Source organism: Eleutherodactylus coqui, chromosome 2, assembly GCF_035609145.1.
Source record: "Eleutherodactylus coqui strain aEleCoq1 chromosome 2, aEleCoq1.hap1, whole genome shotgun sequence".
NCBI classification, from domain to species: domain Eukaryota; kingdom Metazoa; phylum Chordata; class Amphibia; order Anura; family Eleutherodactylidae; genus Eleutherodactylus; species Eleutherodactylus coqui.
In genome coordinates, this window is record NC_089838.1 from 261,295 (window position 1) to 400,965 (window position 139,671).

Sequence of the window (139,671 nt, forward strand, 5' to 3'; positions counted from 1 at the left end):
AAGTAAAATTTGGACGCTAATTCTTTAGCGCTTAGAATTGAATAATCGAGTTGGGACCTAATAACGTTTCCTATTTTTGACATATTCAATGCTCGAGCCAAGTTTCAAGTTTCTATGACATTGGGAAGTGAGAGAATTAGATTCCGTACGTAAAATTTGGACGCTAATTCTTTTGCGCTTAGAATTTTATAATCGAGTTGGGACCTATTAACTTTTCCTATTTCTGACATAATCAATGCTTGTGCCAAGTTTCTATGACATTGGGAACTGAGAGAATTAGATTCCGTACGTAAAATTTGGACGCTAATTCTTTTGCGCTTAGATTTGAATAATCAAGTTGGGACCCATTAACTTTTCCTATTTATGACATAATCAATGCTCGTGCCAAATTTCAAGTTTCAATGTCATTGGGAACTGAGGGAATTAGATTCCGTACGAAAAATTTGGACGCTAATTCTTTTGCGCTTAGAATTGAATAATTGAGTTGCGACCCATTAACTTTTCCTATTTATGATATCAATGCTCGTACCAAATTTCAAGATTCTATGACATTAGGAAGTGAGAGAATTAGATTCCGTACGTAAAATTTAGACGCTAATTCTTTTGCGCTTAGAATTGAATAATCGAGTTGGCACCCATTAGCTTTTCCTATTTATGACATAATAAATGCTCGTGCCAAATTTCAAGTTTCTATGACATTAGGAAGTGATGGAATTAGATTCCGTACGTAAAATTTGGATGCTAATTTTTTTGCGCTTAGAATTGAATAATCGAGTTGGGGCCTATTAACTTTTCTTATTTATGACATAATCAATACTCGTGTCAAATTACATCGGGAAGTGAGAGAATTAGATTCTGTACGTAAAATTTGGACGCTAATTCTTTTGCGCTTAGAATTGAATAATCAAGTTGGGACCTATTAACTTTTCCTATTTCTGACATAATCAATGCTCGTGCCAAATTTCAAGTTTCTATGATATTGGAAAGTAAGAGAATTAGATTCCGTACGTAAAATTTAAACGCTAATTCTTTTGCCCTTAGAATTGAATAATCGAGTTGGGACCCATTAGCTTTTCCTATTTATGAAATAATCAATGCTCGTTTCAAATTTCAAGTTTCTATGACATTGGGAGGTGAATTAGATACCGTACGTAAAATTTGGACGCTAATTCTTTTGCGCATAGAATTGAATATTCGAGTTGGGACCCATTAGCTTTTCCTATTTCTGACATAATCAATGCTCGTGCCAAATGACATTGGGAAGTGATGGAATTAGATTCCGTACGTAAAATTTGGACGCTAATTCTTTTGTGCTTAGAATTAAATAATCGTGTTGGGACCGATTAACTTTTTCTATTTATGACATAATCAATGCTCGTGCCAAATTTCAAGATTCTATGACATTAGGAAGTGAGAGAATTAGATTCCGTACGTAAAATTTGGACGCTAATTCTTTTGCGCTTAGAATTTTATAATCGAGTTGGGACCTATTAACTTTTCCTATTTAAGACATAATCAATGCTCACGCCAAATTTCAAGTTTCTATGATATTGGAAAGTGAGAGAACTAGATTCCGTACGTAAAATTTGGACGCTAATTCTTTTGCGCTTAGAATTGAATAATCCAGTTGGGACCTATTAACTTTTCCTATTTCTCACATAATCAATGCTTGTGCCAAGTTTCTATGACATTGGGAAGTGAGAGAATTAGATTCTGTACGTAAAATTTGGACGCTAATTCTTTTGCGCTTAGAATTTTATAATCGAGTTGGGACCCATTAGCTTTTCCTATTTATGACATAATCAATGCTCGTGCCAAATTTCAAGTTTCTATGACATTAGGAAGTGATGGAATTAGATTCCGTACTTAAAATTTGGATGCTAATTTTTTTGCGCTTAGAATTGAATAATCGAGTTGGGGCCTATTAACTTTTCTTATTTCTGACATAATCAATGCTCGTGCCAAATGACATCGGGAAGTGTGAGAATTAGATTCCGTACGCAAAATTTGGACGCTAATTCTTTTGCGCTTAGAATTGAATAATCAAGTTGGGACCTATTAACTTTTCCTATTTCTGACATAATCAATGCTTGTGCCAAGTTTCTATGACATTGGGAAGTGAGAGAATTAGATTCCGTACGTAAAATTTGGACGCTAATTCTTTTGCGCTTAGATTTGAATAATCAAGTTGGGACCCATTAACTTTTCCTATTTATGACATAATCAATGCTCGTGCCAAATTTCAAGTTTCAATGACATTGGGAAGTGAGGGAATTAGATTCCGTACGAAAAATTTGAATGCTAATTCTTTTGCGCTTAGAATTAAATAATTGAGTTGCGACCCATTAACTTTTCCTATTTATGATATAATCAATGCTCGTGCCAAATTTCAAGATTCTATGACATTAGGAAGTGAGAGAATTAGATTCCGTACGTAAAATTTAGACGCTAATTCTTTTGCACTTAGAATTGAATAATCGAGTTGGCACCCATTAGCTTTTCCTATTTATGACATAATCAATGCTCGTGCCAAATTTCAAGTTTCTATGACATTAGGAAGTGATGGAATTAGATTCCGTACGTAAAATTTGGATGCTAATTTTTTTGCGCTTAGAATTGAATAATCGAGTTGGGGCCTATTAACTTTTCTTATTTATAACATAATCAATACTCGTGCCAAATTACATCGGGAAGTGAGAGAATTAGATTCCGTACGTAAAATTTGGACGCTAATTCTTTTGCGCTTAGAATTGAATAATCAAGTTGGGACCTATTAAAGGGGTTGTCCCGCGGCAGCAAGTGGGGTTATACATTTCTGTATGGCCATATTAATGCACTTTGTAATATACATCGTTCATTAAATATGAGCCATACAGAAGTTATTCACTTACCTGCTCCGTTGCTAGCGTCTTCGTCTCCATGGATCCGTCTAAAATCGCTGGCAGCTTGCTTTTTTAGACGCGCTTGCGCAGTCCGTTCTTCTCCTTTCAGCACGAGCCGCTTCAGTGTGCTCCCCGCTACAGCTCTTCTGCGCATGCGCAGACGAGCTGTCACTGCTTGGGAGCGCGCTGGAGCCGCCATTCTGTACCATCCTCTGTTAGAGGAAGGTGCAGAGCCGCCCAGCTGTCCCAAGAAGCCGCCCAGCTGTCCCGCCGTCCTGCCGCCCAGGTAAGTGATGGGCCGGGGGGGCTGCCGCTGCGCCGGGGGGGGCTGTCGCTGTGATGGGGGCGCTGTCGCTTGATGGGGGGGGCTGCCGCTGTGATGGGGGCGCTGTCGCTTGATGGGGGGGCTGCCGCTGTGATGGGGGTGCTGTCGCTTGATGGGGGGGCTGCTGCTGCGATGGGCGGGCTGTCGCTTGATGGGGGGGCTGCCGCTGTGATGGGGGCGCTGTCGCTTGATGGGGGGGGCTGCCGCTGCGATGGGGGGGCTGCCGCTTGATGGGGGGGCTGCCGCTGCGATGGGGGGGGCTGTCGCTTGATGGGGGGGGCTGCCGCTGTGATGGGGGCGCTGTCGCTTGATGGGGGGGCTGCCGCTGCGATGGGGGTGCTGTCGCTTGATGGGGGGGCTGCTGCTGCGATGGGCGGGCTGTCGCTTGATGGGGGGGGCTGCCGCTGTGATGGGGGCGCTGTCGCTTGATGGGGGGGCTGCCGCTGTGATGGCGGCGCTGTCGCTTGATGAGGGGGGGCTGCCGCTGCGATGGGGGGGCTGTCGCTTGATGGGGGGGGCTGCCGCTGCGATGGGGGGGGCTGTCGCTTGACAGGGGGGGCTGCCGCTGCGATGGGGGCGCTGTCGCTTGATGGGGGGCTGCCGCTGCGATGGGGGGGGCTGTCGCTTGATGGGGGGGGCTGCCGCTGCGATGGGGGCGCTGTCGCTTGATGGGGGGGGCTGCCGCTGTGATGGGGGCGCTGTCGCTTGATGGGGGGGCTGCCGCTGCGATGGGGGGGGCTGTCGCTTGATGGGGGGGCTGCCGCTGCGATGGGGGGGGCTGTCGCTTGATGGGGGGGCTGCCGCTGCGATGGGGGGGCTGTCGCTTGATGGGGGGGCTGCCGCTGCGATGGGGGCGCTGTCGCTTGATGGGGGGGGCTGTGATGGGGGCGCTGTCGCTTGATGGGGGGGCTGCCGCTGCGATGGGGGGGCTGCCGCTGCAATGGGGGGGCTGCCGCTGTGCCGGGGGGAGGCTGCGCCGATTACCTGCTGCCTGGCGGTGGGTGACTGGTCGGCCGTGTTCACTCCAGGGGTCCGGTCGGCAGCTGCGGGGCGTCTGGTTGTCAGGGAGACACAGCTGGTAGCGTCTCGGGAGCGCGCACGTCGGGCTACAGCAAGCGATGGGAAAAGAGCCGGCGGCCATCTTGGGAAAATTTTTATAAGTTGCTGAAACGCTGGAACGGTAAGTACAAACCAGCTAGAAAAGTCATTTACAGGGGGGCTTAGTAATGTATGCTTAATTAGGGGGACTGGGCAAAAAAAAAAAATCCACTCCTGCCTCGAGACATCTCCTTTAACTTTTCCTATTTCTGACATAATCAATGCTCGTGCCAAATTTCAAGTTTCTATGATATTGGAAAGTAAGAGAATTAGATTCCGTACGTAAAATTTAGACGCTAATTCTTTTGCGCTTAGAATTGAATAATCGAGTTGGGACCCATTAGCTTTTCCTATTTCTGACATAATCAATGCTCGTTTCAAATTTCAAGTTTCTATGACATTGGGAGGTGAATTAGATTCCGTACGTAAAATTTGGACGCTAATTCTTTTGCGCTTAGAATTGAATATTCGAGTTGGGACCTATTAACTTTTCCTATTTATGACATAATCAATGCTCGTGCCAAATGACATTGGGAAGTGAATTAGATTCCGTATGTAAAATTTGGACGCTAATTCTTTTGTGCTTAGAATTAAATAATCGAGTTGGGACCGATTAACTTTTTCTATTTATGACATAATCAATGCTCGTGCCAAATTTCATGTTTCTATGACATCGCAAAGTGAGAAAATTAGATTCCGTACGTAAAATTTGGATGCTAATTCTTTGGCGCTTAGAATTAATTAATCAAGTTGGGAACTAGAGATGAGCGAACGTGTTCTTAACGAACACTTACGCACCCGGACACCGGCTTTACCGAGGACTTCAGTGTCCGCGCGTAAAGATTCGGGGGGCGCCGGGGGGCGGGGAGAGGCGCGGCGGCGCGGGCGGCAGCAGCGGGGAACAGGGGGGAGCCCTCTCTCCCTCTCCCCCCCACTCCCCGCCGCACCCCCCCACGCTGCCACGGCGACCCCCGAACTTTTTTCGCCCGAGCACGGAATTGCTCGCAAAGTTCGGTGTTCAAGCGAAAAGGGGCGGAGCCGAACACGTTCGCTCATCTCTATTGGGAACCATTAACTTTTCCTATTTATGACATAATCAATGCGCGTGCCAAATTTCAAGTTTCTATGATATTGGAAAGTGAGAGAATTAGATTCCGTAAGTAAAATTTGGACGCTAATTCTTTAGCGCTTAGAATTGAATAATCGAGTTGGGACCCATTAACTTTTCCTATTTATGATATAATCAATGCTCGTGCCAAATTTCAAGATTCTATGACATTAAGAAGTGAGAGAATTAGATTCCGTACGTAAAATTTAGACGCTAATTCTTTTGCGCTTAGAATTGAATAATCGAGTTGGCACCCATTAGCTTTTCCGATTTAAGACATATTCAATGCTCGTGCCAAATTTCAAGTTTCTATGACATTAGGAAGTGATGGAATTAGATTCCGTACGTAAAATTTGGATGCTAATTTTTTTGCGCTTAGAATTGAATAATCGAGTTGGGGCCTATTAACTTTTCTTATTTATGACATAATCAATACTCATGCCAAATTACATCGGGAAGTGAGAGAATTAGATTCCGTACGTAAAATTTGGACGCTAATTCTTTTGCGCTTAGAATTGAATAATCAAGTTGGGACCTATTAACTTTTCCTATTTATGACATAATCAATGCTTGTGCCAAGTTTCTATGACATTGGGAAGTGAATTAGATTCCGTACGTAAAATTTGGACGCTAATTCTTTTGCGCTTAGATTTGAATAATCAAGTTGGGACCCATTAACTTTTCCTATTTATGACATAATCAACGCTCGTGCCAAATTTCAAGTTTCAATGACATTGGGAAGTGAGGGAATTAGATTCCGTACAAAAAATTTGGACGCTAATTCTTTTGCGCTTAAAATTAAATAATTGAGTTGCGACCCATTAGCTTTTCCTATTTATGACATAATCAATGCTCGTGCCAAATTTCAAGTTTCTATGACATTAGGAAGTGATGAAATTAGATTCCGTACGTAAAATTTGGATGCTAATTTTTTTGCGCTTAGAATTGAATAATCGAGTTGGGGCCTATTAACTTTTCTTATTTATGACATAATCAATGCTCGTGCCAAACTACATCGGGAAGTAAGAGAATTAGATTCCGTACGTAAAATTTGGACGCTCATTCTTTTGCGCTTAGAATTGAATAATCAAGTTGGGACCTATTAACTTTTCCTATTTCTGACATAATCAATGCTCGTGCCAGATTTCAAGTTTCTATGATATTGGAAAGTAAGAGAATTAGATTCCGTACGTAAAATTTAGACGCTAATTCTTTTGCGCTTGGAATTGAATAATCAAGTTGGGAACTATTAGCTTTTCCTATTTATGACATAATCAATGCTCGTTTCAAATTTCAATTTTCTATGACATTGGGAGGTGAATTAGATTCCGTACGTAAAATTTGGACGATAATTCTTTTGCGCTTAGAATTGAATATTCGAGTTGGGACCCATTAGCTTTTCCTATTTATGACATAATCAATGCTCGTGCCAAATGACATTGGGAAGTGATGGAATAAGATTCCGTACGTAAAATTTGGACGCTAATTCTTTTGTGCTTAGAATTAAATAATCGAGTTGGGACCCATTAACTTTTTCTATTTATGACATAATCAATGCTCATGCCAAATTTCATGTTTCTATGACATCGAGAAGTGAGAAAATTAGATTCCGTACGTAAAATTTGCATGTTAATTCTTTGGCGCTTAGAATTGAATAATCGAGTTTGCACCCATTAGCTTTTCCTATTTATGACGTAATCAATGCTCGTGCCAAATTTCAAGTTTCTATGATATTGGAAAGTGAGTGAATTAGATTCCGTAAGTAAAATTTGGACGCTAATTCTTTAGCGCTTAGAATTGAATAATCGAGTTGGAACCCATTAACTTTTCCTATTTATGATATAATCAATGCTCGTGCCAAATTTCAAGTTTCTATGACATTAGGAAGTGATGGAATTAGATTCCGTACGTAAAATTTAGATGCTAATTTTTTTGCGCTTAGAATTGAATAATCGAGTTGGGGCCTATTAACTTTTCTTATTTATGACATAATCAATACTCGTGCCAAATTACATCGGGAAGTGAGAGAATTAGATTCCATACGTAAAATTTGGACGCTAATTCTTTTGCGCTTAGAATTGAATAATCAACTTGGGACCTATTAACTTTTCCTATTTCTGACATAATCAATGCTCGTGCCAAATTTCAAGTTTCTATGACATTGGGAGGTGAATTAGATTCCGTACGTAAAATTTGGACGCTAATTCTTTTGCGCTTAGAATTGAATAATCCAGTTGGGACCCATTAGCTTTTCCTATTTATGACATAATCAATGCGCCTTTCAAATTTCAAGTTTCTATGACATTGGGAGGTGAATTAGATTCCGTACGTAAAATTTGGACGCTAATTCTTTTGCGCTTAGAATTGAATATTCGAGTTGGGACCCATTAGCTTTTCCTATTTCTGACATAATCAATGCTCGTGCCAAATGACATTGGGAAGTGATGGAATTAGATTCCGTAAGTAAAATCTGGATGCTAATTCTTTAGCGCTTAGAATTGAATAATCGAGTTGGGACCTATTAACTTTTCCTATTTCTGACATAATCAATGCTCGTGCCAAATTTCAAATTTCTATGACATTGGGAAGTGAGAGAATTAGATTCCATACGTAAAATTAGGACGCTAATTCTTTTGCGCTTAGAATTGAATAATCGAGTTGGGACCTATTAACTTTTCCTATTTCTGACATAATCAATGCTCGTGCCAAATTTCAAGTTTCTATGACATTGGGAAGTGAGAGAATTAAATTCCGTACGTAAAATTTAGACGCTAATACTTTTGCGCTTAGAATTGAATAATCGAGTTGGGACCTATTAACTTTTCCTATTTCTGACATAATCAATGCTCGTGCCAAATTACATTGGGAAGTGAGAGAATTAGATTCCGTACATAAAATTTGGACGCTAATTCTTTTGCGCTTAGAATTGAATAATCGAGTTGGGACCTATTAACTTTTCCTATTTCTGACATAATCAATGCTCGTGCCAAATTACATCGGGAAGTGAGGGAATTAGATTCCGTAGGTAAAATTTAGACGCTAATTCTTTTGCGCTTAGAATTACATAATCGAGTTGGGACCCATTAACTTTTTCTATTTATGACATAATCAATGCTCATGCCAAATTTCATGTTTCTATGACATCGAGAAGTGAGAAAATTAGATTCCGTACGTAAAATTTGGATGTAAATTTTTTTGGCGCTTCGAATTGAATAATCGAGTTTGCACCCATTAGCTTTTCCTATTTATGACATAATCAATGCTCGTGCCAAATTACATCGGGAACTGAGGGAATTAGATTCTGTAGGTAAAATTTGGACGCTAAATCTTTTGCACTTAGAACTGAATAATCGAGTTGGGACCCATTAGCTTTCCTATTTCTGACATAATTAATGCTCGTGCCAAATTACATCGGGAAGTGAGAGAATTAGATTCCGTACATAAAATTTGGACGCTAATTCTTTTGCGCTTAGAATTGAATAATCAAGTTGGGACCTATTAACTTTTCCTATTTCTGACATCAATGCTCGTGCCAAATTTCAAGTTTCTATGACATTGGGAAGTGAGAGAATTAGATTCCGTACGTAAAATTTAGACGCTAATTCTTTTGCGCTTAGAATTGAATAATCGAGTTGGGACCTATTAACTTTTCCTATTTCTGACATAATCAATGCTCGTGCCAAATTACATCGGGAAGTGAGGGAATTAGATTCTGTAGGTAAAATTTAGACGCTAATTCTTTTGCGCTTAGAATTAAATAATCGAGTTGGGACCCATTAACTTTTTCTATTTATGACATAATCAATGCTCATGCCAAATTTCATGTTTCTATGACATCGCGAAGTGAGAAAATTAGATTCCGTACGTAAAATTTGGATGCTAATTCTTTTGCGCTTAGAATTAAATAATCGAGTTGGGACCCATTAACTTTTTCTATTTATGACATAATCAATGCTCGTGCCAAATTACATCGGGAAGTGAGGGAATTAGATTCTGTGGGTAAAATTTGGACGCTAAATCTTTTGCACTTAGAACTGAATAATCGAGTTGGGACCCATTAGCTTTTCCTATTTATGACATAATCAATGCTCGTGCCAAATTTCAAGTTTCTATGACATTGGGAAGTGATGGAATTAGATTCCGTACGTAAAATTTGATTGCTAATTTTTTTTGCACTTAGAATTGAATAATCAAGTTGGGACCTATTAGCGTTTCCTATTTCTGACATCAATGCTCGTGCCATTATTCAAGTTTCTATGATATTGGAAAGTGAGAGAATAAGATTCCGTAAGTAAAATTTGGACGCTAATTCTTTAGCGCTTAGAATTGAATAATCGAGTTGGGACCTATTAACTTTTCCTATTTCTGACTAAATCAATGCTCGTGCCAAATTTCAAGTTTCTATGACATTGGGAAGTTGGAGAACTAGATTCTGTACGTAAAATTTGGATGCTAATTCTTTTGCGCTTAGAATTAAATAATCAAGTTGGGACCCATTAGCTTTTCCTATTTATGACATAATCAATGCTGGTGCCAAATTTCAAGTTTCTATGACATTGGGAAGTGAGGGAATTAGATTCCGTACGTAAAATTTGGACGCTAATTGTTTTGCGCTTAGATTTGAATAATCGAGTTGCGACCCATTAGCTTTTCCTATTTATGACATAATCAATGCTCGTGCCAAATTTCAAGTTTTTATGACATTTGGAAGTGAGAGAATTAGATTCCGTACGTAAAATTTGGATGCTAATTCTTTGGCGCTTAGAATTGAATAATCGAGTTGGCACCCATTAGCTTTTCCTATTTATGACATAATCAATGCTTCTGCCAAATTACATCGGGAAGTAAGAGAATTAGATTCCGAGCGTAAAATTTGGACGCTAATTCTTTAGCGCTTAGAATTGAATAATCAAGTTGGGACCTATTAACTTTTCCTATTTATGACATAATCAATGCTTGTGCCAAATTTCAAGTTTCTATGACATTGGGAAGTGATGGAATTAGATTCCGTACGTAAAATTTGGACACTAATTTTTTTGCGCTTAGAATTAAATAATTGAGTTGGGACCTATTAACTTTTCCTGTTTATGACATAATCAATGCTCGTGCCAAATTACATCGGGAAGTGAGAGAATTAGATTCCGTACATAAAATTTGGACGCTAATTCTTTTGCGCTTAGAATTGAATAATCGAGTTGGGACCTATTAACTTTTCCTATTTCTGACATAATCAATGCTCGTGCCAAATTTCAAGTTTCTATGACATTGGGAAGTGATGGATTTAGATTCCGTACTTAAAATTTGGACGCTAATTCTTTTGCGCTTAGAATTGAATAATCGAGTTGGCACCCATTAGCTTTTCCTATTTATGACATAATCAATGCTCGTGCCAAATTTCAAGTTTTTATGACATCGGGAAGTGAGAGAATTAGATTCCGTACGTAAAATTTGGACGCTAATTCTTTTGCGCTTAGAATTGAATTATCGAGTTGGGACCCATAAACTTTTCCTATTTATGACATAATCAATGCTCGTGCCAAATTTGAAGTTTCTATGACATTGGGAAGTGATGGAATTAGATTCCGTACTTAAAATTTGGACGCTAATTCTTTTGTGCTTATTCTTTTGTGCTTAGAATTGAATAATCGAGTTGGGACCTATTGACTTTTCCTATTTATGACATAATCAATGCTTGTGCCAAATTACATCGGGAAGTGAGAGAATTAGATTACGTACGTAAAATTTGGACGCTAATTCTCTCACTTGAAATTTAGCACGGGCATTGATTATTATGTCATACATAGGAAAATTTAATGGGTCCCAACTCGATTATCCAATTCTATGCGCAAAAAAATTAGCGTCCAAATTTTACGTACGTAAACTAATTCTCTCTCTTCCCGATGTCATAATAACTTGAAATTTGGCTCGAGCATTGATTATGTCATAAATATGAAAAGTTATTTGGTCCCAACTCGATTATTCATTTCTAGCGCAAAAGAACTAGCATCCAAATTTTACATACAAAATCTAATTCTCCCACTTCCCAATGTCATAGAAACATGAAATTTGGCACGGCCATTGATTGTGTCATAAATAGGAAAAGCTAATGGGTGCCAACTCGATTATTCAATTCTAAGTGCAAAAGAATTAGCATCCAAATTTTATGTACGGAATGTAATTCTCTCACTTTCCGGTGTCATAGAAACATGAAATTTGGAACGGGCATTGATTATGTCATAAATAGGAAAAGGTAATGGGTCCCACCTGGATTGTTCAATTCTAAGCGCAAAAGATTTAGCGTCCACATTTTATGTACGAAATCTAATTCTCTCACTTCCCGATGTCATAGAAACTTGAAATTTGGCATGACCATTGATTGTGTCATAAATATGAAAAGCTAATGGGTCCCAATTCGATTATTCAATTCTAAGCGCAAAAGAATTAGCGTCCACATTATACGTACGAAATCTAATTCTCTCACTTCCCGATGTCATAGAGCCTTGAAATTTGGCACGGCCATTGATTATGTCATAAATATGAAAAGCTCATGGGTCCCAACTCAATTATTCAATTCTAAGTGCTAAAGAATTAGCATCCAAATTTTATGTACGGAATGTAATTCTCTCACTTTCCGGTGTCATAGAAACATGAAATTTGGAACGGGCATTGATTATGTCATAAATAGGAAAAGGTAATGGGTCCCACCTGGATTGTTCAATTCTAAGCGCAAAAGATTTAGCGTCCACATTTTATGTACGAAATCTAATTCTCTCACTTCCCGATGTCATAGAAACTTGAAATTTGGCATGACCATTGATTGTGTCATAAATATGAAAAGCTAATGGGTCCCAATTCGATTATTCAATTCTAAGCGCAAAAGAATTAGCGTCCACATTATACGTACGAAATCTAATTCTCTCACTTCCCGATGTCATAGAGCCTTGAAATTTGGCACGGCCATTGATTATGTCATAAATATGAAAAGCTCATGGGTCCCAACTCAATTATTCAATTCTAAGTGCTAAAGAATTAGCATCCAAATTTTACGTACGGAATCTAATTCTCTCACTTCCAGGTGTCATTGCAATGTGAAATTTGGCACTGGCATTGATTATGTCATAAATAGAAAAAGTTGATAGGTCCCATCTCGATTATTCAATATAAGCGCAAAAGAATTAGCGTCCTCATTTTATGTACGAAATCTAATTCTCTCACTTCCCGATGTCATAGAAACTTAAAATTTGGCACAGGCATTTATTTTGTTATAAATAGGAAAAGTTAATGGGTCCCAACTTGATTATTTAATTCTAATCGCAAAAGAATTAGCATCCAAATTTTACGTATGGAATTTAATTCTCTCACTTCCTGGTTTCATAGAAACTTGAAATTTTGCACAAGCATTGAATATGTCATAAATAGGAAAAGTTAATGGGTCCCAACTCGATTATTCAATTCTAAGCGCAAAAGAATTAGCATCCAAATTTTATGTATGTAATCTAATTCACTTCCCAATGTTATTTTATATAAAGGAAATGTCGCATGGTTACCTCCACATGGTGTTTCCTGGGTAACGCAGAGAACTATGCAAAATGGTGAACATATTTTTTTCCCGGTATCTCTAAAGTAACCACGACTTCATAAGATTTTCCGTGTGAACACCAGATAATCACCAGTACCAAATTAACTCGGGCGAAGCTGGGTATATCAGCTAGTCTTTTATATGCACTTTGGATGCTGTCACAACTACTTTTTTGCATATGGATGTTGCATTACCATTTTACGACTATAGACACAATGCCAGATTCTGTCCAGTCTGGGGAGCTCCGTCTTTCAGTTACAGAGCTCCACATCCCTGGCTTCCCTTTGCATAACCATAGAGTAGCATGATGGAATTCTGGCCTCACTTCTGTGATTCTTTGCATTGCCATATGTCATAACTAGCTGATATACCCGGCTTTGCCCGAGTTAATTTGGTACTGGTTTTTGTCTGGTGTTCACACGGAAAATCTTGTGAAGTCGTGGTTACTTTAGAGATACCGGGAAAAAATATGTTCACCATTTTGCATGGTTCTTTGCGTTACCCAGGACACACCACGTGGAGGTAACCATGCGACGTTTCCTTTATATAAAATGACATCAGGAAGTGAGAGAATTAGATTCTGTATGTAAAATTTGGACGCTAATTCTTTTGCGCTAGAATTGAATAATCGAGTTGGGATCCATTAGCTTTTCCTATTTTGGACATAATCTATGCTTGTGCCAAGCATGTTTCTATGACATCGGGAAGTTGGAGAATTAGTGGTAAGTGAGTCAGTCAGTGAGTCAGTCAGTGAGTCAGTCAGTGAGTCAGTCAGTGAGTCAGTAAGTCAGTCAGTGAGTCAGTAAGTCAGTCAGTGAGTCAGTGAGTGAGTCAGTAAGTCAGTCAGTGAGTCAGTCAGTAAGTCAGTGAGTCAGTAAGTCAGTCAGTGAGTCAGTAAGTCAGTCAGTGAGTCAGTAAGTCAGTCAGTGAGTCAGTCATTGAGTGAGTGAGTCAGTGAGTGAGTCAGTGAGTGAGTCAGTGAGTCAGTCAGTCAGTATGTGAGTCAGTCAGTCAGTAAGTGAGTCAGTCAGTCAGTAAGTGAGTCAGTCAGTCAGTAGGTGAGTCAGTCAGTGAGTCAGTGAGTCAGTCAGTGAGTCAGTCAGTGAGTCAGTCATTGAGTCAGTGAATCAGTCATTGAGTCAGTGAGTCAGTGAGTCAGTGAGTGAGTCAGTGAGTGAGTCAGTGAGTGAGTCAGTCAGTGAGTCAGTCAGTGAGTCGGTCAGTGAGTCGGTCAGTGAGTCGGTCAGTGAGTCGGTGAGTCAGTGAGTCAGTCAGTGAGTCAGTAAGTCAGTCAGTGAGTCAGTCAGTGAGTCAGTGAGTCAGTGAGTCAGTGAGTCAGTCAGTCAGTCAGTGAGTCAGTAAGTCAGTCAGTGAGTCAGTCATTGAGTCAGTGAGTCAGTAAGTCAGTCAGGGAGTCAGTCAGTCAGTCAGTGAGTGAGTCGGTGAGTCAGTGAGTCAGTCAGTCAGTGAGTGAGTCGGTGAGTCAGTCAGTTAGTGAGTGAGTCAGTCAGTCAGTGAGTCAGTGAGTCAGTCAGTCAGTGAGTCAGTGAGTCAGGCAGTGAGTCAGTGAGTCAGTGAGTGAGGGCTTTCGTCTATATATACAGATGTTACCCATCAATCATCTTCCTAAATCTTCCCAGTTACAAATAACATAAGTACCTATTTTTGTTCCCTTGCTGGTTTGTCTACAGAAAATTTGTCCGGGAATGCCCCAGTGGTCTCATCACCCTTCATGAATTTCGGAAGTATTTTTGTGACTGTACAGTGGGAAATGAGTCCTCAGAATATGCTGAGCAGATATTCCGAACCCTGGATAACAATGGGGTAAGAGAGACAAAATTCAAAAACCTCTTTCATTCCATTTCATATTTTATTTACATTGCAGGAAAAGGGTCTGTGGCCCTCCAACAGGCAGGCAGAGCTGTCACTCGGTAGTGTAGCCAGGGCATTGAGGAATCTATGCATTCCAAGCTTTGACTCAACTCTTGCCACCTGTGACTCTCACTTTATCATTCATGTACCTTATGCTTATTCACACCCATGACCTTTGCCTTACGTCTTTGCTTTAAGCTATGCAGATGCCATTAGTAGTTGTTGTAGGTCGCCATAGATGCCCTGTTACGTGGGAGTTCCGTAAGATGAGAAAAAGTTGCCCGCGCTCTCAGGACCTGAACCCCAGGATTCAGGTCCTGAGAGCGCGGGCAACTTTTTCTCATCTTATGGATCTTTCAAGTGGGTCCTGCAATCCAGCAGGACACAGAAGCCCAGCAGCCAAACGGACGAACCAGGGGATTTACATACTAACGAGGAAGTGGAGGTGTTGGCGAGGCCTCTTCACAGGGGCACTCGCCAAACACCGGGTGAGTCTATCTCATTTTTTGTCTTGGTTATAGCACTCCTTATAGAGTGTTATATCTATCTTAATCTGATAAACTCCTAGTCTGCATCTGTAGCGCTTCCCTGACGTGTACTTGTGTTGTTACGTGGGAGTGACGTAAAGGCCTTTCCTCTACTTAATGATATTGTCCCTATATACTGAGGAGCAGCTGAATAATAACTATATGGGCCCTCATTTTTTCAAGAAATTCCCCCATTTCCCTCAGCTTCATGCTGGCTAGTGTGGCTCTAAGGGCCGAGCTAAAGGTGGAAGGATCTGCCAATATACTGCTCAGCTTCCACCATAAATAGCTATGTGATTTATTGACTCTATTGATTACAGGACGGAATAGTAGACTTCCGGGAATATGTCACAGCAATCAGTATGCTTGCTAACGGAACTCCCGAAGATAAACTCAAGTGATCCTTCAAGTTATATGATAAGGACAGTGATGGGGCCATAACCCGCTCTGAGATGTTGGAGATCATGGAGGTTTGTGGACATCGTAGTCTGTGCAGTTTCATACACCATGATAGTTGAATGGAGGTGCCAAAACTCTCCTACACTGGACACCCCAATACAGAGGTAGTCCATTGTTTGACTCCTGGAGTAATGCAAGGAAATGCAGAAATTATATTACGAGCTATCTGTATAAACTTCGGCATGGTTACTGGTAGGGTTGCCATCTTTCTTACCAAAAACTGCCAGCTAACTTAAAAGGGGTGTGGTTAGGGGGTGTGGCTTAGCACTGCATATGATTTTACAGCAGTTATTCCAGTGGCCCCTGTAGTTATAGTATCCCTTCTCAGTGACTCATATAGTAATAGTGCTTGCTGTAATAATTATGGCCCCTTTAGTGGTCCCAATAGTAATACTGCCCCCAATAATAATAGTGACACTCTTAGTACCCGCATAGTGTCACCAGTAGTAATAGTGACCTCTCTTTGTGGCCCCGATAATAATAGTGCCCCCCTTAGTGATTTCTCCATCCCTGTACACTGGGCAGCAACCACACCATAAAGTAACTCATTCCATAGCTGCTTATGTGATCAGAGACCCTGAACCCTCCCTCTCAGCATCTGCGCTGCCTACAGGACGTGCAGGGACCCGGACAATGGGAAGGGGGGGAGTGGGAGGAGGGGGGGGGCATGATTACATTAGTGGCGGCCAGAACGTTTTTCTAGATGTTTTTGTAATTAAAAAAAGTTGATTTGCCGATGTCGTAGCTGTCCCTTGATGATTGTTCTTCACAAGTAACCATCTTTCTTACAGGCAGTGTATAAAATGAGCCTCGCTGGTCAATCCACTGACAGCGGAAGAGTGCACAAAGCGCATTTTTATTCGCCTGGACAGAGATCAAAATGGTAAAGAATGATGAGGACTTGTGTGGAAGTGGCCAAAATTATAGGGGTTTCCAACAAAAATAAAAAAATGAAATAGCTGCAATAAAATAAAGGAACTTATAAAAACTTTAAAAAAAAAGAAAAAAAATAATCCTTTCCAATCCAATTTATGGTTTAGGGTTTCCTAGGGGGCTTTCTCTTTCTGCCATTATACAACTGCACCATCTGCTAGCTAAAGCCAGTACTGCAGTAAGTGGCATGCTGAAGAGGCTCTGACAGCAGAGCTGCCGACTGTATACAGTTAGACCCAATGCACACGGGCATATTGTAATCGCGGAACCTGGAGCAGGTGCCAGCCTCTGGATTCCGCAGCAAATACTGCTCATAGACATGCTATGGAAAATCGCCTTTCCATGTCCACGAGCGAAAATCAATTGTGATTTTTTTTCCACTCACAGAGGGAAAATCGCGACATGTCCTATAGTCAATGGAAACCATCCGATTCAGGGCCTGTCCGCAGCTAACACTGCGTACAGGCCACAGAATCCGTGTTATCGCCTAGTGGTGGCGTGCTACAATCTGTACTGCACATATGTCGGCCCGGCCAGCACATCCGCAATACAGATCCAGAGAGGCATGCATGGGCCACCGGCCGGGCATTGGGTCGGATTCTGCTGCCGTATGCATTCGTCCTTAGGCCCAATGTCCACAGGCGGATTTGATTTGCAGAATCTGCACAGGGCACCCACGCGGAAGATCCGCAGTTCAAACCGCCCATAGGGAAGCATGGGCATCCGCACTTCAATTTACCCATACAGATTTTGTCTTTTTGATCCCGCATGCAGAAAACAAATCGCAGCACGCTCCATATTAGTGCAGATTCCATGCAAATGGCTTCCATTGAAGTCAATGGAAGCTGTCTGATCCACGGCCCATCCACGTTTGACGTTGCGAACGGTCTGCGAGTTCTGCGGGAAAGCAGGAGTTTGAAAAAAAAAACTGTACCGGCACTTCACAGCCATCTGCAGGGCGACAAAAAGAAGACAGGCACAGGTACGCAGGGTCGCCAGCCGCGGGGAGGGGGGAAATTCTGCTGCGGATTCCCACATGTGGAATCCGAATCCCCTATGGACATGAGGCCTAGAAGTGCCCTGCCGAACATCATCCGCCATCGGAGCTGTACTGTCTGCAATCAGGATGCCGGAAGATGTTCTGCAGTGGATCGGAAAGGATTATTAAAAGTTGTGAAACATAAAAAAAATATCAATTTGACATCGCCGTAATCGTACAGATCCACAGAACAAACTTCATGTCAAAAGACCCCCCCCCCCCCCTTATAACATAGATCAAATAGTGGCATTAAAAAAGTGTAACTCGTCCCACAAACAACAAGCCCCCCATACAGCTGTGGTGATGGAAAGATAAGGGTAATGGCTCTTCGAGAGCGGTGGCTAAGAAATAAAAAGATGTCTAGAGGCGCCGGAATAGTAGCCCCCGGGGATATATATGGAGGCAGCCCATGACAGGGTTAACGGGGAGGCCAGGGTTAATTGAAGGGTGAAGAGGGGGGGGGGGTGTAGTATAGGGGGGAGTAGTGGGGGAAGTTAGAGAGAAAGTGCGGGAACAGCAGGGGGAGGAGCATCCCTAGGCGGCAACGGAGGAAGAAGAAGCAGAAGGAGAAGACGGAGGCCACGAGGAAGAAGAGGGAAGAGGTTGAGAAGACCCAAGACCCCAGGCAGAAGTCCCAAGACCCCAGACAGAAGACCCAAGACCCCAGACAGAAGTCCCAAGACCCCAGACAGAAGTCCCAAGACCCCAGACAGAAGTCCCAAGACCCCAGACAGAAGTCCCAAGACCGAAGTCCGCAGACCGAAGTCCCAAGACCTGTCCGTGAAGAGCCCGAAGGTGATCGTCAGGAAGCGCCCAGAAGAGGACTTACCGGTCATGGAGGCCGCCATGGAGAAGATCCGGGCAGCGGTGGAGGAGCGGGGCATCGACTGGCTCATGAGGGTCCTGGACGTCGGGGCCCCGGGCCCATCGGAGGTGGAAGCGGCACCCGCACGGTCAGCAGCATCGGGGGGAGAGGCGTCCGGAGCCCCTGCAGCAACAGCGGTGAGAGAAAGGGGGCGAAGGACAGCCGCTGCGGGGAGCCGCACACCGGAGGCAGCAGCGGGAGCGCTGTCGGGGACTGCTAGTGGCCGGAGGGAGGAGGCAGGAGGGAGCAGGCAGACACCTGCAGCATCGGCGAGAGGGCCGAGTACGAGGAGGGCCCGCGCTCCGGCGCGTCTGAGCCCTGATCAGACTCCACAGCGTCGGCGCCGCATAGAGAGTCCCTCACGGGCCCCTCCGGGCCGGCTCCCTGCACCATCCATGCCATCGGGGGAGCGCAGGCCCGGGAGGAATCTCGCCGGGCGGCACGGCGCAGCGTCCGGCACTAGGTCCCGTGCTGCCAGGGGGGCGGGGCCTAGCACCGGGCTGTCGGCGGTGAACAGGGCTACAGCGTGGGGCCGCTCTGCAGGAGAGCCGGTGGTAGCAGAGCAGCCCCACAGTGACTTCCATGGACTATCTGAAGTGCGGCCCGTGAGAGCCAGGCCGAGCAGCAGGCAGGCGGCTGCGAATCCGGAGGTGCGTATGCAGCCAGAGGAGGACCCCGGTCGTCAGTTCGGACCACATTCTGACGAGGAATCGGATCCGCTGGAGGGAGGATCGGCGGCTGGTGGGACTACAGCCCCTACGCAGCCAGGTGAGCAAACACACGGGGACACTACATTACATGCAGTTAGCCGCGTTGCGCACGCGGGAGATAGTTTTGGGGGGTGGACAGGGGATGGGGGGGCGATGGCAGGCACACATGGCGCAGCGAGTGATTTTGGGTTATTTCTGGGTGGATTATGGGAGTTGTGGCGCAAGCAAGACGCAAGAGCAGGGCCGTCGCCAGTAGCTGCTTGGACGCTACCGTCCAATGCGTCGATCGCCGACGATAGCGCTAGGGGTGGTAGCACGGCGGGGGCGTCTGTAGGGCAGCAGGTAGCGCCCGTTACGGTAGGGGTCCAGACGGAGAAAGATGGGGAAGGGATTCGCTTGGATGACAGAGCGAAGGGGGAAGTTTATGTGTGTTTCGAGGGCCCCCTAGGTGCACACTTAAAGAAGGAGGTTAGAGAAAAGATTTGGCGCGACGAATACGTCGAGATCTTTTCTCTTCTCCCTTTGGAAAAATTCAATTTAGATAAAGGGAAAAGGACAGAATATAAGAAGGAAGAGGAGGAGAAACGTCGGTGGAAACTGATTCCACAGACGTTCTCCAACTGGATGCAAGCCTTCGCTATTCTGGCCAGCGTTATAGGTGAAAAGGCGCCGGAGAACTGCTCCGGCCTTTTTTGCTATCTCGATGCGATAGGTGAGGCGTACAGAGTATACGGGGGCCAAACGTGGCTTAGGTACGACGAACAATTTCGTCAGCGGAAAGCGATCCGACCGTCTATTCGGTGGGATCAGAAAGATATTGGCCTATGGTTGCGGGTAATGGCCCCAGTTAGGTTTGGTCAGCCCTTTCAGGGGTGGGCCGGGACTAGCAGCTCGGCCAGTGGTTCCCAAGGGGGGGGGCAGGGAGGACAGTCAGGGAGTCATAGGCTCGGATTGTGTTGGCAGTTTAACGACGGCCAATGCAAATTCGGGAACTCTTGCAGGTTCAAGCACGTCTGCTCCGTGTGTAACGGCACGTCACATGGAGCAGCAAAGTGCTTTAAAAAAGGAAAAGGAAAGGGTTTCGGGGCACCTGGAAAAAGGGATGACACCAGTGAAACTGGCAAAGATGGTGCCGTTTCTAAATAGGTACCCCGACCGAGATAAGGCGAGTTTATTGTTTGAGGGTTTTAGGGACGGTTTTAGAATTCCCCCCCCAGTTCATAGGGTTCCGGTCACAACCAAGAATTTGCCGTCAGCGATTCGGCAATCGGCTGTGGTGACCAAAAAATTGTTTAAGGAGGTTCAGTTAGGCCGCATGGCGGGACCGTTCCGTTCCCCGCCCGTGGCGGACCTGGTGGTCTCACCGCTGGGGGTTGTTCCTAAGAAGGAACCTAACAAGTTTCGACTCATACACCATCTGTCATACCCAAAGGGGGCGTCAGTAAATGACGGTATAGACCCGGAAATTTGTTCTGTAGTGTATACTTCATTTGACGCTGCAATAAAATGGGTCCGCAGGTATGGGCAGGGAGCGAAGCTGGCAAAGGTGGATATCGAGTCTGCGTTTAGGTTGCTCCCAGTTGCTCCAGAGAGCATTCGTTTGTTAGGGTGTTTTTGGGAGGGAAGTTATTTTGCGGATAGGTGCCTACCCATGGGCTGTTCCATTTCTTGCGCTTATTTTGAAGCGTTCAGTTCCTTTTTAGAATGGGTAGTTAGGGATTGCACGGGGATTAGGTCAGTGATCCATTATTTGGATGACTTCCTATGCATAGGGCCAGCAGGTTCGCCTATTTGTGCAACTTTGCTGGGGTCACTTCAATGGGTTTCCGGTCAATTCGGGGTGCCTTTGGCGCCTGGGAAGACAGAGGGGCCCACGACATGTTTAAAGTTTCTGGGCATTACCATTGACACGGTTGCAATGGAATGCAGATTGCCCGAGGAGAAGTTGACAGAGTTAAAGGCGGAGGTAAAAAGAGCAAGGGTTGTCACCAAGGTCACTTTGAGGGAGCTCCAATCGTTATTGGGCAAGCTTAATTTCGCTTGCCGAATAATGCCGATGGGGCGAATTTTCAGCAGAAGGCTAGCGTCAGCAACGGCGGGGGTTCGGTTACCCCACCATTTTATCCGGCTAGGTAAGGAACTCAAGAAAGATTTAGCAGTATGGGCGGCGTTTCTAGAGAACTACAACGGCCGGTCAGTAATGATGGAGGAAATGGTAAACAATTTTGATTGGGAATTGTTTACTGACGCCGCAGGGAGTTCGGGTTTTGGGATTTACTTCCAGGGCCAGTGGTGCGCGGCCGGATGGCCGAGCGACTGGTTCTCGTCAGGGTTGGTAAGGAACTTGGTGCTACTCGAGCTCTTCCCCATTATAGTGGCGGTGGAGATATGGGGCGAGCAATTTAGGAACAAGAGAGTACGCTTTCACTGCGACAACCTGGGGGTCGTGCAGGCGATAAATAAATTGTCTGCATCGTCCCCTCCAGTGGTGGCCTTACTGCGCCACCTGGTGCTGAAAGCGTTATCACTGAACGCTTGGATAGGTGCGGTACATGTGCCGGGGGTGAGCAACTCACTAGCGGATGCTCTTTCTCGTTGCCAGTGGGAGCGATTCCGACGTTTGGCCCCGGCAGCAGAGAAGGAAGGGGTGTCTTGCCCGAGACACATCTGGAGCGTGGTCAGCGAGCAGTGAGGCACTTGATAGGTACCTCACTGGCTCGGAGTACGTGGACGTCTTATAGGGCAGCCTGGTCGGAATGGGAGGAGTGGCTGCAGCAGTGGGGAATCGTGCGTTCCGACGAGGACAGGGTAGGGGCGTTGTTAGGATGGTTGGGGAAAAGTTCTGAGACAGGGTTGTCAGTCGCCAGAGTTAACAAATTTATGGGAGGAGTGGCGTTTGGCGCTAAGTTGCGGGGTTTGACTGATGTTACAAAGAATTTTGTAGTGAGACAGGCACTAAAGGGGTTTAGAAGGGGGCGGGGGGGGTCAGATATGCGTCGGCCAATCTCGTTCGACTTGTTGAAAAGATTGGGGGGCGCATTGGGGGAGATATGCGGGGACGGGTTTGAATACTCGCTTTTTAAGTTGGCTTTTTCATTAGCTTTCTTTGGGGCTCTTCGGCTGGGGGAACTGGTTTCCCCCAGCAAAAAGAAAGGGAGGGGGTTTACAAAGCGAGGATACCAAGGTTATAAAAGGGCGGTTGGAATTAGTCATCCGTCGTTCTAAGATGGATCAGGAGGGTAGAGGTCGGAGAGTGTCGCTAGGACAAGTGCGGGGAGAGTCCATGTGCCCAGTTAAATGTTGGGAGGACTACAATTTGTTAGCAGGAGTCAGGGTAGGGCCTCTTCTGCAGCACCGAGATGGTCGTTTTTTGTCAAGGTTCCAGTTCGAGGCGGTGTTAAGAAGAGCGATAGATACGCTGGGATTAGACAGCTCTAATTTCGGGACACATTCTTTTAGAATAGGCGCGGCAACGGAGGCAGCAGAGAGGGGACTGGATAGTCAGGCGGTGATGGGCATCGGTCGGTGGAAGTCGGGACGGTTTAAACGTTATATCAGGCCGCATTTGCTTTAAGCGGGGGGGGGGGACGGTTTTGCGGCGGGGTTAATTACGACTAGTTGTTTTTCTTTTGTTACAGATCATCGAACCGCGTTGGTGTGGATAATGGGCCACTCTTTTGTGTATTGGGGGGGGGAGAGGGCTAAGATCAGGCCTAACGGTAGACAGTTAAGGCTGAGTAAAGAGACGGCGGTAATTCGATGGATCGGAGTGCGGGGCATGGCCTGGTTCCGGGTGTTACAGGACGTTCAGCGCCTAGTCTCCCTAGACAGGCCGCCTAACATCCTCGTACTGCACGTCGGGGGCAACGATTTGGGGCAGAGACCCTTTAGGGACCTAGGTAGGGACATCCGGTACGATATGCTTCGTATGATGCAGATGTACCGGGGCTTGATCTTGGTCTGGTCAGAGATGGTCCCTCGCAAGGTGTGGCGCAACGCGCGCTCAGTGCGGGGGATAGACAAGGCCAGGATCAAGGTTAACCGGGAGGTTTCACGCTTCGTTGCGCGTAATGGAGGAGTGGCCGTTCGGCACATAGATCTTGAGAAGGGAGTAGGAAACTATTGGAGGAGCGATGGCGTGCATCTCAACGAGATTGGGACGGATCTGTGGTTAGAGGGGGTTCAGGAGGGAATAGAACGCGCGTTAGTTCTGTGGGGTGCTGCGCAGGCATGAGGTGGTCATGCCATGCTGGCGGTGGCGTTCGGAAGGGGGGGGGGAGTTCTTGGAGCCAGCTGATGTGCGGGGCGGGGGGGGGGGGGAACGGGGGCTGATGGCTACCTCCCCCCCCCCTCCCCCTTTTTGGTATAGTGTGTGTGGTCGGCCTGTCGCCTCCCGGCTCTGTCAGGCCGTAGTCCCTGCAGAGAAACGTGGCTAGCCGAGGAACGGCTCGCGCCTCTCTGAGTCGGGAGGAGGAGGGCGACTAGGGGCAACCGGTTGTGTGTTGCCTCCCGAGTCGGCTGTCTTGCGACGGGAGGGTTTTAGCGGGAAGGATTTCAGTCTCCCGAGTCGGATAGAGGGAGAGAGCGGCGGGAGGCAGGACGGAAATCCTTTTCCCTGTTGGGGAGGCGACAGAGGGGGTTGGAGGCTCCAGGGACTTCCCCCTTTTCAGTGGGTTGTTTTATTTGATGTTTTGACCAATTGTTAATAAGAATTTTAATAAACGGCCGCTGTGGCCAAAATTTATCCAAGCTAGAAGTTGCAGCGTTTTAATTGAAGAAAGGGGGAGGTTTGGGTTAGGTCACAGAGGTCACATCCGATATACCCGCGTCAGGTCTTGAAGGGGTTAAGAGTTAGGACCCGGTTATGCTTCTTTCTGTCATCTGTTCATCTACCAGCACTGCAAATGCTATAAGAATCCCTTTAGCCCACGGTCAGGGGGGGGCTTCTGTCTGACTACCACGCACTCCGCTCACTTCTCTGCCCTGTCTCTCTTTCAGCCATCATCAGTCTTCAGGAGTTTGTGGATGCCTCGTTGGATGATGATTGGGTTCGGGAGATGCTTGAATGTGACCTCCGTACCGTAGAAATGCCAAAATCATCACCAAAGTGCATCCACCTGCACTCCAGGTCCTCTAGAGATACCATGTTCAGCTTCAGCCACACCCACCACGTTTAGGCCACGCCCACATAGTCTTTTTTTTTTTTTGTGCACATTAAAAATGGTGAACTTTCCCTTTAACTTTTATGTGTATTTTGTTCCAAAATTAGCATTTCACCATATAGCCGGACACACTCCAGGGAATTGGTGTACGGAGTTTCTTTTCTTGTTTGTAAATGATTAAAGAACACAATATCGAAGCAAGTTGTGTCTACAGATCACGATAATCTGATAAAAAAAATCGTTATATTTACGTACCGACGCAAATAGTAAAAAAACATTTTATCATCATCATAAAAGGTAAACAATCCATTTCCTTAGAGAAAGTTATCTCTTATTATATCAGATGTGTGTGAAATAAACATCGCACCCCAATCCCCTCCCATCATGTCCCCCTGTGACATCATCGCCTCCATCATGTACCCTTGTGACCTCATCACTTCCATCAGGTCCCCCTGTGACATCAACGCCTCCATCATGTCCACATGTGACCTCATCACTTCTATCATGCCCCCGTGACCTCATCACCTCTATCAGGTCACACTGTGTCCTCATCGCCTCCATCAGGTCCCTTAGCGTCCTCGTCACCTCCATCAGGTTCCTTAGCATCCTCATCACCTTCATCATGTCCGCCTGTGACCTCATCACTTCCATCAGGTCCCTTAGTGTCCTCATCGCTTCCATCAAGTCCCTTAGTGTCCTCATCGCCTCCATCAGGTTCCTTAGTGTCCTCATCGCCTCCATCAGGTCCCTTAGTGTCCTCATCACCTCCATCATGTCCGCCTGTGACCTCATAACTTCCATCAGGTCCCTTAGTGTCCTCCTCGCCTCCATCAGGTCCCTTAGTGTCCTCATCGCCTCCATCAGGTCCCTTAGTGTCCTCATCGCCTCCATCAGGTCCCTTAGTGTCCTCATCACCTCCATCAGGTTACTTAGTGTCCTCATCGCCTCCATCAGGTCACTTAGTGTCCTCATTGCCTCCATCAGGTCCCTTAGCATCCTCATCGCCTCCATCAGGTCCCTTAGTGTCCTCATCGCCTCCATCAGGTCCCTTAGCGTCCTCATCGCCTCCATCAGGTCCCTTAGTGTCCTCATCACCTTCATCAGGTCCCTTAGTGTCCTCATAGCCTCCATCATGTCCACTTGTGACCTCATCACTTCCATCAGGTGCCTTAGTGTCCTCATCGGCTCTATCAGGTCCTTGAGCGTCCTCATCGCCTCCATCAGGTTCCTTAGTGTCCTCATCGCCTCCATCAGGTCCCTTAGTGTCCTCATCACCTCCATCATGTCCGCCTGTGACCTCATCACTTCCATCAGATCCCTTAGTGTCCTCATCGCTTCCATCAAGTCCCTTAGTGTCCTCATCGCCTCCATCAGGTTCCTTAGTGTCCTCATCGCCTCCATCAGGTCCCTTAGTGTCCTCATCACCTCCATCATGTCCGCCTGTGACCTCATAACTTCCATCAGGTCCCTTAGTGTCCTCATCGCCTCCATCAGGTCCCTTAGTGTTCTCATCGCCTCCATCAGGTCCCTTAGTGTCCTCATTGCCTCCATCAGGTCCCTTAGTGTCCTCATCGCCTCCATCAGGTCCCTTAGTGTCCTCATCACCTCCATCATGTCCGCCTGTGACCTCATCACTTCCATCAGGTCCCTTAGTGTCCTCATCGCCTCTATCAGGTCCCTTAGTGTCCTCATCACCTCTATCAGGTCCCTTAGTGTCCTCATCGCCTCCATCAGGTCCCTTAGTGTCCTAATCGCCTCCATCAGGTCCCTTAGTGTCCTCATTGCCTCCATCAAGTCCCTTAGTGTCCTCATCACCTCCATCATGTCCGCCTGTGACCTCATCACTTCCATCAGGTCCCTTAGTGTCCTCATCGCTTCCATCAGGTCCCTTAGTGTTCTCATCGCCTCCATCAGGTCCCTTAGTGTCCTCATTGCCTCCATCAGGTCCCTTAGTGTCCTCATCGCCTCCATCAGGTCCCTTAGTGTCCTCATCACCTCCATCATGTCCGCCTGTGACCTCATCACTTCCATCAGGTCCCTTAGTGTCCTCATCGCCTCTATCAGGTCCCTTAGTGTCCTCATCGCCTCTATCAGGTCCCTTAGTGTCCTCATCGCCTCTATCAGGTCCCTTAGTGTCCTCATCGCCTCTATCAGGTCCCTTAGTGTCCTCATCACCTCCATCAGGTCCCTTAGTGTCCTCATCACCTCCATCATCTCCGCCTGTGACCTCATCACTTCCATCAGGTCCCTTAGTGTCCCCATCACCTCCATCAGGTCCCTTAGTGTCCTCATTGCCTCCATCAGGTCCCTTAGTGTCCTCATTGCCTCCATCAGCTCCCTTAGTGTCCTCATCACCTCCATCGGGTCACACTGTGTCCTCATCGCCTCCATCAGGTCACACTGTGTCCTCATCGCCTCCATCAGGTCCCTTAGTGACCTCATCACTTCCATCAGGTCCATTAGTGTCCTCATCACCTCCATCAGTTCCCTCCATGACCTCATAGCCTCCAAGACAGTCAGTGGATCAGTCATGTTACACAGCTCCTCAATGTGTCTCATCTTCCTGGACAGTTCGTCCTTCTTTACTTCCAGCTTCTTAATCAGAGTATAACATACTATGTTACTATTTATGTTAGGCTGAAAAACGACATATGCACATTCAATTCAGCTGATTACCCCCCAGTGTTGATACAGAGGAAGGCAAAGAAAACAAATCATGAGGTAGAAGCCAATTGTCCCTATTTAAGGGGAAAAAGTCACTTCCTGACTCCAAGCTGGCAATCAGAATAATCCCTGGATCAGCGACCCTTCCATAGTATCAGTGATATAACATGTAATATTGTATCACTCAGGAAAGTTGTCCCGGTTCCTCACATTCACCATCACCACATTCTCAGGCAGAGGATTCTTTAGTCTCACTGCTCTTACAGTAAAGATCCCCCCTTTATGTTGGTGTAGAAACATTGTTTCTGTAAACATAGAGAATGCCCCTCAGTATGCCATGTGTGGTCCGAACAGTGACTTGTAAAGAGGAAGAGCAATGTTCTTGCCTCGTGCCCTGTGAGAGAAGCCATAATGCTTACCCATACGTCATCCGCTTTTGGCCTCAAACGCATGAGCAGATTTGATTTGTGGTACCTGCGCAGGAGATCCGCAAATCAAGCCGCCCCTAGGGAGACATGGGCACCCCCAGAGCAGCTAAAAGCATGTGGATGTGTTTTTTGTTTTTTTTTGTTTTTTTTCCTGGTATGCATGTTGCACCCGGGGGAAGTGCACTGAGCTCCCGCCCCCTCCCTACCCACAATGGGAGGGGCGGGTTGGAGCTAAGCCATGCCCCGCCTCACCCCCTCCCATTGCAAATAGTGGTGAGGGGAGGAGAGTGGGTGGGAGCTCAGTGCACTGCCCAACCCCCCAGCCCATCCCGCCTCCTCCCCCTGCCGAGAGGGACAGCGTATATCGGTCGGGCGTGAAAACCCAACCACTATATGGACATGTGAATAAGCTTTAAAACCTATAAATATCACTGCCTGTTCTCAGAATAAAGTAGAGGTTGTCTTGATGACAAGTTCTGTGTGGCCGGCCGATAATTGTGTGAGTGGCTCATAACTCAACACTTTTTGAATTCGAAAAGCAAGAATATACCTCGAGCGCTGCTATACGGTAATACGCCCCTAGACCTCCTTTAATGCCCCCATGATGCTATGTGCCTTGGCAGCAGCTGCCTAACACTGGTTGCCTCAGTTAAGCTTCCAGTTGTAACCCCCCAGTCCTTCTCCATGTTGGGGTCCCCAGTGGTTTCCCATGTAGTGTGTAATGGTGACATGTATCTCCTGCCCCCCGTGTGCAGAACCTCACATGTATCAGTGTTACCCTTCAGCTACCACTTTTCTGCAATGGGGTTTTCTTTTTTTTTTAGGTCCATTGAACATATGGGCGATATCGCCCATAAATCGGCCATACCACCAGAGAACAATCAATGTGGTGATAGAAAAACCGCACATCTATGTTGACCCATTTAAATCTCGCAATGCTGAAAACTCGCACGATAAAAACACCCATAAGGCGATAAATATATTGTTAATGGTATTTCATTATGCAAAATCTCACCCCTCCGCGTTCTTCCAGCTCGCCCTTCACTGTGTGTTCCTTCGGGGGCTCCGGTCGTGCGGTTTACCCTGGCAGGATCCTCACAGACGTCTCCCCGTTGTGCTTCCTGTCAACAGGATGAGAAGGTCCTGTTATTACTGCTGCGCTCGGCGCTGGGAGACACTTCTCGGACATTGACATCCCGGGTGGGTCAGAACTTTAATATCACACTTGATTTCCCATCAGAGGATCTTCTCCCTTTGTGTCTGTGTGCCAACAAACATGAATGCCTGGTCTTTGTCTCTTCTGTTTCTCTGGTCACATAAGGTCAATAAACAAACGGTGGGAAGCGCCGATCCCATATTCTATCCCACAATCTTTCAAAGAGCCTCTTCTGCTGTCCAACCGAACAATTGCACTGAGCAGGGGGAGCTTTCAATAATATTGAGAAACATTGCACTCAATGTCAAGCAGCAGCTGCCAAAGCAAACATATTTTTAGGGTGTATAAAAAAAAGATAAAACTCATGCAGACATCTATATAGGAGGGTTCTTTTCTGTCAGAGTAGTCAAACTTTGGAATGACTACTCTGACAGTAAAGACTGGGGGGCAACTACCCAAACCTACTTGCTCGCTAAATTACTAAACAAAACCTCCCAAGAAACTTCTTGCTGTTAAACGTGGGGCCACAGCTTTACTAAACCTTTCGTTTAACACATCTTAACTCTTTTTAACTCTTTCGAGAACTATAACTCTACCATGCTAACCTTCCACGAATCGCATCTAGCATGGAAGTCTTTACGCCTGTACCAGCTGTGACAACTTCCAAAGCACTTCACTGCTTTCGCCTATCTTTGACCGAAAACCATTCGATGACCATCAAGGGTGGGTGGGTATCTTCCGAATCCTCTTTCTTCCAGCTTCCACTCGCCGTCCTTTCTTCACTTCTTCTCCTTCACTACTACTCTCCTCCCCTTCCTCTCTTGGCTCCTCCCTCATCTCTTGGCTCCACCCTCCCCACCATGCTCGCTCCTTTAACATTCCTATTGCTATGGGCCCCCAGTCCCTTGCTGCATATAAGATACACTGACAACTTAGTGCATTAAGGGTTATCATAAAGAACGATGCTTAGGGAAATAACGGCCCTGTGGGGTAAAGAAGGATTCACTGCCCTCCTCCGACCTAAGTAACTGCAGCATGACACAACCATCTTAAAGGAGTTTCAGGGACTTGTATATTGATGATCAACATCAGATCAATTGAGGTCTGCCACCCAAGACCCCCCAATCTGAAGACACGGCTGTGCTAAGGAGAGGTCATCAATATCCAAGTCTAGGGAAACCCACCCAATGTCTCCTGCCCCCAGCCTGGTGACAGCTCTATGTATAGCAGCATAATCACACCGACACAGAGACGCCTGAGGCCTCTGCTCTACTTCCTCATCATGGGCGGTCATAGCTATATGATAACTGTGGAGTGGCCCGGGGCCCGGCCACCCGCTTGTAGGGATGCACTGACTGAGGGCAATTGCCAGGTCTGATGATCTTGTGTTTCAGCATCTTGTGGAGTTCTGAACTTTGATCCTCCTGGCTCCAAGATGCCACTATCATCACATCGGCACCACTGCAACACGAATGCTTAGCTCTGTTACTGTATGTATGCACCGAGTTTGTTTCTGGTGCTGTATTTATGTTAGCAGCTTGGTTCTGGTACAGTATTTATTTGCTGATCTGTTTTGTGTTAGGAATCTGATATCTTGCTACTTTTTTTCACAAGCAGGATGTCTATCAGTGCAATATACAGTATGTATATATATATATATATATATATATATATGACTCCCTATTAATGTACAGGCAGCAAGCGGGGTGGGCTGGCACTGCTCCATATGCCTCCGATTTCACATGTAGACTGAATAAAGGGGATGGTATCTCCAACCTGAGGTGAAGCGTAGTACAGGGCCGCATAGAACCTGCAATGCTACAAAGCCTTCTGCACAAATGTCCCAACGCCCTGTTCTTCACAAGATTGTCCTGTGCAATACATACATGTGTCTACATACATGCTCTAATAGACGGATGGGGGGTGACTGATGGGTTTCCCACTTATCACTTACTTGACACGTAGCTGTATCTGATATTACACCAATGGGGCCTCCACCCCCACATTCTCATGATCCAAGGAAGGGGATCTCAAAAGTAAAGCATGTATATTCTAGCACCATGTAATCAATTGCTGAGCGAAGAACTGCTTTTAAGGGGTTGTCCACCTTATCCTCTGGATTGGACATCATTAGTAGATCGGCAGGGATCTGCTACCCAGGACTAGCCCAGCATATGTGTCTACTGAGCTGATTTCTGTAAGAAGCAGACAGTGCCGTTCTTACTGTAGTGGCCAGGTTTGGTATTGAAGCAAAGTTCCCATTTTTCCCAATGCCTTCAGCACCAAATCTGACCTTCTGCAGTAAGGACTGAGCTGTCTGCTCCCTACAGAAATCAGCTCAGTCCCCACTGCACCAGCCCTGTGAGCAGCTGATCAGTAGGGTCTCCAGGCCACAGACACCTGACAATCTACCATAGATGATCTGACTTGAGCACAGGTCTTCAATAGCTTTGAGTATATTCACAGGAGGTGGAAGTGCCACAGAACATCCAAAGGGAATTCTGCAGTGGGAAATCTTTAGCAGTTTGCTAAGGACCCTCGCTCCCTGAAGACACTTCCCTGCTGGTCTACTGGCCTCCAGCATTGGTGTCTCAAGCCTGTATCTATAGGACTGAGCAGCCAGGAGGATGGAGAAGGCGAATAGAATGTGTTTGCATCCTGATTTCACAGCCTTTTTAAAATTACAAATCCCCCTCCCTGCAGAGGGTGCATCTTGTCTCCACCAGAACTATGGGTGCAGACACAGCCAGTGACAGTATCCACCCTGTTTACACCCAAGCTCCTGATTGGGCCTAACTCTCCAGCCACGGCAACCCGCCACCCTAGCCAATGTCCACGTACGTGGCCCCCGCATGGAGGATCCATGCGCCTTGCTGCCCATAGGGATGCATTAGCTTCCACACGGCAGCTAAAAGCATGCGAATGGGATTTCTTGCTCCATTTTCCTGTAGGTCTACCGTACAGACGGCTCTTACGGCTTCCATTGAAGCCTATGGAAGCTGTCCGTACCCACGGCACAGCCGACCTCCCCTAGATCTTTACCAGGGAACCCAGGTCTCCCCCCATTGTTTTGGTGGAGACAAGATGCACCAAGACCCCTGCAGATCAAAAAACACAACAATTAGAATGTGCTGCAGATTGTCACTCCCCCATTGAACTCAATGGGGAAAATATCCAAGAAATCCGCAATACGGGTTTATTTAAGCAGCATCTGGAGGAGATTTCAGTCAAATCCATCCATTTTCTTACTACCTTAATATGCTACATATTTCCTCCATGATATACTCCAACTCGTCCTGCTATAAACAAGCCTTCATGTTGCGTTGCTGGAAAAATTAAAACATTTTTTTGAAAGTGGGAAAGAAAAATTAATAATTAAAAAGCAAAAAGAGCCACAATGGAAAGGAGTTAATAAGGTCCAAAGTCCAACAATGATACAATGTGTTTCTGTAGTTCTCCTCCAGGACAGAAATGTATGTGACATTCTGTGTACAGCGCTGAGGAATACGTTGCCGCTAAACAAGCATCTCCTGCCTTCCCTCCAGCTGCCACAAGGCGGCACTGAACTATTATAAATACTCCTGCTCTGCTCCTTCTCCTGTAGGCAGCTGGGCGAGGAGGGAGATATTCCCTAACATAATTCATCCAGACAAGCCCATCTGGCTAGAACTGGCTTCTGGCATGATTCATGTGTAATGCCAGTTCTCTTGCATACGACCACTATAGAGCACCTATAGAAGTCTATAGGACCATACTGTACCTTTGTATATCTCCAGTAGTACACGGAGGGATCACTGTGGGTGGCAGGAACACCGACTCAGTAACAGGCTGGTCCATCTGTTTGGGTGATCACAGATTTCACAAGGTGGTAAACATCCTCCATACCCAACTTACCCCGTGCCCGCTGCAGCAGCTTTATCAGATGGCAGTGGGAGCCGATCTCATAGCCCTTTCCAGGATATCCCAAAAATGTTCAATGGGGTTACAGTCCCGTGAGTTTGGGGCCGAAGCAATGTGGAGAATTTAATCTTGTGTTCCTCCAACCATTTGTAGTGGCCCAGAACCCCATCCTGGTCCCCTCCATAAATGTCATACATGTTTGTCCTATGTGGATGCACTGTGCAAAGCTTGTCCTGTCATATCCAGTGTGTGTGTTGCACAGCTGCGACACTTGAGAGGTTAACTCCTGTAAAATCATTGCCTGCATGGAAATGTATTGTAGTAGACATGATGATTAGTTAGTGTAAAATGTCTATTGATTTGTAATAAACTAGAAGTATTACGCAGCTGTAGTGATTTAACTCTGTAGAGGCTAATGGCTGCATAATTTCATTATGGTAATTGCTGGACAATGACATGGTGAAAGATGTGTGTTTTATAACTTTAGCCTAATGTACAGCTCCACTGCAGCCTCTAAGAGTTAGACACATCCCTATACGGTGTGTTTTACTTGAATGCATTTTGGGTGTTCTCCTCCCCCCACCTCCAACTTCTCCAACAAAGAACTACTTTAACTGACCGCATGCTGGGAGGACAAAGTCCACACATACACTGGACTTGAGAGAAAGGTGGGGAGGGGGGCGGGGAATTCCATATGACCCAGCGAATAAGAATATGTATATGTTACTGATGTAATCTGTTAAACGCCCATAAAGGGCAGGTATTATGTGTTCCAATAAATTAGGGCTCTGGGATTGTAACTCCAGAGAGCTGGTTGAGATTCAAGGCTGTTAACTTGTGTCCGATTGGTTTCTTTCATTATGTGTGCACATTATACAATTAGAAAGCTACAGAATACCCTAAAACCTGCTGGAGAAAAATATAATCCAGTATAGTATCAGTCTGTCATGTCATGTGGTATGAGTTAAGGTATAAATAGGAGTGATTCAGAGTGAGAAAGGGGTCCATCTTCTGCAGGTCTTCCATCTTGTCTACCCCCTGAGACAGAGCTGTATGGAAGCACCTTCAGCTTCCTATTGGTGAAGATGGAGGAGAAGGAGAGATATCCTATAGCGACTGCATCTTGGATGTGAATGCGTGAGCCCTAAGCCTAAGAGAGACTTTGTAAATAAATACTTCTTCTGTCAAGACCCAGTGCAGAGGTACTAATTCGGACCCACAAGTTTTGCCTGCGCGGCCATCCAAAGTTAGGATCACCACACAGAAGTATGCTTCAAGTCACACCAACGCGTCTCTGGTACGGGCTGCAAGTCCTAGAAATAATTGATTACTGCCAGAGTGTTTGCGGAGTGACCCCAACGTCTTCCTCCTCTGGAGTGCTCCCAGTCCAGGAGCCGTGCCTACAGATAACGTAGACTGCAGGACCGGTGTCATCCTGTGTATCCTCCCTGAGCTCTCTTCTTACCTAAACTGTGAATAATTGTCGTGCCAAAGTTTATTCTAAGTAAAGTTTATACCGGGCCCAAACCATTCCTGGGGACCTGAGGTACTATACACGAGTCTCTGTGTTTATTCTCCACCGTGTGATTTATCGGTGTGTGGGAACGGTGGCGTTAGCCGTGACAACTACTACTACCCCCATCCTCCTGTTTATTGGCATTCCCTATCTTAGGGGTGTTGACGGTGGCCTGCAATCCTGCTCTGGCCTCGGTTACGTGTCATCACTCCAAAAAAAGAGCCTGGTAAGTGCCACAGTGACAAACCAACACTTAACCCTCCCAGCTCCCCACATCTGCCAAGTGTCTGGGGTACCCCTCTGGGGTGTTGCACATTCTCTAGTGATCCGAGCTCAATGACAAGGAGTGTTGCCCTGATGAAAGATGGCGCCGTGGTCAGGTAAAACTTCCTGAAAATACGGGAGCAGATGGTCAGCTAACAGGTCCCTCTAGTGTTCACCATTCAAGGACTGTGGTGTGATGACCAATGGTCCTACTCTCCCCACATCATGACACTACCACTACTGACTTGTTGAACCCCAACGGTGCACCCATGGTATACGGCTTCATATTTTTCACGCCGGATGTGGACCCAGCCATCTATATGGTTCAACGGGAAACAGGACTTGTGACTCCTGGCCACCTTCTGCCTTGTGCCCAAGATCCATTGACGTCTTTCCTGGGCATTGTTAGCAGGCTCATCAGGGGCACTGTTGCTGGTCTTCAGCTATTAAACGCCAGTTGACACAAGGTACGCCACATGGTCATTGTGGGAATTTGCCCAACCTCCCCACTGTTGTGCTGCTGGGTTAGTCGGTCCACTGTGGCAACTTGTTGCTGAGATAGCAGCCGTGTCATCTGACGTTCACCTCTAGGATCAACCACACGTGGCCTGCCGCTGTCTGATGTTCTATCGGATGTCTCTCCATGGTTCAACCACTCTTGATACTGCAGTTTGGAAACAGTCAGCAAGTAAGACTTTCAGAATACTGGCACCATACCTCCAGGCACCAACAATGTGCCTGCGGTCCAAGTCACCCAAGTCATCATGTTTACCCATGAATGCCTTCTGTTACCTGAGAGCAGACCGTGCCGTGGCCATCACATGATACTGAGTTACTGATCACAAGACGTCACACGCCGGCTGTGGTTAGACAACTGGAAGGTAAGTTATTCTCGGGGTGCACAAGATGGAAGACCTGACCCATGTACTGGCCCTCTCTCAGTTCATCCTTGTCTGCCTTTGGTTTAGTTTTGGCATTGTTCTGGTGTAAGAGGGCTAAAGTCTTGTTGTCAACTGCCACGTTTTTTACTGCTTTATATCTTGTATCCTCAGCTGTTGGGGGGCAAATATGGGGGATGCACAGTGGAAGTCTCACGAGAGGTGGGGCTTAAATAGAGAAGCAAGATTCAAGCTGTAGTGTTTTCGTGGCTGGTGTACATTGCCCTGGGGCGGGTGAGGGGCTTACTGAGTAGGCCATGGATACTTAGAGACTCTCGTGCCGGACTATTGTGACCGAAGCATCCCCTGAAGGGGACTGCCTAAGAAGTTGCAGTGCCTACAAAGAGAGGATTCCCCAAGGTTTGCACACCAAGAACCACCCCTTGCATCCCCAATACCAAGGTTTCCAATTTTTGTCACACGAAAAAAATGTGGGCTGTGTTGGGGTCCGGGCCACAAGTCTCTAGAGGCATCGAATACAAACCACGTGATAGGCATTGTCAAAATACTGTAAATTACCACAATACTAAGTATTGGCTTGCGTGGATATTTGAAGCCGACGGTAATCTCTTCCCCAAGGACAAATTACTCCGACAATAACGACCCAATTGGAAACGTTCGACCTTCCATTCTGGAAACTCTTGGCAAAGCTGCACTATCACTTTGCCCATGGCCGGCTTCACATCCAACCACAGTCGATGACAAACATCGCAAGGATACCAAGTTCATTATTGCAGAGCATTGTGTTAAAATGTCGCCGATCAGTAAATCCTACTGTGATCTGATAACTGCTGCGGAGCCTCTTCATCATCACCGGGGTGATTAGTACCCACACCCATGACTTCCAGATTATCTTCCAGCTCTGGCGCCCCAACTGGGGCCCTAGATGTGCTCATCTGGGGCTCCGGGAACACGGACTCCCCCCCCCCCCCCCCCCCCCCCCCCAACGCTGGGCAGCCCTAACTGTGAATGCTTCCGATGAGCCTTCTGATGTTTGGCGTCACTGATGTTAGACTTTTTGTAATCCTCATGGGCCGCTCGATGCTCTTAAATGTGTTTTCAAACATGTTGAAGCCATTTATTACCCACATGTCGCGGCCATTTGCGAAAGAAAGAAGTTACGTGCACTTCTTCGCACCACAATTTTTCTCAAATATTTTGTTTTTTGTTTTTCCCCACGGGATCCTTGTAAAACTCACTGAGGCAAATCAAAGGACGGCTCAGACTAGGTGCGAGACCGCCAGAGCTGCACTTAATAGTGCCCCCATTAGTGGCTCCAATAGTAGTAATGGCCCCCACAGTAGTAAGTAACCTCCATACTGTAAGCCCTGGCCAGATAATAAGTACTGGCACCGACTTCCAGGACAGATCACCAGCCGGGTGGGTAGTGGCAAACCTACCAGTACCAGCGAGCTCGACCTAAGAGACAGCATTACTTGGTCAATAGTTTCATGGCAAAGAGGGTGGCTGGCAGGGATTTCTTTTTCAAGGAGTCTATGCAGGGCCCATTTGTCAAGCCAAAGATGCCATGCAGTGTGGCTGCCCGCAGATGCCAAAGTGGAAGTGAGCAGCAACCGCTATACGGTCAACCCCTTGTGCCGATCTCAGAGACCTGGTATTCCCTTCCTGACAACCCTGGGTCCCACATTGGCATCACAATATGGTTAGAAACAGATGTCAAGGTGGATTCCCTTCAAACGATTCGTGGGTGGGTAGGGGATAACTGTGGTGGGAGCAGAATGTGTAGCTGCCCCTGGGCCCTGGAACCTCAGGAGGCCGATCAGGTCCCTTTTGAGAAAACCGGTACTATAAATGAAGCATTATTGTTAAGGGGGCCAGTAGTCAGACCCCCAACAATCCGATTTGGAGGAACTATTAGTCACAGAAAATGTGTTTGAAAACTACTTGTGTGGGTTATCGTCATATGAGGATCTTTTTTCTATGGGATAACTTCAACTGTTTGGGCCAACAGACACACACACATAATGCTGAATATGTTTGCAATTTATGGCCATTCACTTGTATAATCCTGACGGTTGACAAGAAGCAACATCACCTCCTGTGCTAAAAGAGAAGCTAAAAATGGACAATCACCAAGCTCATTGTCCATCTCTATAGAACAGTTGAGTTTAAAAAAAATGTTGGGGGGTTGTCCTCTATACGACCTGGACTTTTTGGAAGTCAGTGGTTGTAGAAGATCACAGACGTCATGAATATCAGGGAAAGAGCTGCTTGCTCAGCTATTTCTGTAACTCCCATAGACTTCAAGTAAGCAGTCACTTCTCCATTGAAATCTATGTAAACTTTTTATATGATAAACAGGGGTCATCTGTTCTCCGGAGGGTCCTTGTGGTGAGGCCACACTCCGTGTACACTAAGGCAAGCCCTTTGCATCCCCTCACAGTAATAATACCCGCTATTGACCCCTTGGTATTGCAGCGTCCGAGGAGCGGGCCACGGCCTAGGAGACAGCGGGGTAGAGTCTGGGCCTTGTCACGGGGCTCTACCGTCTCCCACCCGGAGGGTAACCGGTGACACGTCCAAGGGCCGAGGGCAGGCTAATAGATGGGGAACCCAAATACTGGATTAACTTTAGTCCTGTTTTGTGTCTTGTGATGCCACTGTTTCTCCCACAGCGGGAGATTCCTGGGTGCTGGAGTAAATCTTCTCCCGTGTAGCGTCTGTGGGGGAATTCCAAGTTGGCAGAGTAAATTGGTTAAGACGTGGCCTTCGGAGACAGACGGGCGACTGGTAGCTTTACTGCAACATTGGTTACAAGCTTCTCTTTAGTAAATAACAATTAAGCAACGGCCTAAGAAGAGGTGTGAGAGGAGGACTCGCGGGATCTGGAGAAGCCACAGTCCTAGTTATCTGCAGGTCCCGGCCCGGAACCACTCCTTCCTCTCACAGCCTGTACCGCCCCACAGAGGAAACATGAGGGGATGCCAGGCCCCCAGACATCAGGCCATTCCCCCAGCCTCCTCCATTCTGTGGGTTGAAGGTACCCACCAACAGCCGTAAACACCTTTGTGGAGGACCAAGAAATAATAAACAGTCACATGACAGACAGAAGATACATTGTCCAGACACTTAACCCATTCAGTGCTGCAGAGTAGGCAATATACTTCAATAATAATAATAATCTTTATTTGTATAACGCCAACTTATTCCGCAGCGCTTTCAAGCATGGATAAATGCAAAACAATACAACAATTACAATATGAGGTACATTGGGTTAGACACAAATGGGTTGGGGGTGGTACAGGAGGTGCAAGGGGTGGGGAACACAGGCAGTAGGAAATTTCATGTGCAGATCAGATTTGGTATGCTTCCCTGAAGAGGTGCGTTTTTAAGGCACGTCTGAAATTTCGTGCATCGGGAATTGTCCGGATGCCTTGGGGTAGAGCGTTCCAGAGGATGGATGCTGCTCTGGTGAAGTCCTGGAGGCGAGCATGTGAGGTTCGTATTACAGGGGTGTTAAAGGAGTTGTCTCGCGCCGAAACGGGTTTTTCTTTTTTTGCATAGGCCCCCCGTTCGGTGCAGGACAAACCCAAGGGATGTGTTAAAATTTAAAAAAAAACTATTACTTACCCGAATCCCCGCTCTGCGACTTCTTCCTTCTTCCTACTTCTTCCTTCTCCAAGATGGCCACCGGGATCTTCACCCACGATGCACCGCGGGTCTTCTCCCATGGTGCACCGTGGGCTCTGTGTGGTCCATTGCCGATTCCAGCCTCCTGATTGGCTGGAATCAGCACACGTGATGGGGCGGAGCTACGCGATGACGCGTAGAAGGGGGCGGAGCCAGAACGCCGCTCGTGCCCGGACCGACCAGAAGGAGAAGACCCTTCTGCGCAAGCGCGTCTAAAAAAGCAAGAAGACCCCAAAATTAGACGGAGCCATGGAGACGGGGAAGCCAGCAATGGAGCAGGTAAGTGAATAACTTCTGTATGGCTCATATTTAATGCACGATGTATATTACAAAGTGCATTAATATGGCCATACAGAAGTGCTGAACCCCACTTGCTTTCGCCAGACAACCCCTTTAAGTCTGAGTGTGTTAGCCGATCGGAGTGAGGGGGCTGGGTGGTGTACTGACAGTAGGGAGGCGATGTATGCTGGTGCAGCGCCATGGAGAGCTTTGTGAGTGAGGTAGAGGAGTTTAAATTTAGTTCTGCAGTGGATGGGCAGCCAATGCAGCAACTGGCATAATGCAGAGGCGTCTGAGTAACGGCTGGATAGAAAAATGAGCCTAGTTGCTGCATTTAGTATGGATTGGAGTGGAGTGAGTCTAGTGCCGGGGAGGCCAGTGAGTAGCGAGTTGCAGTAGTCAAGTCGGGAGTGGATGAGGGCAACCACGAGCGTCTTTAGCGTGTCCGTGGTTAGGAACGGACGTATTATAGCAATATTTCTGAGGTGCATGTGGCATGTTTGGGCAAGAGATTTTATATGGGGGGTAAAGGAGAGGTCAGAGTCCAGTGGGACCCCAAGACATCGGGCATGCCGTCACTTCACTCACACAACACAAATAACACTGACAATGGAATATTGAGAAGGCGCCCCATAGTACTGGGCCACTATATCAGTAATAGTATATCTCAAAATAAGTCAGTTACCAGCTCTACAAAGTGACATTGATAACAGTGCAGTTACCTCCAGTGATCACAGGTGGCGTCCTCTCTGATTGCTGTAGTTTTCTCTCCCTTTTCTTCTCTATTCGCACCCGGAGCATCTCAATGACTTCTCCCGGCCACAACTTGTCTATGCAGAATTTGCATAAGGGCTCCTGCCCACTTGCGTTTTTTTCAAGCGTTATAGCTTGCCTTTTTTTCATGCCATATTGCTGCTTTTTTTCACGCGATTGTCAATGGGACTTTCCAATGTTAAAAACGCACCAACTTGCAAAGCGTTTTTAACATTAGAAAGTCCCATTGACAATCACGTGAAAAAAGCAGCAATATAGCATGAAAAAAACGCAAGTGTGCAGGAGCCCATATAGCATGAAAAAAAGGCAAGCTCTAATGCGTAAAAAAAAACGCAAGTGGGTTGGAGCCCTAAGGCCTCATGTCCGCAGCGGATTTTAACTCTTCTCCTGCCCGCGGATCCGCATCCCATAGCATTGACCACCCGCGGGTAGATAAATACCCGCGGATGGTCAGTAAAAGTGATTTTTTTTTAAAATGGAGCATGAAAAAATCTGGACCATGCTCCATTTTCGTGCGGGTCTCCCTGCGGGGACGGCTCCCGCGGGCTTCTATTGAAGCCTATGGAAGCCGTCCGGATCCGCGGGAGACCAAAATCGGAATTTACTCACCTGCTCCGGATCTTCCCTTCGCCGCGGCTTCATCTTCTCTCCGTCGTGGCCGGATCTTTTTTCTTCGGGCCGGCGCATGCGCGGGGCACGCAACCGACGTGCCCTGCGCATCCGCCGGGCCGAAGAAAGAAGATCCGGCCGCGACGGAAAGAAGATGAAGCCGTGGCGAAGGGAAGATCCGGAGCGGGCAAGAGGTGAGTTAATTCTTATTTTTATGCCTCATGTCCACGGGGCAGGAGGGACCCGCTACGGTTTCTCCATGGAGAATCCGTAGCGGGCCTGATTTTCCCCGTGAACATGAGGCCTAAGGGAGATGGAACAATCCCTCCCTCCGCAGTGCCACCTTTTGGAAGGCAGCAGTCCTGCAAGGCAATGCTAGACTCTTTATACAAGACTTGTAACAATGACTAGGAATTAAAAGCCAAGTCAGAATCCATCCACAGACAGCTGTTTCGGGGTGTTTGCCCCCATCAGGGTGTAGTAGGTTTCTCAATATAGGAGGTTCTGGACGTCTTGAGTGTTACAATATCCCATGTTACAGGCTGGACTGTATGGACAGATGTCTTTTGTCAGCCTTACATACTATGTTACCATATCATCCAGGTGGAAGATGTACCTTCAAAAGGATCAAATAAAACTGCCTCAGGATTTACATGTTTCAGTGATTTTTGGCATAAAGCGTTGTTGTTGCGCCCCGGGTCTTCTGAGGATGGCGCTCTCTATCACTCCTCCCATAATATATTCCATTTCAGCTCATATAAGATGCAGCTCGTGTTCCGACAGGCTCCACTAATCACTGATGTACAATAACTCGCTGTCCGGGGTTCACATATATACCGCTGCCTATGAAAGAATGGAACACTGGCACGACGCTTCGCTGTGTGCGCCCGCAGAGGCAGAGCTCACCACTTTAAGAAGCATTTGAGGGGGACTTTGGGGTCTTTATGCCAACAGAGCGCCCCCATTAACACACCTGATCTCACACAACTAATACACGAGTGATTCTTCTGCGGCTCGCTCTGTCTGTGCATGTTCCTCTGAATGCATACCCGTTGTTTCCAATGGGGCAGGAGAACACATTGCGCGGCGTGTGATGCGCCCGTGAGTGCGATGCGAGGTTTCTTGTTGAAAACAATGATAAACCCTTACCGATCCCTTCTTTAAAAACGTCTCCAATCACTTCAGGTAAAGCAGCGATCCTCCGGCGCAGGAAGTGTTATTCATGACTTTCAATGGGAAATCTGGCATGGCACTCGCGGGCGCATCCCACGCCACACAATGTGTTCTCCTGCCCCATTGGAAACAACGGGCAATGCGTTCCGAGGAACACAAACAGAAAGGACATGGCTCGTGTATATGACGCTGTTCAGAAGAATGGGCTTCATGTTCGTGCGAGATCTGTGTGTCTTGCAATGCACAAATCTCGCATGATTTTCTTGGCCACACACGGCCACAATTGTGCACCAAAGGCCCAATCGCATGAAATCGCACACTGAAATACATGATTGCACACAGAAAAATGAGACCACCTGGGACTAAGCCGGCTGGATCGCCTACCCAAACATGGTGCTGCCAGGACCGCGCCGATGTGAGTGGTCCCAACAGTGCCAAAAAGTACAGTAAAAGGCGCTGATACTGCATACACGTCACGGTATTGTGAGCATATATGCGCCAACGCCCGTGTGCGGCCGCCCTTAGGCTACAGCAAACCTGACAAAGGATAAATTACGTTCAAATCACGACCTGACTTTGTATTCGATCCTTCTTTATGCACTAAAAGGTCCCAAGTGAAGCGGCCTCCGTCACATCAACACACAGCGCTGCGAAAATACCGGACCACCGGGACATGCCGGAGCTAGGCCGCGCTGAACAGACCATTGACTATAATGGGTTCTGTCCAGCTTCTGGCATTCCGACCAGTAAGATATTTGGTCCAGGATCTTGTGATGGGTGTGAATAGATGCTAGCTGCGCCAGGATCGGCCTCGCCATGTCTGTGCAAAGAAAAAAGAGGACATAACCAAAAAATCTGCAAAAGAGCTTACGTTGTATGTGAACGGCGTTGGGGAAACATCATAGGTGGGCTCCATGCCCTCCAGGGAGCCACCGCAATGGAGAATGAGCTATAAGTGTCGGGCTGCACCCCCCATAGAGCAGCTAGGAGATCCCAGCTATAATTGGACAAAGGCCTGTACAATGCCCGCTACACGGAAGAAAATGATGTACAGAGAAGAAAGAGAGGGAGAGTCTCGCCACGCACAGGACTTGGCCCCAGAAGCAGATGACGGGTCTGAATGAGAACCAGGACCAAGCGTCAAGATGCGGGAGACCGGTCTCCAACAGTTTAGTGTGCACATCAGGGACACTGACGTATAGACGAATGTGGACTCGGGGGAGTATCTCCCTAGAGGGGCTGTAGTAGAACTGTTATGGTTTACGGAGTTAATAAGTGATGTTATGTGTATGTAGTGGCCCCCTCCATAATGTCATACATGCAATGTCTTATGTAGATGCTCTGTGCAAAATGTCTTGTCATTCTGTTAGGTGTATTGCACAGCTGCAGCGTGTGAGGGGTTAATGTCTGCATAGTGAGAGCTGACTGTCTGTAAATGTATCGATTCTATCCTGTCACATGGTATGAGAGAGGTATAAATGTGAGTGCTTGAGAGCGGGAAAAGAGTTGAGTTCCATCACGGATGGTAAAGCACAGAGGTACATGGGGGCACCTTCAGCCCTCATGTGTTGAAGATGGAAGAGGAGGAAAGGTTTCCCGAACGCAAGGATCAGCATGATCAGTAAGTGAGCTTCCAGAGAGAGAGCGTGAGCCAGTCCGAAGTCTTCTTATACAAGGCCCAGTGCAGAGGTACTCTTCTTCTCAATTGTCACACCCTTGAGTGTCCTGAAGTCTGGGCCCGCTCGGTGGAGTCACTCGTTTGCAGGTCTGTCTGTACCGCGTTTCCCCGAAAAAAAGACACTTTCTTATATTTTTTTTGCCCCAAAAAGGGCACAGTGTCTTATTTTCAGGGGGGGGGGGGCTTTTACTTACCTGGTCCGTGGCATCCTGATGGTATCCGGCAGCGGCGCGGCGTCCCCCTTGTCTCACAGATGCCTTCTGCTGGCAATGGGGCTTTGAATACCCCACCTCCAGCAAAGCGAGCGCTGTGATTGGCTAATTGAGCGCTGGCAGCCAATCACAGCCATTCAGGGATGTCTACCTCTGGATTCCGCAGCATACACCACTCATAGCACGCTATGGAAAATAATTTTTTTCCCGCCGACAAGCGAAAATCAATTGCGGTTTTCCGCTCGCAGGGGTATAAAAATTTGCAGCATGCTCTATTTTGAGGCGGATTCTGTGCAGACGGAAGCAGCCCTTCCTCAATCATCATTGCGGAAAGACTGCGGGATCCGCGTCATCGCCTAGCAACGGCACATCCACAGTATGGATAAAGAAGACTGCGGACAAGCAGCGGGGTCCTCGCCCGCGTGGAGGCAGCCTTAGTGGCGCCACTTATTTTGGGAGGATTTTCCAAAAGCCACGCCTTTATTTCCCACCAGCACCGCCCTTTCAGGGCGTGTGTTCTTGCAGGATGAACGGTGGGTTTTAGAAACGCTATCTTTTCTCCTTAGGGAGAGCAACTATAATATACACTAAGTGAGGAGACTCAAATGGCCATGCACGCTCCTCTGGGTAATATGCATCTCCCTTATTTGAATATTACCCAGAGGAGCGTGCGTAGCCATCTGAGTCTCCTCACTTAGTTTATAGTATAATTGCTCTCCCTAAGGAGGAAAGATAGCGTTTCTGACCCCCATCCCAGGCCTCTCACTAGCAAAGCCAGACCCCTACTGCACACTGATGAAGGGTAAAAACCCTGAAACAGCTGTCTGTACATGGAGTCTGGTTTTGCTTGTAATTCCCCGTCATTGTAACAAGGCTTGTATAAAAAGTCTGACTTTGGCTTGAAGGAATGCTGCCTTTGAATAGGTGGCGCTGTGGAGGATTTATTCCATCTCCCTTATCTGTGGGTTTTATTGGCACCATTTTTTGGTACAGATAATGGTTTGCAGAACTTTTGTACATTTTTTTGGGTTCAGCAGAGAGAAAAAAACACAACAATTTTGCCCGTGTTCCGTTTTTATTTTTATAGCGTTAACCCCGCAGCAAAACGCTGAGGTTTGGGGAGAGCGCCTCACACTTCGGCTTGCAGGAATGCTGCCTCCCAGTAGGTGGTGCTGTGGAGGTATTATTCCACACAGCATAAATGACATGTCAATTTTTTTCTGTAGGTCGCTACAATTAAGCTCGGTTCACACAGGGCAGATATGCCACGGAAATTCCGTCCGGAATTTCGCTACAGCAAATCTGACATGCGGCTGCAAATCCCAGGATTTGTGAAAAATTTTGTCCACACGGGGTAGGCCAATCCGTCGCGGCAAAGCCGGCAGAAGCTCACGCTGCGGTGTGCATTCCCCGGCCACAGCGTGTCATTTTTTTTCTTTTCAAGCCACTCCGAAACTCGCGGTGGCAAAACCACAAGATTCTCGCCAGGAATACGCCGTGTGACCCCAGCCGCAGGAGAATACACAATTATATAGACTTTTTTCTTTCAGGCGTTTCCACTTTTGTGCAAATAAAACCTTTTATTTTGGAAACGATTTTCTTTTGGAATCGCTGCATTCGCAGTCCTGTGACTTTCCATTTCCCCGTGGGCGGAGCGCTGTAGCGGCTTGGGTTTTTTTGCGCGATGAGCTGTGGTTTTATTTCTACCATTTTATGGTGTTTTTGATCACTTGTATTGCCTTTTTTTGGGAGGCGAAAAGAATCTATAGAATTTTCTGCACAGGACAAAAAGTGCGTTCAGTTTATTGTTCGGGTCATTATGGATCAAACGTGCGTTGTTTGTTTTTGTTTTTTTAAACAAAGAGGGGAAAGTGCACAAAAAGGCTTGTTTTCTGCCTCTGCGGGGGACGCCATGATTGCACTAATAATACATTGCAGTACTTCTGTACTGCAATGCATTATTGCTAATCATGGCGACCCGGAGTGCTTTCTATGGAGGTCTGCTGGCCCCACCTCTGTGAACCCCTTAATATTGATTGTGGCATGGAAGGGGTTAAACATGGGGCCCAGTGCTCTTAACAGCTGTAAATGTGCACCCATTCGGAGAACTGCTTCCAGCCATGGCGTACATTTACATACTGGAGTAGGAAGGGGTTAAGTAACTCGCTCGCTCCTAGGGCTTGCAGCAAGGAGTGCAGTGTACCCGTCCAGATCCGTCTATGATGGAAGATGAGCCCCTGCTGTATAATCCACCGCACCCCTCCCTGATCCTGGAGCGCCTCTCCCTCCTGCACAAAGCCCAACCCTAAACCATAGGGACACTGAGCACCCGCCCCTCATCTGAGGAGTCCCAGGCTGGGAGGTGTGCTAGTCAGTGACTAAGTGTGCTGCGCTGTGCAGGTGGCCTGAGGAACCCTGAAGCACAGATCCAGAATGGCGCTGCTCGCCCCCTCCAGCGCCGAGCAGGGCTACATCAAAACCGTCCTGAGCAACGACCACTTCATGGACCTGGACAGCTCCAGCCTGGCGCTACCATCGGAGGACAAGCTGGCAATCAGCCGCCAAGACCTGGAGAAAGCCCTGCGGATCCAGCACCAGGTGCAGCTGACCATGGCGAGGAAGACCACCAAGAAGAGCCTGGCTAACGGTGAGTTACCCGCCTTACAGGCGCACCTACTGATTCTGGTCGTACCCACCTGTGCCCGGCTTAAAGCTGGCCTTATATGGATAGTAAAACAAGAAGACGACATTAAGGTCAGGTGGAGGCACAGAAAGCCGCACACCTTAGGGGATTCTCACATGTGACGGCATTACGCCGCAGCCAAGACCGCAGGTCTAATTATGGATGTTGATGCAATATTGCCGGCAGGTTTCCCGTTATTTTCAATTGTGCATCAGGATTTTGGTGCGGGATTTACTGCGTTGTGCGACCCGTTCCGTCCGTGAGCGGCCCCGTAGACTTGTGGCGCACAGACGTATTTGCGCGTGCCACATGCAGTCGATAGAAGCCACTGATTTCAGTGGGTTTACACACGCGGGCAGGTTCTATTCTCTTGCACATTTGCGCACAAAAATAACTTGTATTGAGCGAATGAAGGTAACTGTCTGCTGCAGCGACCGGAGGCGCCGGCAGTAAAAATAACAGTAAAACACGCACTTCTGTACGCAAATACGCTACGCCCGTTGGGCACATGCGTGGCATGGATGTGCTCGTGCCCGCATGACACCGCCTTATAGTTGCCGATTTTGCATTGGACCCAAAACCTGCAGTCTTCTCCTCCGGTTGTTTCTCATGTATTCGCTGTGAGCAGCGCTGATTGTGAAGCCTCCACCTCAGCGTCTGTCTTCCCCTATAAAGCATGTTGGGATGTCGCTGGCAGTGACTGTTGCAACCAGAGAGAGAGTCTCTAACTATGAAGGCGCTCGGACAGCTGATGGGGACCGTAGAAGGACTGAAGCGTCAAACATTGTACCTCTGACTACCAGCAGATTATAGCCAGTAAGCTATAATCTCTTCACCTAAGAGAAAATCCCCTGGAAACTGTCAGCAAGTAGGCAAGCACTTCTTCTGGGAGAGTTACTATCCCAGGGTGGTTGTGACATAAACATCCAGACGCACCGCTGAACGTCTGATACCTGCGCTGGGCGTTGGTCTGCGCTGCAGGAGGGTTAGTAAAGAGTTAACAAGCTGGTAGGGCTCAGAATCTGCTCTTAGGTGGAAATGGCGCCTTCAAAGCACTAGACAGGCACACATAACAAGAAGAGCCAATGTGTCAAAAGCAACTTGCTGATTGTTTCCAGCTAGCCATACGGGTTTCCATTCCATAGACTAAAGCTATGGGCTTCTAGAGGCACACGACTCCTAATAACTCCACCCACAAAGCCGCCGCTCCTTATACTAGGACCACACCCATAAGTAGTCCTCTGTATATAGCAAGCGGCTGGTTTGCGATTGGACAGCTAGAGAACTAGGAGGAAGGCGAGTATGAGAGCGGCATCCCTGGACTCAGCGCCCCAACCCCTGTAAAGCCACAACAATACCAAATGTGGATTTTTATTTTTATGTTCCAAACATGTTTTTTCTATTTTTATTTTTTTATGCCCCCCATAGGGGACTTGAACCTGCACTCCTGTCATCACGCTGATAATACACTGCAATACTTCTGTGCTGCAATTCATAATTGTTTCTCATAGCAATCACAGGCCACAGGCCATGGTGGTCCTACACCACATTGTATGGACTGTCTGCAATTACATGGCAATATGGATTGTGGCACACAAGGGGTTATCAGCAGGGATCAGTGTTCTCACTAATCCCCGCTGTTACAACAGGAGGCAGATGTCATTCACAGCCGGCTGCTGCTGCAGATGGCTCGCGCTTAGCTTCTGCGCCTACATCATCCCTAGGACATAAATGTATGTCCATTCGTGGAAACTGCTTCCCAACTAAGACGTGCGTAGACCCCCTGAGACAGAAGGGGTTAAGGGGGGTTCCTTACAACCCCTTCCTGGTTGCTGCTGACCTGGACATGTGACTGCTGCAGCCAATCACTGGCTGTCATTTCTGTGGCAAGGGATTGGCTGCAGCTGTCACATGTCCAGGTCCGCAGCAATCAGCGGTAACCGTGGCGAGCCGAGAAAACGGACGATGTCATTTATACTGTTAAATCCCCCCAAATAACGGCAGAACTGAGGCGTTTTATCTTCCTGCCCTCCAAAAATGCTAATAAAAGTTCTACAATATTTTACACGTACCCAAAAATGGGACCAATAAAAACCGCAGCCAGTCGCGGGAAAAACAATCCGCATGCGGCCGGGGTGACGAAAAATCAAAAAGTTATGACTTTTGAAAAGTGGAGATCCCCCAAAATCCTTAGATCCAAAATAGGCCGCGTCACTAAGGGTTAAAGAGTCGGTCGGCCAGAATCCGTGCGCAGCGCAAAATTATGATGCCTCAAATAAACGGGCGTCGAGATAAGAACAGCAGATCTGTCAACAGCAACTTGCCGACAGTCTCCAGTTAGACATAAAGACTGTAAAGAGTTTTCTTAAAGCGCGTGACAAGTGATGGAAGTGATGAGGGACCTTTCACGCAGGGCGGAATATGGCGCACAACGCAACACGAGCCGCGGTACATTCTGCACCAAACGTTTGGCGCCCCCTATGGTCCCCAACTGAGCTTCAGGAATTAACCTGCCATTAGCTGGAGTGATCTAGGGCGGTGGGCATCTAGGGCGGTGGGCATTTAGGGCGGTGGGCATTTAGGGCGGTGAGCATTTAGGGCGGTGGGCATTTAGGGCGGTGCGTGTGACAGAAGCTTATTGTAATAAACGTATAATAATCAGTAACAAGTGAGCAAACACGGCCAATACCAGCAGGTTAAAGGCCGACTCTAGGAGTGGCGTCGATGTCCACAGGCTTTATTATATATCCTGGAGTCATCTTCTGATTCCCAAGAAGAGGAATAGAATGCCAGACTGTCAGTGTAGACTGACAAACACAAAAGCATAGGAAAGTGTAGTGAATTGCGGATCTGCAGAGGGTGATCTGTAGTGGGGGCAGCGGTGGTCACCCAGCTTTCCTAGGAGCGGATAGAACTAAGGAAGCGTTGGCGGGACATAGATGGATGTTTTGTCTCAACGCTGCTTTGCTAAAAAATGAATGGTCTTTAGAAACAGATGGGGGGCTGCGGGTGGGCTGCAGGAAGGGGGGGGCTGCAGGAAGGGGGGGGGCTGCACATTCCACAGATGAGTCTCACATTCCTTTCCTCAACTTCAGCATGAACTCTCGGACAGCACTGCTGCATCATACTGGGCTATGGGGGGTCTGAGGGGTCTCCATTATAATACCCTGTGACTGACAGCGCGATGGCTCAGTGGTTAGCACTGCCGCATCATACTGGGCTATAGGGGTTGGGGAGGGGGTTCTGAGGGGTCTCCACTATAATACCCTGTGACTGACAGCATGGTGGCTCAGTGGTTAGCACCGCTGCATCATACTGGGCTATGGGGGGTCTGAGGGGTCTCCACTATAATACCCTGTGACTGACAGCGCGATGGCTCAGTGGTTAGCACCACTGCATCATACTGGGCTATGGGGGGGTCTGAGGGGTCTCCACTATAATACCCTATGACTGACAGCATGGTGGCTCAGTGGTTAGCACCACTGCATCATACTGGGCTATGGGGGGTCTGAGGGGTCTCCACTATAATACCCTATGACTGACAGCATGATGGCTCAGTGGTTAGCACTGCTGCATCATACTGGGCTATGGGGGGTCTGAGAGGTCTCCACTATAATACCCTATGACTGACAGCACGGTGGCTCAGTGGTTAGCACTGCCGCATCATACTGGGCTATAGGGGTTGGGGAGGGGTTCTGAGGGGTCTCCACTATAATACCCTGTGACTGACAGCATGGTGGCTCAGTGGTTAGCACCGCTGCATCATACTGGGCTATGGGGGGTCTGAGGGGTCTCCACTATAATACCCTGTGACTGACAGCATGGTGGCTCAGTGGTTAGCACCGCTGCATCATACTGGGCTATGGGGGGGTCTGAGGGGTCTCCACTATAATACCCTGTGACTGACAGCACGGTGGCTCAGTGGTTAGCACTGCTGCATCATACTGGGCTATGGGGGGGGGGGTCTGAGGGGTCTCCACTATAATGCCCTATGACTGACAGCTCGGTGGCTCAGTGGTTAGCACGGCTAGTTTGCAGCGCCGCTCATTACTCTGGAATGGCCAGATTAGGGTTTACCAGATAAGGGGCTTCCAGTCCATCGCCTAAAATAAACAGCGCCACGCCTGCTTCTTGTCAGCTATTAGACCTGGTTGGTTAGACACACTATCTACAATCCATGAATGCCAGTGAACCAGCAGCACAGAGTATTTCAGGGGATGCTGTGGGGGTCCTATGTGAAGAGGAGGATGGAGAAAAGTTAAAATCACAACTTTACATAATGCAGCAGCACAGAGTATTTCAGGAGGAGGGGTCGTCTTGTGGGGGGCAGTTTGAGGATGACTCCGCTCGTGCCCCTCTGGGCTCCTTTACTGCCAGCACATTCCTACAGAATGGGAGAAGTGGCGGAGTAAGCAGTCATAGTGCGCCGTCTCCAGAGGCCTCCGAATCCACCCTGAATTGACTGGAATTAACACCGCACACCTCCTGCCTCATCAAACAGTCAGGCTGCTCTTATGTCTGCCCCCCATGCTTTACACTGCTGCTCTACCTGCTCAGATTGATGCTCGTATTCTGAGAGATTGTCCAGAAGGAGCAGTGAATGTCTTATCTGTCCCAGAATCTCCAACACGATGGATGAGGGTGTAAAAGGGCCCCATTCCCAGTAGCCTGTTGGGTAGCGCTTAGTCAGGTGACTACAGATGGCAGACTGGCAGCTAACCTGTCTTCATCTAAACCAGTGGTTTCACTGGTATGATGGCCACTAGTGAGCGGCCTCCACCCTGCTGCCTGGGGCTAGAGTTCACCCTGTCCAGAAATTATTTTTGCCACCCCCTTTCCCTGGCATAAGAAAGAAACCAGCTATGTTGCACTGATGGCCGGGCTGCCTGTGTGCTGTCTGTGCAGAAAGCAGCAGGATAACAGCAGAACCAAGCTCATAACACAAATACAGCACCAGAACCAAGCACATCACATAAGTACAGCAAGACCCAATCTAATTACATAGATGCAGTACGAGAACCAAGGTCCTACCATAAATGCATCACTAGAATCAAGCTCATTAGATAAAGCACCAGAACCAACCGTAGTACATGCATACAGCACCAGAACTAAGCAAAGTACATAAATGTAACACTAGAACCAAGATCATAACATACAGTGCCAGAACGAAACTCAATACATACAGCACTAGAACCAAGTTCAGAAAATAAACTCCTCACCAGAACCAAGCTCCGTACATAGATACAATAACAGAACTAAGCTTCTAACATAGATACAGCACCAGAACCAAGTTCATAACATAAATATAGCAGCAGAACTAAGCAATTGTGTTGCTGACAGTTGCACCTCTGAGCTTCAGAGGGTAGGAGGCAGAGCCAGGAGGAGCTCATGTAGCTCTACGAGACATTGCTGCATAGAAGATCATCATCTGGCTAGACGGACCTAAGGGGCGACTGCCCCAGCCTCCATCTACCTGGTGCCCCCCCCTATAAGCTGATGGTTTATGCCCTATACAACTGCGTGGGTCGTAGGTAGCTGACGCCGGCTATACCTATGGTCACGCATCCTCCAGTTTCCATAGGATCCCCCATCAATCCCATGTCCTTTAGCCCCGTAGACCCTCAGCCAAAGACCCCCAGTAGTCAGACATGGCACATATGTCCTACTGTTCCCTAATGAGATAAGCAGTATGATATGCGGCCGCTCATCTCCAAGTCCTTAGCAATAGCCTGCGCCTTCAGCTGAGGACTTCCTGCTGTCTTCAGGGGAGCGTCTTCTTGTGCTGACTTATCTTAATCAATGTCAAGAAGCCCAAATGACTCATAAGAGGCCGGCGCTGCCAGTGGATGCGCCGCCGCCGGTGTTTGCACTGTCTGATGACTCTGATCATGTCGGGTTGTTAGGTTACAATTCATCCATTCATCGGATCACAGAGACGAGGAAGCTTCCGAATTCCTATAAAAGGTGGAAGACAGAAGCCGCAGAGCAAGAGACAACCAGGAGTGCACTGCATAATCCGTGGCGCCATACTGGGCGACACTAACCCCATGGTGTTGGGAGAAGAATAGGCTGCAGGGGTCATTTATTAGTACCCCAATCTGTAATCAGGGGATTGGAGGACCATAAAGAGGCAATATGGCACCTGTGGGTGTGAAGGGGTATGTACTTGGGTAGCGGCCATGAAACTTAGCAGATCTGACCTTACGCCGGATGGTTCCTTGTGTTCCGCCCCCCTCCTATATGATGTGCCGTACCTTACAGTCTACAAAGTACCATGCCATAAAGTGCAGTACAGTAAGTAACCCTACTGCAATACCACCAAACAGTGTTGTCATACAGCTGCCTAAATAACACTGCTGCCAATGCTTCCACCACTACCATACACTGCAGAAATAACATACTGTATGGGGCTTAATTGGCAGTGTGACACAATGCCAAAATAAATACCACCAATCTGTGCTCAAATAATACTGGCACACAGTGACCAGATCAAACTTCCATACAGTTGCATAAATAACACGGCTATACAATTCTTTCATAACCATAAACTGCACAAATAATATATTGTACAGGGTCTCTGTAGCAGTGCAACACAATGCCTACACCAATATCGCCAGACAGTGCTCAAATAGTACCACCATGCACTAACTAGGTAACAACTCTGTGCATAATCTGATAGCACAAGTCACACACCCGTAAGGCTATCCTTGGTAAAGGCCCATTTACATGCAAAGATCTTCTTTAAAATGATTGCAAGATTGAAGGTTTTATCAATCTTTTTGCATAAAGTGTTAGTGGCCAGTAATGCCCATTAACACTTTATAATTTTCATTTGCATGTAAATGGGCCTCCAGGAGCTGTTTCCAGAGCTCAGCATGTGATCAATCACATGCCCAGCTGTGCGCACAGCTGCATTGTTTTTCACGAGGATTCCGGCAGAGTGCAATGTAATCTCCCACCTCCCGTGGCGCACACAGAATGCAGTCTGTTGGAAGATACTTTATTTCTCTGCAGCTGAACGATGGATTTTAAGTTCACCTTAAAGGGGTTGTCCCGCGCCGAAACGGGGTTTTTTTTTTTTCAACCCCCCCCCCCCCCCCCCCCGTTCGGCGCGAGACAACCCCGATGCAGGGAAGTAAAGAAAGCTTACCGGAGCGCTTACCTTAATCCCCGCGCTCCGGTGACTTCAATACTTACCGCTGAAGATGGCCGCCGGGATCCTCTGTCTCCGTGGACCGCAGCTCTTCTGTGCGGTCCATTGCCGATTCCAGCCTCCTGATTGGCTGGAATCGGCACGTGACGGGGCGGAGCTACACGGAGCCGCTCTCTGGCACGAGCGGCTCCATAGAAGACTGCAGAAGACCCGGACTGCGCAAGCGCGGCTAATTTGGCCATCGGAGGGCGAAAATTAGTCGGCTCCATGGGAACGAGGACGCTAGCAACGGAGCAGGTAAGTAAAAAACTTTTTATAACTTCTGTATGGCTCATAATTAATGCACAATGTATATTACAAAGTGCATTATTATGGCCATACAGAAGTGTATAGACCCACTTGCTGCCGCGGGACAACCCCTTTAAAGTTATCATGCAGACGATAAGGGCACTATGTTAGCGATTACCGCTTAGTTCCGGTCATTTGAACTAATTTTGAGCGATAATTGTTACATGTAAATGGGCCTTTACTGATAACTGCAACATCAAGGTGTGTTTGTAATATGTAACCATGGAGACACATGATTGTACACAAAACAACAGGACTGTTTGCAAAACGTCTTCATTTCCTATTTCTTCTGCACTGCAGCCATGAAGACAAATGCTTGCAGCAGAAGTCTACATACCCTTTTTGCTTCTTTGAAATGCTTTCTCTTGTTTGCTTACGCTGCAGTGCAGTCACCAGACCGGAGCAGACAAGCCCTCTCAGAGCAGCGTGGCCCTCAGCAATGTATCATCTAGATGCGTGAATCTATTATACCGTCACATGACTTCTCTGGAGAATTCCACCATGTTTTGAACTTCATAATCTGCTTGATTGTAAACTTGAAGTCGCCACACCCAGAACTAGTTGTATCTGCTGCGGCTCGTACGACGGTTCTCAGCGAGAGGAAGTGACTGTATCTGACACCCAGTAAGATATGTCGCCCCGCCATCTCCCCGGTCTGTGCAGGAGATTTGTATAGTATTTGAATTTCATATCTTAACTATTTGCAGTGTCAATATTGGATTGGGGGTCACATTACCGGCAGTGGAAAGGTATGTAACAAAGTCCAAACAAGTCCTAGTGCAAGCTGCCTGCAATACTTTTTTTAAGCCAGATGCACGACCAAAAATTCAAGCGCTGGGCTACAACTTTGACATGTAACTGGTCAAAATTGCTGTGTGACGCAGCATGAATTAAAAAGAAAATAGTCCTACCAGGGAACTTGAACTTGCAATCATCTGATCACTTGGTCACTGCTTTCCTGATTTAACCCTTTCCAATCCACTGTCTGACGTCTTCCAACATTCTTTTTAAAGGTTGTACAGCTCCGATGTCAGAGGATGTCCGGCAGGGTATTCTTACTATAGATTACCAGCCGCTCTGTTGTCGGGGGCCTCTCAAGCATGTCACATACCGCAGTACTGGCTCTAGCCAGCAGATGGCACCATTGTATAATGACAGAAAGAGAACGCCCACTAGGAAACCCTGAATCCAAAATTAGATTGCAAAGGGTTAGTGTGAGTTCAGAGCCAGGGGAGGAGTGAAGCTACATTGTGTGTGGCGGGGTTTCAGAATTTACTACAGGTATTCCCTAAACTCCTCAGTCATTTGTATATATGAATAACTAGTTAATAGCCCGTCCAGGACAGTGACTGGAAGAGAAAATGCATCTACCCATAGGCTGGTGAAGTTGATGCTCCCATACATGTTCTATTGGTGATAAATGTAGCAACTGGGCGGCCAGGGAAGTGTGACAATGTTGTGGGGTTCCTGGGACCCCCTTGTGTGTGTGGTCGAGCATTATCCTACTGGAAGCCGCCATGAGAGGAACACATATGGCTGCAGGATGTCCGGAACATATCGCTGAGCTGTCATTGTCCTCGTACCACCCTCGTACCACCACTAGGGGGTCTGACTGTTATGTGATGGGCCCCCCAGACCATCACACCAGCAAGGGGCAGTGTGCCACTACACAGCAAAGGCAGGATTGGGACACTTAACCCGAGGTCTTCAGACACAAACACGGCCGTCGTCAGCAACCAAACTAAACATGGATCCATTGCTGAGGACATCCGATTTCTCTGTAGCGTCCAATATCATCGCTCACGACCTCACTGCAAACAGAGGCATCGGCGGGGGTCAGAGGCCGAACATGTAATGGGGACGACGGTGGGGGTCAGAGGCCGAACATGTAATGGGGGCGACGGTGGGGGTCAGAGGCCGAACATGTAATGGGGGCGACGGTGGGGGTCAGAGGCCGTACATGTAATGGGGGCGACGGTGGGGGTCAGAGGCCGTACATGTAATGGGGGCCGCGAGACCAAACGTCCTTCCTCCAAGCGCCTGGAAATGGTACAGATAGAGCTGCTTGTGCTTGTCGGACGATCAGACACTCCTCTCTACTGGTGGTCTGTAGGGGGCGTCCTGAGCCTGGTCACGTTGTGTGCCCCCATCCACTGGTCCCAACACTCCTTAACAGTCTGGTCAGACGGTCCTCTCTACTGGTGGTCTGTAGGGGGCGTCCTGAGCCCGGTCACCTTGTGTGCCCCCATCCACTGGTCCCAACACCTCCTAACAGTCTAGTCAAAACGGCCGGTGGGGGACAATTCATGGATACAACCACCCAGCTTCTCACATCCCAATAATGCGCCCCCTCTGGTAACGGGGTGACATCTCTTCTCTGCGTCGTAGAGGCGTCTAGTGGCCAACAAGTTCTACAAGCGGAAGAAGAGGTCACTACACACAAGGAGCCTCTGAGAGCCTCTTATAGGCCAAGCGGGGAACCACTTCTAGGGCCTCCGGTGACTGTTCATCTAATCGCTACAACTCCCATCATTTACAGATCTGCCTGAGATGGAACTGCATTCCGGATTTTGCAACTAGGGAAGATGGAACAAGTCCCACCTATTGGAAGACCGCATTCCTGCAAGTCAACGTTAGTCTCTTTAGACAAGCCCTATAAAAATTACTGGGAATTAAGCCAGAATACTATACACAGACAACTGTTTGGGGGGTTTTGCCCATTATCAATGTGAAGCAGGTTTTTGGCAGTACTGTTGTATCTTGTCTCCACCAAAAGTATGTGTGGAGACAAGGGTGTGCCAGCCACAGTGACGGGGAATACCTATGTTATGCCCACTAGTGAGCAGTGGCTCCAACGGTCGCACAGTGAGCAGGAGCAGCGGTACGACAGCACACAAGCATATCGTGAGGTAGCCGCCGACACTGACAGCGGGCACCAGACAGCAGCGGAGCAGTGACGGGAGAAGGCAGAGCGGCAGGGACTGTGTGACAGATGACGGCAGCGGAGCCTGATGCTGGGAGCTTATACAGCCGGTGAGCAAAGGGCCAGCAGCCGCCAATAGTAGCAGGAACACCGAAGCTGGAAGCTGACATGTCAGTCGGCACAGTGCCAGGGAAATATGGGACAGCCAATCAACAGTTTGGGGGGGGGGGGGTTGTGCACTCTGCCTCCACGCATTCTTCTGGCCAGCCAATCAAGTTGTGGGCGTTGTTTGTGGCCATACTGTTTGTCTACATCCATTCTTGTGGTGGAGACAAGATACAACAGTACCGTTTCTGGCTTGGCTAGTGGGGGGACCTACAGATCTCTGTCAGGAAGGGTATGGTTTCTCCTTAAGGAGAGCACCTAGAAGGTGAGTGAGGAGACTTGTAAGGCCATGCACGCTCCTCTGCAGAGGTGTTGTTCCATCTTCCCTATTTGCCGAGGTAGCCGCAGCCCCTCATTTGGACAAGCGGAGTATTTGTGATAACGGAGGAGGCATCTGTGTTGGCCGACATCCATCTAATGTCCCCGACAGCTTTATGTCTTCAGTCAGCCTTTGTAGTTCACTTGTTCACAAGCAGATGAATAGTTTGCCTGAATAAACACCTGGCAGGTAGATAAGAATGAGTAGACCTATAATGAATTGATTACTGCAGGCCACTGATAATAACAATTGGTTCTACACCATGATCAGTCATATTTATAATGTAATACTATGGTGTTACATCGTACTGCAGGAACAATCAAACCATTGCAAGTTCACGTTCTCTGCGGAAAATAGAAAAAAAAAAGTAAAAATCAGTTCATTAAATATTAAAAAAAGAAGGTAATAAAAGTAAAAAAAAAAAAACTCCCCCATATTTAAAATTATTTAAAAAAAGCAAAAACACATTTGGTATCGCTGCGTCCATGAAGATCTGATCTATCAAAGGAACACATTATTTACCCTCTGAACAGTCAGGAAAAAAAGTGACATTCTGACATGTATTTTTTATCATCCAGTCTCCAAGAAAACATTTAATAAAAAGCGCAAAGTTGTATGTACTCCAAAATGACACCAATAGAAACTAGAGGACGTCCAGTAAAATACGCCGAGCCCCGCACAACTATACTGAGGGACATAGGAGAAAAGGTCATGGCTGTAAGAAGATGGTGGCAGAAAAGAATGTCCTATAGAAGTAGTGCAGCCAAGAAAAGCATCTGCATAACCTTGTAGTAATCCTATTGACCCTCATGAGGAAGTGATCGTGCCCTTTTTGCTGCAGTGTGTGCACCGTAGAAACAAGCCTCACCCAATGATGGCGCCATTTTTTATTATTATTATTTTCCACTTTTTATAAGTTTCTTTCAGTACATTAAATAGCAACATTGAAAAATACAAAAAACAACCGCCAAAAACACCCTCATACAGCGACGGCGATGGATAAATAAAGGAGCCATGATTTTATAAAGGTGAGGAGAAAAAAACAAACATAAAAGGGAGTGGGCTTTATGAGGTTCTAGAGACAATCACATTTAACACTAATAGTCCAAACTGTGCAGCATCCGAGGAGCGGGCCCACAGCCGAGGAGATGGCGGGGTAGATAAAGGTTTCTGTCACAGTGGCTCTACCATCTCCTCCCCTGTGGGTAGTTCAGGAACCCGTCCTAGGTACTGCTGGGGAAGGTCACAGAGAAAGGGTGACTAGTGGTTACCTTAAAGTTCGTTGTCACTCGTGGCGCCACCGTTCCTTTCTCTGCGGTGAAACTGGATGATGTAATGAAATAGTCCGCACACAGGGAAACTTTCATGGACAAACCAGGAATGGTCAGTAATGTGTGTTTACTTCAACTCTAACAAAGTCAATAAATCTGTACAAGTTTCCTTTCTAAAGGTGGTGTGACAGGGAGGGCTTCTCGGGGGAATCCAGACAATCCACAGTCCCAGTTATCTGTGTGATCCTGCTCACGGCAACGTTCTCTCTCCCCAACACTCTACCTGTCAACACTCTCTCTCCTCTTCTCACTTCCATGCAGTTGAGATAGAAAGGTCCAGTAGTGGACTTTCATGGGACAGCCATCTTCAAAATAGTAGAGAAATCCTTGAAGCCCTAGATCTCAGTAGAATTTGTGCTTCATATGCAAACCAGAGAGCAGCTCCTCTGCAGTCGCTCCCACTCAAGGACTGGCTGGAAACTACAGCAGATGCACAAGAGAACAGAGTAAGTCCAGCGTTGGGTAAAAACTCTCTTTATTGTACAATCCAGACAGACATGGAGGAATAAGAAGCATGTGCCATCCAGTCATGCTGCACTTAACCCTTTCCAATCCACTGCCTGAAGTCTTCCTACATTCTGATTGAAGCTTGTACAGCTCCAATGTCAGAAGATGTCCAACAGGGTATTCTTACCGCCTATTGCCAGCCACTCTACTGTCGGAGCCTCTCGGGCGCACTCACACTGGTTTAGCCAGCAGATGGCACTGTTGTATAACAGCAAAAAGAAAGCCTTTTAGGAAACCCTGAATCCAAAATTGGATTGGAAAGGGTTAATCATAGACTTATGATTAAGTGCAAGATGTTTGCTGGAACCATGTAACTGGCACGTGCTTCCTGTTCTCTACGTCTGTTTGGATTGTCCAATAAAGAGAAACTGCTCTTCACCCGACGCTGGACTTACCGCTTCCCTGTGCACCGTACTCTTTATGGGGTCATTTGTGATACTAAAACCTCCTAATTGGTTTTCACTGTTGTGCCTTAAAAAGTTTTGATTCATCAGTAAAATGAGTCTGAACTTGAAAACCCACAAATTACCTGCATAATCGCGTTCTCCATTGTTGGGCTCCGGAGTTTATTGGATGTGTCATATGATTAGTGCCACGGGCTTATGAGCTTACCACATCAGCAAGAACCGACTCATGAGAGTGAAGAAAACTGGTGTGTCTGTGGGAAATGATTAGTGCCATGAGATCCAGCAGGGTTTCTAGGGCCCACAAGGACAAGCAATGCCATCTAAGATGTGTTTTTTGTTCTTTCCTTCAGTCCCGATCTTTGTGTAAGGAGGGGGGAGGGGGGGGGTCCATGGCTGTTTAGTGCAAGTTTATGTTATTTTCTGTATAATAGGACTGTGGCATTAAGAGGGGCGGGAATAAAGCTGAGCAGGAAAAAGACAGAAAGTAGTTGAAAGAGATGCTTGATACAGGACAGAGGTTGGGGAAGGAGTCTCTCCTGTTGCAGATGCAATCCTAAGGACAGTTCCCTCCGAATGAAAGAGATACAGCCATGAGAAGCTTGCAGAGCGTGCAGAGAGCAGCTAAGCTATGGACAGAGGTACCGTGCGGATTGTAACGGGGGCTTCAGGGCTGCCATTACAGATTGTGGCATGGCTTGATAGATTTCCTGTCAGATCGTGGTATGATGTAACACTATGGCATCACATCATACTGCAGGAGCCATCAAAGCATCGCAAGTTATTCTTCCTTATGCAGACGAAAAAAGGTGCAATAATTAGTTTCTAAAAGTCTAATTAATTCTTGAAAAAAATCCAAGGTAATAAAAGTCCCCCCCTTCCTTTTGCCATATTTATAATAAGAATCTAAGTAATAAAACCTAAAGGTTTGGTATCATTACGTCCGTAAAGGTCTGATCTATCAAAATAACGCATTGTTTACCCCGTACAGTGAACGTCGTCACAACCACCACCCTCCCCCCTGGTGGAACTGCGCTCTTTTGGTCACCCCCGTCTCCAAGAGAAAAATGTAACAAAAAGCAATCAAAAAGTCATGTGTGCTCCAAAATGGTGCCAATAGAAACGACAGGACGCCCCACAAAAAATGAGCCCTAAAACAACTATGTTGATGAAAAAATAAAAATATTTATGGCTGCGAGAAAATAATAAAAACAAAAAAAAAGATATCTTTAGGAAAAAAGTTAAAGTAGTGTAGCAAATAAAAAAAACTTTAAATTTGGCATCATAGTAATCGTATGAATGGTGGCTCAGGTGTTATCTATATATAGATGTCTCCTCTCAGTGTAATCCTGCCTGTACAGGAAGGGGAGGAGGTGAGCTGTGACTATTGTGAATGGTGGCTCCTGTGTTATCTACATACAGGTGTCTCCTCTCAGTGTAATCCTGCCTGTACAGGAAGGGGAGGAGGTGAGCTGTGACTATTGTGACTGGTGGATCCTGTGTTATCTATATATAGGTGTCTCCTCTCAGTGTAATCCTGTCTGTACAGGGAGGGAAGGAGGTGAGCTGTGATATATTATATTATATTATATTATATATGTCTCTCATTGAAGTCAATGGAAGCCATCCAATTCGCTGTCACTGTGGATGTGCCGCAGATCTACAAGAAAGCAGGAGTTCCAAAGAGAAAAAAGGCGCTGCACATGTGCCCGGCGCGTCAGCTATGCTGAAGAAAGAAGATCCAGCTGGCATGAAGGAGACCCACGCTGGACCCGGAGAGGTAAGAAACAGTATTTTTCTGTCCATGGCCACGGGCATGCACGGATTCCACTGTGGGATTCAGCAAGCGGACGTGAGGCCTTAGGCTCATATTTCTGCCATACTTGCATTAAAAATGTTATTGCTTTACCACTTTAAATCACATTTGAAGCAGCTGCCACTAGGGGTCTCCCTTCCAGCTTCTCTGCAATCCACTCTCTGTTGTTGGGTACAGAGCTTCATGAGTAAATACAAAGGAATATTTCCATTGGAATAGGGGACGCGGCTATCTTCACAGACAGCTCCCTCGCACTTAGAAGTTGCAGACTGACAGATCTGCAAACACTGTGATAATGTTCTCCACAGTCTCTGCGTCTCCTGCTGTTACAACATGTGGGTGTGTCTGCATACATTACACACACATATTATAATGGGTTTACTATCCATTTGGTCTGAATGTCTTGGGAAAGAAGAGTGGTGTTCCGATACTGCTGATTGGACCAGAGACAGTACAATGCAGCATGGAAACAAAGGGCAAGGAAGTAAGGACAGTGAACTACTGGCAGAGTGCTAGGCTTGCTGTATGCTCCTTCCCTGAGTGGATTGCAAACAGCAGAACAACTGAAAAAGTGAGAAGACCACATGAAAATCAGAAGTTGCAGACATGAAAAAGGGTGAACCCAGCAGCAAATGAGAAGAGGGTAAGGAAAACCGGTGTATTTTAGAAAACATGTTGAAACTGGCTATACTCAAAGTATCCGTTTGGTAGACAGATATCTCTTGCAATCCCCCCATACACATGCATGCTCAACTATGAGAATGTTCTATAAAGAGGAGAAAGCCACTTCTCAACAGCGGACTGAGTGTGCTGAAGTCCAACAGCCCGATCCTCTTCTCAGTTGGCTCTATACGCATTATATGACCAGTCCCTGCAGGTCTGGCTGATGTCCATCTAATGTGTATAGTCAGCTTTATTTGGTCCACCTTGCGATACAGGATGATCTTTATTCCAATACTCCTTAAAAGTAAATCTCAAAAGTTTATTATTACCTTACGTCTTAGATAAGAACTTCCATGGAAGAATAAAGTAGTATCGTTTTATGGCTAAACACCATAAACCCTCTATATATATATATATATATATATATATATATAAAGACGAAAGCCCTCACTGACTCCTTGACTGACTGACTCACTCACTCACTCGCCAAAAGTTCTCCAACTTCCCGATGTCGTAGAAACATGAATTTTGGCACGAGCATTGATTATCTCCAAAATAGGAAAAGTAATTGGGTCCCAACTCGATTATTCAATTCTAGCGTAAAAGAATTGGCGTCAAAATTTAACGTACATAATCTAAATCTCTCACTTCCCAATGTCATAGAAACTTAAAATTTGGCACGGGCATTGAATATGTCATAAATAGGAAAAGTTAATAGGTCCCAACTCGATTATTCAATTCTATGCGCAAAAAAATTAGCGTCCAACTTTTACGTGCAGAATGTAATTTCTTCACTTCCCGGTGTCATAGAAACTCGAAATTTGGCACGAGCATTGATTATGTCATAAATAGGAAAAGCTAATGGGTCCCAACTCCATTATTCAATTCTATGCGCAAAAGAATTAGCGTCCAAATTTAACGTACATAATCTAAATCTCTCGCTTCCCAATGTCATAGAAACATGAAATTTGGCACGAGCATTGATTGTGTCATAAATATGAAAAGTTAATGGGTCCCTACTCGATTATTCAATTCTAAGCGCAAAAGAATTAGTATCCAAATTTTATGTACATAATCTAAATCTCTCACTTCCCAATGTGATAGAAACATGAAATTTGGCACGAGCATTGATTGTGTCATAAATATGAAAAGTTAATGGGTTCCAACTCCATTATTCAATTCTATGCGCAAAAGAATTAGCGTCCAAATTTAACGTACATAATCTAAATCTCTCACTTCCCAATGTCATAGAAACATGAAATTTGGCACGAGCATTGATTGTGTCATAAATATGAAAAGTTAATGGGTCCCTACTCGATTATTCAATTCTAAGCGCAAAAGAATTAGTATCCAAATTTTATGTACGTAATCTAATTCTCTCACTTCCTGATGTCATTTTATATAAAGGAAACGTCGCATGGTTACCTCCACGTGGTGTTTCCTGGGTAACGCAGAGAACTATGCAAAATGGTGAACATATGTTTTTCCTCAGTATCTCTAAAGTAACCTCGACTTCATAAGATTTTCCATGTGAACACCAGATAAACACCAGTACCAAATTAACTCGGGCGAAGCCGGGTATATCAGCTAGTCTATATATATATATATATATATAGTGTGAGACAGTGACTGACAAAGTGCTGGAGGGTGGATACGTGCCACCAAGCGGCCTGGGCTCGGTGGAGGAAGCCAGCATTTCTGTGTCAGTAACGTTATGTTACTGACACGTTGTAGTTTTGTAAGTGGCTCCAAGCCGCATAGTCCGGGCCGGCTTTTCCTGGAGTGGTCAAAGCGAAGGGTGGGATGGCCACTCCCACGTACCAGGTGAGGCTGGTACCAGGCCTTATAAAGCCTGGGCCTGCAGGTGAGAGAGAGAGCGTCTGGCTGAGAGCCAGAGAGAGAGCGTCTGGCTGAGAGCCAGAGAGAGAGCGTCTGGCTGAGAGCCAGAGAGAGAGCGTCTGGCTGAGAGCCAGAGAGAGAGCGTCTGGCTGAGAGCCAGAGAGAGAGCGTCTGGCTGAGAGCCAGAGAGAGAGCGTCTGGCTGAGAGCCAGAGAGAGGGCTCTGCAGAGCAAGGAGCCCGGCTAGCCCAGCGTGTGGGCTGAGAGAGCCAAAAGGCGAGGTTGACAGGGTGACGCCCCTAACCTCAACACCCAGGAGGGTGTGGTGAGACCTCCACAGGTCTGAGGACCGGACTGGCTGTGTGCAGCAAGCAAGAAGTATTCTGACAGTGAGTAGTCAGGAACAAGCATATGTATAGTGAGTGCTCAGACGAGCAGGTGTTTATTTCCGTTTTGGTTTTGTTTCTGCTGCAATAAACCCAGGCAAAGCCTGGACTAAAGAACGTTGTTGCCCGGTATCACTGTCTCTGGCCGCGGATGCCCATGCTGCTACTGACCCTAAACGCTAATCCCTCACAATGTGTGTGTGTGTTAGAGCTTTGTGTTGAAGATCATTCCATGAGGGCGCATCAGAAGGTATCTGGCCTGAGGACTATCCAAGTCAGACTATAATGATCCTTGAATGGTGGGACAAACATCTGGCTTACACAAGATAAACCCCAGAAGTCCTAAGTCCTCTCCGGGTTCTCGGTCTCTTCGCCCCGTTGGCCGGCGTGTTGCTATTTTTGTTTGCTTTTGAAAACGGAAGCAGAATGTACCCTGATAGATATCGCGCGAGGCGCAGGCCAGCCAGACCGTCCCCAGGAAGAAGCCCCCAAGGTTTGCAAGGGCCCTTCCAGCCAAAACACTTCGAAAGAACAAGGTTCTATCTGGCCTTCTTTGGCTGTAGGACGCCTTCCTTGCCTTGACTGGACCTTGTGAAGGTTTGTTCTCCTTCTGTGTCTGGATGTAAACTCTTTGGGTTGTTTAAACCACGTAATTTTTAAGGGTTTCTTTAATTTATATTTGCTTATTTTCTATGGTATAATAATACCAAGATGGTTGCCCGAGCCGACGAATCTTAACAACGATGGGAATGGTTCTTCACCGTTAACAAAAATATGCAAACTAATCCTCCACCGCTCAGACTGCATTCATCAGGTCACCGGTGTGACGCAGAAGCTCAGGGCACACAGGTTCCCCAGCATGTCAAATCGTGTTTGGGGCTCATGGATTTAATCATTTGTGGTCAGACAATAGGAATAATCGCCACATGGAGATGAAGGACCTCATGGCTCTGTATAGTACCGTAATACAGTGCCCATAGAAGTCTATGGTGCCCCACAGTACCTACAACCTCATAGGGAGACAGGCGGCAGATGCCATATTAAGAAAGCATTCTCTCCTAAATCCAATTCTAAATATTGCTAGAATATGGGGTCACACTGAGCGCCATATGGCAGAACTATTACGGCTGTGGTAGCCTTATTATTGTTGGGACATCCAGAATGAACGTGCTCTTCTGTTACTTAGTAGTTGGTTCACATTAATGTATCGCCACTTCTGTTATACAATACAATAGGAACCTTTTATATAATTACTGAGACTCTTGGTCATGCACTCGTTCTACACACTTCATCCCATCTCCTCTTAATTACCTCTCACTGAATCATCTACCCAACTCTGCTGCATCGCATTTATAGCTGCTGTGGTTAGTAAAAGCTGGTTGTTCATGAGAAGATTGTGTCTAGGTGACCAAAGGCTTCAGCTAATTAAGATGTGAGGGCAGCTAAGGTAAATGTTAAAAGGGAGATAAATTATGGAATATGTACAAGAATATAACTACTATAATACTGCCCCCCTATGTACAAGAATATAACTACTATAATACTGCTATGTACAAGAATATAACTACTATAATACTGCCCCCTATATACAAGAATATAACTACTATAATACTGCCCCCTATGTACAAGAATATAACTACTATAATACTGCCCCCTATGTACAAGAATATAACTACTATAATACTGCCCCCTATGTACAAGAATATAACTACTATAATACTGCCCCCTATGTACAAGAATATAACTACTATAATACTGCCTCCTATGTACAAGAATATAACTACTATAATACTGCTCCCTATGTACAAGAATATAACTGCTATAATACTGCTCCTATGTACAAGAATATAACTGCTATAATACTGCCCCCCTATGTACAAGAATATAACTACTATAATACTGCTATGTACAAGAATATAACTACTATAATACTGCCCCCTATATACAAGAATATAACTACTATAATACTGCCCCCTATGTACAAGAATATAACTACTATAATACTGCCCCCTATGTACAAGAATATAACTACTATAATACTGCCCCCTATGTACAAGAATATAACTACTATAATACTGCCCCCTATGTACAAGAATATAACTACTATAATACTGCCCCCTATGTACAAGAATATAACTACTATAATACTGCCCCCTATGTACAAGAATATAACTACTATAATACTGCCCCCTATGTACAAGAATATAACTACTATAATACTGCCCCCTATGTACAAGAATATAACTACTATAATACTGCCCCCTATGTACAAGAATATAACTACTATAATACTGCCCCCTATGTACAAGAATATAACTACTATAATACTGCCCCCTATGTACAAGAATATAACTACTATAATACTGCCCCCTATGTACAAGAATATAACTACTATAATACTGCCCCCTATGTACAATAATATATCTACTATAATACTGCATCCTATGTACAAGAATATAACTACTATAATACTGCCCCCTATGTGCAAGAATATAACTGCTATAATACTGCCCCCTATGTGCAAGAATATAACTGCTATAATACTGCCCCCTATGTGCAAGAATATAACTGCTATAATACTGCCCCCTATGTACAAGAATATAACTGCTATAATACTGCCCCCTATGTACAAGAATATAACTGCTATAATACTGCCCCCTATGTACAAGAATATAACTGCTATAATACTGCCCCCTATGTACAAGAATATAACTGCTATAATACTGCCCCCTATGTACAAGAATATAACTGCTATAATACTGCCCCCTATGTACAAGAATATAACTGCTATAATACTGCCCCCTATGTACAAGAATATAACTGCTATAATACTGCCCCCTATGTACAAGAATATAACTGCTATAATACTGCCCCCTATGTACAAGAATATAACTGCTATAATGCTGCCACCTATGTACAAGAATACACCCTAAAAGCCTCACTGACATTAAGACAATGGGGACATGTATGGTATAACGACACCTCTTGCTTTCAGGTAAGCATGTAGTGCGGTCAGTAAATATGTTCTGCCCGCTTAGTTTAAACATTGCAGATCTGCAATAATCCATGTGTTTTCTATGACATGTTGCAGTAGCGCACATGTATTACCCATATCCTGTATTACCGTACAATAAGGGTACCTGTGACTCCTCTGCAGGACCGACACCTGACCTGATAATGCTCTGGTAGGGCGAAGCATTTAAGCTTTAAAGAGGTTTTCATCAGTAGATTATTGATAAGGGTCGACCACTCGGAATCACCTGACTGAAGACACTGCGGTGCTCAGGTGAGCTCCATGTACTCTCTTTTTTGTCGAGTGCCGTCACATTCACCGTTGCATTCAAGTGATTGGATGTTGCTATACCAGGTGCAGGCACTATGCAATGCATGGCGCTGTGCCTAGTATTGACTGCAGTCATTTGAATCAACTGATCGGAGGGATCATAAGCAGTAGATCACCACCAAGTCTGGCAGAATTTCTTAAATGTCTTCTGTTTACCTCTTGATTATCCAAATCTGCAGCGGTAGAAGCGCGCGCCCGCAGGCACCTCTGTTCCCTTTGTGTGTATGCTCTTGTGTTTTGTTTCTATGATGTGCTCCTTAAAGGGACGGATCGTTACAAACACGTTTTAGTGTCATAGATCTACTTGTCCCACCAATATAGATGAATTGATCAAAAATGTCAATTAAAGTTGATTAATAAAAGAAAACAAACAACTATATATGTGTTTTTTCCTTCAGGATCCGCTTACCAGGATCAGAGGCCACACCACACGACTCTGCACAGAGACCCCGTCAGATCTCCTGCCACATATGACACCATGAAGGTAAAAGAGGCAGGAAGTGAAGCGTCTCTTCATGCCAGCCAATCAGATCTCTCCATTCATCCACTAGTTAGAATATAACTTAGAAGAGCTTCCTGGGCACCAAAAATGTGAAAAACTTGTATTAATATCTTATTTCAAGGCTGAGGCTGCACTACTGAGGGAGCGCCCCCTACTGCTTACGGTGTTGTCATGGAGACACCGTGTGGATGCCAGTCACCAAGTACAAGATTGTTCACACACATTGTACAGGCTAGTTTTAGTACCGCTCGATGACCCCCTCATGTGATTAGTGCCTCTCAGTGACCCCCTCATTGTAATAGTGCTCCTATGGGTCCCTCTCAAGCTAATGGTTCCCCTCATTGCCCTCCTCATGCTACAAGTGCCTCTCTGTGACCCCTTAATTCTAATATTGCTCCTCAATGACCCCTTTCCAGTAATAGTGCCCCTCAGTGCCCCCCTCCCCCCATTTTGTTAATAATGCTCCATGGCGTCCCTCTCATGCTAATAGTGTCCCTTGGTGACCCCCTCATACAAATACTGGCCCTCGATGACCCCTTCACAGGAACAGTGCCCCTTGGTATAGTGACCCACCTGCTCCCTTAATGCTTCTGCTCAATATCCCCCCCCCCTCCCTGCAGTCCTCCTCTTACTACCAGCTAGCACAAGGACCGATCCTCAGCATTGTCACAGTTGAGGGCAGTGATTGGATGCACCGCTCTCGTGCTCAAACACCTCACATTACCCAGAAGGGTGACCGCTGCAGCCTGGAGCTGCAGGTGGAGCACAAGGGGTGAGTATCGTTTGTTTAGAATTACCTCCATTCCTAGACCCCCCTGTTGGAAGTGTCTTCTGCCTTCCAAAATCCGGGACTGTCCTGCCAAATCTGGGAGAGTTGGAAGTCATGTAAATGTTTGATTGGTAGAGATCTTACCTCTCGGGCCACCACGGATCTCGACACTGGAGGTCCTAAGTTCCCCTATACAGTTGGCCACACACGAGTGGTCACTAGTGTTACGATCATGTGGGCAAACTGGGCACAGGGCCCACATGATCACAACCAAAGAGAGGACTGGGTACGCACACAGTATTCAAGCAACTGACCCTATGCTACAAGGGGAATGACAGTGCCCTACCTGAGCGGGGACATTGCCCCAATAAGGGCAGCCCAGCGGTCTTCGGATCTCGACCCTAGCTAATCCTAGGAGCCACACACCAGAACAGGATGCATTCACATGCCACATGACAGGGACTGAACAACAGGACACACCGAGCTAGAATACACAGCATACAGCAGCCACAATGCAACCACTAATAGCAGATGATAAGCAGAATATAAATGCGAGGTATTAGTTTGTACATTGGCCAACGAACTTAAGCTGCAAGGCCCCTCGTATCTTGCAGTCCCTACACTAGCAAGACACATCTACTAGAGGGCCCTAGGGGCCAACCTAGTGCAGACATAGCAAACAAACTCACCAAACTGACACAAAATAAATGTACAAACGGACATGAACCACAAGGCACAGATCACACAGCAAGCTGCAACAAAACACAGATAGCAGGTCACACAGCAAACTGCAACAGACAAGGATTCACCCTGAACACCATACATATAAACCCAGCTCCTGGTCAGTCTATGTGAGTACAGACCCAGGAGATTGAGCTGGCTGGGTGTGGTACTTCCTGCTAGCCAATCAATTAACCCTGTGAGGGCTGTGCTGCTAGGAAGCTTAGAACTACAGATCCCAGCAGCACACGTAACAACTAGATATTGTAGCCTATCGGTGATGTGTTATTTCAGGGGTCCCAGTGCTCAGATCCTCACCAGTCATAAGGGTTAAATAGAGACCAAACAACCCTTTAGAATTGGACCAACATAATCCTCTTCCTCATCATCCTCCACCCTGGAGACTTTCGCTTCTAAACATGAGCTGAAGTCGCTCTCTTCAGTGATCGCATGAGGGTGACTGAAGTGTCAATGTCCTCAGTTATTTGTTTATTGGCTCCTTATCCTTTTTATGGTTGCCCCCCCCCCCCCCCCCCCCCCCCCCCCCCCCCCACACACACACACACACACACACATACTTAACAATAGAGAAGGTGAGCAATCAACAGGAGTTCTTTAAAATATCTACGCCACCAGAGGCGTAACTTGAAGCTCTGGGGCCCCAGTGCAAAACCTGTAACAGGGCCCCCAACTATAATGCTTTACCCATAGTACTGGCCTCCCTATATAGAGAGTAGAGGCCTTATGGGCCCCCAAGGCTCCTGGGCCTGGATGCAACTGCATCCCCTGCATCCTCTATAGTTACGCCCCTGTACGCCACCATCAGTCCTGGCAGCTTTCCACCCAAGTGATGGCATGGCAAGGTCCTGTCACCTCCTCTCCCCAGGTCCTACCAGGTGCCAACATGGCAATGTCCTGTCTCTTTGCCCCCAGGTGTCTGCATAGTAACGTCTTATCACCCTCTTCCCCCAGCGTTGCAATGTCTGTCACCTCCCTGTTGGTGCCAACATGGCAATTGCCTGCCACATCCTATCACCCTCTTCCCCCTGGTCCCAGTGTGGCAACATCTTTTCACCTCTACCCCAAGTGCTGGCAGTGCAACAACCTCTCTCCTTCCTTATCCAGGTGCCGATGCGGCAATTTTTCTGTGGCATCTCCCCAAAGGTCCTGTCAGCCCTCCCCCAGGTGCCAGCATGCCAACGTCCTGTCAGCCCTCCTCCAGGTGCCAGCGTGTCAATGTCCTGTAAGCCCCCCCCCTCCCCCAGGTGCCAGCATGCCAATGTCCTGCCAGCTCTCCTCCAGGTGCCAGCATGCCAACATCCTGTCAGCCCTCCCTCAGGTGCCAGCGTGAATCTGCCTCATATCTCCAGTGCTGAGAACCTCCAGATACATTGTTACAACCATATGTGTGACTGATATCTGTATCTTATCTCACAAAGTTTGACTTTGAATTATATATGTGTGACTTTCCTTGACAGAACTATTCATTACCTCTACTTGAGAACGGTTGGGGCACTAGTCACGCACAGTATGGCAAGAGAGCATATGAAGATGGATCGGCCAATACTTATTCATACCACACTCGATGGGGAAGTGAGCAGGACGCCGGCCAGAGTAGGCCCATTGTGAGAAGGGATATATCTCCACAAAGAAAAGAGGTAGTAATGGGTGCCTACGAGCAACGGAAAACCAACACAATGGCCAACCTGCGATATCCGGAGTCTAGGTCGCTCAACATGACCACCATGCGGTATTCCTCTCGCTCAGAACATGGTCAAGGAACTGCACCTCGGAAAAGCACCGTCAGAAAGTCCACCCAATCTGACCAAGATTCAGTGTTCATGCATGTTGCTCCCATAAGTCCAGGCAGACCCTATTACCAGCTGAGGACCAGCCGAAGTATGGATAACCTCGTGGAGAGGAGACCACACCACGTCCAACCTTCTGGAGCAGTCGGTCAAGTGCAGGCCCAAAGGACGTCCAGTAGATTTGACACACATCAGACAAGCACAAAGTATACGACTTACCAGCAGGGGTATATGCGGTCAGCTTCAACATCTGGCGGTATGGACATCGGTGGTAAGAGAGGAGGAGCCACGATGACAGCCGCAATGGCAGCAGCAGGCAATGGAAATTTTCTGGAGCATGATGCTGTACTGCTACACACACCTATCACACCTGTGGGGTAAGTCAGTAGTAACGGTTAGGTCCCTGACCGCTAGTGCACTCCACCAGTCCCCCACATTCATGTTGTCTCTTTCCTCTGTCAAACCACTTAGGTGCAATATTAGGACATATGGGCATCATCGGGTGTGGCCCTCTGCTCAGGACCTCTCTCTCTGAACCTGAGCGAAGACTCACTAAGAAACGGTGGCTCCTATTTTGCCAGACCCAACCCATCAATGTTATAAATGTTGACCCGTAGAAGATGAACTACATTGCCAAGTTACTGTTCCCATTCTCTGGTGTCAGTATGGTGATAGTCCAACCTGGTTTCTAGGGATATACTGCCTAACAACCAGAATGTTTGTAGTATGGTTGCCAGGTAGCACATTCCCTAGCAACCAGTCTGTCTAACATTACCCAGATCTTTAGTTCTTGGCCTAAATGATATTTCCTGGATCTCTTACATTCAGTTATGCCCTTCACTGTCTAATATAAGATCAGGGGTGCCAACTCTTGGTGCCCGGGTCATCAAAACCAATAGTGCCCCCTTCAGTAATAACAGGTGACACGCCCTTCGCACCAATGTAGGTCACACCACTAAGACCAGCCCTGGGTGCAACATTATAGAGAATGTGGTTGAGCCCCCCCTTCATTATCTTGTGATCATCTGTGTGTTTCAGCTCTGCCCCGGTGGCATCAGAGGTGCCGATGACCCTGGAGCGCGCTGTCAGTCTGCTGCAGGACAGCACTACGAGTACACAGTTGTTGACAGCAGCAGCTAGTTACATACAGCATGAATGCTTCCAGAAGGCAGAGGCCAGGAAAAGGGTAAGTCACCTGTGGGTGCGGGCTGGCCAACTTGTAGCTATGATAACAGTTCCGGGTGTGAGTTTCTGCCAGAGTCCTGGTGCCCCGCCAGGAGCCGCTCAATAGATGGAACACGTAATGATTCATCAGGGCTACAAATGTTACTCTTCAGCAGATCTGTAACATGGTCCCTGCTGGATATGATCATTCCTGAGAAAACACATACGTTCATATCAAGGCTGGAATCAAGGAACATTCAGTGGGGCAAAAGCAGGTTTCTAAAAGGGGGATGACCAAATGTTTGACCAAGGTAAGTCATGGATGGAAAATGTGCTGCTACTCTTCTAAACGTGAACATTCGATATGTACTATACCCACATCTGTAGCATAGTGATATGATTCCCAATATATCCCTGGTGGTCTAGAGTACTTTAATGGTTAATAACCAATATCCCTGGTGATCTAGAGAAGTCTAACAGTTAATGCCTCATATTCCTGGTGGTCTAGAGTAGTTTAAAGAGACCCTGTCAGCACCTATGAGCCCCATAAACTAAAGATACTGGCTCATACAAGGCGATGCAGTGCTTTTCTACTTCCCTTCCTCGGTGATCCCCCGCTGTTCGCTGGAATCCCTACCCCTTGTATACAGTGCATGTGCTTGTAATACAGAGGACTAGTCCTGTTATTAAGAAGGCACGCATAGGTAGTCTGCTGAAGAAAAGGAGCAGCAGCTTTGTGGGTGGACAGCCGGGAACGTCGAGAGAGATTAGTATGAGCGTCACATCCGTGGACTCAGTGCCACAGCTTGTATAAGCCAGCAACTAGTTCATGGGGCTCCTAGAAGCTAACAGAGTCATTTTAATGGTAAATCTCCAACATTCCTGGTGGTCTAGAGTACTTTAATGGTTAATACTTCGTACCTCTGGTGGTCTAGGGCACACATGTAAAACACAAAGCTCGCGGGACTAATCTGGCCCGTCACCTCACTAGATGTCACGAGTCTAGCTCATGACTGAAGTCTTGTGCTGCAGCCACGTACAGGAATGTAGTGTGGTCCAGGAGGTACAAGACACGGAGTGGACCAAGACAGGGAAACACGGAGCCAGGAACATGGGCGGGAGACAAAGGCCAAGGGACAAGATACTAGTACTCAAGAGAGCATAGCTCAATAGGTAGGGCTGCTGTTCAGGGTGCAGGAGGTCACAGGTTCAAATCCTGACGCTAGATGTGGCCCGACGGCCACCAACAGACCCGGAGGGGAGAGGTCAGCGGCCACAGACTCAGCAGCGGCCAAGTGGAATGCTTGCCAGTTATTACTACCACAAATGATGTCACTACTAGGGCCGCATTACTATTACAGGGTATTACTACTGGGGCCACTATGGGGCCACAGTCTTACAATTACAATCGACCCTTTGAAGGCAACCAAATGTGTGTGTATGTATATATATATATGTATATATATATATATATACATAATATTTCTTGTCTTGGACAGTTTTCGTTTTCTATTGATATGAAATTACTCTAGCCCAGTATTTCCCAACTCCAGTCCTCATGGACCCCCAAATAGGTCATGTTTTCAGGATTTCCTCAGTGATGTAATTATTGCCGGTGCCTCAGACGTTGCCACCCGTGTTCTTACTATAGAATATCCTAAAAAACATGACCTGTTGGTGGTCGCTGAGGACTAAAGTTGGGAAACATTGCTCTAGACCACAAGGAATTTTAGATATTCATCAATAACCATCTTAGATCATGGGCAAATATATGTACGGTGTTTCCCCGAAAATAAGACCCTGTCTTATATTAACTTTGTCTCAAAAGAGGCACAGGGTCTTGTTTTCGGGGGATGTCTTATTATACTTGCCTAACTGGCTCGGTCCGGGCCCTCCCGCTGCTCTCCGGAGCTCCAGCGCGCTTGCTGCGGTCCTTGGCCACCCAGAGCAAATAGTTTCCTGGCTACGGGATTTGTTAATCCCGCCTCCAGGAAGTGATGGCTGTGATTGGTTCTCAAACCCTGCTCAGCCAATCAATGCAGCGCTCGGTGAAGCAATCACAGCCATCGCGTTGTGGAGGCGGAATTTATAAATTGGCTGAGCCGCGGCATCAATATCACCTCCACAACGTGATGGCTGTTATTGGTTCATCGAGCGCTGCATTGATTGGCTGAGCAGCGTTTCAGAACCAATCACAGTCATCCCTTCCTGTAGGTGGGATTTATGAATTCCGTAAGCAGGAAGTAATATTCTGTAGGCGCCGAAGACTGCAGGAAGCGAGTTGGAGCTCTGGAGAGCAGCGGGAGGACCCGGACCGAGATGCTAGGTAATGTATTCCTTCCTTTATGTAATGCAGCTAGGGCTCATTTTCAGAGTAGGGCTTATTTTCAGGGAAACAGGGTATGTATGTGTATATATAATAATGGTAGTCCTGATATATCCCTGGTGGTCTAGAGTATGCTAACGGTAAATAAGTTTACACACACACATCATTCCTGGTGTTCCAAGATGGTTATTGGTAAATATGTAATATTCCTGGTGGTCTAGAGTAATTTTACACACCAATATAAGAAAACCCAAAAAGTCCAGGACAGCCCCTCTAATACGCAACCTAGTCTACCTAGTGGTCTAAGGGCGGGTTACACCAACCATACTGCCGATCCAGGTTTAGCTAAACTGCTATCAGCTGTTGACCTTGGTTTATGACAATGTGTTGCACAAATATATTTTGATTTAGGACTCCAAGTTCACTTGATCTGTGATCAAAGATTGAACCTAGAAGAAATCTATCGAGCGCGGTGATTGCTTTTAATTCGACTCTCCCTTCTTCACAGACTGCAAGTCTGCGCTCAACGAGAAGCCGAAATTCAGTCAGATAGGATGAGTGGAATTTCGCACAAGGACTCTAGCTATGGGGGGGCACCACACGGGTCTTCGGTCAGGGAGCCGCCTGTAATCCATTCTGGAATTCAGAAAGTCTTTCCAATCTTCATGCAGGCAGAGCGGCCCAGCAGCGGCTATAGTTGTAAACTGGTGTTCATGCTGCACATCAGTAAAAGGCTCTTTGGGGGCTCCATTACCAAAAGATTCCCTTAAAGTAGAGGGTACCCCAAAGATGGGCAGACATCTGACCTAATGACTTATCTCTAACCTTAGCTCCCATGATGCATTGCACTCTGGTATCAGGAAAATTGAATTTTGAATGCGGCTTTGATTGTGAGGCGAGGAGAAATCATCATTATGGGGGAAAAGTCGGCGTCCATCTCTGAGTTGTAAGGATCACATGTAACCTCTTCCCGTAGAGAGACCCCAAAGTTGTGATAACATGAAGCTGGCGCCGCAGTACATCACCACTGCAAGCTCAAAGCACCGCAGGTGCACAATGACATGTCCACTCATACCTCACATATAATGCTGCTGCCCAACATGCCTTATCTCCCCACACACCATGTAAATGTCAGGCTCTCATAACGTCTCGCTTCCCCATTGGCTACAGTCCCCTTAGGGAGATGCTTCCCCAATCCATACTCGTCCGTCATAGTTCCTCAGTATGCGCACACAAATATCTCGTTGGGCCGGTCTTACGCCTCCTGCAGCCTGCGACGCTCTGTGTTCTGGATTTGTGGTGCTGTCTTCTTCTTCAGAGACAGAGTCTCCAGGGGTAAGGGAGACTCCCTTTTTCTTCATGTGGCTCCTGATCAACCGGTCCTTTTGACATCTCCATTTGCCCCTGGTCGTCAGGGTTCTTTCAGTGCTTTTTGGTTCCCAGTTCATCAGGACCATTTTTTGCCATCTCTTCATGTAATAACCTTTTTAATACATATGGCACATTGTAGAACTCCTAGCCACTCTAACCACTATTTGAGACACTTTTCAGATTTGGCGCACAGCATAGACTTGACTGGTTTGGCACATTATGCTTATTCTGTATTCCCCAGGTGTATACTCTACATGCGATTCCTAAGCTGATTCAGCTCCTAAGCAACAGTAATGAGGACGTTCAACGAGCCGCCTGTGCCGCCCTCCGGAACCTGGTGTACGAGGACAATGACAATAAGCTGGAGGTGTGCGAGCAAAATGCGATGCCCATTCTTCTTAAGCGGCTTAAAGACAGCCAAGATCTAGAGACCAAGAAGCAGATTACAGGTGAGGACTATGGCGGCTCCTGGGAAAGAACCTTCATTAGGGGGGCAAAGACTTCTGTAGGGCATCAAACCCTCCACCCTTACCGGTCACCATGGAAGGAGAGAAAGAAGAGAGAATCTCATTGAAAAGGAGTCCAATAATAATGTACTGCCATATAGTCAATAAGTAACACCGCCATATTGGGTTCCAATGGTCTTGCCACACAGCCCCTAATAACTGCATGCAGTAAGTGCCCACATGTGCAGACGTCAGTGGGAAAGGATAGTGAGGGGGATTATTTTGCCTCCAAAATCTAATCTAATACCCCCAAAAAGGCATGAGGAAGCAGATTACAGGTGAGGACTGTGGAGATCCCTGGGTCAAGAGTCCTAGAATAGCAGAAGGTAGATTGTTGAAGTGGCGTCACCTAATGGGATGCCTCGGGAACACCCCCACCTCTATAAGCTGTTTGGTGCTATCTTGGGAGTGAGGTTGACCACCGGCCAGTGTGCTCATGGCAAGCTGACGTGAAGCATCAAGACGTGATAGCGGGCACCAGGCAGATGTTTAGGCTGATTGTCGGGTTTGTGTGTGACCCAGACCCCATGTAGCCATGGACCCCGGCTGTCAGCAAGGTGCTGTGCAGGCTGGTGGTGGCTCCATGCTGGCTTGGGGTGTCTTCTCACGGCATGGGTTGGGCACACTGGTCCACCTAAACTCATCATTTACCGATACCATTTGCAGTACATAAATTGGCAATGCCAAAAAATATATAGTGCTTGAGAAAGGCATGGATTATACACCGAACCGTGTGGCATGATACCGGTCTCTGTATATCTATTCATCCGCTGCACATGTGCGCAAAAATAATTAATAAAAAAGAAGCCTGCTGGCACAAATTAACGCTCATATTTGCCACTCTCTTTGGACTTGGAAATGAAAGGGCACCTTCTTGGTGGATGACCCTCTATAACAACTACCAGTGCTGCATATGCCAATGTATTGCTGTAACCTCAGCACGAGCGAATAGTGATTTTCTCCAGCACCTCGCTGTTTCCCCCGTCTTTATTTGTTACATTTGGGGCGCTCCAATCTTTGGCTGCTCTCCATGCTACGCGGATCCTCTGCGGACCTGAAGGATCGGATGGAATAAAAGCCCCTGGGATTTTGGGTGCCAACGGGAAATCCCTGTTCTAATTACCAGGTGATCCCGCTGAGCACCAGGTGAGACCCATCGCCTCCTATTCTTTAAACATAGTGTTATTTGACTGATCTACCTGGCGCTGTCCTATTCATATTGTCATTTATGGGATATGGTGAAGAGGTCCATTCACCTCCAAGATCCTGTATCTACAGATATCACGGAACTGTGGGGGGCTATCCAGATGGCTCAACATCCCACCAGACATCTCCCATCCACTTGTGGAATCGTTGTTACATGGAGCTTCTGCCTTCACCCGAGTAGAAGGGGTCCTACAAGATATTAGTTCCTGTCCCATGACTTCTGGCACGTCAGTATAAAAGGATCTGGTGATCTAGCAAGAGAATAACAAATCCACTTCTCCCATCCAGACCTCTCATGAAGTTGGGCATGGCCAATTTATGTACTAGAAGAGTGTGGTATGGCACTCAAGACAGGAGGGGCCGCTGTAATGGCTGCAGGCGGTCTACCATGTAAGTAACGGCAATGTGAAGGGCAGCACTCTATTGTTTATCATAGGTACTGCAACGGCACTGACTATAGGGGGCACTATGCTGGTATGGATTATGGCAGGGACAATTAATAGACCCTTTGGATGCCATCCTTGCAGGGTGTATATGCCCACTGTCTCTGGGATATGGAGTGATACATTGTATGGGTGCGCCAGCAGGATCAGCAATAATTAAACAAGCTAGCCAGGGGGGGGGGGGGGGGGGGGGGGACTTCTGGATTAAATTCCAAGGTCTTGAGACCGCGATGACTCATCGGCAGAGCTGGGAGAAGCTCTTGATAAAGGTTTCAGGAGGCATCCTGTAGATGAGGAGGAGGAGGGGGGATTCTCCTTCTGCCCAAATAACTAAAGCACACAATGTCAGAGTAGATGTTTCCGGGATAAAACAAGTAATGCCGTGTAAGTAGGGAACATTCTGTGCCAACTGCTCTCAGAGAAGGGCTTTATAGGAGCCAATCATTCCGATATGGAGCTCCACCCCCTGCGTTGGCATACACTTAATGACCCCTTTATTAGACCCCCAGCACGCTCGTGATTGGCGCCCCCTGTACGGTAATTCTCCCCGTGACCCCGGAGTGCAGCATAAAATCACATGACAAGTTTTCCATGGATCAGTTTCAGTGTGAATCCACATTAGATGGGAAAGTCCTGCGATCGGAGCGACTTCCAACGAGGTCGGTCATCGGCGCTAGACTATCCGGGCGGGTTCTCGTGTTATGGTGGAGAGTATACAGAGAATGGCGTGATCAGAGAAAAACGCTACTATATGGGAAGTGGCCGTTCTGTGTAGTTACATGATAAAAACCCATCTGCTTGCAGCCACCACTAGAGGGAGCTCACTGCATACTGTATTATGGAGTTTCAGATATAATCAGTTGATTTGAGGCACACGAAGAAGAGACCGGTCTCACACTCAGTATGATGCCATTGTCTTTCCTTATGAATCATGTAAACCCACGCACGGTCTCAGTTCTATGCAAGCAATGAAACCGTATTGAAAAAAATTGAGTGGGGGAGGGGCTGTTGCAGAGTCCATAGTAGAAAGTTTTATATTTTTTGTGTATGCGCTTTCCTTCCAAGCGCTGATCCTACGCTGGGCCGGGAGTTTGGGGTTTCTACTCTAATAGTAATTCTTTTGATTTTGCAGGATTACTCTGGAACTTGTCCTCCAGTGACCAACTGAAAGTCATGCTAATCCGCGATGCTCTGCAGACCTTGAACAACAGTATCATTATCCCAGGTTCCGGCTGGAAGGATGGAGAGTATTCCAAAAATGAGCTTATGTCTGATGGGGATATATTTTACAACGCCACTGGCTGCCTTAGGTAAGGACATGATGCAGCAAGCTGTATATAAAGGGGGCAAAGCTCCAGGGGGGGCAAAGCCAATAATGTTTAGGGGTCTGAAGAGTTAATTTATCTTTTTTCCGTTTTTTGAGAATTGATCATGGTAACAGATAATGTCATGACTTCAGACTACCGCTATACCAAAATACTTATAATGGAAATAGTCTCAGCCCTTCCTAAAAGAATCTGCTGATTCCTAATGCTGCATGTCAGTAAAGTCTAAGCAGGAGACTCTAAAATAGGTGTAAGAAAGTGGGGGAGGTCACCACTAGCCTCGGAAAATTACATGCCACAGCCATGCATTCTACTTCTTCAGCAGGTCCGCAGGGGTGGTCCTATTGGCGAAATCATAATATCCCTCCTACAAGCACCCGCATATCGGTGTCAATGTAGATTGACAATTTTATATAAACTCCCTCAGCAGCTCCGCAGGGGTGGTACTGTGGGTGGAGCCAAAATATCCCTTCTACAAGCACAAACATATCAGTGTCAGCATAGATTGTCCATTAAATAGACAGATATAATTGAAATCACACAAGATAGATATAAGGTAATGTGTGTGCTTTGATTCAGGCCTCCCCCCCCCTCCCCCCCCCCCCCCCCCCCCGAGGGAGGATTCTTACCCGTCTTAGGGAGCAGCATGTCACAGCAAAAGCTTCTCTACAAACAGTGAGAAATACTTTCCTTGCAGAATAATCTCTATCCAACGAGCTGACACATAGATTTTATTGTTACGGGAGGGTGGAGGTAGATATTTGTGCTGCCCTACCAGGTCTCCTGGCACTGCCCGTAAATCAAGTTGGCAGACTTGGCATGTACCGGTTGTCTGGTTACAATTGGCCTTTCAGACATAAACAATTAAACAAATCCTCAGACAACTCTGCCTGAAAGAACGGAATTCTTATTATGGGGCAAAGTGAGAATATTTCACAGCCCCGCAGTTCTTTCTGGCGGTAGAGGTTTCCAGGAAGTCTGGACTTTTGCAAAGACGCCAGATTGCTTCCCTGCATTTTAAATAACAAATTAAGCTATTTTGTAAATAGTCTGTATGAAACAAATCCCCTACAGATATGGGTACCTCTGTGTCTCCTAAATACATACAGAACCTGGGTAGTCTGGCAGAAGGAGTGGAGTGACACATGACTACACATCTGACTACACAGGGTTTGTTTGTAGTCTGTAACCATGGAAACTCACAGGTCTGCATAGGAGCTGTAGACCTAAAATGAGAATTTTTACTGCCATGCTTCATTCCTTTAACTTGTGAAAAATGCCCTTTATAGAGGATCAAAATTGTAATCAAAATTAATTTATACAAGAACATGATCTTTGTGAAACAGAGGGGCAGGCAATAGAGCAGTGACCAGGGTGCTAGACTTTATATTAAGTGATGTCACTAAAAGAGACAGTGATGTCACTAGTCTTGGCCCATGGGTCTAGCATCTATATGGTAAGGTGCAATACACCCCGACTCTTGTGCTCAGAGAGGGGGACGGACAGAGCTGAGTTTGTCACATGATACATATTATGATAGTGGTATGCCTCCCAACTGTCTTGGATTCTGTCGGTCAGTCCCGGATTTGGGACACTGTCTGCAATCCTGAGCTACAGGAGGCATACATCCCCCCCCCCCCCCTCCCTCCTCCTCAAGCACACACGCAAGCATTTAACTCAGTTGTAGCCACAGTGCAGAGGCAGCCACTGCTGTAACCAGTGTGACCTGTTATCCACCCGCCCCACACACACACACTAGCGGCTGTGGTCCTGCATGCAGACCCCGGCAGACAGCTATCAGAGGTTGAACTGATTACAGCAGACTAGCAGGAGTTGGAAGTGGCTGGAAGTCTACTACAGGGAGTCAATATTGAAACTGGGGCTACTAATTGGGATCACTAATACTATTGGGGGCACTGTTGATACTGGGACACTTTGGAGGCCCTATTTCTACTGGGGCTATTAACTGGGTTTCTTATTACTAAAGAGGACACTGTGGGGGCACTATTACAGCTGGGTCCATTATGGGGATCACTATTACTACTAAGGCCACTAAGAGGGTCACTATTGCTACTGGGGCCATTCAGGGGGTCACTATTATTACTGGAGCCACTAATTGGGGTTGCCAATACTATTGGGGGCACTATTGTTACTGGGGCCACTGTGGGGGTCACTATTACTACTGGAGACTTTGGAGGCACTATTTCTACTGGGGCTAATAACTGGGTTCACTATTACCAAATGGGCCACTGTGGGGGCACTATTACTACTGGGGCCATTATGGGGATCACTATTACTACAAAGGCCACTAATTGAGTCACTATTGCTACTGGGGCCATTTTGGGATTCACTATTACTACAAAGGCCACTAATTGAGTCACTATTGCTACTGGGGCCATTATGGGGTTCACTACTACTACTAAGGCCACTATTGCTACTGGGGCCATTCAGGGAGCCATTATTACTACTGGGGCCACTAATTGGGTCACTATTGCTACTGGGGCCATTAAGGGGTTAGTATTAGAGTGAGGTGACCACTGAAGGGTACTATTATGGAATACAGAGGGCTGGGCTTTGAGTAAAAGGGGTGTGGCTTGCCATACAAATTTGCCACAGCACTCTACACATACTACTACCGTCATCCCTTTCTCATTGTTCAGAAGATTGAGCGGTTTGGTATCACTGCGCTTTAGCTTTGGTCTTTCCATATGACTGCAGGTTAACCTACTGCATTCCTGTCATCTGAAGAGTTGTAGAAACTACCTGGCCCCAAAGAGTTAATCTCAGCTTTTCTACATCTATAAAAACTGGGTTTTATTCTCTTGCTAAAAAATATTGGACTTGGTTCTCTGTCGGCAAACCCGTGACGGCACCTGTTCACTTGACAAGAGCGTTCTGCATTCTTCGCCCTTCAGAGCACAATAAGGTGCATTCATAATTGACGAGGCGCTCCGAGGAGGGGCCACATCACCAGGCGCTCGCTGCTCTGCATCTGGCATCCTATGGGCGGGTTCACACGGCGGATACTGAGCTGCGCCCAAGATTCTCATCAAACACATGGACCCCCCGTCTCAGCAGTGAGACCCCCCACCAATCAGCAATCCCTTATCCCGTGGAAAGGGGAAAGCTTGAAATCTTGGAACAACGCTTTTTAATTAGAGAATCTCTTGAAAGGCAATTCCCTAATTATATATTTAGCTTACAGGTGATCTACTTTTAACCCCTTAAGGTCGCAGCCTTTTAATAAAAAATAATTCCTACTAAGGTCCTGAAAAACTTTTAAAAGTGGTTTGAAGTGGAAAAAAAATGCAATTTCACGATTTTGGGAAGTCTTGTTTTTACAGAATACAGACTGCAGTAAAAATGGCTTTATTATGTGGGTTGGGCCTCTATCACACAGGGACAGCGATATCGCCGAGACAAAATTGCAGGGATATCACACAGAACACACACTCCATTGCCAGGCTTTTCAGGGGAGGGAGGGATTTGACTCAATGGAGGCACCACTAGATTCCTGAACCAACGCTATTAGCCTTATTTACTACAAATAATGCCTCTCTTTCTCCTGTGGGGGCGCTGTATGGAAACTCAGCACTTGGCTTCATATTTCCCCAAAGCTGGTCACTGGAGGTCCCAGCAGCAAGATACACTGTGATCAACTTATCATGGGGAGACGCTTCTGACAAAGCGGAAGAACCCCTATAAAACCTTTATCAGTTCCTGATCTCATTCCCGGTTCTGCAGCTTGTAACCATAAAGCCAACATCTATTTCCTCTGTCATAAAGCTGCCTCCACCCATAACCAGTAGAACGCTGCAGGCTACGTATGTGCAGGATAATGTTACTCCATAATTAGCGCATTAGATGTCACAGAGGAGGAGATTTTATTATTACACTTTGCTCCAACAAAGGAATGTAAGCGGAAAGCCGTGAGATCACAGGGTGCCTGTTTATACTTCCCAAACGGGTAAGCAGGTCAATGAGCGAAAAATATCTGCCTGCAAGATCATATATAATGACTGGGACGTTCTGGAGAGGATGTTCTCCATTCATTACACAAGATGGTTCATGCCCAGACACTGAAATCTCAGGAGCTCCGGGCTCTGATTGTAAAAACTGGAGAAGAAAGCTGATATAATAATACAGCCATGATATTAACTGCACTTCCTGTACCGCCGCCTACATACAAGAATATAACTACTATAATACTGCCCCCAATGTACAAGAATATAACTACTATAATACTGCCCCTATCTAGGAGAATATAACAACTATAATACTGCTCCTATGCACAAGGATATAACTACTATAATACTGCTCCCTATGTACAAGAATATAACTACTATAATACTGCCCCCTATGTACAAGAATATAACTACTATAATACTGCTCCCTATGTACAAGAATATAACTACTATAATACTGCTCCCTATGTACAATAATATAACTACTATAATACTGCCCCCAATGTACAAGAATATAACTACTATAATACTGCCCCCAATGTACAAGAATATAACTACTATAATACTGCCCCCTATGTACAAGAATATAACTACTATAATACTGCCCCTATCTAGGAGAATATAACAACTATAATACTGCTCCTATGCACAAGGATATAACTACTATAATACTGCTCGCTATATACAAGAATATATCTACTATAATACTGCCTCCTATGTACAAGAATATAACTACTATAATACTGCCCCCTATGTACAAGAATATAACTACTATAATACTGCCCCCAATGTACAAGAATATAACTACTATAATACTGCTCCCTATGTACAAGAATATAACTACTATAATACTGCCCCTATCTAGGAGAATATAACAACTATAATACTGCTCCTATGCACAAGGATATAACTACTATAATACTGCTCGCTATATACAAGAATATATCTACTATAATACTGCCCTCTATGTACAAGAATAAAACTACTATAATCCTGCCTCCCTATGTACCAGAATATAACTACCATAATACTCCTCCTCTGTACAAGAATATAACTATTTTAATACTGCCCCCTATGTACAAGAATATAACCAGTATAATACTGCCTCCTATGTAAAAGAATATAACTACTATAATACTGCTTCTATGTACAAGAATATAACTACTATAATACTGCCTCCTATGTACAAGAATATAACTACTATAATACTGCTCCTATGTACAAGAATATAACTACTATAATACTGCCCCTATCTAGGAGAATATAACTACTATAATACTGCCCCTATCTAGGAGAATATAACTACTATAATACTGCTCCTATGCACAAGGATAAAACTACTATAATACTGCTCCTGTGTACAAGAATATAACTACTTTAATACTGCCCCGTTATGTACAAGAATAGAACTCCGATAATACTGCCCCCCATGTACAAGAATATAACTACTATAATTCTGCTCCTATGTACAAGAATATAACTACGATAATACTGCCTCCTATGTACAAGAATATAGCTAGTATAATACTGCCCCCTATGTACAAGAATAGAACTACTATAATGCTGCCCCCTATGTACAAGAATATAACTACTATAATACTGCCCCTATGTACAAGAATATAACTACTAGAATACTGCCTCCTATGTATAGGAATATAACTACTAGAATACTGCCCCCTATGTAAAAGAATATAGCTGCTTTAATACTGCCCCATATGTCCAGGAATATAACTGCTTTAATACCGCCTCCTACGTACTAGAATATAACTACTATAATACTGCCCCACTATGTACAAGAATATAATTACTATAATACTGCCCCTATGTACAAGAATATAATTACTATAATACTGCCCCTATGTACAAGAATATAACTACTATAATACTGCCTCCTATGTACAAGAATATAACTACTATAATACTGCCCCCTATGTACAGGAATATAACTACTGTAATACTGCCCCCTATGTATAGGAATATACCTACTATAATACTGCCCCCTATGTAAAAGAATATAACTACTATAATACTGCCTCCTATGTACAAAAATATAACTACTATAATAGTGCCCCCTATGTACCAGAATATACCTACTATAATACTGCTCCTATGTACAAGAATATAACTACTAGAATACTGCCTTCTATGTATAGGAATATAACTACTAGAATACTGCCCCCTATGTAAAAGAATATAGCTGCTTTAATACTGCCCCATATGTCCAAGAATATAACTACTATAATACTGCTCCTATGCACAAGGATATAACTACTATAATACTGCCCCATATGTCCAAGAATATAACTACTATAATACTGCCCCTATGTACAAGAATATAACTACTATAATAGTGCCCCCTATGTACAAGAATATAACTACTTTAATGCTGCCCCTATGCACAAGAATATAACTACTATAATACTGCTCCTATGTACAAGAATGCAACTACTATAATACTGCCCCCTATGTACAAGAATATAACTACTATAATACTGCTCCTATGTACAAGAATGCAACTACTATAATACTGCCCCCTATGTACAAGAATATAACTACTATAATACTGCTCCTATGCACAAGGATATAACTACTATAATACTGCCCTCTATGTACAAGAATAAAACTACTATAATACTGCTAATATGTACAAGAATATAACTAGTATAATACTGCTCCTGTGTACAAGAATATACCTACTATAATACTGCTCCTATGTACAAGAATATAACTACTATAATACTGCTCCTATGTATAGGAATATAACTACTAGAATACTGCCCCCTGTGTAAAAGAATATAACTACTATAATACTGCCTCCTATGTACAAAAATATAACTACTATAATACTGCCTTCTACGTATAGGAATATAACTACTAGAATACTGCCTCCTATGTACAAGAATATAACTACTATAATACTGCCCCCTATGTACAAGAATATAACTACTAAAATACTGCCCCTAAGTACAAGTATATAGCCACTATAATACTGCCCCTAAGACAATATAACTACTATAATACTGCTCCCTATGTACAAGAATATAACTACTACAATATTGCCCCTATGTACAAGAATATAACTACTACAATACTGCTCCTATGTACAAGAATATAACTACTATAATACTGCCCCCTATGTACAAGAATATAACTACTATAATACTGCCTCCTATGTACAAGAATATAACTACTATAATATTGCCCCCTATGTACAAGAATATAACTACTATAATACTGCCTCCTATGTACAAGAATATAACTACTATAATACTGCCTCCGATGTACAAAAATATAACTACAATAATACTGCCTCCTATGTACAAGAATATAACTACTATAATACTGCCTCCTATGTCCAAGAATATAACTACTATAATACTGCCTCCTATGTCCAAGAATATAACTACTATAATACTGCCTCCTATGTACAAGAATATAACTACTATAATAGTGCCCCCTATGTACCAGAATATACCTACTATAATACTGCTCCTATGTACAAGAATATAACTACTAGAATACTGCCCCCTGTGTAAAAGAATATAACTACTATAATACTGCCTCCTATGTACAAAAATATAACTACTATAATACTGCCTCCTGTGTACTAGAATATAACTACTATAATACTGCCTCCTATGTACAAAAATATAACTACTATAATACTGCCCCCTATGTACAAGAATATAACTACTATAATACTGCCCACTATATACAAGAATATAACTACTATAATACTGCCCCCTATGTACAAGAATATAACTACTATAATACTGCCCCCTATGTACAAGAATATAACTACTATAATACTGCCTCCTATGTACAAGAATATAACTACTATAATATTGCCCCCTATGTACAAGAATATAACTACTATAATACTGCCTCCTATGTACAAGAATATAACTACTATAATATTGCCCCCTATGTACAAGAATATAACTACTATAATACTGCCTCCTATGTACAAGTATATAACTACTAGAATACTGCCTCCTATGTACAAGAATATAACTACTATAATACTGCCCCCTATGTACAAGAATATAACTACTAAAATACTGCCCCTAAGTACAAGTATATAGCCACTATAATACTGCCCCTAAGACAATATAACTACTATAATACTGCTCCCTATGTACAAGAATATAACTACTACAATATTGCCCCTATGTACAAGAATATAACTACTACAATACTGCTCCTATGTACAAGAATATAACTACTATAATACTGCCCCCTATGTACAAGAATATAACTACTATAATACTGCCTCCTATGTACAAGAATATAACTACTATAATACTGCCTCCTATGTCCAAGAATATAACTACTATAATACTGCCTCCTATGTACAAGAATATTACTATAATAGTGCCCCCTATGTACCAGAATATACCTACTATAATACTGCTCCTATGTAAAAGAATATAACTACTATAATACTGCCTCCTATGTACAAGAATATAACTACTATAATACTGCCCCCTATGTACAGGAATATAACTACTGTAATACTGCCCCCTATGTATAGGAATATACCTACTATAATACTGCCCCCTATGTAAAAGAATATAACTACTATAATACTGCCTCCTATGTACAAAAATATAACTACTATAATAGTGCCCCCTATGTACCAGAATATACCTACTATAATACTGCTCCTATGTACAAGAATATAACTACTAGAATACTGCCTTCTATGTATAGGAATATAACTACTAGAATACTGCCCCCTATGTAAAAGAATATAGCTGCTTTAATACTGCCCCATATGTCCAAGAATATAACTACTATAATACTGCTCCTATGCACAAGGATATAACTACTATAATACTGCCCCATATGTCCAAGAGTATAATTACTATAATACTGCCCCTATGTACAAGAATATAACTACTATAATAGTGCCCCCTATGTACAAGAATATAACTACTTTAATGCTGCCCCTATGCACAAGAATATAACTACTATAATACTGCTCCTATGTACAAGAATGCAACTACTATAATACTGCCCCCTATGTACAAGAATATAACTACTATAATACTGCTCCTATGTACAAGAATGCAACTACTATAATACTGCCCCCTATGTACAAGAATATAACTACTATAATACTGCTCCTATGCACAAGGATATAACTACTATAATACTGCCCTCTATGTACAAGAATAAAACTACTATAATACTGCTAATATGTACAAGAATATAACTAGTATAATACTGCTCCTGTGTACAAGAATATACCTACTATAATACTGCTCCTATGTACAAGAATATAACTACTATAATACTGCTCCTATGTATAGGAATATAACTACTAGAATACTGCCCCCTGTGTAAAAGAATATAACTACTATAATACTGCCTCCTATGTACAAAAATATAACTACTATAATACTGCCTTCTACGTATAGGAATATAACTACTAGAATACTGCCTCCTATGTACAAGAATATAACTACTATAATACTGCCCCCTATGTACAAGAATATAACTACTAAAATACTGCCCCTAAGTACAAGTATATAGCCACTATAATACTGCCCCTAAGACAATATAACTACTATAATACTGCTCCCTATGTACAAGAATATAACTACTACAATATTGCCCCTATGTACAAGAATATAACTACTACAATACTGCTCCTATGTACAAGAATATAACTACTATAATACTGCCCCCTATGTACAAGAATATAACTACTATAATACTGCCTCCTATGTACAAGAATATAACTACTATAATATTGCCCCCTATGTACAAGAATATAACTACTATAATACTGCCTCCTATGTACAAGAATATAACTACTATAATACTGCCTCCGATGTACAAAAATATAACTACAATAATACTGCCTCCTATGTACAAGAATATAACTACTATAATACTGCCTCCTATGTCCAAGAATATAACTACTATAATACTGCCTCCTATGTCCAAGAATATAACTACTATAATACTGCCTCCTATGTACAAGAATATAACTACTATAATAGTGCCCCCTATGTACCAGAATATACCTACTATAATACTGCTCCTATGTACAAGAATATAACTACTAGAATACTGCCCCCTGTGTAAAAGAATATAACTACTATAATACTGCCTCCTATGTACAAAAATATAACTACTATAATACTGCCTCCTGTGTACTAGAATATAACTACTATAATACTGCCTCCTATGTACAAAAATATAACTACTATAATACTGCCCCCTATGTACAAGAATATAACTACTATAATACTGCCCACTATATACAAGAATATAACTACTATAATACTGCCCCCTATGTACAAGAATATAACTACTATAATACTGCCCCCTATGTACAAGAATATAACTACTATAATACTGCCTCCTATGTACAAGAATATAACTACTATAATATTGCCCCCTATGTACAAGAATATAACTACTATAATACTGCCTCCTATGTACAAGAATATAACTACTATAATATTGCCCCCTATGTACAAGAATATAACTACTATAATACTGCCTCCTATGTACAAGTATATAACTACTAGAATACTGCCTCCTATGTACAAGAATATAACTACTATAATACTGCCCCCTATGTACAAGAATATAACTACTAAAATACTGCCCCTAAGTACAAGTATATAGCCACTATAATACTGCCCCTAAGACAATATAACTACTATAATACTGCTCCCTATGTACAAGAATATAACTACTACAATATTGCCCCTATGTACAAGAATATAACTACTACAATACTGCTCCTATGTACAAGAATATAACTACTATAATACTGCCCCCTATGTACAAGAATATAACTACTATAATACTGCCTCCTATGTACAAGAATATAACTACTATAATACTGCCTCCTATGTCCAAGAATATAACTACTATAATACTGCCTCCTATGTACAAGAATATTACTATAATAGTGCCCCCTATGTACCAGAATATACCTACTATAATACTGCTCCTATGTAAAAGAATATAACTACTAGAATACTGCCCCCTGTGTAAAAGAATATAACTACTATAATACTGCCTCCTATGTACAAAAATATAACTACTATAATACTGCCTCCTGTGTACTAGAATATAACTACTATAATACTGCCTCCTATGTACAAAAATATAACTACTATAATACTGCCCCCTATGTACAAGAATATAACTACTATAATACTGCCCCCTATGTACAAGAATATAACTACTATAATACTGCCTCCTATGTACAAGAATATAACTACTATAATACTGCCCACTATATACAAGAATATAACTACTATAATACTGCCCCCTATATACAAGAATATAACTACTATAATACTGCCCCCTATGTACAAGAATATAACTACTATAATACTGCCTCCTATGTACAAGAATATAACTACTATAATATTGCCCCCTATGTACAAGAATATAACTACTATAATACTGCCTCCTATGTACAAGAATATAACTACTATAATATTGCCCCCTATGTACAAGAATATAACTACTAGAATACTGCCTCCTATGTACAAGAATATAACTACTATAATACTGCCCCCTATGTACAAGAATATAACTACTATAATGCTGCCCCCTATGTACAAGAATATAACTACTATAATACTGCCCTCCTATGTACAAGAATATAACTACTATAATATTGCTCCTATGTACAAGAATATAACTACTATAATACTGCCTCCTATGTACAAGAATATAACTACTATAATATTGCCTCCTATGTACAAGTATATAACTACTATAATACTGCCCCCTATGTACAAGAATATAATTACTATAATGCTGCCCCCTATGTACAAGAATATAACTACTATAATGATCTTTTTATTTAAAACTTGCAACAAAATTATTACAATATACTAACTATAAACACATAAGAGTCAACAACGAAAACAGAACAACAAAACAGAAAGACAGAACAAAATAAACTTCAGACCACCCGCACAGAAGTTGGTACCCGGATTCTCCTCCAGTTTATACTATGTACATTGTTTCTGTTCTTAGTCTTTACACTGTTCCCATTTATAGAGCAGACTCTCAAAACTCATTTAAGTCACTGGTCTTTCTTGCTTTTCCTCCTCTGTCCGCTGCTGTCACCTGCAGAGCCCCATCTTTTGGTGGACACTGATGGTTGAGGTTCCTCTTCCTGAAGGTCGTCATCAGAGTTATGTAAAGAGACACATTCTTTTTCCGACTTCTCTGATTCTTCTCGCAGCACTCCATACTGTCCGGAGGTTATGGCCGGCACCGGCTGATCCAGGGTTTTCTTTGCTGCGGTGACTTTTCTAGCAGGATCTGCAGTTTTGTTCTTTCTTTTAACCGCCTGGAACCCCTCTTCATCCACAGAGGGGCGCCTGGGCCTTGCGGCTCGGTCGGAGGGTTCTGTAGCCATACATGGCTGCTGTTCAGGTGATTTAGCAACAGGTTTACTGGATATTTTCTTCCTTTCATGAGGTTTATCTTTAATAGCTGGTGCTTGTAGTACAACAGGGGATATTTCACTTCTTACAGCAAGGATTTTTCTTTTTCCATCAGATGCATTCTCGGTGGCTGGTACTTGTACTGTAGTGGGAGGACCATCCATCTCTCCCTCTGCTGGTACTTGTACTGTAGTGGGAGGACCATCCATCTCTCCCTCTGCTGGTACTTGTACTGTAGTGGGAGGACCATCCATCTCTGCCTCTGCTGGTACTTGTACTATAGTGGGAGGACCATCCATCTCTCCCTCTGCTGGTACTTGTAGTGCAGCAGGTGAGTTATCAGTCTCTAAAGCAGGGTCACTGGTACTTTGCACTACATTAGTATTAGGACTGTTGGATTCTGGGGCTGTTTCTGCTCTTGCGGCGACGTCCTCTTTACCTTCCTCCATGGGCTCTATGCCGATATCATCACCTCCTTTATTATGCTCTGCATGTGGACACTCCCGGAATGTATGACCTGCTCCTAAACACAGGTTACAGATGACGGGTCCTCTACAATCGCTTTTTGAATGTCCAAACTCTCCACATAATGAACACTTGACTCGAGAGCAGTTAAAAGCGAGGTGTCTGCCCCCACACCTATGACATAGACGAGGCTGACCAGGGTAATAGCATATTCCTCTCTCTGAGCCTAGATAGGAGTGCGGTAGATGTCTGGTCACACCATTGGTTCGCTCTAATTGGATCTTTACAGTGTATCCACCATTCCAGATTCCCTCCTCATCATAGATTTTTTCTGGGTAGTTCATGATCATACATTGCCTACTCAGCCAGTGCTCCAGATCTGCCAGCGCCACCACCTCAGACTGGAACAATATGGTGGCCCTCACCACCTGAGGCTTGGACAGCTGGATCACCTGGAAATACTCCCAGATTGACTGTCCCCTTGTGTCATTATATATACTCCAAAATGCATCCAAGTCATATTGCAGCTTAAAGCTGATGTCGTAGATCCTGCTGGAGGGGATATGGATCAGAGCGTACACCTCAGAGGCTTTAAACTTCATAAAGTCTTTTAGGAGACTCTTCCCAATGTACAGTCTAGAGGGAATGTTCTCCTCTGGCCCTGTGTACTTAATCCTGACAGCGTTTCTCCTCTGTGGTGGAGGGGGAGCTGAATTTGTGACATTGGAGAATAGTCTGTTGAATTGTGGACGGTCAGCAGAGGGATGAGTGCCTGACCTTTCCTCATCAGCAGGCTTACTGACTCCTGATTGATCTGCAGACACACCTGCGGTGGTTTCACACTGTCCTGCAGACACACCTGCGGTGGTATGAGACTGTCCTGCAGACACACCTGCACTGGCATCACACTGTCCTGCAGACACACCTGCGGTGATATGAGACTGTCCTGCAGATTGCTGTATACACTCCTCTGCAGATGGCTGAGAACCTTCACTAATCTCCACCATATCTACTCCGGACAATGCAGTTGTCTCTTCACTCATGACACTGCACAGTGTTTCATTTACAATGTCAGTCCCTGAAGCATACACCAGATTACTACTTGCATTCATTTCATCAGCACCGCAGAGTCCTTTGCAATTAACCCCTTATTGGCTGTCACATTTTGCTCCTCAGTATTAGCAGCATTTTCAGAGTCTGATAGCTCAGCTCCCATACTCAGTGACCCTCCAGGCGCTGCACCCGCACATCTCAGAGGGGTTCCCTGCTCCACCATACTATACACAACATTATAGTCAGTACCTTTTTCCTCAATGACTTTTTTAATCTTCATGTTTTGCACTCTGGCCTCCCTCTTCATGTTTTGCACTCTGGCTTCCCTCTTTTTCTCCATTGCCCAGTTTTCTACTTTAGGTATTACATTTGCTTCTTTGTCTAGTCGCTCCTTTAGTATAGCGAGCTCACGTGTGCAATTATCCAGGCACTCACACTTCATCAGCTTTGTCTTTGGATCCGTCTCTATCTTAATCTCTTCTCTTAACTTCAAAATTTGTCTTTCCAGTTTAAATAAACTTTTCTTAGTCACTTTCATACTCAATCCAAATGCTTTACATGATTCAGTAATCTCACCAGCCACCATTTCCTGGTTACCACTTTCTTGATCTCCATGCTGCAAGCCACACTCCAGGCTCTGGGCTCTCCCAGGATCGTCAGCCCAGCTGCACTCACTTCCTCCTGGGTCAGAGGCCATGCCTCCTCCCTACTGGGAGCTCACAAGCACACGTCTATCCTCTCCTATGGACAAGAATAGAACTACTATAATACTGCCCCCTATGTAAAAGAATATAACTACTATAATACTGCTCCTATGTACAAGAATATAACTACTATAATACTACCCCCTATGTACAAGAATATAACTACTATAATACTGCTCCTATGTACAAGAATATAACTACTATAATACAGCCCCCTATGTACAAGAATATAACTACTATAATACTGCCCCTATATACAAGAATATAACTACTATAATACTGCCCCCTATGTAAAAGAATATAACTACTATAATACTGCCCCCTATGTACAAGAATATAACTACTATAATACTGCCCCTATATACAAGAATATAACTACTATAATACTACCCCCTATGTACAAGAATATAACTACTATAATGCTGCCCCCTATGTACAAGAATATAACTACTATAATGCTGCCCCCTATGTACAAGAATATAACTACTATAATACTGCCCTCTATGTACAAGAATATAACTACTATAATATTGCTCCTATGTACAAGAATATAACTACTATAATACTGCCCCCTATGTACAAGAATATAACTACTATAATACTGCCCCCTATGTACAAGAATATAAGTACTATAATACTGCCCCCTATGTACAAGAATATAACTACTATAATACTGCCCCCTATGTACAAGAATATAACTACTATAATACTGCCCCCTGCTGATTTCTTATTTAAACGCAGTCATTTTTCTGGTTCTCTCCTCTACTCCAGGAACATGAGCTCCGCTGGTCCTGAGGGCAGGAGGGCTTTGCGGGAATGTGATGGACTAATCGACTCCCTGGTCCATTACATTAGTCGGACTGTCGCTGACCACAAGCCTGATGACAAGGTAAGTTCTCATCATATAGGACACACATGTATGTTGATATTTAGGCGGATTTGACCTTTGGAGCTGTAGGAGAGCTGGCTGACCACCTTTTGGGAAGGGTGTAATGACGTCCATGTTGGTTGTCGCCCATCTTTCCTGCGGCAGTTTTTGATAGTTTCCGCTCTTCTCTTCTCTTTTTTTGTACCCCTTTATTTCAGGCCACAGAGAACTGTGTGTGCATCCTCCATAACCTGTCCTACCAACTGGAGTCGGAGGTGCCCAGCAGATACAGCCACAACTTCCACTCGCTGACCCGGAGCTCGTCTCGCAACGAATCAAACATCGGCTGTTTTGGCTCACGCAGCAGGAAGTTGAAGGAGGTAGGTCTTCGCGTAGTGCGATCGCCCGGTATCATCGGGTTCCCATGGCAGCCTGAAATTTAACAAGAGCTTCTCCTGCTGCTGCCCGGCTGACCCTCACTGCGCAGGCAAACAGGATCTCAATATTAACCCTTTTTTCTGACCCACCAATTGCTTGTATATTTTAACCACCGGCTGAACTGATGAAGGGGGTCTCCCCGAAAGGCGTTTTCTTATGCTGATCACGTACTTTATTAAATAGAAGAAGTCTTCCACCCCTTCGGTGACAGCCTACCCGCTGTGACCAGGAGTGTTGCGCCTTCTCAACTGCCGGACTTTAGTCCTGTTCTCCTTCAGCGTCCAAGGAGCGGGCCGCGGCCCAGGAGACGGCAAGGTGGAGTTTGGGCCTTGTCATGGTGGCTTTACCGTCTTTCTCCCGGAGGGTAGCTGGTGACACATCCAAGGGCTGAGGACAGGCTATTAAACACGGGAACTCAATGATGGATTACCTTAGTCCAGGGGTGTCACACTCATTTTCACCGAGGGCCACATCAGCCTTCAAAGGGCCAATTCTAATTGTAAGACTGTATAGTAATAACGAACCCCATAGTGGCCTGAGTGGTAATAGGGTCCCCCATAGTGGCCCCAGTAGTTATAAGGTCCCCATAGTGACACCAGTGGTAATAGCGTCACCCATAGTGGCGCAAGTATTTATAAGATCCCAATAGGGACCCCAGTGGTAATAGGGTCACCCATAGTTTCCCCAGTAGTTATAAGGTCCCCATATCAACCCCAGTGGTAATAGGGTCACCCATAGTGGCCCCAGTAGTTATAAGGTCTCCATATCAACGCCAGTGGTAATAGGGTCAACCATAGTGGCCTGAGTGGTAGTAGGGTCACCCATAGTGGCCCCAGTATTTATAAGGTCCCCATAGTGACCCCAGTGGTAAAAGGGTCAACCATAGTAGCCTGAGTGATAATAGGGTCCCCCATAGTGGCCCCAGTAGTTATAAGGCCCCCATAGCGACCCCAGTGATAATAGGGTCACCCATAGTGGCCCCAGTAGTAAGTAACCCCCATAGTGACCCAATAATAATAGCATTCCCCATAATGGCCCCAGTAGTCATAGTGCTCCTATAGTGGCCCCAGTAGTAAAAGTGGCCCCATGGTGGGTCCAGTAGTAATTGTGTTCCCTATATTGGCCGCAGTAGTATAAAGTAACCCCCACACTATTATACATACATATATGCACAGGTGCGTGCCTGAGTGTGCGTGAGTATGTATATATATATATATACATACATATAGGCGCACACTTTTCTATATTTCAAACGCTGTTATTATGTATACACACGCAGACACTTTTACATTTTTATACACAATGCAAGCAGATATGTTTATATACCAGACAGAGCAATCTGTATACTTACCTGCATCCATTGTGGTCCCAATGGCAGGTATACTGGCTGCTATCCTCCTGCAGACTTGGGCCCCTGACGCCTCCCCAGATCTGCTCCCATGAACAGAGAGGGCCAGTGAGAGGAGGTCAGCACTGGCTGGCTCTCCTCCTCCGCCTGCTCTCCTCGCACCGGAGATCATGTGATCTGCAGGCTTATTCCCTCCTCCGCCTGCCGTTGTCAGGGTGATATCGGTACTCATCTATTTGTGTCTGTTCCACTAGACAGAAGAAGCCGATAGCCGATCTCATACTGACAGCAGCAGGGAGGGAACCTGCTGCACAGCGGGTTTTGTGCTTGACATGTGTGCCTTAGTCCTTTTTGTCACGCGTGACGCCACTGTTTCTTCTGTCACGGGGATCCCTAGTTGGCAGAGTAAATCCACACACACACACGAGTACTGTTTAGGACACGGCGTCCGGAAACGGACGGGCAACTGGCCGTTTTACTGGAACGTTGGTTAACAGAACTCTTTACATCTGTTTCACAGTAGCTTGACAAGAGGTGTGAGAGGAGGACTCACGGGATCTGGAGAAGCCACAGTCCTAGTTATCAGCAGGTCCTGGCCCGGCACCACTCCTTCCTCTCACAGCCTCTACCGGCCCACACTGACTGTTGGTGGTAGACATGCTGCAGGACGACTCCTCACTCGCTCTCTTCTGGCTGTGGACTCTTGAGGGTAGTAGGCCCGTGCAGCTATTAGGCCACTCCCTTGGCCTCTTCCATTCTGTGTCTGTGGGTGGAAGCTACTCACAGACAGCTGCCTTGCACTCCTCTAGCATGCCCAGGTCGGGACAGAACAGGACTCATTGAACTCAACTCCACAACTCTCACTCATGCACCTTCTATCCACATATATCTCACAAGGTCACATGACAAACAAACAGATACATTTTCCAGACAGTCAGCTCACATACCAGACAGTTAACCCTTTCAGTGCTGCAGTTATGCAATACAAATCATTCATGCAACACAGAAGACACTGACATTACATAGACAAGGGCATGCATACAGTTATGGAGGGGCCCCGTTGCTCTGGGCCACTACACTCTTGCTTTATCACACCCACCCAGGCGGTGCGTCGTCTGCTCCACCTCCACCATTGAAGTTACCCTTCCGGATATGTAGTTTCACAAACACGACCGTACAGGTTTTGCTCCACCCCTCTCTTTCATCCTCGTCCATATGAAATCTAACAAAGGCCTCCGTGTAATTCCGCCTATTAGACCCTGCCTCTGACAGAGTGCAATAGGCTGTTGCCATAGGCTTAGTAGAATGCACTACATAAGTAATGCAGTGTACTATCCTGGTGAATGAGTGATTGCATCTTCAAGTCCTCTTACGGGAAGTTTCACACGGGCGATCGCGATATGGCCGAAAAAAATGCTGGCACAATTGCATCTTTGTTCCTGCGACTCTGGAGCGTCACAGCTGCTTTTTCTCACAAAAACATCGCTGCAGCTTGTGATTTTCTCAAGCAATATTTGCTGCAATTTTTTATTTATTTATTTTTTTAAGCGTGAAAGTCAATAGGACTTTATAATGTTAAAACGCATCACATCTCGTGACAACTGTAGCTGGTGCGCCGCAGCGCGATAAAAAGGGAAGCTCCCTAGGGAACCGTGGGTGATAAGAAAATCACACAAAGCAGAAAGATGCGACCGGCCGCGATTTTTATCACCCGTGTGAAACCGCCGCAATAGACTAACAAATCGTGTCGACAGTTGGAAAGAACGCACACATGACGGATGTGACGGGCGTGATGGGTGTGACGGGTCTGACGGCGCTCTTACGACCAAGAAAATATTGTCAATCACGCACGGTGAATGCCAGAAATATAGTTTTAGAAAAGTAACTTGGAAATCACTATTTTTCTTTTGTTTGCCCCACAAAAAAACGTAATAAATAGAGATGAGCGAACGTGTTCGGCTCCGCCCCTTTTCGCCCGAGCACCGAACTTTGCGAGCAATTCCGTGCTCGGGCGAAAAAAGTTCGGGGGTCGCCGTGGCAGCGCGGGGGGGTGCGGCGGGGAGTGGGGGGGAGAGGGAGAGAGAGAGGGCTCCCCCCTGTTCCCCGCTGCTGCCGCCCGCGCCGCCGCGCCTCTCCCCGCCCCCCGGCGCCGGCCGAATCTTTACGCGCGGACACTGAAGTCCTCGCTAAAGCCGGTGTCTGGGTGCGTAAGTGTTCGTTAAGAACACGTTCGCTCATCTCTAGTAATAAACACCAATCCAAAGTCACATCAAACTGCAAGCAACAAAACAACTTAATTCAAAAATGTGATGAAACAAACAAAAAGATGTCGTAAAAGTCCTCCAGCACATTATTCGGTGGGGGGTAATATATACAAGTCCTCCAGCACATTATACGGAGGGCGGTAATATATACAAGTCCTCCAGCACATTATACAGAGCGCGGTAATATATACAAGTCCTCCAGCACATTATACGGAGGGCGGCGGTAATATATACAAGTCCTCCAGCACATTATACGGAGGGCGGTAATATATACAAGTCCTCCAGCACATTATACGGAGGGCGGTAATATATACAAGTCCTCCAGCACATTATACGGAGGGCGGCGGTAATATATACAAGTCCTCCAGCACATTATACGGAGGGCGGTAATATATACAAGTCCTCCAGCACATTATTCGGTGGGGGTTAATATATACAAGTCCTCCGGCACATTATACGGAGGGCGGTAATATATACAAGTCCTCCAGCACATTATACGGAGGGCGGCGGTAATATATACAAGTCCTCCGGCACATTATACGGAGGGCGGTAATATATACAAGTCCTCCAGCACAGTATACGGAGGGCAGTAATATATACAAGTCCTCCAGCACATTATACGGAGGGCGGCGGTAATATATACAAGTCCTCCGGCACATTATACGGAGGGCAGTAATATATACAAGTCCTCCAGCACATTATACGGAGGGCGGCGGTAATATATACAAGTCCTCCAGCACATTATACGGAGGGCAGTAATATATACAAGTCCTCCAGCACATTATACGGAGGGCGGTAATATATACAAGTCCTCCAGCACATTATACGGAGGGCGGTAATATATACAAGTCCTCCGGCACATTATACAGAGCGCGGTAATATATACAAGTCCTCCGGCACATTATACGGAGGGCGGTAATATATACAAGTCCTCCAGCACATTATACAGAGCACGGTAATATATACAAGTCCTCCAGCACATTATACGGAGGGCGGCGGTAATGTATACAAGTCCTCCAGCACATTATACGGAGGGCGGCGGTAATATATACAAGTCCACCAGCACATTATACAGAGCGCGGTAATATATACAAGTCCTCCAGCACATTATACGGAGGGCGGTAATATATACAAGTCCTCCAGCACATTATACGGAGGGCGGTAATATATACAAGTCCTCCGGCACATTATACGGAGGGCGGCGGTAATATATACAAGTCCTCCAGCACATTATACGGAGGGCGGTAATATATACAAGTCCTCCAGCACATTATACGGAGGGCGGTAATATACACAAGTCCTCCAGCACATTATACAGAGGGCGGCGGTAATATATACAAGTCCTCCAGCACATTATACGGAGGGCGGTAATATATACAAGTCCTCCAGCACATTATACGGAGGGCGGCGGTACTATATACAAGTCCTCCAGCACATTATACGGAGGGCGGTAATATATACAAGTCCTCCAGCACATTATACGGAGGGCGGCGGTACTATATACAAGTCCTCCAGCACATTATACGGAGGGCGGTAATATATACAAGTCCTCCAGCACATTATACGGAGGGCGGCGGTACTATATACAAGTCCTCCAGCACATTATACGGAGGGCGGTAATATATACAAGTCCTCCAGCACATTATACGGAGGGCGGCGGTACTATATACAAGTCCTCCAGCACATTATACGGAGGGCGGTAATATATACAAGTCCTCCAGCACATTATACGGAGGGCAGTAATATATACAAGTCCTCCAGCACATTATACGGAGGGCGGCGGTAATATATACAAGTCCTCCAGCACATTATATGGAGGGTGGCGGTAATATATACAAGTCCTCCAGCACATTATACGGAGGGCGGTAATATATACAAGTCCTCCAGCACATTATACGGAGGGCGGGGGTAATATATACAAGTCCTCCAGCACATTATACGGAGGGCGGGGGTAATATATACAAGTCCTCCAGCACATTATACGGAGGGCGGGGGTAATATATACAAGTCCTCCAGCACATTATACGGAGGGTGGCGGTAATATATACAAGTCCTCCAGCACATTATACGGAGGGCGGGGGTAATATATACAAGTCCTCCAGCACATTATACGGAGGGTGGCGGTAATATATACAAGTCCTCCAGCACATTATACGGAGGGCGGTAATATATACAAGTCCTCCAGCACATTATACGGAGGGCGGTAATATATACAAGTCCTCCAGCACATTATACGGGGGCGGCGGTAATATATACAAGTCCCCCAGCACATTATACAGAGGGCGGCGGTAATATATACAAGTCCTCCAGCACAGTATACAGAGGGAGGCGGTAATATATACAAGTCCTCCAGCACATTATATGGAGGGTGGCGGTAATATATACAAGTCCTCCAGCACATTATACGGAGGGCGGTAATATATACAAGTCCTCCAGCACATTATACGGAGGGCGGTAAAATATACAAGTCCTCCAGCACATTATACGGAGGGTGGCGGTAATATATACAAGTCCTCCAGCACATTATACGGAGGGCGGCGGTAATATATACAAGTCCCCCAGCACATTATACAGAGGGCGGCGGTAATATATACAAGTCCTCCAGCACAGTATACAGAGGGAGGCGGTAATATATACAAGTCCTCCAGCACATTATATGGAGGGCGGCGGTAATATATACAAGTCCTCCAGCACATTATACGGAGGGCGGTAATATATACAAGTCCCCCAGCACATTATACAGAGGGCGGTAATATATACAAGTCCTCCAGCACAGTATACGGAGGGAGGCGGTAATATATACAAGTCCTCCAGCACATTATATTGAGGGTGGCGGTAATATATACAAGTCCTCCAGCACATTATACGGAGGGTGGCGGTAATATATACAAGTCCTCCAGCACATTATACGGAGGGTGGTGGTAATATATACAAGTCCTCCAGCACATTATATGGAGGGTGGCGGTAATATATACAGGTCCTCCAGCACATTATATGGAGGGCGGCGGTAATATATACAAGTCCTCCAGCACATTATCCGGACCCCGGCGGTAATATATACAAGTCCTCCAGCACATTATACGGAGGGCGGCGGTAATATATACAAGTCCTCCAGCACATTATACGGAGGGCGGCGGTAATATATACAAGTCCTCCAGCACATTATACGGAGGGCGGCGGTAATATATACAAGTCCTCTTGCACATTACACGGAGGGCGGCGGTAATATATACAAGTCCTCCAGCACATTATACGGAGGGCGGCGGTAATATATACAAGTCCTCCAGCACATTATACGGAGGGCGGCGGTAATATATACAAGTCCTCCAGCACATTATACGGAGGGTGGTAATATATACAAGTCCTCCAGCACATTATACGGAGGGCGGTAATATATACAAGTCCTCCAGCACATTACACGGAGGGCGGCGGTAATATATACAAGTCCTCCAGCACATTACACGGAGGGCGGCGGTAATATATACAAGTCCTCCAGCACATTATACGGAGGGCGGCGGTAATATATACAAGTCCTCCAGCACATTATACGGAGGGCGGCGGTAATATATACAAGTCCTCCAGCACATTATACGGAGGGTGGTAATATATACAAGTCCTCCAGCACATTATACGGAGGGTGGTAATATATACAAGTCCTCCAGCACATTATACGGAGGGCGGCGGTAATATATACAAGTCCTCCAGCACATTATACGGAGGGCGGCGGTAATATATACAAGTCCTCCAGCACATTATACGGAGGGCGGCGGTAATATATACAAGTCCTCCAGCACATTATACGGAGGGTGGCGGTAATATATACAAGTCCTCCAGCACATTATACGGAGGGCGGCGGTAATATATACAAGTCCTCCAGCACATTATACGGAGGGCGGTAATATATACAAGTCCTCCAGCACATTATACGGAGGGCGGCGGTAATATATACAAGTCCTCCAGCACATTATACGGAGGGTGGCGGTAATATATACAAGTCCTCCAGCACATTATACGGAGGGCGGCGGTAATATATACAAGTCCTCCAGCACATTATACGGAGGGCGGTAATATATACAAGTCCTCCAGCACATTATACGGAGGGCAGTAATATATACAAGTCCCCCCACAGACACACAAGTCCTCAGATGGCCGTCAGCGAATTCTGGCTCTTGCAATGCAACAACGAAAATTGCTTGGTTACGAAGGTGTTAAAAAGGACTGTGTCTCCATGGTTACAGACTATTAATTCTCCCTGAGTGCGATCCTGTTACTTCCCCAATCTGCCCCCTCTTGTTGCTAATCCATACACTATAGCTTCTGAAGTGGCTGAGGGAGAAGAATAACACATGACTGTAGGATCAGACTACACGGGGATGGTTTGTAGTCTGTAACCAGGGAGACACATAGATCTGCATAGGAGCTGTATACAGAATCCAGTAGGAGCTTCAGTTGCTGATAACGGTGGCTGGGGCAGGAAAGAAGCTCAGGGGAATAGTAGAAGAGGAGGTATTTCTATAAGCTCTCATTTTGCCTCCAGGACTGGGGAGAAGTCCCTACTGCTGAGGAAACCAGTAACCCCCGAGGGGTGGAATGTTTGTGGAGCTCCAAACTGGTTCGGCTCTACCTGTCACTCATTGCAAAGAGCACCCGGAATTACACCCAAGAGGCGTCACTAGGGTCCCTCCAGAATCTTACGGCTGGAAAAGGGCAGGTATGTACCCAAGGGTTAATAAGTTGCAAAAAAGCTATACTGCTAAGCATGTATCTAAGCTTATCCAGTGTGATACTGTTTGCTGAGTCATATATCTAAGCCTTGCATGTGTCATATTGCCTGATGAACTGTGTATCTAGGCCTATGCTGTGTGATACTGCCTTCTGAGATGTGTTAAAAAAAAAGTCTATGCTATGTGATCGTGTCTGCTGAGCTATGTATCTAAGCCTTGCATGTGTCATGTTGTCTGCTGAGCTGTGTATCTAAGCTTAAACTCTGTGATACTGTCTGCTTACTTGTGTATATAAACCTATTGTGTGTAATAGTGTCTACTGAGCCATGTATCTAAGCCTTGCATGTGCCATATATATAAGCCTATCCTATTTGATACAATCCGCTGAGCTGTGTATCTAAGGCGAGGTTCACACTGGCATTTAGACTCTATTTTTCAGCTCAGTCCTTGGCGCCAGAAGGTCCCCATTGGCTATAATGAGTCCTCCAGCACCTGGGCAGAAATGTCCCTTCCTGAAGCAGCACAGCATGCTGCACTATTCCGCTCACGGCTTCATGCTGTCTCTGTACCGGAGGGTCCCTTTGGAGTCTCCTCTACAGATGTGAACATAATGTCGGCTGCTTCTATATAGTGATATGGAGCATGCTGGTATAACCTGGGCATCTCCTGTATATAATTATATATGTACAGCTGGTATAAGTTATATATCTCCTTATATAGTGATATGGAGCATGCTGGTATAACCTGGGTATCTGCTGTATATAACTATATATGTACAGCTGGTATAAGTTATACATCTCCTGTATATAGTGATATGGAGCATTCTAGTATAACCTGGGCATCTCCTGTATATAATTATATATGTATATATGTATAGCTAGTATAAGTTATACATCCCCTGTATATAGTGATATGGAGCATGCTGGTATAACCTGGGTATCTCCTGTATATAATTATATATGTACAGCTGGTATAAAGCATACATCTCCCTTTATATAGTGATATGGAGCATGCTGGCATAACCTGGGTATCTCCTGTATATAATTATACATGTACAGCTGGTATGAGTTACACATCTCCTGTATAAAGTGATATGAAGCATGCTGGTATAACCTGGGTATCTCCTGTATATAATTATATATGTACAGCCGGTATAAGTTAAACATTTCCTGTATATAGTGATATGGAGCATGCTGGTATAACCTGGGCATCTCCTGTATATAATTATATATGTACAGCTGGTATAAGTTATATATCTCCTTATATAGTGATATGGAGCATGCTGGTATAACCTGGGTATCTGCTGTATATAACTATATATGTACAGCTGGTATAAGTTATACATCTCCTGTATATAGTGATATGGAGCATTCTAGTATAACCTGGGCATCTCCTGTATATAATTATATATGTATATATGTATAGCTAGTATAAGTTATACATCCCCTGTATATAGTGATATGGAGCATGCTGGTATAACCTGGGTATCTCCTGTATATAATTATATATGTACAGCTGGTATAAAGCATACATCTCCCTTTATATAGTGATATGGAGCATGCTGGCATAACCTGGGTATCTCCTGTATATAATTATACATGTACAGCTGGTATGAGTTACACATCTCCTGTATAAAGTGATATGAAGCATGCTGGTATAACCTGGGTATCTCCTGTATATAATTATATATGTACAGCCGGTATAAGTTAAACATTTCCTGTATATAGTGATATGAAGCATGCTGGTATAACCTGGGTATCTCCTGTATATAATTATATATGTACAGCTTGTATAAGTTATACATCTCCTGTATATAGTGATATGGAGAATGCTGGTATAACCTGGGTATCTCCTGTATATAATTATATATGTACAGCCGGTATAAGTTAAACATTTCCTGTATATAGTGATATGGAGCATGCTGGTATAACCTGGGTATCTCCTGTATATAATTATATATGTACAGCTTGTATAAGTTATACATCTCCTGTATATAGTGATATGGAGAATGCTGGTATAACCTGGGTATCTCCTGTATATAATTATATATGTACAGCCGGTATAAGTTAAACATTTCCTGTATATAGTGATATGGAGCATACTGGTATAACCTGGGTATCCGCTGTATATTATTATATATGTACTACTAGTATAAGTTATACGTCACTTGTTTATAGTGATATGGAGCATGCTGGTATAACCTGGGTATCTCCTGTATATAATTATATATGTACAGCCAGTATAAGTTATACATTTCTTGTATATAGTGATATAGAGCATGCTGGTATAACCTGGGTATCTCCTGTATATAATTATACATGTACAGCTGGTATGAGTTACACATCTCCTGTATATAGTTATATGAAGCATGCTAATATAACCTGGGTATCTCCTGTATATAATTATATATGTACAGCTGGTATAAGTTATACATCTCCTGTATAATGATATGGAGAATGCTGGTGTAACCTGGGTATCTCCTGTATATTATTATATATGTACAGCTGGTATAAGTTAAACATTGCCTGTATATAGTGATATGGAACATGCTGGTATAACCTGGGTATCTCCTGTATATAATTATATATGTACTACTAGTATAAGTTATACATCTCTTGTTTATAACGATATGGAGCATGCTGGTATAACCTGGGTATCTCCTGTATATAATTATATATGTACAGCTGGTATTAGTTATACATCTCCTGTATATAGTGATATGGAGAATGCTGGTATAACCTGGGTATCTCCTGTATATAATTATATATGTACAGCTGGTATACGTTATACATCTCCTGTATATAGTGATATGGAGCATGCTGGCATAACCTGGGTATCATCTGTATATAATTATATATGTACAGCTGGTATAAGTTATACATCCTGTATATAGTGATATGGAGCATGCTGGTATAAGCTGGGTATCTCCTGTATATAATTATATATTTACAGTCGGTATAAGTTATACATCTCCTGTATATAGTGATATGGAACATGCTGGTATAACCTGGGTATCTCCTGTATATAATTATATATGTACTACTAGTATAAGTTATACATCTCTTGTTTATAACGATATGGAGCATGCTGGTATAACCTGGGTATCTCCTGTATATAATTATATATGTACAGCTGGTATAAATTACATATCTCCTGTATATAGTAATATGGAGCATGCTGGTATAACCTGGCTATCTCCTGTATATAACTTTATATGAATAGCTAGTATAAGTTATACATCCTGTATATAGTGATATGGAGCATGCTGGTATAACCTGGGTATCTCCTGTATATAATTATATATGTACAGCCAGTATAGGTTATGCATTTCCTGTATATAGTGATATGGACCATGCTGGTGTAACCTGGGTATCTCCTGTATATAATTATATATGTACAGCTAGTATAGGTTATACATCTCGCTTTATATAGTGATATGGAGCATGCTGGTATAACCTGGGTATCTCCTGTATATAATTATACATGTACAGCTGGTATGAGTTACACATCTCCTGTATATAGTGATATGAAGCATGCTGGTATAGCCTGGGTATCTCCTGTATATAATTATACATGTACAGCTGGTATGAGTTACACATCTCCTGTATATAGTGATATGAAGCATGCTGGTATAACCTGGGTATCTCCTGTATATAATTATATATGTACAGCTAGTATAGGTTATACATCTCCCTTTATATAGTGATATGGAGCATGCTGGTATAACCTGGGCATGTCCTGTATATAATTATATATGTACAGCTGGTATAAGTTATATATCTCCTGTATATAGTAATATAGAGCATGCTGGTATAATCTGGCTATCTCCTGTATATAACTTTATATGAATAGCTAGTATAAGTTATACATCCTGTATATAGTGATATGGAGCATGCTGGTATAACCTGGGTATCTCCTGTATCTATATATATATATATATATAAAGCTGAAAGCCCTCACTGACTCACTGACTGACTCACTGACTGACTCACTGACTGACTCACTGACTGACTCACTGACTCACTGACTGACTCACTGACTCACTGACTGACTCGCCAAAAGTTCTCCAACTTCCCGATATCGTAGAAACATGAGTTTTGGCACGAGCATAGATTATCTCCAAAATAGGAAAAGTAATTGGGTCCCAACTCGATTATTCAATTCTATGCGCAAAAGAATTAGAGTCGAAATTTTACGTACGTAATCTAAATCTCTCACTTCCCAATGTCCTAGAAACTTAAAATTTGGCACGAGCATTGATTATGACATAAATAGGAAAAGCTAATGGGTTCCAACTCGATTATTCAATTCTATGCGCAAAAGAATTAGCGTCCAAATTTTACGTACGGAATGTATTTTTCTCACTTTCCAGTGTCATAGAAACATGAAATTTGGCATGAGGATTGATTATGTCAGAAATAGGAAAAGCTAATGGGTCCCAACTCGATTATTCAATTCTAGTGCAAAAGAATTAGCGTCCAAATTTTACGTGCGGAATGTACTTTCTTCACTTTCCGGTGTCATAGAAACAGGAAATTTGGCACGAGCATTGATTATGTCATAAATAGGAAAAGGTAATGGGTCCCAACTCGATTATTCAATTCTATGCGCAAAAGAATTAGAGTCGAAATTTTACGTACGTAATCTAAATCTCTCACTTCCCAATGTCCTAGAAACTTAAAATTTGGCACGGGCATTGATTATGACATAAATAGGAAAAGCTAATGGGTCCCAACTCGATTATTCAATTCTAGTGCAAAAGAATTAGCGTCCAAATTTTACGTGCGGAATGTACTTTCTTCACTTTCCGGTGTCATAGAAACGTGAAATTTGGCACGAGCATTGATTATGTCATAAATAGGAAAAGCTGATGGGTACCAACTCGATTATTCAATTCTATGCGCAAAAGAATTAGCCTCCAAATTTTACGTGCGGAATGTAATTTTTTCACTTTCCGGTGTCATAGAAACGTGAAATTTGGCACAAGCATTGATTATGTCATAAATAGGAAAAGCTAATGGGCCCCAACTCGATTATTCAATTCTAGCGCAAAAGAATTGGCGTCGAAATATTACGTACTGAATGTAATTTTTTCACTTTCCGGTGTCATAGAAACTGGAAATTTGGCACAAGCATTGATTATGTCATAAATAGGAAAAGCTAATGGGTCCCAACTCAATTATTCAATTCTAAGCGCAAAAGAATTAGTGTCCAAATTTTATGTACGTAATCTAATTCTCTCACTTCCTGATGTCATTTTATATGAAGGAAACGTCGCATGGTTACCTCCCCGTGGTGTTTCCTGGGTAACGCAGAGAACTATGCAAAATGGTGAACATATGTTTTTCCGGTATCTCTAAAGTAAGCACGACTTCATAAGCTTTTCCGTGTGAACACCAGATAAACACCAGTACCAAATTAACTCGGGCGAAGCCGGGTATATCAGCTAGTATAATTATATATGTACAGCCAGTATAGGTTATGCATTTCCTGTATATAGTGATATGGACCATGCTGGTATAACCTGGGTATCCCCTGTATATAAATATATATGTACTACTGGTATAAGTTATACGTCTCTTGTATATAGTGATATGGAGCATGCTGGTATAAACTTGGCATCTCCTGTATATAATTATATATGTACAGCTGGTATAAGTTATACATCTGCTAATATAGTGATATGGAGCATGCTGGTATAACCTGGGTATGTCCTGTATGTAATTATATATGTATAGAGTTGGTATAAGTTATTCAGCTCCTGTATATAGTGATATGGAGCATGCTGGTATAATCTGGGGATCTCCTGTATATAATTATATACAGCTGTTATGAGTTATACATCATGTATATAGTGATATGGAGCATGCTGGTATAATCTGGGGATCTCCTGTATATAATTATATGTATATAATTATATATATATATACAGCTGGTATAAGTTATACATCTCCTGCATATAGTGATATAAAGCATGCTTGTATAACCTGGGTATCTCCTATATATAATTATATATGTACATCAGGTATATGTTATACATCTCCTGTATATAGTGATATGGAGCATGCTGGTATAACCTAGGTATCTCCGGTATATAATTATATATGTACAGTTGGTATAAGTTATATATCTCCTGTATACAGTGATATGGAGCATGCTGGTATAACCTGGGTATCTCCTGTAAATAATGATATATGTACAGCTGGTATAAGTTATACACCCCCTGTATATAGTGATATGGAGCATGCTGGTATACCCTGGGTATCTCCTGTATATAATTATATATGTACAGCTGGTATACGTTATACATCTCCTGTATATAGTGATATGGAGCATGCTGGTATAACCTGGGTATCTCCTGTATATAATTATATATGTACAGCTGGTATAAGTTATACATCTCCTGTATATAGTGATATGGAGCATGCTGGTATAACCTGGGTATCTCCTGTATATAATTATATATGTACAGCTGGTATAAAGCATACATCTCCTGTATACAGTTATATGGAGCATGCTGGTAAAACCTGCGTATCTCCTGTATATAGTGATATGGAGCATGCTGGTATAACCTGGGCATCTTCTAATATACATTTGTTGTACATTGTTGCACAGAAGAGATACTTGAATTGATGTTTTGCCCTGAGGTGTTCCTTTTTGGGGGCTCCTCTCAGCTTGACCTCGGCCCCTGACCTTCTGAGGTTGCTCTGTGCTGCACATTGGGGAACGGGTACAGGGGTTAGGTTGTTTGGTTTAGGGAGGCCCTGTGTTTTGTAAGAAGCTACATTCCTGCTGTCACAAAGACATTCATTTTAGGTGATACAAGTAGGGAACATGGAAAACAACCCAAGCTAGGTGCAGATCGTCTTGCATCTTATCAGCAAATTGTCAGGTTTGTGGCGCCCTCAGGGAATGTCAGCAGCTGCAGAAAGGAGTTTAGTCGTGTGCAATCATGAGGTCGCTCCCCAATCAAACTTGTTTCAGCCCATGAATATTTTACCATCTTTCCCTTGGGGCAATCATGACTACGATACAAACATCACAAGTTGTTATTGTGGACAGATGCATTTACTTAGAGTTGTTCTTGTATGATCCGGGGTCCACCAACCATCAGGCCAGAGTGACTTGGGTCCAAGGAGAACAGATAGTCTGTGGTCGTGTCCTGCCATAGACATCTTGGTTTGGAATCTGCGCCCTGCATGCTGGCTCTACACCAGACTCATGCTGCTCCTAGGGGCCACTGACCTCCAGGACACACAAAGAGTTACTTACCCCACCCTGGATAATGTTACACAGCATAGTCGTCAACCCTTGCCAGCACTTTCACCCAAGCATACACCTAAACTAAAATGTGTGGTTTTGGTCGAAGTTCTTAATGTATCAATATTGTTTTGGACAGATTCCATACTCCGTGGCTCACACCATTGTTCAGAAGGAGAAAGGCCTTCAGCACATCCGGAGCATGTTGCTCGCAAGCGATCCCGCAGTGAAGAGAACGGCTGCCTCGCTCCTGAGAAACCTATCCCGTAATGCTTCTCTGCAAAATGAGATTGGTTAGTACCATCGAGGACACTGCTAACACCACATTCCTCAGGAGAAACTAGGGACCAGACAGGGAAAAGCCCAACGTGTCCAATCCTTGTTTCTCTTGATGGAAGACCTCTTTGGCCAAGTCTATAGACCTCAGGTCATTAATGGATCTTGACAATTGTTGAATGTCTGTGATTAATATTGTGGCTTATGGCTAATTTATTCAACTCCATCCTCCATTTTCCAGCCAAGGAACTAATGTCAGACCTGGTGAGAGCGCTACCGGACCGTGTACCAGAGTCCAATATCGAGATTGACACTTCTACATCAATCTGCTACACACTAAATAACCTGATCAGCGATAGCTCCAACAATGCCAGGATGCTGCTCCAATATGGTGGCATCAGGAAGCTCGTTGATATCAGCAATAGTGACAGGTGAGCCAGGATGTAAAGGATGGGGCCCCTATACATGGGTTAAGCTCATACCCCCTATGTGGAATCAAGAGAAGGTTGATGGATACCTTTCCTGTTCTGGCCCCCTCTTGTTTGGAAACAGTAAAGAATCTGTATAGAGTTTCCTCTACCTCTAGGGAAAAACTTGACCCATGGGGCCTCATAAGGTTGGCTATGTCTATAAAGAGCCAAATAAGGATGAGGGGCACTGCATTATATTGGGCTCTAAAATATCTAAAGTACAAAGCTGTATCTACTCCCAATACCCCTTGTTCTCTCTGGTCAAGGAACTATAAAAAAACACTCTTCCTTTTCTGTCCCCACTTAGTGGTATGATCACAAAGACTGCAAAAGCGGCTTCTCTTGTACTCTACAACCTGTGGTACCACCAGGATCTCCACAACGCTTACAAGAAGGTAAGGCCAGTTTTAGCTTTCACCAGTTCTAGTACTGGCTCCAACCCAAAGGCTCTCCCTTTTTAAAAGAAGCGACCTCAGTGGGTGAATCCTCAACTCTTGTCTTCATCTACATACAATGCAGACATCCAAAAAACTTTCATCAAGATGGAGTTATTTTTTATTTCAGTCATCCAAATTGGCAACTGATCACTCTAAATGTTTGTCACGTATGCCCCTTCTGCAGAGTGAATAAATCGACCCGTAGAGAAGAAATGAGGGATGTCACTTAGCACACACCCTGGGGATGCCCATAGATGGTTAACCAGGTATATGGGGGAGGAGCAACTAGTGGACCACTATGCCAACTAATTCAAGTTTGATAGGGCATTGTACGAATGCCATAATCAAGATCAGTTGTTGCAATCCGGGGCTCTTTGTTGTGGCCATAGGGGCATGCAGGAAGTGGCAGTTTGGCAACAGCTACAGGTTGGACCCACTTATGTAGATGGACCTTTTAAAGAGACACTATTAGGATTGTCATAACCATTACTCTATTTACAACCCACCAGGCAATGTATAAGAAGACCGATTTCGTCAATCCAAGAACTTCAAAGGCTCACAATTCCCTTTGATCAGACCCAAAGACCTGAAGGATCACAACGTTTATACAAGAGTCTTCTTTCTGTATCCCTGTTAATGGACTAATAAGAGACCCCTGGCCGCATTATTCACAATCCTGCTTACTGCCTTACTGATGCCTCTTGGACTGTTGCAGTGGAACATTGTCTCAATGGACTGGGAAGCTCCGGACTGTATTGGGCTTTCCTATTTTGCCCATTTCTTGTGTTTGGAATTCCCAACAACCCAAGGAATCTATTAGTAACAAAATATAACTTTTAGGTCTTTTCATTGACCTTATCGTTTACGGTGGTCAAAGACCAAGTGGTTGGTCAACCTAAATAAGCACATTCTGCATTCATGATGGCTGAGATGGGCCACACGCAGTTAATATTTTCAACACCCTGCTTCCGCATTCCGATACACATGACCTTCATTGGTCCTAACCATGATTTACCCACCATTGACAAAAGGTCAACTCCTTACCCTATTAATAAATTCATTTCCGCTAGCATCTGGCATGATATGAAAACCTCGATTTTTCTCAAGACTGAGCAAAGAAAACCAATTTGGTAACCAGTATCTTGAGTTAACATGTTCCTCTGGAAGGTTCTCCACTCTTTCCAGGAAGTTTTTTTTATGGTCAAACTGATTTATCAAAGTTAATGGGATGGTGAAAGTTCATTGATCCTTGGATATTTGAGGTGAACCAAAATTGAACTCCGAAACTGTCTTTCCAAATAGCTTCCGAGCTGAACTCAAGGTATAAAGTATTAGTAAGTGCAAGAAGGACCTGCCATGAGAATCAACACTCCTAGAAAATGGATTGTGGAACTACATCTAGAACCTTCTAGGAACCTGTTACCGTCCAAGCTGTGAAATATCTCTAATGTTATTGATACATTAATCATAAAACAGGATAAAGAAAGTATGAAGAGTGGGAAGTCTTTGGGAGGACGCTGATGTAACTCTTAACGCTGGCTTGCTCATCTGTACTATTGTACCTAAGCCTAAATCCGGCTTAGTTGTGTTACACTAATGCTTAGCATGTTTCAGAAACTTTACTATGTTTGGGCAGTAAGTATAAGACCTTGGAGATTCAACAGGACCCTTGGGGGAGGGTCTCTAACTTGGATGGTATGAACTAGCTTAGGACTATCCCCAGCAGGGTATTTGGCTGAGGGTCATGATGCCCTACTCTTCTACATGGGACATAAACGAGTGGTAAATAATCACCAGGTGAGGGCATAGCCAATTCTATTCCTTGTAGGAGAGAAGGGCATCATGGCCTATGGCTGGTTCCACCCAGAGACAGGACCTTCCTTCGTGGTACATATGCCCTTGGTGGCAATGTTGGGCATGTCTGGATTCTTGATCACTCACTTGGGTTGTGGAGCGCGGTTCAGCCTCACCTCCCATTGCTGCCTTAGTCTTGGATGACCTCCCCACCACTTGTAGGATAGTCCCCACCAGTGCCAGGCTCCATACATTGTCAATCTTGGATGTTTCTTGCTTTATGTGATATTTTTAATGTTTTTTTGCAGTTTTTCTATTATATCACTCAGCTTCTTTGCATTATTGCTTCATTGACATCACCTGCAACATTCAGACCTTTTACGGATATAAAGAGATGTAAAACTCTAGATGTGGCCTCGTGTGTTGGAGAAGTGAATCCTTTTTCTACATAATCGCCGCCCTGCACATGGCGGAATTCAACCTGGATTGTTTGCATGCAGAATTCCCCTCTAAAACCGCAGCAGAAATGAATGGCGGCGCAGCGGATCTTGATTTGGATTTACAGGTCGATTTACCGTGCGAATGGGCAAAATTGGCCTGTGGAAATTCCAATGTGATTCAGTGTGAATCTTCCTCAGAAAGCGATGCGTCTTTTTAACTTCCTCATGCCAGTCTTGCCCATTCGGAGGGCTTTATCCAGCTGTAGACCCGCGGCAGAAATCCACGACCTAACCGCAGCACTAGAAGTGGCTTCACACAAGGCGCGTTTACAGGTGGCGAATCCACAGTAGAAAGAGATCTGCATTTGGTGTGCATTTCAGTGCGGCTCTGCAACAGGTTTAACCCTTTCAATTCGATTCAAATTAAATGGGGGAAATCCGCTGCGGCTTCTCACCAGATGATGTGGATTTGCTGCAGATTTTTTTCAGCTGTGTAAAATCTCTAGCAGATCTGCCTCATGTGAGCGCACCCTGAAGATATCTGTGCTGGAGGACACGTTCCCACAATGGTGGCATTGGTGCTGATTTTCTGCAGTGCCCCCATTAATTGCCCCAATAGTGACCCTCTCTATGGCCCCAGTGGTAACAGTGATCCCATTAGGGGTCCCAATAATAATGATAGTGCTCCAGCCGTGCAGCAACCCAACAAGCATTGCACTCACTCGGTTTGTAGCTCAGGTCCAGCAGCGGTGACCCCTGACCTCTGCAGTACCTCATCTACATGAAGGAACGCAAACGCCAGGTGAGACCTCAGGGGTCCCAGCTTCCTGATGACTGCAGCGGTCGCTGGACCAAAGCTGCAGACCAAGTGAGTTAAATACTACTTACAGTATGTTGCCACCCGACCATCTGATAGCCAGTAAGAAGTAAATCCCGGCGCCCCCCTCTGAGGTCCTCCAGCGGCTGCAGGCTCGGATTGCCTGGTGCTACGGCCGCCCGGATCCTTCGCTGCATCATGTCTGACACTCCATTCATACTCTCCTCTCCACTCTCATTGCTTGCACAATTCTGTTACCTGCTAGTAAGCGGCAGTCCAAGGAGAGACAGAAACCTGCAAGCAGCTCTGGATGTAACCAGAGCAGAACACAAAATGTCACCCAAACTTGTGATTTTTGAAGGAGTTTCCAGTAAATCCTCATCACTTACATAATGAATGTTTTCACAACTTTCTATTATACTTTTTTACAAGATCTCTGCTTGCTGACTGTTAGCGAATGGAAACATCTGCTTATACACAGAGGCCAAACGTCTTACTTAGGCCGGCTGCTGCAGCGGACTCCGGCTGGGTATTATTGTAACTTGACGCCACGGCCAGCTCAGGGTTTGACAGGGCTTCCATGGAGGACACGCCCCCGTCACACCCCTAGCTCCCGATTGGCTGACGTCAGTAAGGTCCTTGCAGCAGCGCCTGTATAGATTGTTGCCGGGGACGCATATCAGCCTTTTACTCCCCACTTCTACACAAGCTAACCTAAACAACCAATCACCGTGAACCAGGCAAACCAAATAACCAATCACCAGGAATGAGTAAATCCAAACAACCCATCAGGTTGCGAATTCCTTGTAATGTCAGCCTTACATTATTAGCTGACCTGAAAATGAACCCCGAACTCTCCTGGCCGTGCAAAAAGCTATACAGACGCGGCCGTCCCTCTTTCATGCCCTGACCTAGCGGTAGGCGTCACCTCTGCACAGTGTCTTATCCTGTGGCCGCGGAAGGAATCCCCCTGCAGTGATGCCCCCGCTCCGTCACTGCTCCGTCTCTGCTACCGCCGCTGACGGTGGCATATATCTATATTACTCCCCAAATCCACAGCATTCGCAACCTGATTGGTTGTTTGGATTTACTCATTCACGTTGATTAGTTGTTTAGGTTGGCTCGTGTACAAGTGGGGAGTAAAAGGCTAATATGTCTACCGGTGAGTCTGCTGCCAGTGGCGCCACTCCCAGCGTTTACACTGCACTTGGGGGGTTTTAGATGGCTGTGCGCCTGCTTCAGCCGCCACTGCTCCCAGCCTGTACGCAGTCGTCCCCGCCGCTGCCTGTGCATGTCCTTGCGACGGGACCACTCACAGCCTGCCCGCTGTATCACGGTGTCCTGCCGCCGCTGCTTGTGGATCTCCTGGCACGGGCGGCGCTCTCATGCTTCACAATGTCACACATCCTTAGTGCCCTGGCAGGACCTGCACCCAACCCAGCTCTGCAGCCAATCAGGTGCAGGGGGCGTCACCGCCCTGTCATTCTTGTCTCCACCAGTAGTACCGGTGGCGATGAGCTACAAGAATACCCTCCGGCTGCATATATCTCTATTCCACACCACCTCTACTCGAGCCAACCTAAACAACCAATCACCGTGAATGACTTAATCCAAACAACCAATCAGGTTGCGAATGGTGTGGAATTTATTTATACGCCTCCGGCTGTTACCCCGGCCGGCGACCCGCCTACCTGCAGAATCAGTACTGCGGATGACCACGAGGCTCGCAGACCGTCATGCACACTATAGATGTTTTTTTTCAATACTTGTATTTCCTGCGCCGTTGCTAGGCAATGATACCTGCGGCCCGTACGCAATGTCCAGGGCTGCAGGTCAGACGGCCTTCAATGAAGAGCGTCCGCACGGAGTTCGCAGCAAAACAGAGCATGCCACGATTTTTCCTCTGCTAGCGGAATATGCGATTCATATCTGTGAGTGTGAAGGGAAGGCGACCGTACATACCTGCCAATGCGTGCGATCTGCAGTCACAGCAAAATCAAACACGCTGCAGTTTTCCTGCCTCACAGCGTCTCTGCAAGAGGAAAATCGTAAGGGCTTCTATTTCTATGCAAATGTTTGGCATTCCGCAATGCACAAAGCACAAGAAATCACCCGTGTAGCTGCAGCCTGACCTCACACAGCTGCAGTCCGTCACAATGTATCAGCTGCAGCGCCGAACTAGCACTGCTGCTGTTGCCCTTTTAAGGCCGCCTTCTCACATGACAGAATCGCTGCAGGCATTCAGCAACGGAAAACCTGCGAGAACTCTACGGCGGCCAAACCCACACCTGAAGAGCTGCGGAGTTTAACCCTTACATGGCCGCCTGCGCCGTCGTACCGCAAGTAAAACGCAGCCATTGAGGTGCGGACTTGGTTAGCGTTGAGTTCCTGCTGGGATTCCGTTGAGAAGAGGGGCCTATTTCAGGCACAATGCCGCAGCAATGTGGATTTAGAATCCGCAGCGGTTGCCGATTTGTCACGGCTTCTACTGTGAACGCTGCAGCATTTCTCCACTAGTGGATACGCCGCAGTCTGAATGATTGTCTGCACTGATACATTGTAACAAACACTCAGCCATCGTTAAAACAAACATTCAGTATTGCTAGACACGTACGGCCTCATCGGCGCCCTTCTGTTTTGCCCTCCAGAAACATTTGCGCCACTTGCTGCACTATTTTATCTCAGATCTTTGCCTGTGATATGAGTGTCCGGGAGGTGCGATCAGTGGCTGCCCGATCTGTCTGTCACCGCTCATCTCTGTAGGGTAGAAGTGAAGTCCATTTAATAGGCGTTGTGCAAATTGTCAACGGATTTTATATCCACACTGCAAGTATGCCTTTTTTTAACAGACCTCTTCATTACAAGTTGGCGCTCAGCGGCGCCAATTCTTATCACCTTTTCCCACCAGTGTCACATGTACCTCTACTGATGTGCAACGAGGTGATTGGCTGACGGCTTCTGCGCACACAATAGATCCCGCCGCGCCCCGTGTTTATTTAATGCCAATTCTCCCGCTATATAACAAGGTGAGGAGAGAAAGTGAACAATGGCGCGGCCCGCAGCGCTGCCAGCGACAAGCAGCGAGACGTTACAGGAATGTGCGAGACAAAAGATGTTTTCACAAGTGACTCATTGTTAATCCCCCCACAGTATGAGGTATCGGCGGAGTCACCAGAACGCGGCCCAGGCCCAGCGCTTAAAGGGGCCCGTCGCTGGTTCTTGGGGACTTAGAGTCCAGTTAACCCCGTAGTGACCAGCCTAGAACTCCGGGTGTCCATATAATGTGTTGTAGAACTTTTATGACATTTTTGGGGGAGGAGATGGGGAAAAAAAACGTCCAGAATTTCCGACATTATTTTGGGGTTTTGTTTTTACAGCGTTCACCATTTGGTAAAAATGACGTTCTCATCGGATCGGCACAAGTCCCGCCACGGCGAGTTTATAGAGGTTTTTATTTTTTAATACTCTAAAAATGTTTTTTGTGTGTGTTAAAGAAAAATAATCGCCTGCATCGCCCCATTCTAAAGTCTATGACGTTTATCCCTCCGGCCCGGAGCGCTGCAGTACATCACCTTCTAAAGTCTATGACGTTTATCCTTCCGACCTCGGAGCGCTGCAGTACATCACCTTCTAAAGTCTATGACGTTTATCCCTCCGGCCCGGAGCGCTGCAGTACATCACCTTCTAAAGTCTATGACGTTTATCCCTCCGGCCCGGAGCGCTGCAGTACATCACCTTCTAAAGTCTATGACGTTTATCCTTCCGACCCACGGAGTGCTGCGGTACATCACCTTCTAAAGTCTATGACGTTTATCCCTCCGGCCCGGAGCGCTGCAGTACATCACCTTCTAAAGTCTATGACGTTTATCCCTCCGGCCCCCGAGCGCTGCAGTACATCACCTTCTAAAGTCTATGACGTTTATCCCTCTGTCCCCGGAGCGCTGCTGTACATCACCTTCTAAAGTCTATGACGTTTATCCCTCCAGGCCCGGAGCGCTGCAGTACATCACCTTCTAAAGTCTATGACGTTTATCCCTCCGGCCCGGAGCGCTGCAGTACATCACCTTCTAAAGTCTATGACGTTTATCCCTTCGGCCCAGAGCGCTGCAGTACATCCCCTTCTAAAGTCTATGACGTTTATCCTTCTGACCCCGGAGCGCTGCAGTACATCACCTTCTAAAGTCTATGACGTTTATCCCTCTGGCCCGGAGCGCTGCAGTACATCACCTTCTAAAGTCTATGACGTTTATCCCTCCGGCCCGGAGCGCTGCAGTACATCACCTTCTAAAGTCTATGACGTTTATCCCTCTGTCCCCGGAGCGCTGCAGTACATCACCTTCTAAAGTCTATGACGTTTATCCCTCCGGCCCCGGAGCGCTGCAGTACATCACCTTCTAAAGTCTGACGTTTATCCTTCCGACCCCGCAGCGCTGCAGTACATCACCTTCTAAAGTCTGACGTTTATCCTTCCGACCCCGGAGCGCTGCAGTACATCACCTTCTAAAGTCTATGACGTTTATCCTTCCGACCTCGGAGCGCTGCAGTACATCACCTTCTAAAGTCTATGACGTTTATCCCTCTGGCCCGGAGCGCTGCAGTACATCACCTTCTAAAGTCTATGACGTTTATACCTCCAGCCCGGAGAGCTGCAGTACATCACCTTCTAAAGTCTATGACATTTATCCTTACGACCCCGGAGCGCTGCAGTACCTCACCTTCTAAAGTCTTTGACGTTTATCCCTCCGGCCCCGGAGCGCTGCAGTACATCACCTTCTAAAGTCTATGACGTTTATCCCTCCAGCCCCGGAGTGCTGCGGTACATCACCTTCTAAAGTCTATGACGTTTATCCCTCTGGCCCGGAGCGCTGCAGTACATCACCTTCTAAAGTCTATGACGTTTATCCCTCCGGCCCCCGAGCGCTGCAGTACATCACCTTCTAAAGTCTATGACGTTTATCCCTCTGTCCCCGGAGCGCTGCTGTACATCACCTTCTAAAGTCTATGACGTTTATCCCTCCGGCCCGGAGCGCTGCAGTACATCACCTTCTAAAGTCTATGACGTTTATCCCTTCGGCCCAGAGCGCTGCAGTACATCCCCTTCTAAAGTCTATGACGTTTATCCTTCCGACCTCGGAGCGCTGCAGTACATCACCTTCTAAAGTCTATGATGTTTATCCCTCTGGCCCGGAGCGCTGCAGTACATCACCTTCTAAAGTCTATGACGTTTATCCCTCCGGCCCGGAGCGCTGCAGTACATCACCTTCTAAAGTCTATGACGTTTATCCCTCTGTCCCCGGAGCGCTGCAGTACATCACCTTCTAAAGTCTATGACGTTTATCCCTCCGGCCCCGGAGCGCTGCAGTACATCACCTTCTAAAGTCTGACGTTTATCCTTCCGACCCCGCAGCGCTGCAGTACATCACCTTCTAAAGTCTGACGTTTATCCTTCCGACCCCGGAGCGCTGCAGTACATCACCTTCTAAAGTCTATGACGTTTATCCTTCCGACCTCGGAGCGCTGCAGTACATCACCTTCTAAAGTCTATGACGTTTATCCCTCTGGCCCGGAGCGCTGCAGTACATCACCTTCTAAAGTCTATGACGTTTATCCCTCTGTCCCCGGAGCGCTGCAGTACATCACCTTCTAAAGTCTATGACGTTTATCCTTCCGACCCCGGAGCACTGCAGTACATCACCTTCTAAAGTCTGACGTTTATCCTTCTGGCCCCGGAGCGCTGCAGTACATCACCTTCTAAAGTCTGACGTTTATCCTTCCGACCCCGGAGCGCTGCAGTACATCACCTTCTAAAGTCTATGACGTTTATCCCTTCGGCCCGGAGCGCTGCAGTACATCACCTTCTAAAGTCTATGACGTTTATCCTTCCGACCTCGGAGCGCTGCAGTACATCACCTTCTAAAGTCTATGACGTTTATCCCTCTGGCCCGGAGAGCTGCAGTACATCACCTTCTAAAGTCTATGACGTTTATACCTCCAGCCCGGAGAGCTGCAGTACATCACCTTCTAAAGTCTATGACATTTATCCTTACGACCCCGGAGCGCTGCAGTACCTCACCTTCTAAAGTCTTTGACGTTTATCCCTCCGGCCCCGGAGCGCTGCAGTACATCACCTTCTAAAGTCTATGACGTTTATCCCTCCAGCCCCGGAGCGCTGCAGTACATCACCTTCTAAAGTCTATGACGTTTATCCCTCCGGCCCGGAGCGCTGCAGTACATCACCTTCTAAAGTCTATGACGTTTATCCCTCCGGCCCGGAGCGCTGCAGTACATCACCTTCTAAGTCTATGACGTTTATCCCTCCAGCCCGGAGCGCTGCAGTACATCACCTTCTAAAGTCTCTGACATTTATCCTTACGACCCCGGAGCACTGCAGTACATCACCTTCTAAAGTCTATGACGTTTATCCCTCTGTCCCCGGAGCGCTGCAGTACATCACCTTCTAAAGTCTCTGACATTTATCCTTACGACCCCGGAGCACTGCAGTACATCACCTTCTAAAGTCTATGACGTTTATCCCTCCGGCCCCCGAGCGCTGCAGTACATCACCTTCTAAAGTCTATGACGTTTATCCCTCCAGCCCGGAGCGCTGCAGTACATCACCTTCTAAAGTCTCTGACATTTATCCTTACGACCCCGGAGCGCTGCAGTACATCACCTTCTAAAGTCTATGACGTTTATCCCTCTGGCCCCGGAGCGCTGCAGTACATCACCTTCTAAAGTTTATCCCTCCGGCCCGGAGCGCTGCAGTACATCACCTTCTAAAGTCTATGACGTTTATCCCTCCAGGCCCGGAGCGCTGCAGTACATCACCTCCTAAAGTCTTTGACATTTATCCTTACGACCGCGGAGCGCTGCAGTACATCACCTTCTAAAGTCTATGACGTTTATCCCTCCAGCCCCGGAGCGCTGCAGTACATCACTTTCTAAAGTCTATGACGTTTATCCCTCTGGCCCCGGAGCGCTGCAGTACATCACCTTCTAAAGTCTATGACATTTATCCCTCCAGCCCGGAGCGCTGCAGTACATCACCTTCTAAAGTCTATGACATTTATCTTTACGACCCCTGAGCGCTGCAGTACATCACCTTCTAAAGTCTATGACGTTTATCCCTCTGTCCCCGGAGCGCTGCAATACATCACCTTCTAAAGTCTATGACGTTTATCCCTCCGGCCCCGGAGCGCTGCAGTACATCACCTTCTAAAGTCTATGACATTTATCCCTCCAGCCCGGAGCGCTGCAGTACATCACCTTCTAAAGTCTCTGACATTTATCCTTACGACCGCGGAGCGCTGCAGTACATCACCTTCTAAAGTCTATGACGTTTATCCCTCCAGCCCCGGAGCGCTGCAGTACATCACTTTCTAAAGTCTATGACGTTTATCCCTCTGGCCCCGGAGCGCTGCAGTACATCACCTTCTAAAGTCTATGACATTTATCCCTCCAGCCCGGAGTGCTGCAGTACATCACCTTCTAAAGTCTATGACATTTATCTTTACGACCCCTGAGCGCTGCAGTACATCACCTTCTAAAGTCTATGACGTTTATCCCTCTGTCCCCGGAGCGCTGCAATACATCACCTTCTAAAGTCTATGACGTTTATCCCTCCGGCCCCGGAGCACTGCAGTACATCACCTTCTAAAGTCTATGACGTTTATCCCTCCGGCCCCGGAGCGCTGCAGTACATCACCTTCTAAAGTCTATGACGTTTATCCCTCCGGCCCACGGAATGCTGAGGTAATAATAAAAGCTACATGTCACTTTGGGATTATTTTTTATTATGTTTTTGGGAGACAAAAAAAAAAGAAAAATAGCAATTCCCGATTTATTGTTTAAAACCTTTTTTCCAGCATCCTCCATGCTCGATAAATAACAAAATATTTCCACTGTTTGGGTCGTTAGAGTGTTTTTGTGGGGAAAAAAATTTTTTTTTTTCTTAAACTGGATTTAAAAAAAAAAAAAAGAAAAACTAACTTTTTATTGAACCTTTTTGACACTATTTATTTAGACACCAAGATGTGATCATTCGATCGCTAGGATAGTACACTGCATTACTTATGTAGTGCATTGTATAATGCCTATAACAGCAACCTATTACACTCTACCGGAGGCGGGGTCTAATTGGCTGAGTTACATCGTAAACATGGAGGCCTTTGTCAGGCTTCCGGCTGCCATAGCTACCTATTGGTACCCTGGGATCGTATTGCCAAGTGTCAATGGGTGACGGGAGGAGTTCCCCCCGTCATGTGCTTCAGTTGCTATTGGTTTAGGCATGTAAGGGATTAAACTGCCAGGATCTGCAGCAATCCGCCTAGCCACCAGCTTAAAAAGCTGTATGTGCAGGTTTTAAGCCTGTTAGCGACTGCCATAAAAAGACGTATTGTGGTAAATTCTACATCAGAGCGGCTTTAGACAGGACAATTATTGTCTGACTAGTTGGTAGAAATAGTCACTGAAGCGTATCCGTATCTGCTGGGGGCTGACGTCTGTCCGTTGACTAGTTGGGTGCAGGTACTTGAAGCTCCGCCTCCACCGGCTCATTGGTTTCCAAGCCCAGTGAATGCACAGAAGTACGTATGAGAGGCCTGCGATGGAACACTCGGTGCGGTGAGGAATGACTCGTGGGCCTGTGGGGGCGACTCTATCCAGCGACCAGTCAGACATTTGTAGGCGGCTTTACATGGGACTGCTACATTTATGAATAAATCCTTTGCTGATCGTAAAATGTACCTGAGTTTTCAACAAGTTTTCTCTAATAATGATTTCAGTGAGAGCCGCGCCTGCAGTTACCAGCTTCGGCCACTACACGGAGGACGGCGCAGTGGCTTCCGCTCTGACCTCTCTGTATTTGCAGTCCTGACAACGTGCCCACTCAGCTGATCGGTCGAGGTCCCGAGCGATGAACCCCAGCTGATCAACTATTGATGGCCTATCTTGATGATGAGTCATCAATAGTATTTCCCTGATAAACCCCTTTAAGGCTTTTGTGAACGTGGCTGTTGCACAAAAATACATATATGTGCTTCCTGGGTAACAACCACCCTTCAGGGACCCTCACTAATAAGCCAATTGTAGAGAGTTCGCCCCTGGGATCACTATTGATCCGCTAAATTAGCTATAGCACCTATAGAAAAGTGGACAATTCTCCTGCAGTGCCCCCACAGGGGAACTGAAGTATTACATGGTGTCCATTCATGCATTGTGTGTACAGAATTACGTGCACGATATGCAGAGAATAGAAACTGCGAGGGGATGTGCAATGCGCTGCTCAAAACCACGGGGAAAATAACCCCCCCGGACTCATTAGGCTAAGTAGCCTTTTAACAGAGCCTGCATGTGCAAAAATGTCCAGGACTAAGTGCAGGTACAATATGAACCTAGTGCACTGCTGAGGCGCATGCGCTCCTCTGAAGAAGCCATTAAGTGCAATTTCTTCACACACCAGTTAATTTTATAATATTTAACCCTTTCCAATCCAATTTGTATCCTGGTTTTCCTAGGGGGCTTACTCTTTTTCTGCCGTTATACAACGGCACTATCTGCTGGCTAAAGCCAGTACTGCATGAGGTGACACGTTGGATAGGCTCCGACAGCAGAGAGGCTGGCAGTATACAGTAAGAGAACCCCGACGGGCGTCTTCCAACATCGGAGCTGTACAGCCTTAAATCATAATGTCTTCAGACAGCAGACAGTGGATTGGAAAGGGTTAAAGAGATTGTCTGAGATGTGATAAAAAAAAGGTCCCCCCTCTGAAACAGCTCCCCTCTTGGCCATGGGCTGTATGTAGTATTGCAGCTCATGGAGAGAGACTGCAGTACAGGACAGAGTCTGCTGCCAAGGGTGGTGCTGTTTCTGGAAACACTTTGTTTTCTAATCCTGGAAACCCCTTTAAGGGGACAGTTTACGCTTCTCTTCATATCTAGTCAGACCGGCCCTTCAGACCCTGAGACAGCTGCAAAGCACCAAATCAGGGGGTAAATGCCCTCTAACACAGTGCAAAGGATCCTCCTCGCAGCGGCCGAATACAACACATCGACGTTATTCTCGCAAGTCGTGGAAACTTGTGAACCTGCAAGCAACGATAAATAGTGTTTGGGCCGCAGGACCGGAGGAACCTGTTCCTAACAATAGATTCCTGTACTCAGCAGGCTCTAATACTAGATCACCGCCTCGGCCAATGTACACAGGACACCCGCTGAGACTATGATTACACTCCAAAACCCATAATAATACAATCCGAAATCTGTAAACAGTCATCACCCTCCTGTCTGTCTACACTTTGCCAATTGTGCACTAGTCCGCAGTTACATTGTACTCCAAGCACACCCAGAGCTGCATTCAAAGATCTGCTGAATTCCTGTCTGCTGTCAGGATGCAAGACTTCCCTGCTGCCACCTACTGGCCTAGGATCTGTTCTGCGCATACCCTACTGCGGTGCACTATGGAAGCTAAAATACATCACCCACAATACTTTACATTGGACTCACTAAGCCATCAGGTTTATGCTTGGCAGTAAAGTAGAACCTAGCAGAAATATGAATGCAGCTCTGCACAGTACCAATATTTTACTTGGGCTCTACTCCAGTAACATCCAGAGCAGCAGCTACCTATGGGTTTCCTGATAGCAGAGAGTAGTGCATCATGGGAGAGCTTAGATGTCAGGCCATATGAAATGCACGTAGACTGCGGTGTTTCTTCCAGTAGCAACTAGCAGAATTTTGAAGGCAGCTTTGGGTGTGACTGGAGTATAAAACTATACTTCACCTTAGGCAAAAAAGGTGCAAGAAAATTCCTATTTTGACAGATTTACAGTCCGGTCACAACAAAGGTTTGCGGAGCATCTGCAAGTTATTTTCATTAAGACTTGGTCATTTCCCAGTGCGGAGATTATGGGAGGAGCGACTACCCAGAGCGCAGAACTAGATGTAGGGGCGTTGGCCCAGTTTGTACCAAAACTAAGGAAATCCTCTCTAAATACAAAATTGTGATAAAAAAACAACTCCAAATACAGCTAGTTGAAACAAGCATAGGACCCTCACAAAGTCATAATGCAAGGTAGCAGCGAGTTTCCAGCACTTGGGGATAGTCATGGACTTGCTCCTGGAGTTGGTACATACACAGGCATGCCATTGGTTGGGTCAATGGTGGACTTTGCCTTGAAACTGGGGGGCAGACAGTGGGGAGTGGTGGGTCCTCCAATGGAAGTTAGTGAGAAGAGATGATGAGGCATTAGGAAGACCTTGATCTGACACTCAAAGCTAGATGGTGGCACCTATGGTATTCTTCTATGCAGATAGTGAGACCTGCAGCGAGCCTCCTCCTGAAGCAGGAATAAAGACACTAGTAGATCTTGCCTTGAAGCAAGCATGTCGATCAATGGTGGGCCTTGCCCTAAAGTTACATGTAGGTCATGGTTTACCCCGTCAAAGTTAGAATGAAGAGACTGGTGGACCTCATCTTACAGATATCATGTAGACTAATGGTGGAACTCATCTTGCAGTGGGAATAAAGACAGTGGTAGACCTCATCTTGAATCTGGAATGAAAACTATAATGGACCTTATTTGGAAGTTAACATTTGGCCATGGTGGACCATATCTTGAAGTTGAAATGAAAACATTGGTTGATCTCATCTTGAAGCAAGAATGAAGATCGTGGAGAACCTCACCTTGAAGCTGAGCTAGACTAGTAATGATCTTTAGTCTTAAAGTGGTTATGTAGACCAGTAATAATGGACCTAGTCTTGAACCAGAAATGAAGACAGTGGCATACCTCATTTTGAAGGAGAAATGAAGATTGTTGAGGATCTTGTCTTGAAAAGGACACATAGACCATATGGTGGACCTTATCTTGAAGATATCATGTAGACTAATAGTGCACCTCATCTTGAAGCGGGAAGGAAAGCACTGGTGGAACTCATTTTGAAGTAAAAATAGACAGTAGTAGACTTATTCTTGAAGAGGAATAAGCACACTGGTAAATCTTGCCTTAAAGCTGACAGGCAGAACAGTGCAGTACCTTGTCTTGAACCTGGCATATGGTACAGTGGTGAACCTTGTCTTGAAGCTGGAATGAAGACCGTGTTGGACCTCATCTTGAAAATGTCATGTAGACCAATAATGGACGTCATCTTAAGACAATAATAAAGATAGTGGAGGACCTTGTCTTGAAGTTGACATAGGCAAGTAATAGATCTCATCTTGAACCAGGAATGAAGATAATTGTTGACCTTGTCTTGAAGAAGACATATAGACCAGTGATGGACGTTATCTTGAAGATATCTTGTAGACCAATGGTGCACCTCATCCTGAAGTGGAAAGTAAAACTCTGGTAAATCTTGTCTTGAAGTAGGAATAGAGACAGCCGTAGACCATCTTGAAGAGGAATAAGGACACTGATGAATCACATCATGAGGCTGGCATGCAGACCTTTACTGTAGCTTGTCTTGAAGCTGGCATGAAGACTGTGGTGGACCTCATCTTGAAGATGGCATGTAGACGATTAGTGGACATCATCTTAAAGCAAGAATGAAGGCAATGGAGGACTTTGTCTTGAAGCTAACCTAAGCTAGTAATGGATCTCATCTTTAAGTTGACATGTAGACCAGTGATAACCCAGTCTTGAAGCCAAATTGCAGACCTGTAAAAGACCTCCTATTGATTCAATAGCCTGACGAATGGGGCAAGATATCCCAGAAATCTTGCTTGCTGTAATATCATGCACTTTTGTTAGCCATTAAAATGTATCATATCTACAAGAGTACTTGGTTTCTCTCAGTGCGAACAATCACGCAGACCTCATATTGAAACAGGAATGAAAATTGTGTTGGACATTGTCTTGAAGAGCACATGTGGATCCAAGATTGACCTCGCCTTGAAGTTGACATGTACACAATAGTGAAACTTTCCAGTCCACTGACAGCTTTTAACACTCAAGTGCTCAAAACAGCTGAGTGGTACCTCTTATCTTGGCCTGGGGGCCCATCATGGCCTCAGTCTGACCTTTGGCTCCATTGTAAAGATAGCGGGAGCTACCTATATCAGTCATCTGTCTGTCTCAGTGGAGAAGACACAGACGGTGACTCACCAGCCGGGAACATTGTGTATCTAGGGCTCACATACACTGATAGTGTGGCTATCCCATGTCTAATGCCTATACCTATATTCCCCGGCACTATAGAGTGTACGGCACCAATGACTTCTTATGACTCAGGTCTTTGGGTGCTAGCCGTCACCACACCAATGGCTTATAGAGACTCTACACCTGCAGTCTGCCGCACAATTTCCTTGGAGGGTAATGCAATCTATTGCTCACAGTTAGCAGCCCTTTCATACTGAACATATTGTAGGGCAATGCAATCTTTTGTTCCCTGTTATCAGCGTCAAGATGGGGTCCATATGTCATAACAGTAAGAGCCAGCACTCCCAGGAAATTATCTGTAAAGTCACCCAATGTGGCCGCTGTGTACCGTGTTTGGATGCAAGGGGTAAAGTCTATGCCATCTGTCCAATAATGATTAACAGACAATAAGTATTGACTCATCCGGCTACTAAAAGGGGATTTCGATTAAAACAAGCAATTATACAAAACAGTACAATTTATGGTAAATTCTTCTAATTGTTCAGCAATTTGGAGAATCTGGCAGAAAAATTATGTACAAATGTGGGATCTCACAAGAACTGCTGCTGACCACAGACTTCAGATGACGTAGATCAGGTCACTTTGAGCATCTACTACAATGTAGATCAGACTCCCTGCAGCCACCACCAGGGGGCGCTCACTGCTTATTTAAAAGGCTCTGTTCACATCTTCCCTTTATACCAGAAACCATGACACTGCTGGATCCAATCATCACTCAACTGACCCCACAGTTCAATTAAATCTGTATACAGTGAGTTTCATCCACTTATGGCAGTATATATCTATATGCAATAAGCTCCCCCTAGTGGTGGCTCTATATATATCTGTATGCTGTGAGCTCCCCCTAGTGATAGCTATATATCTATGTGTATGCAATCAGCTCCCTCTGGTGGTTTTGTATATATGTATGGTGTGAGCTCCCCCTAGTGGTAGCTGTATATATCTTTATGCTGTGAGCTCTCCCTAGTGATGGCTGTATATATCTGTATGTAGTGAGCTCCCCCTAGTGGTGGCTGTATATATCTGTATGTAGTGAGCTCCTCCTAGTGGTGGCTGTATATATCTGTATGTAGTGAGCTCCCCCTAGTGGTAGCTGTATATATCTTTATGCTGTGAGCTCCCCCTAGTGATGGCTGTATATATCTGTAAGTAGTGAGCTCCCTCTAGTGGTGGCTGTAAATATCTGTATGTAGTGAGCTCCCTCTAGTGGTGGCTGTATATATCTGTATGTAGTGAGCTCCCCCTAGTGGTGGCTGTATATATCTGTATGTAGTGAGCTCCCCCTAGTGGTGGCTGTATATATCTGTATGTAGTGAGCTCCCGCTAGTGGTGGCTGTAAATATCTGTATGTAGTGAGCTCCCTCTAGTGGAGGCTATATATATATATATGTATGTATGTACTGAGCTCCCTCTAGAGGTGCCTGTATATATCTGTATGTAGTAAGCCCCCTCTAGTGGTGGCTGTATATATCTGTATGTAGTGAGCTCACGCTAGTGGTGGCTGTGTAAATCTGTATGACGTGAGCCCCCCCTAGTGGTGGCTGTATATATCTGTATATAGTGAGCTCCCCCTAGTGGTGCCTGTATATGTTTATATGTATTGAGCTCCCCCTAGTGTTGGCTATATATCTGTATGTAGTGAGCTCCCCCTAGTGTTGGCTATATATCTGTATGTAGTGAGCTCCCCCTAGTAGTGGCTATATATATATCTATATGCAATGAGCTCCCCCTAGTGGTGGCTATATATTTCTATGTAGTGAGCTCCCCCCAGTAGTAGTAGTTGTATATATCTGTATGTAGTGAGCTCCCCCTATGTAATGAGCGGTCTTATTGTATCTTGACGCCACCAAGAAGTTCTGGTGGAGACAAGAGTGACAGTGGCGTGATGCTCCCTGTACCTTATTCGCTGCACGGAAGGCTCATCTGCAGGTCATTGCAGGCCACTATGCTTGGCATGTGCTCCCTGCTGTCCAGGCTCTCGGGCCTGATTGAAGGTCCCAGCTGGCAGCCAAGTATGGACCTTCAATCCCAGGTCCCGGCTCCTCTCGCAGGCTTCGGGGCCTGCCCGCTGGAGCTCCTTCTTCCCCGACGGCTGTAACGTGCCATCTCCACTGCTTGTATTTCGTCCGCAGTCAGACTGCAGGCCTCGGTGTGGCTCCTGATGGTGTGGGAGAAGGTTGCTGAGAGACTCACCAATCACCACATATTAGTGCTGCTGAGCGCTGGTGGCCCGCTGCTGCTTCTTCCTCCCTGGCGGCGGTAGCGTCCCACCTCCGCTCCTTGTAACTGGGCCACTGTCGGCACTCTGGCTCCTCATGCAAGGCAGCACAGACACCGGGCAGTTGGCAAATGTCTGCGCTCCTAGCATCTGTGCAGCTTCTGAAGGTGTGGGAGAGGGCAGCCGAGAGACCAGGTGGGGCAAACACAGCGCTCAGACCTGCAGCACAGGGAACAAAGCAGTCTTGCGGCAACGGAGTGTATGCCTATTACTATATGTTGCCGGGCAGCTTCCAGGACCTGCCGCAATGGACCCATTCATGAGCTAGGGGTGTGACATGGATGTTCCTGCATCAAAGCCCTGTGAAACCCCTAGCTTCCAGTGGTGTCAAGATACAATAATACCTGGTGGCTCTATATCTATGTGTATATAATGAGCTTCCCCTAGTAGTGGCTGTATATATCTGTATGTAGTGAGCTCCCCCTAGTGTTGGCTGTATATATCTGCACGTAGTGAGCTCTCTACTGTGATGGCTTTATATATCTGTATGTTATCAGCTCTCCTAATGGTGGCTGTATATATCTGTATGTAGTGAGCTCTCCCTAGTGGTGGCTGTATATATCTGTATGTAGTGAGCTCCCCCTAGTGGTGGCTGTATATATCTGTATGTAGTGAGCTCTCCCTAGTGGTGGCTTTATATATCTGTATGTAGTGAGCTCCCGCTACTGGTGACTGTATATATCTGTATGTAGTGAGCTCCCCCTAGTGGTGGCTGTATATATCTGTATGCAGTAAGCTCCCCCTACTGGTGGCTGTATATATCTGTATGTAATGAGCTCTCCCTAGTAGTGGCTGTATATATCTGTATGTAGTGAGCTCCCCCTAGTGGTAGCTGTATATATCTGTATGAAGTAAGCTCCCTCTAGTGGTGGCTGCATATATTTGTATGTAATGAGCTGTCTTATTGTATCTTGATGCCACCAGGAAGTCCTGGTGGAGACAAGTGTGACAGTGGGGTGATGCCCCCTGTACCTCATTGGCTGCACAGAAGGCTCATCTGCATGTCCTTGCAGGCCACTACAATTAGCATGTGCTCCCTGCTCTCCAGGCTACCGGGCCTGATTGAGGGACACACCTGGCAGCCGAGTGTGATCTTCGGTCCCAGGTCCCAGCTCCTCTCGCAGGTTTCACGGCCTGCACGCTGCAGCTCCTTCTTCCCCACCGGCTGTAACGTGCCATCTCCACTGCTTGTAGTTGTGCTGCGGTCAGACTGCTAGCCTCGGTGTGGCTCCTGATAGTGTGGGAGAAGGCTGCTGAGAGACTTGCCGCTCACCACATGTTAGCGCTGCTGAGCGCTGGTGGCCCGCTGCTGCTCCTTCCTCCCCAGCGGCGGTAGCGTCCCACCTCTGCTCCTTGTAACTGGGCCGCTGTCGGCGCTCCAGCTCCTCATGCAAGGCAGCACAGACACCCGGCGGTCGGCAAATGTCTGCGCTCCTAGCATCTGTGCGGCCTTTGAAAGTGTGGGAGAGGGCAGCCGAGAGACCAAGTGGGGCAAACACAGTGCTCAGACCCGCAGCACAGGGGACAAGACAGTCTTGGCGGCGATGGGTATACGCCTATTACTATAAGTTGCCGAGTTGCTTCCAGGACCTGCCGCACTTGACCCATTCATGAGCTAGGGGTGTGATACGGGCGTTCCTGCATCAAAACCCTGTGAAACCCCTAGCTTCCAGTGGCGTCAAGATACAATAATACCTGATGACTCTATGTGTATATAGTAAGCTCCCCCTAATAGTGGTAGTATATATCTGTATGTAGTCAGCTCCCCCTGGTGGTGCCTGGATATATTTGTTTGTAGTGAGCTCCCCCTAGTGGTGGCTGTAAATATCTGTATGTAGTGAGCTCCCCCTAGTGGTGGCTGTAAATATCTGTATGTAGTGAGCTCCCTCTAGTGGTGGCAGTATATATCTGTATATAGTGAGCTCCCCCTACTGGTGGCTTTATGTATCTCTATGTAGTGAGCCCCCCTAGTAGTGGCAGTATATAGAGAGCTCTCCATAGCGATGGCTTTATATATCTGTATGTAGTGAGCTATCCCTGGTGATGGCTGTATATATCTGTATGCTGTGAGCTCCCCCTAATGGTGGCTGTATATATCTGTATGCTGTGAGCTTCCCCTAGTGGTGCCTGTATATATTTGTATGTAGTGAGCCCCCCCCTAGTGGTGCCTGTAAACATCTGTATGTAGTGAGCTCCCTTAGAGGTGGCTGTAAATATATGTATGTAGTGAGCTCCCCCTAGTGGTGGCTTTATATATCTGTATGTTGTCAGCTCTCCCTAGTGGTGGCTGTATATATATATCTGTAAGCTGTGAGCTCCCCCTAATTGTGCCTGTATATATCTGTATGTTGTGAGCTTCCCCTAATGGTGGCTGTATATATCTGTATGCTGTGAGCTCCCCCTCGTGGTGCCTATATTTATATATTTGCATGTCCTGAGCTCCCCCTAGTGGTGGCTGTAATTAGAGTGCTCCCCATAGGGATGTCTTTATATATCTGTATGTGGCCAGCTATCTCTAGTGGTAGCTGTATATATCTAAATACTGTGAGCTCCCCCTAGTGGTGGTTGGATATATCTTTATGCTGTGAGCCCTCCCTAGTGTTGCCTATATATATGTTTTTATGTACTTAGCTCCCGCTAGTGGTGTATATATCTTTATGCTGTGAGCTCCCCCTAGTGTTGCTCATACATATTTGAATGTACTGAGCTCCCGCTAGTGTTGGCTTTATATATCTGTATGTAGTGAGATCCCGCTCTAGTGGTAGCTGTATATATTTGTATGTACTGAGCTCCCCCTAGTGGTGGCTGTATATATCTGTATGCAGAGAGCTTCCCCTAGTGTTGGCTGTATATATCTATATGTAGAGAGCGTCCCCTAGTGGTGGCTGTATATATCTGTATGCAGTGAGCTACCGCTAGTGGTGGCTGTATATATCTGTATGTACTGAGCTCCGCCTAGTGGTGGCTGTATATATCTGCATGTAGAGAGCTCCCACTAGTAGTGGCTGTATATATCTGTATGTACGGAGCTCCCCCTAGTGGTGGCTGCATATATATGTACATAGAGAGCTTCCCCTAGTGGTGGCTGTATATATCTGTATGTAGTGTGCTCCCCCTAGTGGTGGCTGTATATATCTATATGTATTGAGCTCCCCTTAGTGGGGGCTATACATATCTGTATGTAGTGAGCTCGCTCTAGTGGTGGCTGTATATATCTGTATGTACTGATCTCCCCCTAGTGGTGGCTGTATATATCTGTATGTAGAGAGCTTCCCCTAGTGTTGGCTGTATATATCTTTATGCTGTGAGCTCCCCCTAGTGTTGCTCATATATATTTGTATGTACTGAGCTCCCGCTAGTGGTGGCTGTATATATTTGTATGTACTGAGCTCCCCCTAGTGGTGGCTGTATATATCTGTATGTAGAGAGCTTCTCCTAGTGTTGGCTGTATATATCTATATGTAGAGAGCGTCCCCTAGTGGTGGCTGTATATATCTGTATGTACTGAGCTCCGCCTAGTGGTGGCTGTATATATCTGCATGTAGAGAGCTTCCCCTAGTAGTGGCTGTATATATCTGTATGTAGTGAGCTCCCTCTAGTGGTGCCTGTATATATCTGTATGTAGGGAGCTCCCCCTAGTGGTGGCTGTATATATGTATGTACTGAGCTCCCCCTAGTGGTGGCTGTATATATCTGTATGTAGAGAGCTTCTCCTAGAGTTGGCTGTATATATCTATATGTAGAGAGCGTCCCCTAGTGGTGGCTGTATATATCTGGATGTACTGAGCTCCGCCTAGTGGTGGCTGTATATATCTGCATGTAGAGAGCTTCCCCTAGTAGTGGCTGTATATATCTATATGTATTGAGCTCCCCTTAGTGTGGGCTGTCTATATCTGTATGTAGTGAGCTCTCCCTAGTGGTGGCGGCTGTATATATCTGTATGTAGTGAGCTCCCTCTAGTGGTGCCTGTATATATCTGTATGTACTGATCTCCCCCTAGTGGTGGCTGTATATGTCTGTATGTAGAAAAATTCCCCTAGTGTTGGCTGTTTATATCTATATGTATTGAGCTCCCCTTAGTGGTGGCTGTATATATCTGTATGCAGGGAGCTCCCTCTATTAGTGGCTGTATATATCTGTATGTAGTGAGCTCTCCCTAGTGGTGGCTGTATATATCTGTATGTAGGGAGCTCCCACTAGTAGTGGCTGTATATATCTATATGTATTGAGCTCCCCCTAGTGGTGGCTGTATATATCTGTATGTAGTGAGCTCCCCCTAGTGGTGGCTGTATATATCTGTATGTAGGGAGCTCCCACTCGTAGTGGCTGTATATATCTATATGTATTGAGCTCCCCCTAGTGGTGGCTGTATATATCTGTATGTAGGGAGCTCCCACTAGTAGTGGCTGTATATATCTATATGTATTGAGCTCCCCTTAGTGGGCGCTGTACAGAAGGCTCATCTGCAGGTCCTTGCAGCCTAGTATGATTGGCATGTGCTCCCTGCTGTCCAGGCTCTCGGGCCTGATTGAAGGACACACCTGGCACCCGAGTGTCGATCTTCAGTCCCAGGTCCCGGCTCCTCTCGCAGGCTTCGGGGCCTGCCCGCTGCAGCTCCTTCTTCCCCGCCGGCTGTAACGTGCCATCTCCACTGCTTGTATTTGGGCCGCGGTCAGACTGCAGGCCTCGGTGTGGCTCCTGATGGTGTGGGAGAAGACTGCTGAGAGACTCGCTGCCCACCACATCTTAGCGCTGCTGAGTGCTGGTGGCCCGCTGCTGCTCCTTCCTCCCCACCGGCGGCGGTAGCGTCCCACCTCCGCTCCTTGTAGCTGGGCCGCTGTCGTCGCTCTGGCTCCTCATGCAAGGCAGCACAGACACCGGGCAGTCTGAAAATGTCTGCGCTCCTAGCATCTGTACGGCTTCTGAAAGTGTGGGAGAGGGCAGCCGAGAGACCAGGTGGGGCAAACACAGCGCTCAGACCTGCAGCACAGGGGACAAGGCAGTCTTGGCAGAGACGGGGTGCATGCCTATTACTATAAGTTGCCGAGTTGCTTCCAGGACCTGCCGCAATTGACCCATTCATGAGCTAGGGGTGTGACACGGATGTTCCTGCATCAAAGCCCTGTGAAACCCCTAGCTTACAGTGGCGTCAAGATACAATAATACCTGGTGGCTCTATATCTATGTATATATAATTAGCTCCCCCTAGTGGTGGCTGTAAATATCTGTATGTAATGAGCTTCCCCTAGTGGTGTCTGTATATATCTGTATGTAGTGAGCTCTTCTTAGTGGTGGTGGCTGTATATATCTGTATGTAGTGAGCTCCTCCTAGTGGTGGCTGTATATATCAGTATGTAGTGAACGCCCTCTAGTGGTGTCTGTATATATCTGTATACAGCGAGCCCCCCCTCTAGTGGTGTCTGTCTATATCTGTATACAGTGAGCTTCCCCCTAGTGGTGGCTGTATAGATCTGTATGTAGTGAGCATTCTCTGGTGATAGCTGTATATATCTGTATTCAGTGAGCCCCCCCCCCCCTCTAGTGGTGTCTGTCTATATCTGTATACAGTGAGCCCCCCACCTAGTGGTGGGTATATATGTCTGTATGCAGTGAGCTCCCTCTACGGATGGAGTTCCCCCTACGGATGGCTGTATATATGTATGCAGTGAGCTCCCCCTAGCGGTGGCTGTATATATCTGTATGCAGTGAGCTCCCCCTCGTGGTGGCTGTATATATCTGTATGTAGTGAGCTCCCCCCAGTGTTGGCTCTATATATTTGTATGTAGTGATCTCCCATAGTGGTGGCTGTATATATTTGTATGCAGTGAGCTCCCCCTAGTGGTGGCTGTATATATCTGTATGCAGTGAGCTCCCCCTAGTGGTGGCTGTATATATCTGTATGCAGTGAGCTCCCCCTCGTGGTGGCTGTATATATCTGTATGTAGTGAGCTCCCCCCAGTGTTGGCTCTATATATTTGTATGTAGTGAGCTCCCATAGTGGTGGCTGTATATATTTGTATGCAGTGAGCTCCCCCTAGTGGTGGCTGTATATATCTGTATGCAATGAGCTCCCCCTCGTGGTGGCTGTATATATCTGTATGTAGTGAGCTCCCCCCAGTGTTGGCTCTATATATTTGTATGTAGTGAGCTCCCCTAGTGGTGGCTGTATATATTTGTATGCAGTGAGCTCCCCCTCGTGGTGGCTGTATGTATCAGTATGTAGTGAGCTCACCTAGTAGTATCTATATACATCCTGCTATTCTTCTAGACTCTATCGTGTGGCGCTGTCCCGCAGGGGATTTGGCGCTGTGTCTTGGAGGAGGATTAATCTGTCTGGGAGATTGTAGACTGGGCAGCCGTTCAAGGACAATGTTATTGATTTCTTTTGATTCTTCCATCTTCGGCCAAGTCCGTTTATTTCTTCTGTTTCCATCACAGTAGTTTCTTGGCTTCTTCTCATGATGGCGAGAAAACATGATTAATGCTTAAGGTTTTATGTCTACAATCTCAAGACACCAAATGTCTCGGTCAGTGGCAAGTTCTCAGCCAGACGTGATCCACGCTTAGGAATTCGCCATCACGTTGCGCGATATGCGGGCGAGAATAACATCGTGTCGGGTGGGGAGCACAGAGGTCACTCGTTCGCAGACAGACAGAATCCTAAGCTAAATAGCCCCGGGCAAGAACGATGAGGTGGCGGACCGCGCCCCATTCATCGTCGCAGTGTGCCGTGCTGTTACAAGAGGCTCAGCCGCTGCTATAGAAATAGACTGGAGGGTTAATCCAGCCCAATAAATGGGAGCTACTCCTTAATTCAGTTTCTGGGAGAGTTGGGCGACCACCAGTGAGAGTCGCACCCGGCTGTCCTAGACTCCTGAACAACCAACACTCATTATGCAGTGATACACCCCCGTAGGTAAACACTCAGGGGAGCTGCTCAGGAGGGAGGAAAGCTGGGGATCCGATATCGTCATCAGGACCGTAAAGACTGCATGGCCTATGGCTTCCAGGAGTGGATGTGGCATGCGTCGCAGGATGTCCATACTTTCCACAGGCACAATGACTTATTGTGTAGTCTGGGACCCCCGCACATAATGCAAGGACCGTCTGTTCACACTTGTCGCAGTGAGCCTTGCAAAGAGCTGCGGGAAGCAGAGTATACTGACAGATAGCGCCATCTGCTGGAGGAGCCCAAACATTTATATACAGACATTTACTGCCACTTCCTTACCGTATCCAACTTAAAAGTTATGTCCACTTGAAGTCCAAAGTATCAAAGTCCTTAGAAGGGCAGGAGCCGATCAAACGTACAACATCGCCTCCGTATAATGTTTATACCATCTGTATTTGTGGTGAGGAAGATGATGTAGAGGAAGGTCAAGGCTGCACATTGGCCGATGTGTGCAGCCGGCCTTAAGCTGGACGGCGAGGAAAGTCGGGTGTATATTATATACACACACAGGTAACTTTTAAATGGGTTTGCTGCTTTCTTTCACTGATAACCAATCCTATGGAAAGGTCGGTAGTAGTTGAAGGATGCGGGACCCCCATCCATCAGCCAATGGCCTGGCCCACCGTCAATGCAGAAGACCGGAGGTGGTCATTAGCCGTCAGCACAGGATGTGAGCCTGACTGCTTCACTCCCAGAGGATAGGTCATCAGTGAAGGCCCACAGCCTAATACTGGACTCCACAAGACCTCCGAAGTGTCCTGCAGCGTCTGGACAAGCTTTTGGCAGCAGATCCTTTCAGTCCTGTAAGTTGCTCGGTTCGGTCTCCCTGGTTCGGGCTGCTAGAGTACGCTGCGATTAGGGAATCCTGCGGCCATGAAGGGGCTACTAGTCTATACAGTGTCATATGAAGGCAGGGCTAGGGTTGCCACCAGCATGGACAGTAATTTACTCTAGGTGTCAATGCCCGTACTTATGTTTACTGGCCATATTAAGGGCTGGTGAAGAAAAGAAAAAAACTGATATGGTTGCTGCGCGGGCAGAGGTGCTGATAGCAGTAGGCGCTATAATACATTGTGTAGTTCTGGTCGGGACTCTGTCGTTGCACTCGGAGAACTTCCTCACTCCTACCCCCAGCATCTGTGTTCCTTCATGTATAGTACACTGGACCATTGGATTAGCAGAGGTAAGAACATAATTCACGATGAGCAATGCCCTTAATCACAACCCTTTTCAAAAGTGCTTCCAGGGAAGGACAAATGGAGAGTCATACTTCATACCGGGAACACCCCGCGAGACCGGCCACGCTGGAGATGCTTCATACCGGGAACACCCCGCGAGACCGGCCGCTCTGGAGACGCTTCATATTGGGAACACCCCGCGAGACCGGCCGCTCTGGGGATGCTTCATACCGGGAACACCCCGCGAAACCGGCCGCGCTGGAGATACTTCATACCGGGAACACCCCGCGAGACCGGCCGCTCTGGAGATGCTTCATACCGGGAACACCCCGCGAGACCGGCCGCGCTGGAGAGGCTTCATACCGGGAACACCCCGCGAGACCGGCCGCGCTGGAGAGGCTTCATACCGGGAACACCCCGCGAGACCGGCCGCGCTGGAGAGGCTTCATACCGGGAACACCCCGCGAGACCGGCCGCTCTGGAGATGCTTCATAGCGGGAACACCCCGCGAGACCGGCCGCGCTGGAGATG

General features: G+C 45.8%; 1 protein-coding gene and 1 pseudogene across 1 annotated transcript; both read left to right on the top strand.

Annotated features, from left to right (window-relative positions):
• The first annotated feature begins 13,207 nt into the window (after positions 1-13,207).
• On the top strand, positions 13,208-24,574 carry LOC136613191 (guanylyl cyclase inhibitory protein-like; annotated as a pseudogene).
• A 21,565-nt stretch (positions 24,575-46,139) lies between these two features.
• PKP2 (plakophilin 2) lies at positions 46,140-114,728 on the top strand. The gene is made up of 13 exons (XM_066590124.1): positions 46,140-46,448; positions 68,079-68,164; positions 71,150-71,856; positions 72,518-72,665; positions 76,582-76,789; positions 79,628-79,805; positions 95,214-95,331; positions 95,529-95,690; positions 103,898-104,071; positions 111,484-111,637; positions 111,862-112,051; positions 112,398-112,485; positions 113,037-114,728. The coding sequence occupies exons 1-13, from the start codon at positions 46,235-46,237 to the stop codon at positions 113,097-113,099; spliced, it is 2,490 nt and encodes an 829-aa protein (XP_066446221.1). The 5' UTR covers positions 46,140-46,234; the 3' UTR covers positions 113,100-114,728.
• The last annotated feature ends 24,943 nt before the right edge of the window (positions 114,729-139,671 follow it).

Excerpts from the sequence above, each read along its gene's own strand:
- PKP2 (XM_066590124.1), top strand. The coding sequence starts at position 46,235 with ATGGCGCTGCTCGCCCCCTCCAGCGCCGAGCAGGGCTACATCAAAACC. Across the intron at positions 71,857-72,517 it reads ACACCTATCACACCTGTGGG|CTCTGCCCCGGTGGCATCAG; the intron begins GTAAGTCAGTAG and ends TGTGTGTTTCAG. Across the intron at positions 95,332-95,528 it reads ACCACAAGCCTGATGACAAG|GCCACAGAGAACTGTGTGTG; the intron begins GTAAGTTCTCAT and ends CCTTTATTTCAG.